This window comes from Lissotriton helveticus, chromosome 3_1, assembly GCF_964261635.1.
Source record: "Lissotriton helveticus chromosome 3_1, aLisHel1.1, whole genome shotgun sequence".
NCBI classification, from domain to species: domain Eukaryota; kingdom Metazoa; phylum Chordata; class Amphibia; order Caudata; family Salamandridae; genus Lissotriton; species Lissotriton helveticus.
In genome coordinates, this window is record NC_136061.1 from 1950082043 (window position 1) to 1950226221 (window position 144179).

Genomic DNA, 144179 nt, shown 5'->3' on the forward strand with positions numbered 1-144179 from the left:
CCTGCCCTGCCCTTTCTTGCCCTTATGGACTTTGAGTCTCCCGCTCTCCCGAGTTATTAACTTTAGCCCCGGTGAGCTAAGAGTTCACACAGAGCTTCCCCAAGCTCAAAACTCGGCCTGATCTCCCGGTCTGTCCTCCACCTCCCTCCCCCTGAGCCTCTCCCCCCCCGCCCAGCCAAGATGCCCCCAACCGCACTCTCGGTCACTCATCTCGGCCCTTCCACTAACCTCCTTTCCCCTCAAGGACCGAACACCTTCGCTATATCGTTCCCACGAACCCTCTCTATCAAATCTAAAAAACGCTTCAAACAGAACATAATAAGGCAACACCCCGAAACGCTAATTGTTGACATTTACCACTGCACAACTAGAGGTCAGAAGAAAATGGACTTTATTTTCCACACCAACAGACCTGACGTTTGGGCCACCATCTTTAATTCATCCCTCCCCGTCTCCAAAACCACCTTCACTGATCACAACCGCAAACTAACAATCGCCCCCCTAAATCATCTATCCCTGTCGGGAGACATCTCCATCACCATTTATAGGAACGGCACCATTCTTATCCAGGCGAAAGAGGAGAACCTAGAGTTCTTCGACTCTCTCTTCCCCACACTTAGGATGGCTACGTCCCATTACCCACTCAAAACTCCCCCCGCCCAACCTTCCGGCTCCGCTCAAACCCTGATTCTCCAGAACTCGCCACCCCAGCGTCCTGCCACTACACTACCTAGTCCCTCCTCCACCCAGCCGCTCCCGACAGCCCTAACCCCCCTTACCTCACAACTCTCGCCCCCCGTCCGTCACACCCATCCTCCCCCCACTGAGCCCCCCTCGCCACCCCAGCGTCCTTCCACTACACTACCTAGTCCCTCCTCCACCCAGCTGCTCCCGACAGCCCTAACTCCCCATACCTCCCAATTCTCGCCCCCCGTCCGTCACACCCAACCTCCCCCCACTGAGCCCCCCTCGCTCCCCCTAAGGACCCTCAACTCACCCCTCCCCAGCCCCCGTAACTCCCCTTACTCTCAGTCCTACGCCCTCATTGGGCCGCACCAGCGTCGCCTCCCGTCCCTATCCCTTCAACCTGTCAATATCTCGTCCGCACCAGTCCAAGCTCCCCCTTTCTCCCTAGCCCCGCCCCCCCCATTGCTCCCAATCTCATCCCCAAAGGACCCCAACCCTCCTACTCCCTAGCCCACAAAGTTCCACTAACTCCCAGACTCCCCCCCTTGTGATCCTAGACCATTCCCTAGCTCCAGAAGCACCACCCGCTCTCTGCCTCCCCCCCTCAATGATCCCAGACCCCTCATCCACACCATCGCTCAATCCACCCCCTCCAATACCCACTCCCCTTGTTCACTTTGTTCCCTCTAACGAAGTAAACACGCACCCCCGTTTGGACAGTAATCCACCCCACCCTCTAACCCTCCCACAATTGATATATAGACCTGACAACCCCATTACTCAACGTCCTAACCCGCCATCCCTCTCTCCTCTAGCTCTCACTTCTCCCTCCTCTGAAGCTATCTCCCTCCCCCGTAGGGTCCACAACACCCTACCCTTAACAGCCCTCTCACAACCAATCCCTAATACAGATCCTGCCTCCTCCCATCCTTTGATCCCTCCCTCTGGAAACCCGCCCATTAGCTCCTCACACCCAGGACCCAGTTCCACTGACCCTCCCCCCCCTCACTCGAGATAGCGCACCGCCTCGACCTTGTTGAAGCACAGATCTCGACCCTGATCCTAGGACTGAAGGAAACCCTCTCTGCCCTCGGGAATCTCCAGCTACCCCCCTCCCCCTCTGCCCCACTCCACATCCCTCCGCCTCCCCCTAGGAATGACTTTCCCCGTACCGTCCAGGCTCATACTCTCCCTGGTTCCCTGCCCCCTCTCACGAAAGTCCCGACGAAGTCGCGACCAGTCACTCCCAGCAGAAACTCTACCTCCCTCTCCCCTCTAGAAGTGAGCGCACTCGTCGCTTCACACGAACTCCCCCCGAACCAACCTGCCCTGGCCCCTCACGCGATTTCGACCCTCTCCTCCTCGATCCAAGTCATCACCGGAATTGGTAGGGACCTGCCCACCCATAGAACTGTCAGACCCCAACTTTATCTGTCCCCCATTCCCAGAGCCATCCCTGACAATTTGAAAGCAAAAGAAGACCCCCCCCACTTGAACTGCATGCTTATCAACAGCCGGTCCGCAGTCAAACATGCAACGGAAATTGCTGAATCCATCCTCTCCCATGACCTGGATGTGGCCTTCCTTACTGAAACGTGGCTTAACTCCCTATCCCATCCCATTCTGGATATGCTGGTGCCTCCCGGCTTCTCAATTATCCGTAAAGACAGGCCCATTCACAAAGGTGGCGGCATAGCGATCATCTACAAAAGCAACCTCGCAGTCTCTGAAGCTCCCTCCTACCTGCACAGCTCCTTCGAATGCCTGTCGGTCAACATCAGATCTCACGGTCATAGCTCTCGTCAGTGTCATCTCCTCTACCATCCCCCAGGCAATGCCAACGAATTTAAAGCTCAGTTATCGGATCTGATCACCCAATCCGCACTTAATGGCGACGACAATCTAATTATGGGCGACCTCAACTTAAGATGGAACTACCACAAAAACCCGCTGATTCAATCTCTCAACACCATGCTACAAGACAACGATCTGGTCCAACATTGCTCAGAAGAAACACATTATAGAGGAGCGACCCTGGATGCCATCATTGCGAACAAAACTGCAGTCTCGATTGACCACATCATCCCGGTGGACTGGTCAGACCACCACATCATTTTATTTCATATCATCCAGCCGGCCGTGTCACTCCCACCCACTCAAGCCCCCCCCAAATGGGTCAGGAACACCACCAGAGTTCCCCGAGACAAGCTTGAGGAAGGACTCAGCACGCTCCTCCCGAACACGGCGGAGCCCCTCTCTACCTCGGAACTCACCTCGCTCTACCACTCCAATCTAGAGCGTGTCCTAGATCAGCTGGCACCTCTGAAACTAAAAAAATCCAGAAGCATCCCCTCCAGATCTTGGTTCTCTACTGACATTAATGAGGAAAGAAGACACCTTAGATCCTTGGAAAGAACTTGGAGAAACAACCCCTCTGCCTTGCATCGGGACCAACTGAAGGCAGCCCGCAAAATCTACTATACTCACATCAAAAGTAAGAAGACTTCCTTCTTCAGTTCTGCATTAGACAATGCCAGAAACCGCCCCAAGGAACTCTTCGACATCATTAGAAACCAAACCTCCCTTCCCAAGGCAGCCAACTTAGCTGCCTCCAAAACCCAATGCGACAACTTCGCAAGCTTCTTCAATGAAAAAATCGCCAAAATCGATCGCTCCTTCATCCAGAGCCCTGCAATCATCCACAACCCCCCAGTAACCTCATCTCTCCGCTGGTCTTCTTTCCAGCCGATCGAGGTTGAAATGATAAGCAATCTTATCGACGCAGCGAAACCCTCCTCTCACTCTCTCGATCTACTTCCCTCGAGACTGACCAAGGACCTGAAGCTCACCCTAGCCCCAATCTGGGGCAAGATCATCAATAGCTCCTTAAGCGAGGGCCTCATCCCGGACTGCCTTAAACTAGGACAAGTCACCCCTCTGCTCAAAAAACCCGGCCTTGATCTCACAGACATGAATAACTTCAGACCAGTCTCGAATCTTCCGTTCCTAGCCAAAATTCTGGAAAGATGTGTGCTGTCACAATTAAACCAACACTTAGAGAATTCTAACCTACTGGATCCTCTCCAATCAGGGTTCAGAAAGGGCTGCAGTACGGAAACCGCTATCCTAAATGTCCTTGATGACTTGCACATGTCACTCGACTCCAACCAATGTAGCCTCCTCATTCTCCTTGACCTCTCGGCTGCATTTGACACGGTCGATCACTCCCTCCTTCTTAATGTCCTCCGAGAAAGAGCGGGCTTCGAAAACACAGTCCTAAAATGGTTCGCCTCCTTTCTTAACAACCGCTCTCAAAGAATAAAGATCAACAGTTTGGAGTCAGACCCCCTCTCCATCAACAGAGGTGTTCCACAAGGATCAGTACTCTCCCCGCAACTTTTCAACATCTACATGGAACCCCTCACCTCTCTCCTAAGGAACTCTAACATCCCCTTCCACCTGTACGCGGATGACACTCAACTCTACTTGGAAACCACTTCGATCGCTGACATTCACAGACTTAATGCCACACTCATGGAGGTTCAACACTGGCTCTCAGCCAACCACCTCAAACTGAACGAAGAAAAAACGGAAGTTCTCCTAATTTCGAACAAAGATGAAAACCCACAAATAGTGGAATGGCTCAAAGCCTTAAATGCCCTCAATGTCTCTCTTACTCCAACGGACTCAGCAAAATCCCTAGGAATCACTCTCGACCCCAAACTGGACATGAAGAAGCACATCTCTAAAACAGCCAAAAGCGCGTTCATGAACTTGAAACTTCTCTACAAAATTAAACCCTTCCTCCCCCCCAAAGATCTGAAACATGCCACCCAGGCACTTGTGCTCTCAAGAATTGACTATGGCATTGCTGTACTGACTGGAACAGCCAAGTCACACCTGGGACCCCTCAACTCCACCCTCAACGCTGCCGCAAGAATGATCACAGGAACAAGGAAATTTGACCACATCTCACCGGCGCTCAAAGAACTCAAATGGCTTCCGATTGACCAACGAGCCAACTTCCGCACAGCCTGCCTCACACATAAAGCCTTGCATACAGGCAAACCAGAATACCTGGCCTCTAAACTCAAAAGGGCTGGACAATCCAGGAACCTCAGAAGCTCCAACACACTCCTGCTCATCCCGCTGAAATCACAGAAATGCACGACCTCTAAAAAATCCTTTGCGGGGAACGCTCCCAGGATTTGGAACTCCATCCCCCCACATATCAGAACGACCGCCTCCTTCCCACAATTCAAAACGCTACTCAAAGCCCTCTTCCTTGAACGCTCCGGTGCTTAGCGAGAAGCCCATCTCCCAACAGCAGAAATCTGATATCCTTTGCGGAACTCAAATCTAACCGATTCGCCCCCGAACTCAGTCTCTTATTGCGTTATTATTGCTGTTGTTTTGTTGGTGTACAGGCTTTATTCCCCTCCTATCGTTTCCGATTCTTGTATTCTATGCTTATTGCCTTGGTTGAATTTCTCTATTTGCTGTGAAGCGCTCTGATACCCCCGGGTCCAGCTAGCGCTATACAAAACTTCAATAAATAAATTAAAAAAAAAAAAAAGTTTGAGGGGAGTAAGAGAGTTGAGGTAAAGAATATATTGAGCTCGGTATAGGGTGAGAAATAGGGTAGTGCAATTGAGATGAATTAGAAGAAAAGTGATAAATAAATAGATCCATAAGTACATGGGAGGTTTATAGATGTATAAAGGAAGGTGGTATATGTAGATAAAAAAATGCATTAAATAAACTCCGGCTTTCAGGTGTTGTTGTACTTTAAATTAATTGTATATACATTTTTTGTAATTCAATAGTGAAGCAATTGTAGATAAATAGTTATAATAAACCATTTACTTATTTACGCAGTCACTTTTATACATGTTAAAACATAGAATAATGTAACTGTCAGTAATATGTACATTTGTTAAGCAGATCTAATGAATATTTATATATTTTTAAACATAATTATTCTACACATTTATACAAAGCAATACACATATATAGGTACAGATCTATAGTCCAAATAAATGCTTATATACAGAGGGATATGCTGTATTTCTGTTTGCGTATGGTGGTTATGTGGGGAAGAGGCAATTCTTGAGTAGTTTCCTGAAGATAAGGTGGTACCCGTGGATCTTATGTTGGGGGTAAAGGGTTCCATAGTTTGGCTGGTTGAACAGAGAAGGAGTGCCGCCCATGGTTTGTTTCTTGTACGTTGGGATTTTTAGGCGAGGTGCCCCTCTAGAGTGTGGGTTCCATTGTTGAATGTGTTTGGTGATTTTATTCCTGATGAAGAGTGGTCCTGCTCCATGTATCGCTTTGTGGGTGATACAAAGCAGCTTGAACGTGGATCTTCTGGCAACCAGTAATCAATGTAGGGCTTTAAAGGCGGTGGAGATGTGGTCTCGCGGTTTTATATGTAAGAGTAGTCTGGCAGCCAAATTCTAAATCCGTTGTAGTCTTTTCATGGTCATTAAAGGTGATCCATGGTAGAGGCAATTGGCGTAATCGAATTTGGACAGAACAAGGGAGATGCTGGCCTAGACCTTGTGTTGAAATCCCAAATGAGGGAATATTCGTTGCAGAGCTTTTATAATAACAAAGCTTGATCTTGCTAGTTTGTTCACCTGCACATTCATTGATAGCTTGGCGTCCATGGTCATTCCGAGTTTCTTACTTCCTTTCAATACTTTAGGCGGTGTTTCCAGATCATCAGGCCTCGCGGTGAGTGGGTCATAATGTTTCCAATCGCGACATGTCAATACTTATGTTTGGGAAGCATACAATGTGAGATTGCTCCATGTCATCCATTAATCCCCGGCTCTTAGACAACTGAACATTGCTGAGTATCCAAAGTCTTTTGGGCATTTCAGTTGAAGGAGTATTTGGTTGCCATTTGCATATTTATAGCACATGAGGTGAAATTGATTGCTTAGTGCCAGTAATGACTTCATGTAGATGTTGAAAAGCATGGGCGAGATGATAGAGCCTTGAGGGACCCCTGCTTTTGTGAAGTACGGTTTGGAGGAGAAAGGGGGTATGGATGACATTAGTTCTGTCACGAAGGTAGGATGTGATCAAGTCTAGAGCAGTCCCCTCTATGCCGGCATCATAGAGTCTTTGTACCAGAGTGTCATTGTCAACCGTATCAAAGGCAGGCGAGAGGTCTTAGAGAAGTAGCGCAGCCACCCCATTGCGGTCAGCTGTGTTCTTCAGGCCATCCCAGATGGCAAAGAGGGCAGATTCGGTGCCTCTTCCTGGACGGAAACCCATTTGGAAGTCTGAAAGTATGGCATTATTTTCAATGACTTGTGACATCTAGGCGAACGCTGCTCTTTCTATCAGTTTGCCTAGGAAAAGTCCATTTGTAATTGGTCTGTAGTTGTCAGGGTTCAGCGGGTCCAAATTTGTTTTCTTCAGTAATGGGCATATGTATGTCTTTTGGAATTCTTCTGGAAATATTCCGGTAGTTAAGGAATTGTTGCTTATTCTTCTTACTGGAGTGGCAGCAGAGGTTGTTAGAAGAATTGTCTTGAAAGTCTGTGATGGACATGGGTCAGAAGGGTGACCGGCAGGCCTGCTTGCTTTGACCATGTCCATAAATTCATTGTGTGAAACGTGGTGGAAGGAACGAAGAGGCTGCATTAGAGTATTCTTGGATTGTTGGTTTGGAAAAGGGTCAGCACTGGTGCTTTTTCTTTGTTTTAAGTATGAGTTCAACGTGTCTGCTATGGCCATATAATGACTTGCCAGTTTGTCAGTGAAATCTTGAGTAACGGGATGAGCTCCTTCTAGGCAATTTGGTCTCTGAAATTCATTGAGAATTTTATAGAATTCTTTATTTGCACATTCTGTCTCAATAGTATCTTTTCTGAGCTGTTTTGATAGCTGACTTGTCTAATCTGTTAATTTACTGTAGGCAAAGTTTGTCTTGATTGGTGTTTGTTTTGAGCCAGGCACGTTACAGCTTTCTAATTTGATGTTTTAACTCTTTCATCTCTGTATTTCTCCAAGGTGATTGTTTTCTTTTTTTCTGTTATATGGTTTTTAGTGGTATCAGGATATCAAAAGCTCCCTATAGCCACTCCTATAGTTTTTTAACTGAATTTATTGTGCCTAGGTCTGTACTGGATGTTAGTTGTGTTTCTCAGTGTTCTAAAATGAGTTTGTTCCACGGTCGATAGGTGGTTTTAGGTGCGTCGCTCAATGTTGTTTATGTTAGAAAGCAAGCAAATGGTGGTCTGACTATGTGAGCAGAGTCATTGTTTGAAAGGTAACGACATCTAGGATGTGTCCAGGGATGTGTTTGGGTTTGTGGACGATCTGATGCAGGTTCAGTGTGGTAAGGCCTACGAGTATTGTTTTTGGATGGGGCATATTGGGTTTGTCCAACCAAATGTTGAAGTCACTCAGAACGCATGGGATGGAGTGTAGTGTTATTAGGTTTGAAACCATGTCTAAAAGTGTGTCTGGGAATGTTGCATTGCTAGGTGGAGGTCTGTAAAGGAGCAGAAAGTTACTGGAGGAAGATAGTGTAGGATTTCATGTGTTGAAAAGGGCCTCACAATCTTTTATGGAGACGTTGGCAGCTTTAGTGAGATGTAATGTTTGTTTGAACACAACAGCTGGCCACCTCCTTTTTTGCCCATACAATTTTAGGTGATTGTTTGCTAGCCTAGAGGAACAGATTCATGCAGGACTGGAGCCACATCATCTCCCAACCATGATTCAGTTATGAAGAGTATGTCAGGTTTTGCATCAGTGAGAAGGTCGTAGATGTGATGTTTGTTTTTAGAGAGCGATCTAGCATTTATTAATAGACAGTTTATACAATGTACTTAGGTGATAGTGTGATTTTGTTTAGTAGAAGAGTGAGCAGTCTTTTGTGGGCTTGCAGCAGGTGTATCCATGGTGTTTTATTAGCTGTATGAGGATAGCGATTGTGTAGCTGTTCCGTATCATGTTCCTCATCCAGCAGACTAAGAAAGCATTGTGATGGGTCCACGTTTGTAGGTGGTGGAGATGGTGGTTGAGGGTGAGTTGGTGTGCTGTGTTGTTTTTGTAGTATAATCTGGTTGGGCAGTAGACATGGAGAAGCAAAGTTGTGAAGTTTGGCATGTTGCTTATTTTGTTTGCGTCTGTTTAGGGTGGAAGGTGTATGAGCTAGGGGTGGTGATGCAGCATGTGGGTCATGTAGTAAGGTTCTAAATTGTCCAATGGATGAGAGGTGGTTAAAAGAGAATTGCTGTGTTGCTGTATCTGTGTTAAGTGGTGAGGAAGATAGAAAGCGTGGAATGGGAGTTTCTTCATTTGTGTAATCTGAAAAGTGGGCGTATGTTTATAGTTTGTGATGGAAAGTATTATGAAGAGTTGAGCTTGAGGGATTTGGTTGTGCTGGTGTGCGTGTTATGTTTTCTTTTTGAGGAGTAGTGAAAGGAGGTGCTAATGTATTTGTTTTATGAGATGGATTTCTTAGTATAATATTGTTGGTGAGTGGAAGTTGTAAGGCAAAGGGGGTGGTGCCCAAACAACGACTGCATCTGAACAATGCATTCCTTTATCACGCATGCCTTTACTACACAGTTTTGTGATAAAGGCATGACTGGTAAAGGGATATGTGTAGTATAGATCACATGCCAGCCCCTCCCTCAACCCTGAGCCCTAAAAACTACCCAGGCCCCCGAGCCCTAAAAACTACCCAACCCCTCCCTGTGCCCTAAACACTATCTCGGCCCCTCCCCAAGCCCTAAACCATCCGACCTCCTCTCAAGCCCTAAAAACGACCCTGAAGCCCCCTGGTGCCCTACCAAGTATCCCCCAAACCTTAAAAACTATCCCCCATCCCCTCAAAACCGGGCCTCTGCCCCACTTACCAGATTGCATCCTCTCCCGATCCTTCCTCTTCCTGTGCCCGCTCATTCCAGCATCTAGACTGCGCTCTGCCTTAACCACCCATACGCATGGTTCGGCTTGTGGGGAAATGGCACTTGTGGCTCAGCCCGCATTGTAAAGGCCATTTCCCAGATTCTACCTAGGTGGAAGGAAGAAGGCTTGTCTAGGAATGTAACTGGTTGAAGGAGGGAGAGATGGGAGGGAGGTAGGGAGTTCCACTCTGTAAAATCGCAGCCGAAGGAAGACATGGTTTCAGAATAGCCATTATGCTCATCTTGGTATGTTCATGGCAGTTTGCTTTGTTGCCTCCTGAATCGAAGCACAAACAAATACAAAGTGATTTAAACGTTTTATTCAGGCTATGAATCAAACATTACTTATGTCAGTGGAAGGAGTAGTGGTCTTCAGTGTGTCTCAATTTCTCCAGTTCTTGACACAGTACTTCTGCAGACTTTCATTTAAACTCTTGTGCCCTTTACCCCCTGATATCTTTCCTGTGCTGCCCATTCCTGTATCTAGACCGCGCATGTCTCACTCCTCATCTCTTTCATCTTCAGCACACTTTTCTCACCCTCTCCTGCACATACTTACTTGTACCTCTTTCCATTAACCCCCAACACACCCACTAACCTTTAAGCACCTACCAACTCACACAATGCCACCGCGTGTCTCAGAATATTGGCCCCCTTTAGACAATCACACGGTAAGGAGCTGATTTCATATGGTGGAAGGCAAGGCGAACTGGAAACGACTGCATAGAGTGGATTTTCAGCTCATCTTTTGAGACTGTAAGCAGCTGATGTCCATTCATGTGTGTAAAAACACCCCAGGACATTTACAGCACCCTTTTTATTTTGGCTTTTTGAGAAGTGGGAGGAGGTCGATGGGTCCAGGTGTTGGAGGCATACGGCCGCTATGGAAGTTCTTGGCGCAAAGTCCCACTCCCAAGCCATACCCCTTTCTCACACAGGGATTTTTTTTATTTAAAGTATGCGTTGGCACTGCCTTTTCTTTATCTTAATTCTGGCAATATTTTGCCAGTTTTGTAAGACCTTCACATACTTTCACATAGAATCACATTTACAATTGGCACACCGGACCATTGCTCTGTCTGCACTGCAGAAGGGCCAAGAACCTGGATGCAGAGTTGGACTAGCTAGTAGGAAATGTAATGACATCTCAAAACCCTCTTTTCTCTGAAGCCCTATAGACCTGTAGTAGAACTGAGTACACAGCAGGCTCAAGAGATCTAGAGCTGCCTGCCACTATAGCACTCATGGCCCATGTGCCATTCTGCAGTCATTATCTTTTTTCTGGAGTTCAGATGCTGTTCTCTCTAACCCTTCCATTACTACCTTTTCTTTTGCAGCTCTTTGCATTGCACTTCCGGACATAATACTTGGTGGCCGTGTTCCCAAAATCATCAAGAGCTCTGTTTTGACTTAAGGCCATGCACATCCTGCTGAGATATCACTCCCCAGAAGCGTGGATAAATTTGCACCTGTGTGTAGAAATTGTAGAAAAAAATAAAATAGAAGCACCTTTTTCACACTTTCCATAAAAGATTCTTCCGACCTTAGCCTACGGTGGTGAGGCTCTTAAAGGGCGGGACAGTGCGACTCTTGACAGACTGCTCGTGAAGATATATAGAACAATTTTTCAGCTTCTCTCTCATACATCACTAGCTCAAAAAGATTGCAATTTGGCAAATGCAGGCAGGCTTTGGCACGGAAAGCAGCCTTTGTGATAAGCTGTCACAAGCTCAGGGCCACAAAAGAAGGCACTCTGGGCCACCACATATGGACTGAATTAGAAACAAAGCAAAGGTTGGCGGGAAAGTGCTATCTGTCTCAAGCTCTGAGTATGCTAATCATTCGGGACCTAACTATCAGGCATCAGGAATTTAAAAGGGTGGCAAAAATCGGCACACAAAAGCTCTTCCTAATAGAGGACAAGGCCTGCATTTCTCCACGTGACGTAAACATGGCTGGATGACATTGCACACCTATAAACATCTAAAACCACAGTGCTACTTAAACAAACTTTACAACGACTGGACAAAGGCACAGTTTATGAAACTAAGGATAGGGGTGATCCCAATCCCAACATATTATCTAGCTTGGAAAAAGGGGGAAGAGCAGGTAATGTGTCAGCTCTTCAAACAACAAAAAGAAGACATAATACATGTATTGTGCTTGTTCCACACCCTTTTGGAGAACAAGAAGGAGCTGTTACTTAGTGGGTGGGTTGTCAGGGGAACAAGATCCTGCAGGGAAGCATTGCTGGCCTATTCTGACCCATTGAATAAACTGTGCTCTGCTTAGATGTATTTATAATTTTTCAAAAAAGGTTAAGACCTTGGATTTTGCAGCTGAAGGGCTAGGTGGAGATTAGGTTATTAATGTGCCTGGTACTGGGCCCCTGAATTCACTTTTGTATGAATGCACTGTTTCTGAATGCACTTTTTTCTGAAACTGTTTTTAACAGGTGCAGGTGAAACTATCTGGTCAAGGCGTTTAGACGTATAGACAGAGCACAAACCCTTGTTACAGTGATAAAGGCTACACTTCTAAATCATCTTAGTCATAGCACTTTATTCATACCTGCTTTTAATGTTTACAGCGCAAGGCTATTTTAACCATTCTAGCCAAATTTGCTGCACTTTATTATCATTGATTTGGCCTGCTTTCTCTCTAAGGCAGTGCTTAATTTGTAAAAAAAAAAAAACATAAGTGCCGGGGTTCTCCTCAGGAGGCCACTGAGGCTTGCACCATACATTGCCCCTGCCATGTTGCCAAATATAGTAACGACACAACTACTAACCATCACACACCTACAAGTGTGACAATTCAGACTATTCCAGTCCCCCAAAGCTATAAGAATGACTTGTGCAGCAGTTAGTAGTCAATTTTAATTTACATTAATTTAGTAATTAACTGTTGTTGTGGTGATCTCTAAGTTAGCCAGACAGCCAGGGTTGATAATTAAGTGCCGGAAATCACCGGCTCAAATTAAGCACTGCTCTAAGGTGCTAATTGTCCGCCTTTTTTATGCACGTGTTTTACAATGTATTACCTTTTAATCTAATTAAAAATATAATGGTATTTTATTTATTCATTTGTAACACAGTGCAAGGGTTTTTACTAATCAAGCAATAAAGTCTACTTACACTTTCATAAAAAGCAATTGACTAGGCAACTGCCTAGTCAAAAGACCAGAGCTTTACCCTTCATGGGTTGGAGCATGTAATGCTTAAATCTATAAATGTTGGTGCTACATTTATACAATTGTTGCTATTGGAAGTGAGAACACATGAAAACATCGAAACCTACTGATGGGCCCAGATGAGCAGGTGCCAAGCTCTTCTCATGGGAAGAACGCAAGAGGAGCTTGGTGGAAGAAATAAAAGTTGTTAGCAGGAGCTGACTCTACATCTTTCTAAAATCCTCACTGTGATGTGCAAATTGCAGAATGAGGCTCCGCTTCACTAAAATGGTTCAGCAGAAATGTGCAGCGTGCAACACAGGATAACATGATGGAGACTCACTTAAATTTCGTTATAACTGTGCATTAATACTAAGGGGCAGATTTACAATTACTGGCGCATCCTTGCATATCAGCAGGGATGCGCCAGTAATTGTGCACCGCAACTCCGCCACCCATGATGCGCCGCATTTACAATGCGGCGCAGCATGGGGCAAAAACAGCACAGATGCATCACGCATCTGTGCCAAAAGATGACGCAGTGCTTGCGACGCAGCTCCAACAAAGCTCGGGGGTGCCCTATTCTTCCAATGCTGCGTCAAGCCTTACGCCTGCTTCAAGCAGGCGCAGGGTTTTGACGCAGCATTGGCCTAAAAGTGACTGAGTGAAATCTTGTAGATTTCACTCAGCCACTTTTAGGAGGCGTTCCTGTGCCGGAACCCCCCCTCCCCCTGCGCAGGAACACCTATATGTGGCGCAGGGCTTTACAACGTGACGCATCTCCCAGATCTCACAATCTGGACAATTGCCTACCGGCGGAAAAGCGGCAGACGGTCATTCCATCCTCCGTGATACTCCCCGCCATGCCAATGTGGCAGGGGAAACCAGGCCGTCTGGAGGGGTGTTTTGGCGGGTGGATTGCCACCGCCGGTCGGGCTGTGGCGGTCCGCCCGCCATGCTAATGACCCACTTAATGTTTGAATGTCCTTACAGTGACTAGCACCCAAAAGCTATTTTTCACAGTGGCAGGCCAAGCTGCCCTACATGGCACAGATTTAAAAGCCTAATACTGTATCTCTGGAATGGGACTAGCTATAAAAAATAATTAAACAGTTACAAAAAAAACTCCAATTCAATGGTGAAGTCAGATTTTATTAAATTAAATATTAAGGACAAGTAACCCCATTGGTAAGGGCATGCCCAGGAGTCATTCCCACCCACTAGCTCATGCCAGGCATAAATGTGGCACTTCCAGGTATCCACTTCACTGCTGGACCTGAGGGAGATTAGAAGAGCACTAAACCTGCTGTCTATCACATAAGAAGAGGCCTGCTCCCTTTTGTACCCAGGACGAAAAAGTTCACTCTAGAGGTCAAAATACTGACCTCCTGTTAAAGCTACAGGGGCACAACAAGCTACAGGAGGCCTTTTCCTGCAACTGCCCAACTTACCTGTGGCAACAGGACATAGACTGGACTCTGCTTTTTGGCATCTGCTTGTGAGTCTTTAAGTGCCTCCTTTAAGGTCATGGAGGCTGTAGAAGTGTACTCCAGTGGTGGATTGGGACTTAACAGACTAAAGTCAGAAGGCGACATCATTGACCAGAACCCACCTGGTTGGTGTATCCGACCTGCATTTCATTGTGGTCAGTGTCAAACTGTATCTAGATCATGGTCTGCTGCCACCGTAGACTATCATTGGCACTTTATGCTTCTTGATGCTATTCCTAATTAAAACTTTCAAAAGGCATTTCTGTGGCCTCTGTTATTGGATTTTTATTTATTTCTGTGTTATTTTGTTAACTAAATAATACTCTAATTTGATTTGGGATTTTTATTGTTTTGCATTTCAACTTTATTACTGTTTTGATACTGCATAAAGATTTTACACCTTGCCCTATGTCAAGCCTGTGTACTTTGTGGAATAACTACCAGGGAGTTGAGCTCAGGTTAATTTAATGACTTTGAAGGTTCACCCTGACACAAGGGATGTGATTATTCCTTGGGGTGGGTAGACACCACTCGCCCAAATAATAATCCAGTTTATTACAGGCTATCAGTTACATCAACATGGGCTTGGTTACATGTGCAGTTACAACTCAACAATCATGAGATTCTCCCTCTTCAAGAGCAGACATACAGAGTTCAAAGTGGACAATGAAAAAGGGTAATATGAAAGGCAGACAGTAACAGTATTTCATATCTAAACAATTTGGCAGTAGAATGGTGTTGAGCTTTGGTGGTGAGAAAAGTGGTAACAGAAGCATGGGCCAGAATGTCAGAGTGGTGCTCAGTTCAATGTTTTCAGAGGCTTCGACAAGATGCGCAATAGCAGCTACAGAGAGGCGACATGGAGGCAACTCAGCTGTGACTGGGGCCTAAGCAGAGGAATAATAGGTTACAGGCTTTTCCGATCACCATACCTTTGTACCAACATCGCAAGGTCAAAACCATTATATTTATGACAATACAGAGTAAAAGACGTGCCATAACTGTGAAGTCCCAAAGTGGGTGCTGCTTGTTTTATTGGTACAAATGTCTTATTGTTCTCTTCAGAGCACTGCAAGGGATCTGGGATGATTTTACTGAAATAATCCGGAAAGGGCTTCCACATAGTGGCATAATCCAGGACTCAATGCCTAGAATATTCAGCAGGGCCCAAGGAAGCTCATACCTCTTAGTCAGCCACTGGATGGGGCAACCCATGTATGACTTAAATTTAGAGTTTGGGAAAATGTTGGTGGGGAGTTTGTAAATTGTTGTGGCAGCCTTAACCATGAAAGTTGAGACCCACTACATGAGATTGTGAACAGGAACGAACTTACTTCATGTGTGGGGATGGAGAGGAAAGCAGAGCAGAGATCTACAAAAGTGAACCATTGGGTGTTTGTGGGGATACAAGAATGGATAGTGGCAGGTTTGGGAACCACCGAGAAGCTAGGAATAATCACAGCATTAATGGCATGGAGATGTTGGACTAATCTGTACACATTGTTTTTTCCTACCTTTTTGACATGGAGGATAGGAATACATTTGCGGATAATTGGTATAAAACTCCCTGCTTAATGAGATCTGCAATGATTGGACAAATTCCTACCTCAGCCTCGGGTTTGAGGGTGTATTGAGAGATCTGAGGCAGGAGATGCTGTGGGTTGATCTTGACCTTTACAGATTCCATTGAAATACATCCCACAATGGTGGCTCCTGTGGATGTGTAATCTGTAACGTTAAACAGGACTACACCCTGAGTGGTAGCAAATATTATACGGCTAACCACTCAAGGCAGTAGGGCCATGCTAATCATGTCTGTTTAGGAGGAAAAAAACTATTTATTTTTAATTACCCTCACACACCCTAGTGGTGTCATGCTTCATCATCGGGTCACCCCGACCCCTAAAAGTCGGGGTGGGCTCAACCACAGTGTTGGGTAGCTCTTAGAATAGATGAAGGAAGGGGGGCTTAAAGATTAAAAAACCTCAGTCAGACCCCTGGTTTCCCTTTATTCTTGGGTCTGGCTGGGTCAATAAAATTCTAAAAAAACGGGTCTTTATTGGATTTTAATGGTCCTAAGACCCTGATGCCGACATGTTTAAGTCCGCAAAGGCCGTAAAGGTCTAGGACTTTCTTCAGGGCTGGAAAAGAACCCCCCTCTATGTGTGGTGAAATAAAGGATGGGAAGTCCCTATCCTATCCATGTAGCGAGGGAAGAGTAGCTTCTCCTCGTGTGTGTAGAAAATAAAATTGTCTCTGCGTTACCAGGCTCCGTCTGTGGGGCAAAGTCACAAAGGGACATAGTTATATATATCATGAATATAACTGTAAGTGCTTAATCCGGAGTGCTACACAGATCTCAAAATCAAATCTACTTTGTCATCGGCAGCACTAGACCGAGGCAAGGGAAAGTGGCTTCTAACCAACCTCACCATGTAATAAAGTCCATATCCGGTCCAGTCAGGTTCATTTGTAAAACCGTAGCTCAGTCATGACTAGCTGTGGCTCAGAACAGTCAGGCTTTATCATAGGTAAAAGTGTAAAGCAAAAAGAAGTATATAAATAATTGTATAAGAAGAAAATACAACACAACAAAAACGCAACACCAATTTATAAAAATAGATTGTATTTTTATCTTTACATGAACAATTCAATGACAATAATATGATTTTTTAAAGAAACAATAAATCATTGCTTTTTACTGAATGCAATAAATTGCTGTAATCTACTGCAACTTACATTTTAGGGTGAGCACAACAAGTAACATGAAAACGGCTATAAGTGCACTTTTGTGAAGTCCAACTCCAATAGGGAGCCTGTCCCAATGACCAGTCTGGTCCAGTTGAACAGTTACCTCATAACATAAGCAGTCTCCAGTCCAGTTCCAGGACCTACGCCATAGAAGTCAATGGAGTTGTCTTGATGCAAGGGATGCAGGATGCTGAAGAGGCTCAGGGATGCTCATCCTGAGCCGGTGTCAGTTATCTTCCTGCGGCCACCCTCTGGTTCGTGAGAGGCCAACCTTGGCCTCAAGGGTCGATTATCCTGCGAAGTCCAGTTGAGATCTAGCACAAAACCAGTTGCCACTGGTCTACTGTTCTCTGGTTTCAGCAAAGCAGTCCCTTTAACTTGCAGTAACTCCTGTGCTAGGTGACTATTCTGCACTCTGACAATTCTCCCAGGTACAGCAGATGTGGGTGCAACTTTCTAGGTTTGGGACGCTGTCTTCTAGGCTGTGCATCGGTGTCCAGCGGCAGTCAGGTTTCTTGGTACTTGACTCTCAAGGGTGCAGGTTTCTCAGCTTTTATGACCCTGTGGATGTAACAGGGAGTCAGACAAATGACTCATCGATTCACCATTGCTGTCTGGGACTCAAGGATGACTTTTCCAGGAGTGGGACACCACAATCACAGTCCTTTCTTTGCTAGCACAAGGCACAACAGGTTCAGTCTAGCCTTTGGTGCAGCCTCCCTTTGCTGGGTCCCGGGAACAGCAGAGCAGTCCTTTATCAGCCCTCTCTCCATTCAAGACGTGATTTGAGGTCTGGGTGCCAGGGGTGCCACTTTTATACCCATTCTGAGCCTCAAGTGTGGCGACTAACTATCCAATGTGCTACCAGGTCCCTTCCTGTCTAATGATGACTTCCTGCAAAGTGTGGCATCTAGCTAGCCCAGAATGCAGTGTTCAGCCCTCACCTAACATGGCAGAACCCTTCTCTTGTTGTGGGTAGCTACCTAGCCCCGCCCAGAGGTGTCCTGGGGGCTACACTCCCCTTATAAAACTGGTTTGACAAAGGTTTTTCCCTATCTACCCCAGATGCCAGCCTGTCTGCTAAAACAAATGATCAGCTCCTTCCATGTGTGAGTACAATTTCTCTTTATAGGTGACTTCCTGTTGGAAACTCACCTTTTGTTTCTCTTCCTGAGAGTCGTTTTCATCTCTCCTCAGGAGGGCAGAAGGCTGTCTCAAAGACAGAAACTTGTGTGCAACCGTAGACAGCTACTGGAAACTTTGGGCAACAAAGTAGCAACTTTCTAACATTGCCATTTGTAAACCAGTGACATCAAATCCATCCAGGGCAGCAAGTCTGTTTTAATCCACGGATTCTTTTGATACCTTGAAGTACAATATTTAGTAATCCCCATTAAAAGTAAGGGCTGCTGAATTGTCAGTATGTAACCCCATACTCGCCAAAGGGGCTACTAACCTTTCCACAGTAAAAATGACAAAGCAAGTATAGCAGGATATGTAAAAAGAAATGTCTTTCTTTTTTTAATATACTGCACCGTGCCTTGGGGTTCGTTAAGCCTGAGTTAATGGTGACTTATAGATGTATTAAAATGGAAGGTCTGGGCTTTGTCAGAAGTTTAATTGGCAAATTTTGAGTTAGCAGTTTAAAACTGCTCTACCAGTCTGCAATGACCGACTGGGAGACATGCTTTACATTGCCTCAACTTTGGTGGCACAATCAGTGCTGCAGTCCGAGTGGAACTCTTAACTTACAGTTACACCTATTACCATATACTACAGTCTTATACATAAGTTAACTTATTCCAATTGAGGGTAAATCAAATAAACATATTTTTAAGGATTAGACCACGTGCACTGAGGTACTGGTCAACAGGACCCAGTGCACTACAGTGTCATTATCCCAGTACCTAATAGTCAGAAAGTGGGACCAAAATGCGGGGGTGACCCTGCCAAACGTCATTGTATTACACAAAATAGATATGCAGGCATTAAGGCTCGTTTACAAGTAAATTTCCATTTCCAAAGCAATGTGTATGTGTGCAGTTTATATGAATGAATAAACAATTGAAATGAGATGTGTAGACTGCAGGAATGCCCAGGGGAATGAACCTATCTACAAAGCAATGGAGCTCTCTACAAAAAGTGGTGATGGAGTTATACGATAGGTGGCTATAAAAAGTTTCAGATCACAGGGGATAAGGGCATGGGATTGGAGATGGGAGGCAGTGGGGAAATATGAGGGGGTAATGAGATTCTGGAGGAATACATGCATGCAAGAAGGTGAAATGAGACCCAGTAAACTATGCCTCTCTGCTGAGCAGAGAATGTGTCATTGCCCCAGTCCCTAATAAATTAATTGAAAATGACCAGTTTTGCTCTTTATCCAGGCCGGTTACCAGGGGTAGATGTTTTAGGAACCGAGTCCATTGGATAAACTACAGCATTAGGAGGTCGCCGTGTTGGATAGGGGTCTGGTTCCTCACCATATTATGTTTAAAAAAAAAATACAATAAGGTGGGATTTTAAAAACCACAGTGTCATGCGGTGCACCGCTTGCTTAGTGGGCTTCCCTGTTCACTGTGCCCTCCTTACTCTCATGGTACCCCTCCACTTGTGGCTCTGTGGCCCCCTTGACCCTCCTACATCCCCACGAATGGCCATTGTCTCCCCTCACATACTTCCAATGTAAACACCTTCTCTTTTAGACTGGTTCTTTCTAGTTGACCTTGCTCTTCCCACAATTTCACAAGATTTAAGGAACTGGTGGCCATCTTGCACGTGGTCGTATAAATACTACCCACTTTCTGAAGCACCCTGCTTGGCTTCTTAACTCTCTGAGAGAGAGCACCTACTTCGTGCCCAGCATCTGAGACAACCCTGCAGCAACTTCCAGAGATGTGGATCCATCACAGTTTTTCCTCCTTCGGCACCTACTTGCGACGCTAAAAGAAGGTAACAATAAAGTTTGAACACTGATAAGAATAATTACCGCGCACTCAGCTCGAGCTCACAGACTACTCGCTACAGGAATAAGTTTAATGCACCAATCAAATAGTTAATTGATGACAGACTTCATTAATCTCAATTCAGAACTGCACAAGACTTGAATCAAGTGTATTTCGATAAAAGACTTAATGCCAACTGCAATTTGATGTGAAGAAGTTATTGATAAAGACTTTTAGTAGTGAACTGTGTGTAGGAAACGAGTCTAAAGAACTAGAGACAAGACAACCTCGAGGAACATTGTTTTGTCAGAGCTTGGCGTACTATGGATGTTCACCGGTGTTGAGGGTAGTCACTCAAACAAGAAAGGGAGAGGTGGGAACTGAAGAGATCACTAATTGAATTCTTTTCATCTCCATTGCTGTATATAATTAATGCATGTTGGAATCTTTTAAGGTGAAATCTTCATTGGGGGAGTTTAGTTTCACAAGTGCGCCTTCCAGTAGAAAAACTCATGGAAGAGCACAGGACTCATCAGAGTTATGAGGCAAAGATCTGATATCATATCCTAAAGTGTAGGAAGGAAAATACAACTATATGTACCAATCATGTTCTCTCATCTACTCTACCCTAATGAATCACCCAATAGCTTAGCAATTCTAAGAGCCTTGCAGAATCGCAAGTAAGAAGATCAGGCAGACTCAGAAGCAGTCCAGTCCACATGCACAAGTATTCTGTCTCTCTCGTCACAACCCCTGTCCCGTGGAGGCTACCACGCTCACACAGTTCTGGAAACCTTTGTGTAGTGGTAACTAGTCCGTAGGAGGATCTGCGACCTTCTGCAGACTACCAGTATTGTTCAGGTGAGTGGTGATTGGCCATGAGACACAACATATTTTTTGGATTTGTTTTAAATATTAGTTTTATTCTATCTTTATAACTGTTAGCTATAAGTCATATTAAATTATGGACTTTAAATAACTGCGAGGCAGACACATTGACAATATTTCAGTAAATGTATGCCAAATGGTGTCTTGAAAGCACTTCTGGTCATTGAAATTGATGAAAACTGAAGCTGACGGATCTGCCTTGTTTGTGTAAGGAGTTGTGTCTGTTGAGGTTGCCGGGCTGGTGTGCTTAGTTCCTTGAAAGTCTGTGAGGAGTGTGAACTTTGCTTGCTTGAGTATTGGGAGCCAGTGGAGCTCCTAAAGGTGTGGTGCAACATGTGTGCGGGAGGTTAATTATTATTCCTGTAGCCGCATTTTGATGTTTTATAGTGCTCTGGTGAGTTGTTTGCTGATCCTGATGTACAAGGCATTCCCATAATCCAGTTTACATCCATCAGATGCTGAAAAGCAGGTATTATTTATGTATTAGTTTGCAACCATAAACCCTCTGGGCCATATTATCAAGAAAGGGTGATACATTATCGCCGCTTTTATCGGCAGGAAACTGCCGCTAAAGCGGCGATAATGGGCTTGTGAATTCCCATAGAAGCCAAGTTAACACCAGAACCTGGGCTTTTATGGGAATTCACAAGGGTATATTATCAAGCCCATTATCGCCGCTTTAGTGGCAGTTTCCTGTCGATAAAAGCAGCGATAATGTATCGCCCTTTCTTGATAATATGCCCCCCTGTAACCAATAGACTTTGGTTTGCTGGAAGGGGAAACAACCATTACATTGCATGCGTTACAACGCATGCAATTACAATGCGGTTGTTACAACGACCGCGTTGTTACATCGCAGAACATTTCAAAGCAAGCTGTTACATCGACGTGCTGTAGGGAGGGTGCTAACCTAAGGAATAGTATAACTTACTATTCCAACACCTTCTCTAGTGTTGCGCAGACTGGAGTTAGAATAGTAAATTATACCATTCCTAAATCCAGCGCGCCCCATACAGCAAGTCGATGAAACAACTTGCGTTGTAATGTACTGCGATGTAACAAAGTGGTTGTTGTAACGACCGTGTTCTAATCGGATGCATTGTAAACACATGCAATGTAATGTGCTATACTCGCTGGAAGCTGCTTGTCAAGTCATAGAAATAATTGTCAGTTATCAGTCAGCAATGCTTGTGATCAGAATGACAAATTATCTTATTGTCATCAATACTACTAACTACGTTCTCGTTTAGTGAAAACATTCCTGGAAATATTTTTGCCTAGGTTCATGGTGGACTTGTCCAAGAATTCCACCTGTAGCTCAAAGAAATGAAGGCCCTAGTCGACCCCTTACAATCATGGCCCTTGCTCTAACAAGCATTGGCAAAGCCAGTAGGTATGGCATTGGCAATCTGATGCAATGGATAATTTTGTTTTATTTACAAGTATATGCCTCAAAATAAAAAGGGAAAAAAGAAAATATGCAGCCATCTAAATATTGCTCTTTATGCTGACATAAAAAATGGCATTTAAAAAAACATTCACAGATGCAGCTGTTTTACCATTAATGTGTTTTAAGCAACAAGCCTTTCAATGGGTCCATGTGTTCATTATTATTTTGTTTTTGTGAAGAAGACAAAAATAAACCACCACCTAATTAGGCATTCAAATTGCAGGCAGCTACAATGTTAAAATGCAATTCACTTTATTGCACAAACCTTATAAGGGAAAAAAGGCAAAATAAACAGCTGGTATTTAAAGTTAATTTACAATAAATTCAATAAACTAGCCGACTTCGAACCACCTCTGCAGAAGATGAGAAATAAACTATTTTAGGTGGATGAAAACAACGTGAACAGCCTTACTGCAGTCACTCAAAGTGAAAGGAGCCAATGGGCAAAGTGGGCTGACCCCTTGCCCCACGCTGTATACTGTGGTGAGCGGAAGCAAAATATGAATGACAGTTTAGCAGACTGATGAATGAAGCCCATTGAATAAAAGACCCTGTGCGTATGTATGTTATGTATGGTGTTTTTTTTTTATTATAGAAAAACAATAGTTTGAATAGAGAGCTACAGCTGTTGCAAAGGACAGACCTAAAAAATCAAAATGTAACCAGAGTCCTATCCCGTTGTACCTACCTGAGGAAGTCTGGAGACTGACTAAAAGTTTGAAAAGGACTTGCACAGCTTGGGTGAATTCAATTTTAACCTCTTGTAATGGTCTGTGGCGTGCTTCCAGAGATGACGCTGTCTGTGCCAATCAGCGTGAATGACAAAGGACTACTACCAAGCTTCCCCAACTTGGAGGAAGACTCCCTGGTGCACAGCACTCAAATAGCAACAAAGTCTGAATGTTTATATGCAGTTCATCATAAAGTATAATCCACACAATTGAGATGTTCCACGTTATTTACTCAAAACTCATTAGCTTCATGAGTACTTCATAAGTGTTTGAAAAATAAGTTCCATAAACAAATTCCAATGATACAACATCCAACGTTAACAGTCCCAATGCATTTCGGGCTGATGACTAGCCCTTCCACAGGGGAATGCTCTACAACAAAAAGAAAGTATCAATCTATCACTAAACAATTCATGAAAAAGTGCCAGAATGCGTGATTACATCAACTGGTATTGGTGAAAACATGCCATCGTGCTTAAAGAGCAACCATATGAAGGAACCCAAAGAAGTGCCGTCTATTAATAAACTACGGGCGTGTAAGTGTGTATATGGCGCGCAGGGATAAACAAATGATGTGCTAGACAATGCATGTTGCGGAAAAGAAAACAGTCGCATGAATCCGTGTGCTCGATGATCTACAACAGCGTGAACCACATGCCCCACAAACGCTGAACCAAAGCTGGCTCTACTCACGTACTCACATACGGATAATGACCATGTCGCCTTATCGCCTGAACCTACAACAACATAGGAGCGCATTAAACAAGAAGGCTACACGTGCCTCAACGTTATTCTCATCAAGCGGTCCTCAATAGAGGTACTTACGCTTCTTGGACTGCGTGTGTTCCTTCGTTCAGTGACCGGCTCGCAAAGTGTAACCGCCCGTGTGTCAGTGAGGTTAGTAAAAGCCTGGAGACTCTCATGCTTACTTTTTCAAAGTAAATTATTCCAGGACACTCAGTCGAGATTGTCAAAGCAGAGCAGCATAACAAAGACAGGATAACATGGTCACTACTTGTGGCTGTTTGATCCCCTGATACCAGGTTTTTTTCCATCTTTATTTAAGCACTAGAAGTAGTTCAGTTTGTGGTATGTGATATAGAAATGATCTTTCCGACTGCTACCACCACTACTACAATTACTACTGGGTTGCAAATCGAAGGACTACGTGTATGAAAGAGCAGGGATGCATACGCTTCTCACATCTGATATAGGATAACTAGAAAGCTCTGGTTGGTCTTTTTGTCTCTGGTGTCCTTCGGAAGCAAAAATACAGGTGGATGATGTAATGCTCATTAAACTTACTTTGCTAAAGCCCCATAATTGTCTTTTTTTGGGTCACATCTCCAATAGAAACACAGTAGGGAGGTTTCATTTCTTTTTGAGGCTACAAGAGGTCCCAAGCAGACCCTTTTGGGTGTCTGAGCCCCATAGAGGGCTGAGTATGAAATAAAAGAGAGATGATGAATTGGCTTTTCTATGGTGCGGTGCAGCGCCTATACACACCAGATGATGATGTCAGAAGCTATTGTAGTTGGAGCACGAACCATCAAACCAAGCAGCGTAGGAATGCAAAGACTTTCAGCCCAAAGCCAGGGGTGAGAGGTAGGAAGCTCAGAACAATCAGATATGACAGAAAGACTGACTTATGCCAGCCTCACCAAGGAAGACAGCAGCAAGTAGAGATTCAAGCAGTGCATAGGAGTAGAAGGTAACAGAATCCCTGTGCCTGAGAGAGCGGAGGGTGCTTTCAGCGAAGCCACAGACATCACACCGTCCCAAGATGCTGCGAAGCCACAGACATCAGACCGTCCCAAGAACTCTGCGGCAAGCTTGGAACCTACTTCCACCTCAAGATCAAAGCAATCTACGAAAACTTCACCAACCACCAACAAGACGCCACACCCAGCCCCCGCCTCCCAGAAGCACCTGCCAGCCCACCATCTCCAAATGGACACCGATCACAACTGCTGACACCGGCGCAACCATGAAGGGAATCCACTCGGAGGCCTCCACCGACCACTGCCCCCCGCACATCTACCACAGAGCCACGGACGTCATCGCACCCGAACTATAACGAACCATTAACACCACCCTCGAAACAGGCACCTTCCCAGATGACTGGAAGCAAGCAGAAGTCAGGCCCCTGCTCAAGAAACCCACGACTGACCCCACCGACCTCAAAAACAACCGGCCCTTCTTGCTCCTCCCCTTCATGGCCAAAGTGGCAGAGAAAACAGTCAACAGGGAGTTAACGCATTTCGTCCTCAACCCATCTCAATCCAGATTCCGAAGCAACCACCGCACCAAGACCGCCTTACTCGCCGCCACAGACAACATCCATGCCCTCCTGGACCAAGGCCACTCCACAGCCCTCATCTTACTTGACCTGTCAGTAGCCTTCGACACCGTCTCTCACCACATGCTAGTAACCAGACTACACGATGCCGGCATTCAAGGCTCAGCCCTGGACCGGATCCGATCATTCCTCACTGGCAGAACCCACAGGATCAGACTACAACCCTTCCACTCCGCCTCCACGAACATCAGGGTTCATCTCTGAGGCCGACCCTCTTCTACATGGCCCCCATCGCAACCATCATACGACAACACAACCTCAACATTGTATCCTACGCCAATGACACCCAGCTCATCCTCTCCCTCACCAGAGATCCCACCACCGCAAAACTCAACTTCCAGACAGGCATGCAAGACGTCGCAATCTGGATGACCAACAGCTCCCTCAAACTCAACACAGAGAAGACAGAAGTCCTCATCCTTGGGACCACCCCATCAGCCGCGGACAACACCTGGTGGTCCACCTCCCTCGGAAGCCCACCCACACCCACAGATCACGCAAAAACCTCAGCATTGTACACGACCCATCGCTCACTATGAGCCGACAGGTAAACACCGTCTCCTCCAGCTGCTTCAACACCCTCCGCCTCCTCCGCAAGACTTTCAAATGGATCCCTCCCGAATCAAGGAAGACAGTAACCCACGCACTCATCGCCAGCAGACTGGACTACGGAAACGTGCTCTACATCGGCATAAACAAGGCCCTGCTCTGCAAATTCCAGACTATTCAGAACACCGTAGCCAGACTGGTCCTCGGCATCCCCCACCATGAACACATCAGCCAACACCTACGGAGACTCCACTGGCTCCCCGTGGAGAAGAGAGTCACCTTCAAAGCCCTCGCTCACACTTACAAATGCCTGCACAATACCTCAACGACAGAGTCAACTTCCACGTACCCAAACGGAACCTCCGATCCTCCAACCTCGCACTGGCCGAAACCACGCACATCCACAGAGCCAGAGCAGGCAGAAGATCATTCTCACTTTGCAGCCAAGACCTGGAACGAACTACCGGTAGACATCAAACTCTCCTCCTCCCTAAACATCTTCAAGAAGACCCTCAAGACCTGGCTCTTCGGCTGAACATATCTATGCGCCCCCCAGCGCCTTGAAACCCTCACGGGTCAGTAGCGCGCTTTAAACACCCTTGATTAATTGATTGATTGATCAAGGATTAGAAGGCGAGTACAGCAATCACATCAAACATTATACAATACTCGATGCAACCTCACTGCCACCACACAGGCCCTCGTCTTTCTATCTCTCGAGTGCTGCAAGTCACTGTATGTAGGAATAGTAAAACAGATCTGAGACGCAAGATGTCCACAATGCAGAGGCCATTTTAGAGCACAGTACTCTGTACTTCAGCAGATGCCAACATCTATAGTGGCTGCCTTCTCATAGTGTATGAGGACCATGCGGTTGGTTACTCATTCATAAGCCAAGCAGCAGTCATCCGTAACGTCCTTTCAGGGCAAAGCTGAACCCCCAAATATTCTAGTCTTAACGCCCACCTGGTCTGACTCGGTTGTATCAACAACGTTACAACTGTCAGAGGCCCTGGGTCATGAGTGCAACTTTCAAGCAGTCCTGGTTTTTCAGCCAATACTACCAAGTATTCCCCTACTTCTAGGCCTATATTTATAAGGGGAAATGTGAAACTGGGGCACCAGTATGCCTAATGTTGGTTGAAATATCACACAGAGCCTGTAGACAGATGTACAGCGCTCTTCTTGGTGGTCTTTCAAAGCCACCCTTGTTTAGCAGATAAAGTGTATGTACCTGTTGCGCCCTTCTCGTCTTACTATGTGGCTCCCTCTGATGCTTGAGTCACCTTTATATTCCGATGCATCAATCGCCTGAAACCTCCACTTAGAATAGGGCTCTCCAAAGTCGATCATGGAGGGCCGGATCCGTACCAGATATTTAGCATATCCCCATTTAGATAAATGTAGTTATCAGTGGTGGCTCCTTCGCTAAGGCGGAGGAGCGTTGACCCACTGCTTTTAAGCAGTGTAACTAAAGGAAAAATATAATGATAATAACTGAATGTTATGATAATTTTATTTATTCCTACTGCTTTGTGGCCGGGGTGGGCGGGGCTGCTCTGCTCTCAGAGCAGGGAAGGAGTGGTTTGCCCACTCCAAGTGGGCATGAATGCATGGCCAGCCTGGATCATGCGCACTTGGCATATGTTCTCCACATAGGCTACATTAGAGCCTGCATGGAGAACATGCCCTGGCCCCCCTTCCCTGGCTGAGCGCCGAACCAAGGTACTCAGACCAATCACAACGCTGCATGCAGCATTGTGATTGGTCAGGGGAGCCTTGGTGCTTTCTGGTTCCTCTTCTGGCTGAGTCATGATGCGGAGGACAGACTGGAGAGACGCGGCGTTAATAAGGTAATTTTCTTACATTCTCCCCCACCCGCCTACCACTCCTGATCCGTGCCGGCGGCCACTAGTAGTTATCTTAAAAATCTGGTATGGATCCGGCCTTCCAGGACCGACTTTGGAGAACCCTGACTTAGAGCAACACTGTTATCTCAGAGGCAAACTTCCCTCTACAGAGGTGTCTCCTCCACAACACATCAAGTAAACCTCTCCTCCAAAACTAGAACTCATACCCAGCGTGTCAGGCTGTGCTTACAGCCAATGAGGCTCTCTGACCGCCATCCTTAAGACCCAGCCTGCTGCTGGCCTGAAAGCAAATCTGATACCACTCTTCGACCCCATCTCGTCAGCAGGTTCAGTGGTGGGTCTGCGTCCCCATTTTGGTCCAGCGTGTGTTCCACATACATATGTAACCGGCTCCGTTGGTTTATTGATCCGTAGACCCTGCTTTTTGAGTCACATGGATTATTGTCAAAATTCTCTTACTTTCAGCAGTTTCCCTACCCTTTACAACACAAAATGCTCCGCTACTCTCTATAATTTCTAATGTGATCCCAGCATCACCGCCCCAACCACACCTTCTTTATAATCGTTGATCTTTTGATTCTTCTAGCCAAATACATCTTCTAGGTGCATATGGTATAGATTAAAAATTAAAATATATACTGAGGGATACAAAAGTTATGCTTTTAGAATGGGTGATAAACATGCACGTTGGTTCCAGCTCTGCTGCAATGAATTCCAGGAGTGCAGTACATAAACAACATATCATACACATGATCCTACACTAAATGTATGGGGTTTTCCTATTACAAGCCATTTGTGCTCTCCTTTCTGAGCAGCAGGGAGGACCGAACCCTCCTTTGTCAGGGTGTTCCCCTTGTGGCTTGTAAAGGATTGTGAGGTGCACATTGAGATATGCAACAACAAGTGAGGGTTGCAGTGCACACCTATGCATTGTAAACCAGTAGAGTCACCGGGTGTGTTGAGGCACAGGTAGTTAGAGAGAGTTTGCTGGCTTACATATATTGCCAAAAAATACTTCAACATTTTTTGATTCCCAATTGCCTATGACCAAAAAATCCCAAACTGCAGCAGATCTATTATGCCCATGTTAAATGTGTGTATGGTAAACATAGGGTTTCTTCTGGGGGGAGTATACTTACACAACGTTTTCATATATGTGAGTGGAAATGATCAAATGGAAGCAAAGAAAGACCACAACTCCCAGCATACACTGGGGCGTTAAATACTCTAAAAGTGTTTCTGTTAACCGAAATAGCAACTGTAGTAATTGAAAACAATTGAAGACAAAGAGGCGATTTATCTGCCCACCCCCCACCCGGCCACCCACTCTAACACCTCCCGTTCTGTCCTCTCTGAGAAGGGGGAGGAGGGACCAGGGACTGATGGGCATGTGGGTCATGGCGCTCCAGTTTCAACGTTGTTTTATTCTGTGTGGCTACAATTTGTGCTGAACGTGGCCAGTGAAAATGTGTGCACTGCAGGACCAGGGCCCTTTCTTCGCTTTCGAGGGATTCTGTGCACAGGGCCGGCTGCGCTTAGCATATCAATGCGCAGGGTCGGGGGTCTGCGCTGGGGTCATTCTAGCACCCACCTATTGAGCCAGCCCTGGTATTTAAGCTGTAGAGGTGGGGCAGGGGCTCAAAGGGGAGGCCTTTCATCGCGTTACCGCAGCCGGACAGTCACTCGAGGTGAGTCGGTGCTGCAGCTCTGGTTCCTCCGGGTGTGTATCCCTCCGCGTTCATCTCTGAACTCACAGCGGTCCCTGGCATCGGGTGTGCCCACTGGGCGTGTTCCTGCCGGGCGCACAGGGTATATTTTCCCGTCATACTGAGTGTTACATATCCAACTGGCGCACTGAGTATGGCCCGCCCCCTCTACCCCTCTCCACCAGCGCCACTGGCACGTTGCCCTTCACACTGGCTGTGTACTTATTGGTCACACTTGGAAAGTATGCCATAGCCATATTGGGTGTGTTTTCACCGGACACTGTAGCTACGCACCGGTCAGCAGTGAATATGGTCACTATGACCAGGCAAAATACACATTTTTGGGAATTTTGTGTTACACTTGTTGCATGAAATTTCCATAATTATGCCACATCACGTCATTACGCAGCCATTCATAACAACATTGTAATGTAGGGACAGCGTGAACATCCAGATCATGAGCAGCTTCCGCTTGTGGCACTTGTGTTTTTTGCTCTATTTTTCTCGTGTGAAATGCAAGACGTCTTCTCTGGCTGTCAGATTCCTTCTGACAATGGCGTGTTTTGGATACAGAGGTGGAGTATCATTATTCCACATTCATTCCGAAAAAATTTTTGGTCTCAGTTTTGGTTTTCTTATTGATCTGTAAAACTTTGTCACAGGTGAAGTTGGTTCACACGGTCAGCGCTGTGATTGGGAACCGCAGATAACGGTCATACGGGCCTGCAGAAATGTCCGCAAGTTTCTTGATCAGTGGGTTTTCCTTTTGATCTAATCCGTTGTAGTATTTCTCGTTCTGTTTGCGGAGATGGCCGTCCAACATCTCAAAGCCTAGATCTCTGTGGAGGTCTGTGGTTCTTGTGAAGCAGGGATCACCTGCAGCTCTCTGTAAGGCCTTCCTCTGTAGTTTCTGCAGCTCTTTCCGACACTTTGGATGGCAACCACTCCATACCGGTGAAGCATGTGTTGTTGTTGGTCGAATAATTGAGGTAATTGCACGCACCTTGCTCCGCATAGACATCAACTTGGTCCTCAGAAGTTATACAACGCAGCCAGTTTGTTTGATGCTTTCTGGCAAGTCTTCCATCTGTGGGTCATCCAGCTGAGTTTGGAGTCAAGTGTCACCCTTAGGTTGGAGCTGTTGTTTTAATTGCATTTTGCATCAAAAAGTTACGCAAGAACGAATTTTATACTAAAATAAAGCGCTAAATGACCGATTTGCATATTAAGCAATTGTAAATTTCCCCCTAATTTTGCATAATTACGCAAAAGCAAATTGAATACCTCAATAGCTCAAAACTTGGCTTTTTTCCTCTTAGTTCCTGGCCCTATTAGGTTTCTTTCTCTCTGTTTTTATTTTCTCTTCTTGTTGTGTTATGAGATTGTGTGCAATTCAAAGCGTCGGGACACTCTTCTGAGTAGCCGTACGCTATATAAAACCCCGGGATAACATAACATAACATAACATAACATTTTGTATACCTTTGATTATAATTATGTTTATAGTCATCAGGGCACATGATACTGGTTCAGCGAATACTTTAAGAGCAGATGTCTTTAAACTGGGAGGTGCGTCCCCCCCAGGCTGTCTTCATTTACATGAAAGTTGTTTGTCAAAAAAAGTAAGGCTGCTGTGATCCTGAGGCCTGGGGTGACAGGGTCAATGGCTTGGTTAAAAGCAATAAAATATTCTATAAGTATTTTGTTATATTTACAGGTTCATATCAACTGCATTTAAAATCATGCACATCCCTTAAAGTGTAAAATTATGTGTAAAATAAATGCACATTAAACTAAATGATGGGAAATGCACTAGTTCGCATTATGAAACCGGGTTAATGTGATCACTGCAGATGTCTCTATGTGAGATCAGAGAGTCACAGAACTGAATCCTGGTTGGTGCAGTGCATAATAATGACTTGTATATTTATAGTGTTATAAGGTCCCAGCATGTAACAGAAAGCAATGTGAATATGTAAGGCATTATTCTAAAATTGTACTGAACACTGTATAAGATAGGCTGCCACACAATGATTTTGTGTATGTGTTCAGGGCCACTGGAATTATGTGGCAGGGGAGCACCAAATTATGAGGCCGTGTTTACTAATTATGCAGCAAGAAATGAAAACATATGCAGTATAATGCAGCACATTTTTTGATAGTATTACTTAATTATTTTATCATTTTTTCACATGATAGGATAGTCTGGGCAAAGATTTCAACATTAACGCAAATTTAACAGGAAAATACAGAAATAAGCAACTGAAAGATGGTCAGTTACCCTTTGTGAGGGACTTCCGCTGTGCACAACACGTCTGTTTTTAGTAACTTTTGATCCGTTTGAGCTAGAAACAAAATAGTTTTCATTAAAATCTGCATATTCTACTGCAGGTGGTGGATTATATGGGAAATGCAGCAAATCCATAATATTGCGAAAAATGCAGCGGCTGCACAACCGCATAATTCCAAAGACCCTATATGAGATAAAACAAGTGCTTTCAAAGAATACATATTAGTAATAATCTACTTCAATCAGTTTTTATAAGTCCATTAAAAAGACACTTTATAAAACTCAGCATCCTTACATCACATATAAAAAAAGAATACATTTTTGTTATCATGATGCTTCGAGTGACTCCATAAATTGAATCAATTTGTACCCCTCCTGTAACTCTCATGCAGAGTTGCCTTCAGGTCCCCATTAACAAATCTGGGCTTTTTTTTTAAAGTATGGGAACAGTTTATGTAAAATTAAAAACACATGGGCACCTTAGTCCTCATACAGCCTGCCATCTTTGGCCTCTGTTTACATGCAGATGTTCTTTCAGGTGAGTTGAGAGTATAGAAAGGAGGGGGCCAAAAGGGTCATATTCAGAGGACTGATTGTCCGGACCCCTGGAGTTTCTGGGTAATGGCCCAGGACGAAGAGTAAAGGAGTGATATCCATGGATAGCATCAAAGAGATGGCCCAGTGGAGGCAGTGTTATGTGGAGTTTATATTTTTCATTTATAAAGACAGCTTCCCACCTTCTCCATAGAGATGCCCTGAAGAAAGTGTTGAAAAATGTAGGTTAATTTTTTTAAAAGGGCCATCACTACAATTAGTTCAACAGATGCATTGGCTCTGGGACAATGGTGTGAGGGGCCACTGCACCCCAATAACGGGTGTGGTGCTAGCACAAAGAGGTGGGAAGCCAATTTTCTTGTTAGAATTGGAGCTCAGATTACAAGCAATCGAGGGGGTGAGGGCGTGTGAGTGGACATTTTCCCCCTTTTTCCAAAGGAGCAGACAGTCTTCTTTGGGTTTTGGGCCTAGAAATAATGGCCAGTGGAATGGGGAGAGGAGTAGGCATCATTGGTGCTGCAAGTGCAGAGGTAACTGAACCCCTGCCTGTGAGGGCCCTGCTAAACCTCTTGTAAGGCTGATTTACTCATTACTTTCTTGCCTCAGGGCTCAGTGCACCCATGCTGTGCCAGTATTGTTTTCGGCATCGGACCAATGGCTCAAGAGAGGGCATAATTGTAGAACAGGAGACACCTTAGCATTAGGCTTCAGGGTGATGACAGAAAGAAGGATGGGAGGAGGACTTTAACAAGGGGCAGAGAAGAGTTCCCGCTTCACAAGGCAGTAGGTCTCATTAGTGAAACAAGCGAAGTGGCACTGGGGCCCAGGAGTGTGGAGGGTCCACTGCATCACAATTAAGACTGTCTCATACCTTAAAATAGGACATGGGGAGAGCTTGAGGTGAACAATCACGTGGGTGTTCATTTTTACTGAAAGGGGCAGACAATCTGTTTCAGGAATGGAGTGATGGCCAGATGTGGTGGGGAAGGGGTGAAAGAGGCAGAGGGGATAGCCTACTATTAAGGGTAGCAGCTATCATTAGTCCATAAGCCCAGTGGCGGTTTTACCTTTAGGGCGTTTGGGCGTTGCCCCACCAATAATCATCAGGCAATTTATTCGAGCGGTGCGTTAATAAAAGTTTTATAAATTAACGTGCCGCTCGAATAAATTGCCCGATAATTATTGCCCTGCGGTGTGTGTCATTGTGCTTCAGACAGTATGCAGTGTGCACTGTCTGACACTGGGTGGCGCTGGACTCTGTGGCAGGCAGCACAGTGCGCACTCACTGCGCATGTGGTGTTTGACCGGCAGGGTTTCTGTAGTGAAGAAACCGTGGATATTAAAAAAGCAAGCACTCTGTGCAGTGTAATGGGTTACCTAATGCAGCCCAGTGCTTGAAAAAGGAACAACGTTTTTTTAAGGCTCAGTCCAATCCTGATGCTGCTCTCTTTAGAGAGCAGCTCTCCTCTAAAGAGAGCAGCATCAGGATTGGCTACTAGCCTACTACTGTGTCTTAGTTGGCCGCCATTATTGTTTAGAGGCGCGCGGAGAGCCGGCCAGAGTCTGAACTTCGGAGAGAGTGACTCAGTCTAGGCGCCAACGGGACGGGACCCCAGAGCAGAGATGGTGTGGAGTGGACCCGGCCAAGACAAGGTAAGTTTTTTATTTTATTTATCGCCACCCCCCCCCCCCCCCTGGCCCCCACTGTGAGCGAGCCGTGACTGCTGGACAGTGTGCAGTGAGTGACACCTGTATGTACATACGACGAGTCTACACGACGAGTCTACACGACGAGCCAATATTTTAATGCAAGTGCAATGCATATCATTTATAAATGTGTTTGTTGTTGAAACTTGCGAGTGAATGATGTTGTGGCTGGCTGACATGTCCGTTATTATTACAGTGCCGGGCCATGAATCTTATCAGATAAGATGACTGTGTGTGCTGCGTAACGTCACTGGTAGGCCCTGGGCTGCCCTGACCTCCTCTGGGCCTGCAGGCCCAGGCAGGCCAGGAGGCCAGGGCCTACCAGTGACGTGATGCAGCACACACTGGGACATGGCTTGCCCGCCCTGACACCGTGACCGTAACAGTTACCAGTACCATGATGAGCCAATATTTTCCATCGCCGATTTTACCCCCACTGGCCTGGGCAGAGAAACAATACTGAGCTTAAGACACCGTTTCAGGTACAGGGGTTTCCTTAAAAAAAAATATCTATCAGTTGAAGAAGAATGCGTAGACCACAAATCCCAGAATGCACTACTTCGTTTCATTACAGGCTCTGTAGCTTTCCAGGTTCATGCGTGAGACCTTATCCAGGTCAGAGGTTTTTTTTGTTAGTATTTTGGGAGTTGCAATCATGTTTTTATAATGTATTTGTGTGGAATAAATGTCTCAGAATGCAAACTCTAAAAACTGGACTTGACCTATTCACGGAGGAAAACCGGACACTCTATTGTGTATCCTGTTGTAAACCTGTTTTGTGGAAGACCTGCTCAGAGGTGTTAATGCTTCAGTCACAGACTTGTGTATTTTGTTATCCACGGGACACTCATCCCGCACTTTTCCGCCACACCGCTTTCAAATGTTACCAGCCGCCACTGCATAAGCCACAGTTGCATTGGAACCCAAGAGCAGGTAGACCTCAATTATTGGGAGTAGTTTTTTTTGTCTAGTTCAGTTTTTTATGTGTTTGCTCTTTTATACGTTTCACCTTAGGGGGCCTATTATGATGGAAGTTAGAAAGTCTCCGAACCCCATCGTCGGCTTCAATTCCGACCGGCTGATTATGTATCAGCCTGTGGTAAATAAATAAATAATACCTCTATTTTTGACTGGACATAACAATAACAGATAGCTCAATAAATAAGAGTCAAGATTCGAGGTAGTAGGAGTTTGCAGGTTTAATACAGCATAAAGGACAGGAACAGGACAACCTGCACGGGCAAGATCTGGGATGGCTAGCCAACAGGGTGGCCCCGACAGCTGTCGGGCAGGAGCTGGAATGAGCGCGCTAGCTTTTAATAACAATACACAAGTATATATACTAAAACAATTGCATTACAGTACATACAGTAGGTGTGACAGTGGGTGGGGCCTGTAACAGTCGCGAGAGATAAGGCAGAAAGGAGGTGTAACAAGAGGCGTGAACAGGGCGTATACATAGACATGTGATGTAAACGTAACGGAATATGTCACAAATGGGGCGGAAACATGGAGGGGGCTACCTAAGGAGCCGGGACCTCTAACCTAGTGGTGCGCGCAAACTGACAATGACGTGTTACTAGGAGAAGCTGGGGGCTATGACTTCTGAGCTAGAAGGAGAGACGAAAGTCTGGAGAGTCAGAGCGACATGTACCTAAACACTATCTAGTATCTGATGTTTAGAGAACATGTTGATAGAATCCAAAAGTTATCAGGGCAAAGGCTAACAGACACTAAGACTGGTGCATGCATTATTCTACATGTAGTGTGTGTTGAGGAATATTAAATGACCATTAATACAGTATTTCTCTTACATGGAGACGTAAAGGCTAGACGATGACTGAAACTATTGATGCGATTCAGTAGTTTAGGAATGCAGAGAAGGAGAGCTGGACTGATAACTGGAATCATAACATACTCTTGGCAGACTGGCAGGCAGAGCCAGGCCGAGCCGGGCACTGTGAGGCAGGAAGTAAGTGAAGGGTCAGGGATACAGGTGGGGGCTGTATCGCTCCTCAGCGAGGGTTCAGGAGACAGGAGCTGAATCTGAGTCCGGGCCCTTTTGAGGCCTAGAAACGGAGACTTTTCAATGAAATAACGTGCACACTGAGAAACGTGGCAACGTAGCTTTACATAGGCCTGATACTCGTAGCTTTCACGAGAACTGGAAACTGGCATACTAGAGATGGACACAACTGTAATTGCGTCTTTAATCGATTATGGGGAATACATATGCATATTAATCATGCACATACAACATAAGATGGGGGACACGTAGGGACACAGAACATGGCAAAATTTACTTTTCCACATTCCCTCCTTGTCACTACGTTTCCATCAGGAAACATCAATATTCATGACACCATCTATCATTTCATACAGTATCATTTGCTCGTCTCGAAATTTCTTGGAACGGGATCTAAGACGGGACTTGGGACTAGGAATACAAGAGGTAGCACAAATGCCGCAAATCGCAGGGCCACATTGTATACAGAGGCAGCAACTGAATATGATCGCTACTGCAATACCTAGAAATGACAATATTTTCCATCCCCAGGCAGAAATAATACTCCAAAACCAACCGGACCATGTCCAGGTGCCTGGATTCTGGTGTAACTGGTGGGCAATTTTATGAAGTCTGGTTATAGCTGAATAAACAGACGGCGCGTTATTTGGAATGAAAATGCAGCAACTAGATCCGATGACTCTACATGCTCCTCCTCTATCGGCCAGTATGACGTCAAGAACGAGACGATTTTGGAGCACGACAAATCTCATAGCAGATTGCTCTTCGGTTAAGTTACCTAGGGCAGAAGCAGTCTCATTCACTACTGCTTCAAGGGTTCTGGTTAATCTACGGATTAACTTACTATTCTGGATAGGTCCTATAAAGAAAAAGAATCCTCTATTGAAATCTGTATACTGTTCTAGAGCAGTTTCAGTTTGATCGACAATCGGGGACTCGATCTCCCTTCTATGTCTAATGTGTACTAGATGTGTGTTTCTGTGATAATCAGATGGGGCTAGGAAAACTGGTGGCAGTAGGAAGGCAATGTAACAGGTTCCCTCCCAATCGAGGGGCAGACGAACATATGCGGTCTGACCACAAACAAAATAAGAATGACGTGAAGCTTTGAAAATAGATTTCCCACTGTCACTATACTCGACAATAGTAGTACAATCACTATGTCCTACATGTACCGAACCGTTATTTCTGACACATAATTCGCCTTTGACTGGTAGTACTGAAATTGCAGGTAAGTCTGGAGTAGGATCAGACTGAACATTCAGGACCATAAAATTCGAAGAATAATTACCTAAATTATAAACTTCATTTTCTAGATCTAACCCTGTTCTGTGGGGAAGACCTTGCTTGTCTGGAAAACATGTACTGTTCAGAAGGGACATATCAGTTGAGGATGACGTTAACGTGGACCATGCTCCACACGAACCATTATGTGAAAACGGATAAGGAAACAGTGGCAGAACTCCCTTCGGTGTCTGGAAAGGAGGGAGTCGACCACACACCCAACAATTTGTGGCATTGCTGGTCTGGTGTGAATAATGTAACATACGGATAAATGTATTGTTGCGCATAGCAAGACGATAGGATAGTTCGTGAGGAGGCAGATCACTAAACGTGTGCTCTACTGTAGCATTAGAAGACTTATTTACATGAGAAATTGGAAAACATAAATGAAATGCATAACTCGTGCAGGTAACCATCAGGCTGAGAAACAATATAAAACTTAGAAAAACGATACATCGGATAGAGTTTTGACTAACTCTCTCACTATGGGGGTCTATTTCATACATGTCAGATACCTGTCTAACCGTTTCACCTAGGGGAGGACTTAGACAATTAAACTGGCTGACTTATTTTACTAGACCGAAGCATCTTTTTATACTCCTGCTGCGGAGTTTCCTCTAACAGGGGAGGTTTTGAATCAATGTCATTGGCGGGACAGTCCTTAAGAATAGTATCTGTAGAAGTGTTATTTAAAGTTTTAGGTCTTAGTCCGTGAAATTTCTTGACGTGAGACAGATGCACCCACCCCTTCCTGCCTTCCAACTTGACGGCAGTACGGGTGGTTAGAAGGACTTGCTTCGGCTCCTTCCAGCGAGGCTCCAGCGGACTTGAACGATCAAAATTCCGGACAAGCACTAGACTTCCTGGAACGATTTCATGCGGTTTCACCTTGGTATTGTCTGGAAATGCGGCGGCAACCTGTGAACGACAAGAGTGTAGGGCAGACATCAAGGAAGCTAGGTAATCTGTCAGCATATTACTGGAAACATCTGTAATACTTCGGGGTCTAGGTGTACCCCACATATTCGGGGGACGGCCGAATACGACCTCATAAGGAGACAGACCTGATCTGGAATGTGCGACCATGCGCATATAAAATAGAGCGACTGGCAGAGCTACTAGCCAGTCTACACCTTTCTCTTTACAAACTTTGGCGATACGGATTTTTAGGGTCTGGTTATGTCTCTCTACGAGACCGGCTGCTTCTGGATGGCGTACACAATGGAACTTCCACTGGTACCCTAGTAAAAGGGAAACATGCTTCATGAGTTCAGATGAGAATGGCTGGCCGTTATCAGAATACACGACCCTAGGGAGTCCATAACGGGGGAAGAATTCACGAACCAACTGCTTGGCAGTGGTCGCGGCTGTGTAATCTGGGACTGGATATGCTTCTGTCCACCTGGACAAAGCGCATACAACTACAAGGACATACTTGAAACCTCGACATCGCTCCATCTGAATATAATCCATCTGGAGGACTTCAAAAGGGTGGTCAGGGGGTTGGAACCCACCTTGTTCCACCGGGACACTTTTACCTGGATTGAATTGACAACATATCATACAAGTACGGACTTTCTGCTTGGCTGCAGCTCGTAAATGCTTGTTAAACCAGATGTTCTGGATACTGTCTATCATGGCTTTTTCTCCTAAATGTGCAGGACTATGTGCGGTATTAATAATGACTTGAACCATTGAGTCGGGGAGAAACCATGTGGCTTTTCCCTTCGTCACCCATCCCTGGTCTGTCTGGACCCCTCCTTGTTCGGACCATTTCTTGATTTCTTCGGGAGTAGCATGTAACTGGATATCTATGACATCTTGAGTAGGGTCCTTAACTGTCATACAAGTAGTCTGTTCTAGAGTGGATGTCGGTGTCTTGTTAACTGGTATGTCTGGTGTCTGTGCTGTAAGCTTGGCTGTTCGATCTGCTAGATCATTACCTTGGGAAATAATGTCAGTGACTTTCGTATGTGCTTTGCACTTCATGATAGCGATAGATGTCGGTAAATGTATTGCATCTAACAGAGCTTGAATAAGGAAACCATGCTGAATCTTGGTTCCATGAGAAGTCATGAAACCTCTCTCCTGCCAGAGCACTCCAAAGTCGTGTACAACTCCGAATGCGTAGCGTGAATCTGTGTAAATATTAACTGTCAGGTTCTTGGCGTGTATGCAGGCTTGAGTCAGAGCAACTAGCTCTGCTGCTTGAGCAGACAGGGTGTCAATACGATGTGTTTCAATAACTTCAGTGTCAGTAGTCACTGCATACGCGGCTACTAGTTCTCCTGTACTCGTTCTCATACATGAACCATCCACATAAAGTGTCAGGTCGGGGTCTGGTAATGGAATATCTGTCAGATCTTGTCTTGGCTTAGTCATAGTGTTAACTACTTCCACACAATCATGTGTGACAGGATTTGAAGTAACTGACGGTAACAGTGTAGCGGGATTTAGAACGTTGCAGCGTCTGATTTCTATGTGTGGCTGGAACAGTGTCAGTTCATAACCTGTTAAACGTGCAATTGTCAAGTGCTGGGTCTGTGTTCGGTTTAAAAGAACTTCCACGGAGTGTGGAACTTGTACTGTCAGGGAATGTCCTAATACTATGGAATCACTTTGTCTGATAGCTAGTGCTGTGGCTGCAACTGACTTGAGGCACGCAGGCAGAGCCTGGGCTACTGGATCTAGTGTACTCGAAAAATAAGCACAGGGCTTGTATTGTCCGGCTTGATCTTGTGTGAGAACAGATAATGCAGTACTATCACGTTCTGTGACAAAAAGTGTGAAAGGCTTACTGTAGTTCGGTGTAGCTAGAATGGGTGCTTGGCATAAAGCTTTCTTTAACTCATTAAAACTAAGTGTATGTTCAGATGTCCAAGGGAGAACAGTTGATACGGCTGCCTCCTGTGTCGTTAACTGTATCAGTGGTTTAGCTAGAAATGCATACTGAGGAATCCATTGTCTGCAATAGGAAGTAAGGCCGATAAAAGCACGTACCTCCTTCTGGGTCTTGGGCTGAGGGAGACTCGCTATTAACTGGATACGGTCAGGTGTCAACTGCCTACCCCACTTGGACAGTAAGTGGCCTAAGTAGATCACTTGCTGGACACAGAATTGAAGCTTTGAAGGGGACACCTTGTGCCCCATCTCGGCTAGGAAGTACAAAACTGTAAGTGATGCTCGCTCGCAAGCACGTTCAGAACGGGCTGTGATCAGTAGATCATCGACATATTGGAGCAGGGCAGTGTCAGTTGGCATGTGAATATTGTCTAGTTGTCTCTTAAGTGCTTGACTGTAAATACTAGGACTTTCTGTGAAACCTTGAGGAGCTCGTGTGAATTTATAGCTCCTTCCATTTAAACAAAAACCGAAAAGGTACTGGCTGTCTGGATGAATTGGAACACTGAAAAATGCGTTTTTGAGGTCTATCACTGTGAAAAATGTTGCTTCAGAATCAATGGCTGTCAATAAGGATGAAATATCTGGGACTACTGGGTACTGGGGAATGATACAATTATTGAGTTCTCGAAGGTCAATCACTAATCGATATACAGGGGTGCATTTGGATCAGTACGTTTCATGACTGGAATGATCGGAGAATTACATACATTGGAGTCAGTTTCTACAACTACTCCTTGAGCCATGAGCTCGTCAATAATTTTGGATAAGGCTGCTACAGCCTCAGGTGGCAGTCTGTACTGTCTGATTCGTGGTAACACTACACCTGGCTTGAGAGTCACACGATGGGGTGTGATTTGCATAAAACCAACATCAGTTGGACCTTGCGCCCATAGATGCTGCGGAACATTAGACAATCTCGGATCAAAATCACGCAAAACATAGTGAACCTTGAAGTCACGTAAAAACAAACGTATTCCCTCTGGGGAACAGCAAATAACTGCACCTAATTCTTTCAGTGTCTTAATACCTAACAAATTTTCTGGACATGACTTCGTAAGCAATAGATCAGTAGTTCGGGACAATGGACCTACTTCAAGAGTAACTGGCTTTGATATCTCGTTTACAATAGGCTTTCCTGAAAATCCAAGGGAAACATTTCTAGAGCCTGAGAGCGGAGCCCCTGGAACCTCGTCGTGACTAATAGTAGTCCTACTTGCCCCTGTATCAATCAGAAACTTTCTGTCTTTCCCTAATACTTGACTGTGTACATAGGGACCTTCTTGATCTACAGGAATCTCGATGAGAGGCAAGCCTACCTCCCTCTCTAGGCTGTTTCATGAATACGCTTGATACTCTGGATACTCTGTCTGTGCATACTGGTACATCTGCTGTGTAACATGCTGTGTTGCAGCAATAGGCTGCGGTGCTGGAACTGTCTGTTGTGCATTCTGTGGCTGAGAAGTCTGTGAAACTTGTTCTTGTCTAGGCGGACGTGGTCTTTCTTTAGTTTTACCAGTGGCTATGTTGTGTTTCAGAACTGCACACTCGTTTATAAAATGACCTGGCTGTTTACAATAATTGCATGTCCCTTTAACGGGAGCTGCAGGATGACTGGCTTGATTCGGACCCCTCTTCTGACTGTCTTGAGGAACAGATTGTGCAACTAGTACTTTCATTTTCGTGTCTTTCATACGTTTCCTTTCATGATCTTGCTCTTCTCTGATTCTATTCTGGTGATACTGGAGCATCTGGAGCATTTGGGACGGGGTACTAGCTTGCCAAGTACTTTCGACTTTCAAAACTCGATTTTTAACTTGTGGACTTGAATTCTCGACTAATTTAGTAACAAAAAGATGAGGGTATGACTCACTACTCGTCTTGAGACCACTGTTAATGCCAAAGCATTTCTCGAATCTAGAATAAAAATCACTAGTATCTTCGTCTGGTTTCTGTTTACAGGCTGAGATTGCATCCCAGTCTTCCTTTTTAGTGGCTAATAATCTAGGTAAAACTTGTATTAATAATTCTGGTAATTCTTTACATTTGTCTCCAAGGCCGGTACCTGGTACTCGTATCTTATCTTCAGCTTCTAGAGCTGTCCAATCGATCTTTTTCTCTCCCACCTCCCAATCTTTTTCCTTGAGTTTTTCGTATACTCCTGCGGGCAACAGGACTTTTAGCATTTTAATAATATCTGGATACGTGTATTCTCCCATACGGAGCATGTCTTTTAATTCTTGGTGGAACCCTGCTGGATCTTTGTCGTGACAGGGAATTAATTTCTTCATCTCTAAGAGTTCCATCTTGGTAACTGGGGTGTAAACAAATACTCGTTGCATTTCACCATCTGGTGTCCTAACTGGGTGTACTTCTCGTAACGGATGCTGCCTGTCTATGTAAAACGGTTTACTTTCTGGAGGTGAGACATGAACAAAATGCGGGTTCAAAAACGTTCTGTATTTGTGGCGCTGTTCTAGAATGACACTAATTAAATCAGTACCTAAACCTTTCCATCTATACTGGAGTAACTCGTTCAGGACATCATGTAACGGACCTGGATCAGAATGTTGACCCTCATACAGTGTAATGAGGTGTTGGATCATATACATACCCACCAGTCGCTGCTCGGCTGGGGGTAATTTCAGAAACATTTGTGCCACTATTTCGTCTGGAAAAGTGGTAGAATCAGTAATCCATCGGACTGCTGATCGGGCTAGTTCTTGTTCATGCATGGTACTTAATTCACTATAACCGATTCGTGATTTCAGAATTTGATCGGTAGCTTGAAATACTTGTTCTAGGGAACCTTGTTCTGGTGCTGGAAGATGAAAGACTTTCTTGTGTTCTAGGCGTAAATGTCGGTCTGGAAGTCTAGATTTACCTACATACGCTATTCTGGCGGTATTCTCGTCGTCTACCTCTTCAGTAGAAGAGTCATTTTCTTTCTCGCTTACTTGTGCTTCTTTGCGTTGTTCGTGTAACCTTATTATTTCTTTACGAATTTTCTTGTACATACTCTCTATACTATTGAGTGTCTTGTGCTTACCCTCGGCTATATTATCACTCCACCTTGTCAGAACTTTCATTTCGGTCGGATCTTTAGTCGGGGAATCTTGTTCCCTAATTAAACAATTGATCAGAAACTTTAATAACATGAACTGGATCTCAGCTTTTCTGAGAGACATGACTTCAGCAATACTTTCTGGATCTTGTCCTGTACGAATGAAATGATACATTCTGTCTAGATCTTCTTTCATATTCGGTAGGGTGACCAAATACTCGGACACCTGCCTTATACGTACGGAGTATATAACCATACTATCCTCGCCTGGGACTGGATCATAACAGCATTCAGTAAGAAGTCGCCTGATTTCTGCAATGGACTTATATTTAGGCGTACGCTGTAACGCACGTTCATGTAACTCGACTGCTCCTAAACGTCTACTTGGCGGCGGGGTACCAGGAGGACCTCCTCCCGCGGCCCCTAAACTGGAATCGTCGACTGATACTCTTCGAGCTGGCAGAGTGACTGAAGTAGCGGGAATTTGTACTACAGGCTGGACCGGGGGTACCGTAACAGGTACTGCAACAGGTGCCCCGGTGGCTGGAAGACCATGAATTACATTATTCACAGGAGCTGGTGGAACAGGATTTGCATATTCTGGGGCTGTGTCGTCCAAATAGGACGAGAGAAAAATCTCAGCTGCGGTCGGTTTGTGACGCAGATTGGTCGGAACTAAAGGTGGCGGAAAATTACTGGATGCTTCCGGGGTTGCTTTTGGCAAGCCCTCGGCAAGAAGAGGGTACATACCCTTAATAAGGGCATTTCTCTGCCTGTCTGACTGTTCGGTTTTAACTCGTTCACCTATTTCGATTAGTTCCTTTTCTTGGGCTTTTTCTAAGGATTCTCTACTTAATTCTGACTTTCTGATTTCTTTTTCGGTTCTTTTATGAGATTCTTTGCGCCATAACTCGATGGCATCTTTCTGTGACTGTCTGGCTTTCTTTTTCCATAATACTTCTTCTACTCGCATGATGCACTCGGCATCCCATGTACCCGATACGGGCCATCTATACTTTTCTTCTAACTGTTTGGTGTACTCCACCCACAAATCTAGATACAATATGGCACTTATGCCATGCTTTTGATACATAAAATGACCTGGACTGTCCCTAGGCGGGACAGGAACTGCTTCTTCTAACAGACCTTTTCTAGTTTTTAACTGACGTAACTTGGAAAACAATGGCATGACTGGGCTGGAGTCTAGACACAATACAATACACAATGAACACGATAATTACACCACTTTCATACCACGACATTGAAATACATGAATGACATTTAGATTAACAGTTCGGACAAAACACTACCTGGAATACTGAAAACAGAATACATGAATTTCTCGAGAACAGAACGGACTAGAACAGAAACTAGATGTACTGCTAAAACAGTACGAAACTTACCGGTCTCATAAAGAGACACGTCAGGACCCGCATCCACCTAAGTGGACACTTCGTGTTGGATCTGCGTACCCAAACCCACGGACCAGAGACAATGCAATTGACCCTGTCTAGATACTACCCCAGCAATGGTACTCACCGGGCAGCAAGAACGGAAGGCCTCGGACTGGACTGGACTGCTTCGACGCCGGACGGACGAACTTCGGACTTCTGTTACGGGTGGGCCTCCGGATACCTCGGACCTTGGACTCTCGGCTTGGGCTCTGGTCGGGACTCGCCGCGTTCCTCCACCGCCTCGTCTGGATGCTGGACCGCAACCTCCGTCTCCTCCGTGGGCCTGAGGGATACTTGAAGCAGAAATATCTGCACGTGCACGGTATGGTTCCGTCACGGCTGCAGAGGATCAGGGGGCTTGCGTGGCTTCTCCAGGCGCGTGGGGAAAGGGCAAGTCCCTATTCGGGCGCCATTATGTGGTAAATAAATAAATAATACCTCTATTTTTGACTGGACATAACAATAACAGATAGCTCAATAAATAAGAGTCAAGATTCGAGGTAGTAGGAGTTTGCAGGTTTAATACAGCATAAAGGACAGGAACAGGACAACCTGCACGGGCAAGATCTGGGATGGCTAGCCAACAGGGGGGCCCCGACAGCTGTCGGGCAGGAGCTGGAATGAGCGCGCTAGCTTTTAATAACAATACACAAGTATATATACTAAAACAATTGCATTACAGTACATACAGTAGGTGTGACAGTGGGTGGGGCCTGTAACAGTCGCGAGAGATAAGGCAGAAAGGAGGTGTAACAAGAGGCGTGAACAGGGCGTATACATAGACATGTGATGTAAACGTAACGGAATATGTCACAAATGGGGCGGAAACATGGAGGGGGCTACCTAAGGAGCCGGGACCTCTAACCTAGTGGTGCGCGCAAACTGACAATGACGTGTTACTAGGAGAAGCTGGGGGCTATGACTTCTGAGCTAGAAGGAGAGACGAAAGTCTGGAGAGTCAGAGCGACATGTACCTAAACACTATCTAGTATCTGATGTTTAGAGAACATGTTGATAGAACCCAAAAGTTATCAGGGCAAAGGCTAACAGACACTAAGACTGGTGCATGCATTATTCTACATGTAGTGTGTGTTGAGGAATATTAAATGACCATTAATACAGTATTTCTCTTACATGGAGACGTAAAGGCTAGACGATGACTGAAACTATTGATGCGATTCAGTAGTTTAGGAATGCAGAGAAGGAGAGCTGGACTGATAACTGGAATCATAACATACTCTTGGCAGACTGGCAGGCAGAGCCAGGCCGAGCCGGGCACTGTGAGGCAGGAAGTAAGTGAAGGGTCAGGGATACAGGTGGGGGCTGTATCGCTCCTCAGCGAGGGTTCAGGAGACAGGAGCTGAATCTGAGTCCGGGCCCTTTTGAGGCCTAGAAACGGAGACTTTTCAATGAAATAACGTGCACACTGAGAAACGTGGCAACGTAGCTTTACATAGGCCTGATACTCGTAGCTTTCACGAGAACTGGAAACTGGCATACTAGAGATGGACACAACTGTAATTGCGTCTTTAATCGATTATGGGGAATACATATGCATATTAATCATGCACATACAACATAAGATGGGGGACACGTAGGGACACAGAACATGGCAAAATTTACTTTTCCACAAGCCGGTCGGAATTGAAACCGGACGGTCATTCTGGTTGGCTTCCGACAGGCTGAAAGAGCCCATCGGCCCTTCGGGGCCAGCTCGTAATCCCAAAGGGCAGGCCTTTCAGCCCTTGGGATTACGATGCATGGTTTCCGGCATGGTTTCCATACCAGCCTGCCCGACCTGGAAACCATGTCGGAAAGTGTGTTTGGGTGCCCCCGCTGGATACCCTTGTGTGAGCGGCCTCAGATTGGGCCTGAAGGGGCACATATGCAGCCCCCGGTTGATCCCTGCACCTCACGGCTGGCACCCTGAGGTGCCTGCCATGGGGTGCAGGGATGAACAACACCTCCCATTTCCCCATGGGAGCATGTATTACGGCCGGTTTATGGCTGTAATGCAAGGTCCCTTGGAAAATGTTGGAATGCAACCAAACAGTGTTTGGTCGCATCCTAATGAGGCGGTCGGGACCGCCGACCGGAGGTCGGTTGGTCCCATTTACGAGATGGGCGACATCGTAATTGCCCCCTTAGTGTGGAGTATGAGCTATTAAAAAGTGCCTCTGATATTATCCCATAAACCCCACCCCCTGTGCTCAGCGCCAGCCCTCCCAATCACACAAGACTTTCCGTAAAGTTTTGCAGAAGGACCATGGCGTCAAAATATTTTGGGGGGGAGCTCAGATAAAAACATTTTGAAGACCTCTGTTTTAGAGGAACCCTAAGTGCAGGCATTAAAGAGGAAGATGCAAAACCCCAACACCACCAGCATATGCATTAGTGGAAATCTCTAAGTGCAATGTTGCAATTACTTTGCCAGAAAGTCGACTGTTCTGGCGGCCTTATCTCAGTTGTAAGTTTAGAACTACAAGGGTGAAAGAAGGAGTTATAAGCGGGGAGGGGGGCGAACAAGCAGCATACATAAAACATTGCTACAGCCATATGTTTGTGGGTATTCACAGATGTTCTACCAAGTAGCTGCCAAAGGAGGCAGTGCAGTTCCAGGGTTTTAAAGAGAAGAGAGCACTATACACTCTCATATTTAATAGATGGAAGGGAAGATTTCGCAACAGGGAAAAACATTTTTTCCAGTACGAAAAAAAATCTAATTTGCAGAAGAACCTTCCAACTTAATGTCTGTTATCCATCAAGCAGAAAATCCACAGGAGAGAGCTAATGAGAGTGAAAGATGGGTGTTGGAGGAGGGCGGGGGTGAAAGATATTCACAGAAAGTCAAAGAGAAATTATGGTTCGGTACCCTGAAGATAAAATATTTGTTATTTGAAATTCCCCTAAAAAACCTCGGTTGAAACAACATTATGGTTAAGGTGAATACCCCACATAATTTCCCAATAATAGCGGGCAGTGCAACCATACCTTTCCCAAAACAGCCAAGACTGCTTCAACAGCCTTGGCAAGTGGTGTTCCAGTCCTAAACATCTGTAAACATAGGCATCTGTGCATACGTTCACCAAGCACTACTGCCTTGAAGACCAGGTCATCAGAGGGGGCCATTTTGCCCACTTGGTTCTGCAGGACTTCTAGGTCTGTCTGTATTCACTCCTCACACCTGCAACCTTTTAGGAGGTACTGCTCTGGTAGCTATACAAAAGGTGACAAATCTGCAGTTAGAAGTATCCATCAGAAGAAATAGTTACTTACCTTTGGTAATGCTGTTTTGGGGGATACTCTAGCTAGCCACAGATTCCTCACTACCCTACCTCTTTTACTTTCTGTATAGTGTACTCTTGTACCAGTTAAAAATGTCCCACGGTGGAAACAACACACTATCTATCACCTACAGTCTCCCATGAAGGATCTGCGCCTGAGGATATAGAAAGTGCACAAAGCAAACAAATGCATCTATATGTGCCATCACTTCCTGGGATTGTTCAAGGCTGTCACAGTCTGCTGGTGCCTCCTACTGGCAGGCAGAAGCAATAGCCATTAAAAATCTGGATCCAGTCTGCTGCCTTGAAATATTCAAAAGGTGAGGAATATTCAGGTGGATAGAGTATACACCGGAAAGAGTATTACTGAAGGTAAGTAACTTAGTATTGGAGAAAGGAACTAGGGGGCAGATTTACAATAACTGGTGCATCCCTGCATATCAGCAGGGATGCGCCAGTTATTGTGCGTCACGGTTGCGCCACCATGGATGCGCCGCATTTACAATGTGGCGCACCATGGGGTGAAAATGGACAGATGCGTGATGCATCTGCTGCCGTAATAACGGTGCATTGCTGGAGCTGCTTCGCCCTATCCTGAAAATGCTGCGTCAAACCCTACGCCTGCGTCAAGCAGGCGCAGGGTTTTGATGCAGCATGGCCTTAAAAGTGACTGAGTGAAATCTTGTAGATTTCCCTCAGCCACTTTTAGGAGGTGTATCTGCGCTGGAACGCCCCCTGTGCCGGAACGCCTACATGTGGTGCAGGGCTTTACAACGTGACACATCTCCCAGATGCGTCACGTTGTAAATACCCCGCAGCATGGCGCTGACTATGCGCCGTCGCTGCGTCACAAAAGTGACGCAACGGCAGCGTAAAAGAGGCGCAAGGGTCTTGTAAATCTGCCTCTAGAGGTTCCCTTAATTATAGATTGTTCATAGATTTATTTGTTGATTTTTAAAAAAAAAACTATATTCTTTGACTCCCAACCAAAGTAAGTAACCAATCTGTATTGCCTCTGGCTATACCCTGATTCAGACAATTTACCCCAGAATCTGCTGATTTTCTTTTTTTTAATTTACACAGGGTTTTCTTGATCTCCCACCCCTTGCTGGTTTTTTTCTTTTTGTGCCTTCCTTAGCTAATGCTTTTCTATTAGTTTAGGGAAGAGAGGTAGCACAGTGATGGTGAATGGGACCGGTAGTACGCTGTTGGTAGTGATTCATGGCCTGGAAACTAATCAGTGATTGGCTTTCATGGCAAACCTCCATGTTAGCGCCTGCTATGTTGTTTCTTGACTTTTTTTTTGTTTTCTCTAAATGTAGTGCCCCCAGATAGTGAGCCCCAGCCCTTTACTTTTTCCCAAGCAGGGGTGTTCTATAACAGAACTTCTTGAGGATATTCTACCAAAATATTGAGGGGCATATTATCAAGGGCCATCTCGACACATTTTTGGCTTTACAAGCCAAAAAAGCGGCGAAAGTATTATCTCCCTATCAACAACGCGGGGCTAACATGTATTAGCGCATGTTAGCTGCCGTTTTTGTAACACCACGCATCTTAGCCATATACATCGCTAATGAGATGCAAAGGAGGCGTTCCTGACCATTACTCCATGTAAATAATCGTTAATAAGGCTTTGCGATATTTACAAGCGTGGAGCAGATCCGTGAAGCGATGAAAAAAGCAGGGCTAACCGCGGTTTTCGCCGGAATCTAACGCCTGGTAAAATCCTGACTAAGCTATCTGTAATATGGGAGGTGGATTTACAGGTTAATTCCACACTCCCGTATTATCAAGCATTCCCTTAGCGCTGTGAAATCATCGCTTGATTTCACGCGCTATTGCCGATTATCGCTGTCTATCGCTGGTTTTCACATCGCCATTTAGCAAAGCGTTACTAACACCCCGCTAACACAGCGATGTGAATCAGCGATAGACGGTGATAATGGTAAACGCGATAAGCGCGATTTGCGATGTCTATCGCATCACCTTGATAATATGCCCCTTAGTTTTTAATATAATGCTTAAAAAATCTTTTTGCCAAAATATCTGGTACTATAGTATTGTAACGGTAAGTATATGTAGGTAAGAATAGATTTATCGGTGTGATCTCCACACAAACGTAACTTGAAAGTATATATAGCTATATTTACATATAGCTTCAAGGTACTGAAATCTGGCAAGGCACATAGATGTTAAGTTAATAATAATTGAATGCTATTCATTTCATGCAAAAATAAATAGATACGTCCACGTTTGTCTTAGGTCCTACTTTATCTACCTGGTCGGAGTTCATTGACCCAGCTATTAAGCTCGCTCCATTTTTTTTAATTAAAAGAGAACAAGTGGCTGTTGCAGGCAAAGTGCCATTCCTCATTCTGCGTGATTGCTTTCATTTTATTCACTCACTCTGGGCAAGTTGGATTTGCTGGTGACCCCCACCTATGAGTACTCAAGGTGCAAGCCATAATGATCCCAAAAGATTCGATTTTTCATAACCTGCTCCCTCTTGGGCTGTTGTCGCCTTCCCAGCATAACCACACGAGTCCTAATTCGCAGAACATAGGTTTACTTTCTCAAAATGTGTATAAGCAGCCCAAAAGGGCTGAATTTGAAAACATTCCCTCATCATTTGTTGCCTGAGTACCACGCCTAGTGCATGGGAGTGATAATTCCTTAGCAAACGTACTCATTTCTATCGGTGTAAGATAGTCTATGTACTGAAAAATACTGTGGCCAATGGATGTTGAAGCTATTTTCCGGTCACCATCTATAAGTTTGAGCCCCAAATCCTCCGTCCATATTTGTCTCATCTTCTTAAATTTCAGGCCTTCAACCGTACTCAGATTTTGGTAGACTGCAGGGGCTTAACACAGGCCCCCGAGCCCACGTGATGCGGGGGGGGGGGCGGGGGCGAAGCTCCAGGGGGCCCCCTTAGCACTGCACTCTGTCCGGAGAGCTCCTAATTGAGCCCGGAGGGGGCCCCATTACATACCTTGCAGGGAGGCACCCTCAATTTTCGTTACGCCAGTGGTAGACTGGCGTTATATAAATTGGTATACTATAGTTGTGAAGCGTATTGTAGAAAAATCTTGACTCCTCCTAGGCGGACATGGTCAAGAAAGCAGCTTCTCAGCTGAAGTGATCAACCCCCCCCCCACACTCATTTTTGACTGAAGCTGCTTGAACGTATTTGAAAACGAGGTTATGGTTTGCTTGGTGGTTATGTATGGTGTGTTTAGTGGTTTTATGAGTTATGAATTGCAGAATCAACCAAAATTGGCACATTTAAGTTGGGGTCCAGCTAAGGCGGAGGAGCGTCGCTATAAAAGAAAGCTAAAATGATAATAACCCCAGGTTATTATCATTTTATTTTTCACTAGTGGATCTCCAGGTGCCCAAAGAGCAGGGGAAGAGTGGAGACACTCCCCAAGTGCGCATGACGGTTTGGCCGGCCGTCTCATGCAGGCCAAACATTAATGCCCACTCTGCACGTTCCACACCAGGCTGTAATGCACAGCCTTGTGAGGAACATGCACAGGACCCTAGTCCCCATCTGAACGCCGATCCACGGTGCTCAGACCAATCACAGCGCTGCGCGTTGTGATTGGCTAGAGGAGTCTGGAAGCCTGGGTGCTTCCTGTTCCTGCGTCGTGGAAGGACGGAGGAGAGGCAGCCGCCAGTAAGGTAAGGTTTTTTTTTTTTCCGTTTTTCTTTTTTAACCCCCCCATTCCCTGTCCCCGCCTCATCACTGCTGCCCGGTAGCAGCTGCTACTGGGCTGGATACTGGTTTCTCAGTGTCGTTCCGGTTTTAAATCATAACCATATATTTTCTTTAACTATGTTTTTATGGGTTTCGAAGAAGCTTTTCTTAAAGCATATTTTAATGTGTTTTGACTAATCCATACTATAACTTCAATTTAAGTGAAGTTTTTTTCAGTGAATCTATAACCATCAGTCTGTTGCTCTGAATGAGATGAAAAATGGAAGGGAGGTCTCTTAAAGGGGAGTGGATAAAGGAGCACAACTAGTTTCTTGTCCTACAGATGTGCAATTTCTTTCTTGACTCTAAAGTATTGGGTACATTCCCCGTTTGGCCCAAAGCATACCTTGGCAGCCAACTTCTCATATAATCTACCAAGAAAACTAACAATGTTTCCTGGAATGTTTCCTGGAATCCCCAGTGAAAGTACGGTATGCCATAAGATTGTGTGATACACCAAGTCAAAGGTACTTCTAAGATCAGCAAAACACAGGTACAATGACCCAGGTTTACCCTTTATTGTATTTCCAAAAATCAGGTCATGGTTAACACACTATTCTACTGCCCCCAAACCTTTTTAAATACCACACTGTACATTTGTAAAGATGGAGTTACATATGACCCTCTGCTCTAATCTTTGCAGAAGAATCTTGCCCATCAATTTAGTGGAAGAGTCTAGGAGTGAAATTGAATGATATCACTTGGTGTCAAATCCATCTCGCTTCTTAAAGATAGTCACTATGATGGAGCCAGTCCAACTTGGGGATCATATGCTCAGTGGCTGTGTTGAACACGCATGTCAAAATGGGGCCCCAGAGTCCCCCCACAGCCTTAAAGCCATCGACCGGGACACCATCTGGTTTGGGCGCTTTACTATGATGTAAGGCAAGAACTACCTCCTCTAAGGTCATGTCCAGGGGGCTGCTATTAGTTGGGATACCATTACTACCTGTATCACCCACCAATGAGCCAAAGATGATGCTCAACCCATACGTGAGGAAGCACATGCAAGGTAATTTTAGGGGCTGAGTCATCTCTTAAAAAAGTGGCATTAATTGTGTTCCAAAACAAAGTGGCATCATTGGTCTGAACTACCTGGGCCAGATTGGACCATGCCTCTTCTCTAAGAGCCTTTTTCCTGTTTGCTGGTGCCTGATTACAACCCCTCCTGGTTGCTTAATGGGAGGGAAATCCCTGAGTGAGCTATGTAATGCGATCCGCAGTAATTTGGCAGCCCGGGAGCATGAGTGATCAAACCAGCCTTGTTTCATTGGGCACCGGGATCTAGGTCTACAGGTCAAAGGAGCATTAATTGACCACGAAATTACCCCAAATGCCCCTACCAGCTTTAAGTTTTCCACCTTGTCACGCAGGCAGTATCTAAACTCTGCTGCATTAATATTTAACAGACTTTGCAACATCACCGAGGGATCAACCCACGTCCACATAGCCCGCACACATTTGGCCCTGGTGGTGTCTATGTTGGCAACAGTTTTGTTTACCCATAGCCCCTCAGCCTGTAGTAACAGGAATACAATCAAAGGGTTATGATCACTTACTGCAGTTGCGATTGTTTTATGATCAATAACAAGTTTCATAGTTGAAAAGGAGACTAAACTATGGTCAATAATCGTGCTAGGACCTCTGCCAATAAAAGAAGGGATCTGGGCATTGTAATGAAAGATTATACTTGAAGATTAATGAATTAAAGTCATATCCATAGGTGATGTGTAAAACATGTGGGGCTCCCGCGCCGACTGAATCTGTAATGCCACACACCGACTTAGCTGGAAGAGTGCATTTCTGTAGGTTAAAATCCCCAGTCCATAAAAAGGATCCATTTTTGGGGCTAGCTTGAAGGAACGTGTCTAAGTTGGCCTCGAGGTCTATAACAACCATACTGTGGGTGGAGTCAAAGATATTATTATAAAAATGTATTATAACTAAATCAGACCCACCCTTAAAAGAGAGCAGCACAAACTGAGAGCAGGGTGAAGCAGTGTAAGACCTCCTATTGACCGCAGGTAGCAAGTTTGAAATACACATTTGAAGACCACCCTTTAAGTGATTTGATAGTGAATGTATGGCAGGTGTAATATAGGCAAAAACCCATCCACCTGGGAGGGTTCTATGTCTCAGGTTTCCTGAAGGCAGATCACACAGGACATAAAAGTGGTATGGACCCAGTCTGAGACAAGTAACTTGTTTTTAAACCCAGCTATGTTCCATGAGGTGAACAAGCATTCTCCTTCATAGCATCCTGGAAACGGCATAGGGGTTGCAGTGGTTCGACTAGAGTCTCTGCTAGAGGCTCCGATACAGTTAACCCAATTAGCGAGGAAGGGTAATTAAGAGCTGGGGTGATGGATCCTGCATCTGGGCCATAACTAGGACATGAAGGATTAATTTGGTCACCTACTTCATCCTGGTTGGGTGGAGTGCTTAAACAAAAAGAAAGTGCCATTTGAAAAGTGAGCAGTGGGAGGATCCATGTAACGGGTCCATGTTCCAGGGGAGGGACAAACACTAGAACAGGAAGGAAAGCCCACACAAGCTGGCGAATAAGAATAAAAAAAAAAGCCAACCAAAGGTAAGCTCTGGGTCGGCTCTATGCCAACTGCAAGCCAACAATACATCTTGTAGCAGGACATGAAACCTAAAAATCCTCCTTCCATGCCGCCCTATTTCCAATTAACCAGACCTGTCATGCTTTACTTCAGTCATTTGTGATGAGAGATTGAAGAATAACTACATTTTGTAATGATTCACTGCAGATTAATGCGGCCAACTCCTGAAATTTTATTTCTTGCTGTGGTTTTCTGTCACTGGCATAATTGTTGCATGTGATGGTTTTATGCTTGTATTTTACAATCGCCCACATTTTTGGCTGCTTTTCCCAGCTTCTGTTTCTGTGTCCCTTGGTTTTTTAAAAGTCTTTGAAGGAGAGAGGGCAGGCAAGGACACATTCTTGCCTGCCAGGGAGATTTATAAATTAAATAGTTGTAGGGGTTTGTCAGGTCAGTTCTACAGCCCAGACGGGGGAGTCTGGGGGAAGATTAGAGAGTTAAAGTTCTGTGGCACTGACGGATCAGACAGTATTGGGTGAAAGCCTACATTGTTAGAGTGTGGAACACCGTGCTGGAGTAAGGCCAGCCGGAGGAAAGAGGTGGCGAGCAAGGGCACTCCTATGCACTCAAGCAAACACTAAGCATAAGTAGATGCCATATACACACAGGCGCAATAAGACAAGCCTCACAAACATTGCATTGAATAACATTAATCCATCACAAACAGAATACAAAGACAAACACCTTTTACACATACAACGTGCAATGCACCCACACATCTATACTATGCAATTGCACAGCACTTACACCGTCGTTCACATGCTGCTCAGACCATTCACACACACACAGACACTAACCCTCAAACACCATTCAAACTCACATCATACATGCACAAGCGCACAGCTCTCCCATGCACACATCCGATCCTCCACAATTCACACACCGGACAGTCACACCAAGCATCTTGTATTCCATATAGTAGAACACAAAACAAATCAAGTTGTTTTTAATTACCTGGGCGTCTGTCTTTTGTAAGAAAACGAATTTGGAGATGAACCCAATTGCTTCTTAGAATTTCTTCTCTTAAACGCATGGTGATTTGACGGAAGGTACAAATGGAGAACTTTGTTCATTGATTCTTTAGGTACCCGGAAAGGTTGTGTAGGGGAAGAAACGGATCTCCTGCACCCATCTTCCCATACCTATTGGAGCTAACATATTTTTGCCAATCCTTTTCTATAAATGCTTTAAAAATAACCATTTTATTATTTTTTTCTTTAAAATATGTCGGGAGACGTCGCCAGGCTTCTTAGGCAATAGTTTATATGAATCTGCGGGATCTGCTGCCCCATAGTCCCGTTAACTATTATTTCCTTAACTTGTCCCGTCATAGAATCCACAGCACATGACCAAAGTCTACGTATTTATGACCACCTTGTGAACAAGTCCTTGTCAAACCGCTGGGCGTTGTTATTGCAATTCGCTCATCTATAACTTTGAGCGAGCACCTTCTGAATTATCAGAAATATCAGTGGTGCAATATTGACATCTGGTGGCTATATAGAATATTGCCATTATCTGAAACATCACTATTGACAATGACAGACGTTATTATTTACAGTTTGACTGATGCATTGAAACGTTAGTGCAGTGGAATGTAAAGATGGGAAAGGTGTTGACGGACGTATACGTGCTGTGTTTATGTCATGTATGTCAAAACGATGTGTACTTAGCATGCATCATGTCATGTGCTCCTCGCTACATATGGCATGAAGATTGGAGCAAGGTATACCTGAACTTTTCAGGCTAGATTTCAGGTTCTGTGTGTGCTGCATTAAGCAACACACATAGTAGTTACAAAACGGCATTTCAAGAATATTTATGTGCAGGAAGGAGGGCCTACCTGTATATGAACAATCTTCCCCTGCACGCAGACAACCTGGCACTATGGTGCAAGGGTGCCAGCGTTAGCTCTAAGCCGCTAAACTTAGTGCCAGTGCAGGAGGAAACGAAGGGCTACACCATATTCTTGTAAGTATAGTGAAGCCCTGTGTTTTAGAAGTGGCGGAGCGTGTCATTAAGCCAAGGAGGCTAATGACATGCTCCGCCACTTCCCTTGTACAAATGGCGCTGAATTCTTATGCTGGGTAGAGGAGCTGTATTAACTGCCCAATCGCAACGCTCAAACAACTAGAGGCAGGATCACCTGAGCTAGCAAGAGCTAGTGCCACAGTGACTGTGGAATAATACCCTCCAAGTACGCAACGCGAAATAAATGACACGGTCACAGTGTAATGATCAAATACTAAAGACCAAGCCTGGCCCAATGTGACCGTTGCTTTTATTCAGGCTCTTATGTTGGATATCAGGCTGAACGAAACCCTGGACGCCCACAAGTTAAACATTCACGTTAACCACATTTTCACTCCCCCCTCCTGAACTTAGTGGACAAGTCTACTTGACCCACAACACTACAGTGAGAGCCAGCAAAGACCGTTTCAAGACAAGAGACTGCTTGTGCTCTATTCAGATAGTGAAGATAAGGCATGTTATGCAGCCGTGCCAAGTACCAAGCATTGTGTGACAATTTCACCCCTTGCGTTAAAGCGGAGAGAGAGATTAAAAAGCGTTGATCTAACACTAGATGCGTGGCACTTGGTAGGGCTGCCGTCAACATTTATTACACAGTTTGCCCAGTAATGGAAGCTGTGGTGTTGCAACCAGTTGGTACTATTGGGAGCATTCATGCAAGAAGACAACATGCTCTAGGACTCTCGTCAGCTGTTGCCAGACCACAGAGAGGTTTTTTTTCCAGTTTTGTACAGCTCAAACCCCACTTGAAAGTATTGGAGTTCTTTACATGAGCACTACATACATTACACAAGGTCGCCCAAAAATATTTAAGCATGGGGAGATTAAGTTATTTACCCAGAATCACAGGATATTGAGCTGGCCCCAAGACCTGAACCAGGTTTCCAAGTCCCAAAGTTGGCAGCTCTGGCAGGAACACCACAATCTCTCCCCATCTAGATTTTAATTTTATTTCCACCTAATCCATCTTCCTCATCCTGGTCCTGACAATATGTGGCTTTGGCTTGTCATGCAGAAACAAATCCCATGTGCAGTCATAGAGAAAAACCCTCTAAAAATATAAGGAGTTCCTCCCTGATTCCTAAACTAGGCTTCTTCCTCTCAGGGACGGCTGCTCCGCTTGAGTGGAGGAATATCGCCCAACTAAGAAAAGCCCCACCCCAGAGCTGAAAAATAAAATGGTAATACATTTATTACCATTTTATTTTACTGCAACCAACCTGTCCCAAACTGAGTGTCAGGACTGTACGAGGCCAGTGCTACTGAGTGGCATCGGAGCTGTGGGCTTAAATTTAAAAATGGCATGTCCCTTTGGCCGGTCGTCTTGCACCCGCCAGCCTGACGTGCACCTTTTAAACTTCTCTAACCGAGCTGTCTTAGAAAGCTGGGCTCTAGGGAGCGCTGAGGGAGTCCGCTGCCTCCAATCCTGCAACTGCTCTAATGTTGGTGAGAGCAACGCCAGGATTGGTTAGGAGAGTTTGTTGCTGGGCCCCACATTGGAGCCTGCCAGATGACCGAAGGACAAGGACGTCGTGTCGGAAGGTAAGTCTATTTTATTTATTTATTTAGTCACCTGCCCACTACCCTCGGCACATGCCAGCTGCCACTGCTCCCTCCTTTCACAAGCCTAATATTAGGGAATCGCCTTCCCTCTTCCTGTTCTATCCAAGTAAAGGATCTTTACAATCCCCATCCCCTTCCGGGTAGTTGGGAGCCCAGGACTGTGATGAGGAAGACCAGGACACAGAGTAATGAAGATTGCCAGTAAGTAACCAGGTCTTTAGTAAATATCATTGAGAAGCACAGCAACTTTAATAAGTGGCACAACCTCCCACAATCAAAAGAACAGTTGTTCTCTCGTCTAATTAGTGTGAAATGGTACAGGCATTGTATAAGAGACAGTTCTATGAGGATCCTGAACATTCGTTCATGAGCAGTAAGTAAAAGCAAGGTGGTGTTTGGTAAACTCAGCTTCTTGTGGCTGAAATGGAGGAGACATTTTGAAAAGGACCCTTTTACATGTACACAAGAAGAGTCTACCGCTAATGGTAAACAATTGTGCTTAAAGTAGACATTGAAGACCGGGTCCTGTTGACATATTTGCCTGACTTACAGATGATGAAAGGCCAGGGCCATCTTGATTTTTATCAGGATACTCTACAGCGGTTGGGAAGACTTATCACTCCAAAAAAAATGACTGCCATGGAAAAAATGCTGATTTTACACGAGTGTGCATAATACATATAAGTTAAAAAAAAACACAAGTGTCAAACTTTGTTTCACAATTTCCATTAATTTGCGCTCACATAGCCACGCAGCAGTCATTAAAGTTTTCTGTTTCAAGGACCTTGGTACAAGGTGAACGATATGGCAATGGGACGGTATTCCAAATACCTCTCACATGCCAGCCATTTTGGTAGGTCCAAACTTTTACCACATGAATTCCGAAAAATGGAATGTATCCACATGTCACAAAAGATGTATAAAAATATACTTCTTTATCTATTCAGTTTAAAAATCAAAACTCAGCAGTCTTTTTTTACATTATTAAAGTGCATCATGCTGCAAAAATGTAATACGTTATAGTTTGGCAGCAACTGAAACATTTTAGTGCTTTGTGGACAAGATACAGCTTCAAAACAGTTGTAGATCAGATGCTAAAATTTGAATAAATATTAATTACGTGTGCAAGCTAATAGTAAGCATAGAAGAGAAAAGAAGTGGTTTAGTTGCAGCCGTGTTTGAGTAATTGTAGTGTATAGTGTATAGTGTAAATTGCTGGAAAGCCAGGGGAGAATGTTTATGCAATAAGGACAATGACATGGAAACCAAACATGGTCAGCGACTAGCTGCCGCCCCCCCCCTCATCCGGCACCCAACACCAAGGAACGTGGACACGAGACGTGTTTACTCTTTGGAAGGCGGGCGCTAGTCGCCCGGCCGTATTTATTAAAGTATGAAATTAAAAAAGGGTTTTAATTGCATAATCAACAATGAAATACAAAAATCAGCAGGACATTCAGTTGTACAATCGTTATCAACAAGTTTGAGAGCCTGACCTTAACAAAACTCTAATACAAGTAGTTCCTAGCTTAACTAAACATCCTATCTTGATTTTTGTACATTTCTGGCCATATGGCAGGGTCACTACCGGTGTCAGGTCCTACAAGCGGCGCCTTCCCCTTAGAAGTGCGCATGCGCAGTGTTACCCCCGGAATTGCCCGGTCTACGCCCCAAACTCCATTTACCCACTAAAGGAGGGCCCTTACTCTGCGCCGGTGGCGTCATGAGTCCACGCGCGCGGGGTGGCTACCAGCCTAAGGAAAGCGTGAACTACTCCTACCCGCGCTCCTTTGCATATTACCTTGCCCCTGGAGTACTGGGAGTGGCCCGCAGGCTCCTCCCCCTGGGCGGGAACCTCCATAGGATGATGCCCGCCCCCACAGACCTCAAATATGTGCTCACCGATAATGACCTTACCGCATGCCCCATACCTAATAAATACGACGACCTATGGAAAAAAGTCTAAAAGGACAACTACACTGGCTAATAAAGAACAGTATCAACGCATAGCTACAAAGGGAAAAAAGGCCTAACGACACATGGCATCAAATTACAATTCGGTTCACGCATGTTGCTCATAATCACAATAACTACGTATATCTACAAAGGGAAAAAAGGCCTAAAGACACTCATCTTCAATTATAGTTCACTCCACACATCAATTTTCTACAAAGGGAAAAAAGGTCCTGACAACAGATCACAAAGTACCACAACAACCTACTTTCCCCCGCGGTCTATACCTATGAAACTTACCATGAGACCGGACCTAACGCTGCTTAAACTTTGTACCAAGGGATGGTGGGTGGGAAACAAAGAAGCCCCGAACGCGGGGCACAACGTTCAGCGAGGGAGCGTCCAGGGACAAGGGAGTCTCCTGGGCGCTCCCTACCTCTTATTCCCGAGGGGCCGGGTGGCCCCTCCTCACGCCCGCCCCCCCCGACCCGGAACCAGTCCATTGATTCCGGGTCAGGAGGAGCGCCGGCCAATCGGCGGTGGGCCGCGCCCCCAGGGCACGCCCCCACCGTCGAAGGACCCGAGGGGAGAAGGGGTGAGGCGGTCGCCGCGCCGCCATGCGTGCGGGGGGGCCGAGGGCCCCCCCTTTTCACATGGTCAGCGACTAGCTGCCGCCCCCCCCCTCATCCGGCACCCAACACCAAGGAACGTGGACACGAGACGTGTTTACTCTTTGGAAGGCGGGCGCTAGTCGCCCGGCCGTATTTATTAAAGTATGAAATTAAAAAAGGGTTTTAATTGCATAATCAACAATGAAATACAAAAATCAGCAGGACATTCAGTTGTACAATCGTTATCAACAAGTTTGAGAGCCTGACCTTAACAAAACTCTAATACAAGTAGTTCCTAGCTTAACTAAACATCCTATCTTGATTTTTGTACATTTCTGGCCATATGGCAGGGTCACTACCGGTGTCAGGTCCTACAAGCGGCGCCTTCCCCTTAGAAGTGCGCATGCGCAGTGTTACCCCCGGAATTGCCCGGTCTACGCCCCAAACTCCATTTACCCACTAAAGGAGGGCCCTTACTCTGCGCCGGTGGCGTCATGAGTCCACGCGCGCGGGGTGGCTACCAGCCTAAGGAAAGCGTGAACTACTCCTACCCGCGCTCCTTTGCATATTACCTTGCCCCTGGAGTACTGGGAGTGGCCCGCAGGCTCCTCCCCCTGGGCGGGAACCTCCATAGGATGATGCCCGCCCCCTCAGACCTCAAATATGTGCTCACCGATAATGACCTTACCGCCACAGGCCAGTATTGTTAACCGACGATCTGGCCTCCCCCTCTAACCCCTATCTAAGGACACATCCTCCTACCCCAGCCCTCCAGCCAAGCCCAGATATTGTCAGCCCATAGGACATTACCCTCTTCTGTCAGATGAACCCCGTCTTTCAAGTAATACTTTTGACCCCAGATGCACCCATGAGGTATTGACTGTAACACGGGTGTTCGGAACAACCTATCCAGCCGTGTGTTGATCCTCTTTACCGAGTGATTCAACGCCCTGACTGAATCGCCCCCCCGCCACTGAAGTCGAGGTATTAGTTGTGACCACACTAGTGTACACCCGGGGCAGGTCCTAGCTATCCAACCCGCTGTTGAGATAATCTCCTCAATCAAGGTGCGCCTGCCCAGTGTTGCCAAATCGTTCTCCCCAAGGTGAAGTATCACCACTGACGGTGGAGCCCGCTGGCGTGCTAACAGCCCTTGGAAGAATCCCCTAAACTCGTGAAGACACAACCCGCCTCTGCCAAAGAAGGTGATATTCAACCCTAGTTGTGCCGCCCTTTCTTTCTTGCCACCTGACAGGAAAACACATTCCGCTCGCTTAACATATGAATGACCAACAATCCAGACATTGTTCTTTGTCGTTTCCTGGTCGCCGCTCTGTGCCGATGAATATTGGCGGTGCCCGACGACAAATTCCTCCCCTGCGTAACAGGTCTGAGAAACTGTAAGAGAGCGGAAAAGAGACCAAGCGTGAGAGACAGGTAATCATAGCATGTCAATCCGAACATAACGTTTATAGCAGTCTGACGACCACCTCCCAATTGTCTTCACTCTTTCCACCGGGAGGCCCCCCGCCACCGCCTCAGTTGCTGCCCCAATCCTGAAGGAATGAGATCCAAAATCTCTAGGATCAAGACCCGCTTTTGTAACCCCTATTTCGAACACTCTCCTGAACTGATACCTGGTCAGGGGGCTCCCGTCGGCGTGACAGAGCAACGCCCTGCCTACTGAACCGACCAATAATCCCATGAGGGATTCCACGTGCCTCACCGGGCAGCACGGGTTGGCGGGGGCCCGTCGCAGAACTATGGTGTGACCCCTAGCTTCTTGATCGGTCTTTGATTTCTGGATAATCACCCACATGGTGTCACCCCTTATCGTCACCCCAGCCTTCTGCAAGCCACCTAGTATGTCAGCCTTAGATCCCGCCACAAGTTCACTAATTCTCAGTGCCCCATAAAATGCCAGGGAAAATGCCGCCCTAAAAAGAAGCACTTCCCACTCTGAGTTACAAACAATCTCCAGCGTGCCCAGTAAGGCTGTTAGCCGGGCCAACCCCATGGGCTTCCTTTTATCCTTCTGGTGTCCTTGAATACGGCGCCATCCCCTTAAAGCCTTGCGTATCATAAAGGTATTGGTGGGATCCCGGAAGCCCCTAGCTTGAGCGAAGAATGACACTGCTGCCCTATGTCTGGTTGCCGCTGCTACTGAACGCCCCTCTTTGTGCATCCATTCTAAATAGGCTGCAAACCCATCCTCCTTCGCCCAAAGCACTTCCCACTGTGGCCCCAAAAAAGAACAATAAGACAGAAACGCCCCTTCGTAAGCCGTCTTGGTCCTGGGGGCTAGGCTAGCGACCACGAGGTCTTGTAATCTGGGGCACCAATCTGCCAAAGTACTGCTGGGAAGTGTGCTGGCGAGGGGTCTGCGGTGGGGAGATGTTCCCTGAAAACCTGCATTTTGAAGCGAGAAAGGGCGTCAGCAGCATTGTTTAAAACACCAGGGACATGTTTGGCTCTAAAATTAGCATTCAGTTTAAGGCAACGCAGAACAATTTCTTTGATCAAACGAAGTATGAAAGGACACCGCGCCCCCTGCTGATTGATACATTCCACCACTGTCATGTTATCTGACCAAAACACCACTGATTGGTTACATAGGTGTTCGGGCCAAACCATCAGTGCCACCCATATTGGAAAAAGTTCCAGGAAGCCAATGTTGCCGAGCAAACCCCATGTGTTCCATTCTTCTGGCCATTGTTGAGCGACCCACCTATCCCCTAGGATGGCACCAAAGCCCACACTACCGGCCGCATCGGTCCATAGTCCTAACTCCGCTGATGTAGTGAGCGGGCCGGGCCAGACCACCCTACCGTTAAAATCCCCCAGGAATGCCATCCAAATAAGCATGTCCTGGCGAATTTCAGACGATAGGCGCGTGCGGTGGTGTTTTTCCCTCAGCCCCTGCATCGCGTGCGCGATGGAGCGAGAGAAGGGGCGAGCCATTGGGATGATTCTTAGTGCGAAATTCAGTTGCCCTACCACCTCCTGTAATTGCTGCAAAGTGACCTTCTCTTTCCGGAGGCATAACTGAAGCGACGTCTTGAATTTGCACACCTTGTCCTTAGGTAGTCTAAAACATTTCTCCATCGAGTCAATCTCGATGCCCAGAAATTCCAAGCAGGTGGTCGGGCCCACCGTCTTCCCAGGCGCAAGCGGGACCCCAAAAGCCCGCATGAGCACGCAAAATTCCTGCAATGCTAGTGCGCACTCCTGAGAACCCGCTGTACCGAGGAAGAGGAAATCATCTAAGTAATGCATGACCCTTCGGTGGCCTGTCACCTGTCTCATGGCCCACTCAAGAAACGAACTAAACATCTCAAAGTAAGCGCAAGAAATAGAACAACCCATAGGCATGCATTTGTCCATGTAGAAGCTATCCCTAAAGGTGAAACCTAAAAGATGTTGGTCCGCCGGGTGGACTGGGAGGAGGCGGAAGGCGGACTCTATGTCTGATTTCGCCATCAGCGCCCCGGGTCCAGTGGCCTGTAATAGGGTCACAGCCTGATCAAAAGAGGCGTACTTAACACTACAGATACCTTCGTCAATGGCATCATTCAGTGAGGCCCCCTTTGGCGCTGATAGGTTATGAATCAATCTGAATTGCCCCTTCTCTTTCTTGGGGACAACTCCCAATGGGGAACACACAAAGTTGTGTACTGGCACTGCAGAAAAAGGGCCTGATATCCTGCCTAAGGAAAGCTCCTTGTCAATTTTGGCGGCCACAACAGCCGGATTGTGTGTGACTGATAATTGATTTCTACAATGCGCACTGCCTGTGTATCCCCCGGCCGGAATCCTAAAACCTTTAGAAAAACCTTCCTGGAGTAGGGTGGCCGCTTTGTGGTCCGGGTATCTGTTCAAGAATGGAATCATTGCCACCACATCCACTGGAGTGGGGGGGCGTGACGTGTCTGACTTATAGTGGCCTTCCCCTACCTCTCTGTCCCGTGTTACCTTGCTTGGACCTACAGGTAGATTCTGGGTGAGAGGGGTGGCCACAGGAGGCACATGCATGCCTAAACTTACACGCGGCCCGTGTGCAGGTACGCTTATTAAAATCCCAGCACACTCCTTTCTTCTCTGGCCCACCTGACCTAAATTTCCCCGGTACTTCACCCGTTTGGGGGGGCCGAAAGGGCTGCTGCGGTCTAGTGAACACCCTGCCAGCGCCGAACTGGGGGGGAGGTGCAGTGTCAGAGAACTGTTTGTGCCAGGCCAAGGAATCTACCGAGTCCCATGGTAATGCTCTATTGAATTCCAATGCCTTCCTAAAATTTACATCATAACCCTTCCATGCTTCCCCAGAATACTGCTGACTCCACCCCACAATCCTGCTCGAGTAGCAAGCCAATGCAGCCTGCAGATCTGGAGGACGCTCAGCCTTAACTGCAGTGAAAACGGCCCATGCTTGCATCCAATTATTGAGATTCTCTTCAACCCTGAATCTAGTACACTGCGCCCTCCATTCACTCGGGAGCATCCACTCTTTCAGTGCTTTTGCCTGCTCCATTTCCCTATTATCCAATAATAAAGAATAAATGTACACGTATTTATCAGCCCAAATCATTTCCTTAACAGCTAAAGACACATGTTGAGCTAGATTTTCGCTCCTGGAAGGTACTACGCCGTCCCCCAAGAGCGGCAATGCCACTTCCTTACCAAGTGCGGGCACCGGGGGCGGCTGCCCTGGTACTCCGTCCAGCTGGGGAACACTTGGACCTGCAAGGGGAGAAGAAATTGGCAATGCAACACTGTCTGCGATCGGTGCCGACCTGATTTTTTCTACGAACCTTGCAGCCTCTGCTGCATGGTCCACCGAATTCGGGAAGGCTCCTCCTTTTTGGAGCCATGGCATCATGGCCGTTAACTGAGCTAACAATTCGGGTGGCATTGAATCTGCGTTACCCCCCGGGACAACAGGTACCACTGGGGTTATGCCCAGTGGTCCTGGCACAGCTGGCAAAGCGGGCGTCGGGTGTGGCCCGCCCGTACCCGGGATTGTGGGCACCGGTGCGGAAGCAGCCCCAGCGTCTACTGGTTGACCTGCCGGCACCGGCACCACAGGGGCAATGGGTGTAGGCACCTGTGGGGGTGGGACCACCGCGGGCGGTGCGGCGGGTAACGGATCCCCTGGGCCTGGGGTGGGGACCGCCTCCTTGGGTCTTTTGGACCTGGGTTTCCCTTGCGGGGTGACAAATTCCCCTCTTGGCACTGGTGCCACCCTCTTGCGGACCGGTCTCCCGGACGGGCCCGGGGCCTCGCCCTCTCTATCCTCCAGCCGGGCTTCCCGCTCCTTAATTTGTCCTAGCTGTTGTTTAATGTCACACATCTCCCGCATCATAGCCCGCATCATAGCCTCCATGTTGGACCCCCTTTTTCCACCCCTTGGACCTGGCATGATGCTAACCCCCCAAAAAACACCCGCTGCCTACTTAATTCCCAACCGGTCAGCTGTGAGTACCTTTCAGATGGAGGGTCACCAGGGGGCTTTCAGCACCATGCACCGGCGACCGCAACACTAGCGGCTTGTCCGCTTATGTAAGGGGGTGAGTAAACCTAATGTAGACCCACCCGGCGGCCACCAGGAGCTATGAATGCTAGCCCCCCGTACCCCTCTTACCGACCCCTCCTGTATCCTCGTCGACGACGGTGATCTGCGGTCACAGCCCTCACCACGTTGCGTGCACTGTCTGCTGAAATGCGCCAATAATGTAGTTAAGGTAGCCTGGAATTGAAAACAAGTATTAATACCGTGTAACAGAGCAGTTGCACAAAAACTCCTTGAATCAATGGCCTTAAATTACACTAATGCAACAGACTGGTACCCTCCTGAGCCCTTTTATTGTGCGCTGTGTGCAACTACTTAAACAACAAGTTATTGACTAATTAATACCCCACAATAGCGACCATTACTTGAAGCAATGCCACGTTTGTATGCTTGAACAACAATTCACATATCAGTTAATACCACATATTAATGAAAACACTTTCAATAAATGTCACCTTGCTTTTATACCATTCGTGGACTGACTATAGCAAATGGATGATAACTAAATACTGCAATGTCTCCTCGTTTTCTTAAAATTGCACAGTTTGTGGCACAATCAGCACACTGAATTATAACCAAAGACTGCACTGTAGCGTGACAAACAGTTACACAAATGCTCCCTTGTTTTGTACACTTCCCAAAGGGTCACCCCTCCAGGTGCTGCCCTGGTCGACCCTGCTTCGCCGCTTTCTATGGAGCGTGCAAAGCCCACCTCTTAATCACGATCAAATTGCCCCCTTGCGCCTGTTTTGTCGTTCCTCCTAAAGCGCGCCAAAATTGCCTGCTCCAGAGATAATAGCGGCGCCTAATTACTGATTTTCAAGCCTGTCCTCGCAGCGAGCCACCGCTGCCCCCACCCGATACCTTAGTGCTCCGTGCTTCCTCGACTGGTACCGGCGCCCGCGGTGTGACGCCCACGCAAGGCTTTCCTGGCTGTCGACGAAGATCGCTCAGTAATCTCCCGACGCGGCTCCACGCGGCAGGTCTCGCTCAGTAATCTCCCAACGCGGCTCCACGCGGCCGGTCTCCGTAAGCCCTTGATAACCTAAAGGAACAAGGGAGAAAAAACACCGTCGCCTCGCGTCCCTGGCCTGCCGGCGCTCTCACAACGCGGCTGCTTCCAAGCTTCCGCCCAACCGACCTAAATAAATAAAAAAGGAAAAAATTACTAAAACAAAGAAGCCCCGAACGCGGGGCACAACGTTCAGCGAGGGAGCGTCCAGGGACAAGGGAGTCTCCTGGGCGCTCCCTACCTCTTATTCCCGAGGGGCCGGGTGGCCCCTCCTCACGCCCGCCCCCCCCGACCCGGAACCAGTCCATTGATTCCGGGTCAGGAGGAGCGCCGGCCAATCGGCGGTGGGCCGCGCCCCCAGGGCACGCCCCCACCGTCGAAGGACCCGAGGGGAGAAGGGGTGAGGCGGTCGCCGCGCCGCCATGCGTGCGGGGGGGCCGAGGGCCCCCCCTTTTCAGAACAAGCATTGGTAATGCATCGGTTTTGCCTGTGCAATGAATAGAGAGCTGTTTTCATCAATCATTTTCCGGGAGAAGGAAAGAGCTCCCTGACAGATAACACAGGAGTGGAGAGGATGTGGTGCAGCAGCCAGAGCTGCTGACTCAAGAGCTGAGGATCCCGGTTCGAATCTCAGCAGCACCACGCAACAGCCTGTGATTTTATGAAAATCACGTAATCTCTCCGGGTGATAAATTGTTTTATAAATATGCTGTAAGAGTAAAAGGCAAAACTTCATGAAAATATAATACCACCATAGCAGATGTTAACAGTATATTGGTGGTGGGGAACTGACAAGAGAAGAAGACGAGGAACAAACATTGCTAAATACAGGAAAAAATGCTACAGCCAATAGAAATGGAGGAAAAGTAAGTTGCATGCGCAGAAACGAATGAGAAGCCAGGAAAGAGAGGAAGCGGGATGTAAGTTCCTTTTAAGTTTATATTAAAAAAATAGACTTTTCAAGCACAAGCGCTGTGCAGGGGAAATCTAAAATGACATCTTTTGAACACAAGGTTTACCACTGGAATATCCAGGAGAAGAGAAAAGAGGGTTAAGGGTGCTCGAGTAGCAACCATATGTCAAAACACTAAGGGGCAGATTTAATATGGAAAAAGCAGTGTAGCGCCATATTGAATAAAAATGGCCTGTTCCTGCTCTCCACTGCTGCATTAGCACACAACCAGGTTGCCTAACGCCACGCACAACCTTTTCAACATGGTGCAGCAGTTTGTGCGTGTGGTATAGCACAAGATAAGTACTGGAAGCATACGTTTCCAGTACAAAATCCAACACCTGGATACAGTCTTAAACACTCCAATGTGTGATTTACAGTGCAGTATACATGCAATGCGTAGAATGTTTAGAGAAATGAATACATTTCTCCTTTTTGTGCCTGCTTCAAGGAAGTGTTACTTTTTGACGCAACTTCTGGTCTGGCTTTCCCAAAGGATCGGGCTTTGCATAAAAAACTATGGGTATTTGCGCTGAATGCCCAAGTTACACCCCTTGATGCAAAGTGGCTGAGAGTAGTGTAAAGTGCTATTTGTGATAAGAATAGGCATCAAACCAGTGGAGCATGTCTTTTGTGCTGGAAAGTAAACACTCTTACAAGATATTGCCAGTAATCCAGGTGCGATATCTGAGGGTCCTTCTTGAGAGGTGTTTGCACATGAGCAACCTAGAGGCTGCTACCCTTAGGGTGGGGCTTTGTCGTGTGCCTGATCGTGAACTCTGACCTCAAGTTATTAGTCCATGCCTTTCTGTTCACACAGCTTGACTACAGATTAACACCAAGCACTCAGTTCCCTGTGCATTTGATCTAAAATCGCCAGGTAATACAGAATTCTGCAGCTCATGTGCTAAGACGAGATTTTCATCTTGAGCATATACCGCCAGTCTATGTGATCTGCAGTGGATGGCTGTGAACGTCAATGACTGGTTCAAAATGGCCATGATAGCCCTCAAAGGTCTGCAGGAATTCTTGGTCTTTGCAGAGTTGAATGTTAAGACAAGACAAGACATCAGGTTCACAACAACAGATCTACCTCTTGAAAATAAAATTTGCAGTCTGAGAAGGGGCGTGGCCTTGGAGGAGGCTGGGCTTTCTGCTCAGAACTTCCTTTGAGGCCCGTCGGCCTAGTGGAAAACCCCCAGCGACCTCCTTCGCCTTAAATAAACCCACAAAGGTTCCTGAGGCTGGAGCCGATGTCCTGGGTACTTTTCACACCTATTACTGGTCATCGGCTGCTTACAATCTCCAATGAGGAGCTGGAAATCCACACTTTTCAGTGATTTCCAGCTCCTCTTGCCTGCCACTGTATGAATTTGGCTCCTCACCAGGTGACCCTGTGAAGACAGCCAAAATCGTGTGACACACAGTGGCACCGTGTGAGTTAGCAGGTCCGTAACAATCCTTCCTTTGTTCAGACCCCGCCCCTCAAGCCCAATTACTTTTCCTATGCCTTCCCCTTTATCTGTGTTTATTTTCTAGACTCGTTTTTCATCTATGAAAAGGTATTTCAATATAGGGCATTGCTTTCAGAATAAAGTTAAACGGATGCTGTTCAGTAAGTTCTGCACTGCTTTGTCCAATTTGCAGGTTAGTTCTTTTTTCCTAAAAGGATGTTACGTGCAGGGGGAGGGGGGTGATTTATGTCTGATATGTGACCACGCCATAGGAGTAAGTTTGCCCCTTTTAGAAGTATCTACTGGTCATGAAAACTCCTGATCTGCCTGAAAGACACTCAAGTTTAGGTTGAGCCTGGTCAGCGCATGCGCTGCGCTGCAGCATGCTGTATTGGAGTATGGAATAGAAGCTCCTCCCACTCTCTGCCCATATTTGTTATTGGCTTGTGTCATTGTCCTTCGTAAATTCTGGCTTCTGATTCGTTAATAGGCTTGTTAGTCCCTCCTTAGTATCGCCGTGTCTTCATTTGTAACCTCCCATGATGACTGGCCCTTATAGTTAGGTTCTTAGACGTAGACGGTACGTCTTTTTCAGTCTAAAAGGACTATTTTCTTTAATGAGTTTCTCTTATTGCAGGCACAACATGCTTTCCTGCATCATTCAGTGCGCCGTGCACGCTTTTACTTTCAGAGCAGCCCGGGACTATGGTGGACGCTTTTTTTAATATGTTTTGCATTAACAAGAGTTTGAGCTATTGGCATTGTAAATGACAATGTCTTTTATTTATGTGTTAATTAGCAAAACAGATAAATAAAAGGCTTTGTCATTTATAATGTCAGTAGCTTAAACTCTCGCAAATGCGAGACTTATTGCATTGCAAATGCTTGTTATATCTTGGTCAGTGAACTCAAGGGACTTTATGCTAAAATGTTCCTTTTGCTTTTTTTTCAGCAAACTGGGGTCTGTACTGCAGCGAGCGTTCTTCTGGTCCAATGGGAGGGTACGTTCTCTTTTTTGTATTCTCTTTATAATTGTAAAGTGATTTAAAAGAATACATGCTAAACAGGTGAACCACAGATAAAATGAAAACCAGTCAGATGCATGTCTCATTAAGATTATTCTATATATCTTTCCAAATAGATTTATGTATAATACATACACAACTTTATTAATACATTTGAGTTCCCTAATTTTTTTTTCCATTTTCTATGTATTCCAATCTTATTTTCATTATTAGGCTTTTATAATGCATGGAAGTCTGCAATCCCTATATACATAACTAATCCTAATTGCCTTATTACAGTCAAATGGTGACATCTCTCGTCATCTGTAATAGTGAGCTGCTCAACTGTAATACCGTATTACAGTTGAGTTGTGAAATCACAATGCCTGCTGCTAGAGTCAGCCAGCAGCCAAGGCGAAAGGCCGGCCACAGAGCATCATTACAGCTGCAAATTAAACAGCAAAAATGAGAAGTGTCATTTTCTTCTTTTTATCTGTTTTCCTAAAATGAACAGTGATTAACAGAAAGGACATTTTTATGGCAACATGTCTATTTTTTGCATGTACGGACCATTGCTTGAAAGGCTGAATCCCTCTGCGCGTTTATACATATTCTGATTTGCAACATTCTTTACAATGTGACTTAAATGGTTTCAAATATATTTTTGCAACAAATTACTCACTGCTTTTCTGTCAATTTAATTTTGCACTACATATTTCACTTTTATTTCTCATGTCTGCAACCATACTCTTTCTTTAATAGTGAGTAGCAAAATAACACGGATTTAAGTGATTTGTAGCAGAAATGAATTTTGTGGAAAAACATTGTGAGATTGTCACTTTTAGAGATTAAAAAGTATTCAATCATAACATTTCCAGCACTCAGTGCTGGCATCCAAGCCCTACTCGCCCATTTATTTTATGAACTCCTGCTGGAAGGTAAGTGAAACAATCCACCAATATGTTAAACGTAAAATGTAATTTCCTCTGTGAGGTGAACATTTTGAATGCAATTAATCACTTTTTACCCGTTTCCTTGGATCACAGCATCTAGATACATTGAATGAATGGCAACATTAAAAAAAGCTGGGCAAAGATCACCTTTCCTCTGTTTTGACCAGTTGCCTATTTTTAAAATCTTTTCTGAGAATGTTTTCCTCCTTGGACAAAATCCGCCAGTTTTGCCACTGAAATAATTGAGATCCAGGAAAACGGAGCTTCGTTAAAAAACATTTCGACAACTTTTGTTATAGTGACAATTCTACTATGTTAACTTTTGTTAGTATTTAGGGTGGTAGGTAAGACCAAACGCACCAAACGTGTAGTTGAGTTCTCGTCTGGTCCAGTGGGAGGATAAACTCTCCATCTCTAGTACCACAGCCCCATGCCTCTTGTCTCATGCCTGCTGTCTTGCTTTGCCCCAGGTGACCCTGTATGACCAGCGGAACTTCTCCGGCCGGAGATTGGATCTGAATGGAGATTGCCCACATCTGCATGAGAAGAACTTCCCTGAGAGGTGTAACTCAGTCCACGTAGACAGTGGGGCGTGAGTATCTAACTACGGCTCTCTTTAACCCATGGCACTGTATGGCAGAATATGGAGGCTGATACTACGGTGCCCAAGAAGACTTAATCCCTCTACTGTATTCTGCAAAGACTTCTAAGAAGGTCTCCAAAATGTAGTTTAAGAGCGTGTTGAATGAAGAGGAGGGGGAGACAAAAGAGGAAGACTGAAGGGAAGAGGGGTACCACTAACAGGCGGTTCAGGGGTTTTCCCTTCATACAGTTTAGATTGGTTAACTGGTTCCTAGCAATCTCTGACCTCTCCATGAAAGGTCAAGGCCTTCTGTGCTGGACTATGAAACATGGCGTTTCATAGGGCAGAAAGCGAAGAGTAAAGGTAACCCAACAGAGTAAAGGGAGCAGTTGGGCACCTAGCAAGCACTCATGATAGAGCTGGGTCAGATGGGTCAGGTAACTCATGCATCTACTGGGGTGAGTTACATTTCACATCAGTGCCTCGGGTTCGAATCCAGGCGTGTGCAGTCAACCTTTGATCGTCCAGAGGTAGATATTGAGTGAGATAACAAGACAACATCTATTTTTTTATTCTTTGAAGTCACTGGGTGAATATACACTTTGCAAACAAACATACTGTGTCAGTGAGGTGGTGTTCACACAGGCAGGCCCACCATCCTTCGGACTGCCCCTGCTCATCCTACTGGCCAAGGGCAGTGGATTGTCTGGAGAGCAGCACAGAAAGCTGTGTTTGTGAAAGCCACACAGGGACAGTCATGGAATATTTCTGAGACCCACATAGAGGCATATAAATATTGTTCGATACCTACATCTCAGCAGTCATAGTAAATGCATTTGTGGCAACCAAGATGTAGTAAAGAATTTGATGTCCCCAGGAAAAAAAATATATTCTGGTAGAGAAATTGGAAGATTTCCTGTCAGGAAATTCCTGAATGGTCTTTTAGAAGAGTTAGTTACACGATACGCTAGAGCAAGTCGCCTGACTGCCTTTGCCACAGTGCAATATGCCTAGAGTGTAGAAATTTAGAAATGAGAGTAGGATGTAGAAAACTCCAAATATCCATGTAGTCCTAGAACCTGGTGGGCAGGGAGAGGGGTCTGTATTTTCCCATTTGTCTGACCTAGGGCATATGCGTAGGACCTCCAAAGCATTCCTGATCTCTGAATCCAGGGTTTTGATCTCTGTGCAGGTGGATTGGATATGAAGACCAGAACTATCGGGGGCGCCAGCACCTCTGGGACATGTATGACGCGGGTGACTATCCCAGCTCAGACCGCTGGTGTTCCTCCTCTGACCAGATCGCCTCAGTGAGGAGTCTCAAGCAGGTGGGTAGATTTAGGGGACACAGCCTCACCCCTGTACTTGTGCACACTGGATATCTGCCCCTTCGCACCGCCATATGAGCACACCTCTATCCAGTGCTTTAGATGAAAATATACAAGTGCGGGTACTCACTCTCTAGAGCATCTGTTTGATCCTGAGAAGTGCTGGTACGCTCACATTAAATGTATTGCAGCAGTGCTGAGAAGTGCAGGTACTCTCCCTTTCAAATGAAAGAAGTGCAGGTACTCTTCCTTTGAAATTAAAAAAGTGCAGGTACTCAGTACCGGACAGTCCCGGCCCATTTAAAGCACTGCTTCCTATCCATGAATTTAACGTACACTTCTCATCCTTCTTCCCTCTCTTCATGTCTAGGACCAGTCAGTGCCTAAGATTCACCTGTTCGAGTGGCCTGGGTACTCAGGGCGGAAGTGTGAGCTCCAGGAGGATGTTCCTAATATGATGTCTCGCTTCCGCGTCAATCACATCTCTTCGGCCCGGGTCCTCGGAGGAAGGTAAGGATGGCTAGTTCTGTAGTTAGGGGCACTTTGTGGAAACTACTGTATTGGTGTTACGGGTGTGGGAGACCTGGGGAGGAAGCAACTAGCTGCTTCACATCTTGTTACTCTGTAAAAGAGTGCTTTGCCTCAGGAATACAATAAATAAAGGATTTTGGGCCTGCAGCGAGCATGCAGAGGCTAGAGGCAGGGGTATTTTGGAGAAGTAAAGCACGCCAAAACTGACCTCAAACACCTAGATTGTAAGGGACCCGTCTGGTGGCTCCCCTTTTAGACACTGTGGAGTTGCCCACTCTTACAGTGGACCAGTTCCTGGAGATGGACTCCCCCCTAACAAAGGACGTAATACGAGACACATTGCGATAATTGTCCTCCGGTAAAACACAGGGTCCGGATGGCCTCCCGGCCGAGTTTTTCAAAACATACGCAGAACATTTAGTACTACATCTCCATTCATTGTTCACAGAGGCAATCTCGGACGGGACTTTTTCCCAAACCATGTGTACCGCTAATGTAGTATCTTTGTTGAAGCCTGGTAAGGACCGTATGTCTCCCGGCTCCTATCAGCCGATTGCAATATTGAACACAGATTATAAGATCCTGGCAAAAGTTCTGGCTAATCGTCTGGCCCCGCTTGTCTCTGATTTAGTACATTCTGATCAGGACGGCTTCGTTCCACAGCTTAACATGGTCTTGAACATACGATGCTACTTTCGAGTGGCGGGATATGCCTCAATGGATTGCCCACTTTCGGGCTGCATGGTGTTGGACCTCGAGAAGGTCTTCGATTCGCTGGCCTGGAACTTCCTCTTTGCCGTTCTGCCCGGTTTTGGGGTTGGTCCCTATTTCATTAGTTTAGTGTGACTACTGTATCGTAATCCCTCCATCCAGATTTGGATGGGGTCTTACGTTTCACGCCCAATTCAAGTGTGGCGGGGAACCCGGCAGAGATGCCCGCTGTCTCGCTTTTGTTCGCTTTGGCAGTGGAGCCGCTGGCGGTCCACGTGAGCACTTATGTTGACATGGGGATAGAGCTGGGGGATGGCTCTCGCACCATTTCACTTTATGCAGATGATCTGCTGTTATTTGCTCGAGACCTTCATAATATCCTAACCTTACTTGATCGGGCCCTTAGCCATTTTGCACGTGCCTCTGGACTGCGAATTAATGCAGCGAAATCTATACTTTCTCCATTTCTGAAGGATACTCCTGATCCGGGATACGTGCTGTGGGGACTCCTGTGGCTCGGTGTGGGGACCCTTTTCATTATCTAAGGGTCCGAGTTTATTGTATCAGAGTCGATCTCTGTGATGGGAACGTGCTCCGGGCTTCATCTGCGATTCGGTCACAGATGGGTTTTTGGAAGACTCTCCCATTGGCAATCATAGGGAGGCTTGCCCTTGTCAAAATGGTGGTTCTTTCCTGCCTTCTCTACTACTTCGCCACTCTGCCCCTCATTATCTCTCCTCCTTTCTTCAGACAGTGGGAAAAGGTTGGGCGGGACTTCATTTGGGGGAAATCGCGCCACAGAGTGTCCATGGAAAGCTGTACCTGCCTACCGGGCTTGGTGGCCTAGCGGTGCCTAACTTCAAGCATTACTACCTGCCTCCCAAATGCAGTGGATTGCCAGGGGGGTGTCCTCCTGTCAGTTGCCAGACACGGCTTCTTTACAGCCTCCACTGATGCAGAGTAGCCTTTTACAACGTTTCCATCCTTGCTCCAAGTCCAGACCCCACGATACACTTCTTCTGAATATAGCATACAAATGCTTCCATAGGTGTCTTTTTCTTACTAGAACCACCATCCCATGTGCACCTGCTATCCCATTGCTGGGAACTCCATGAGGGGACACCTACAAAACTTTGACTGAGTTACATCACTGGGCTTCGGAGGTAATACGTGATAGACCTTTTCCAAGACAGCAGTCTCATCCCATACCAGGAACTCATAGCGAAGGGGAACCTGCATCCTGGGCAGTTTCTACTGCATAGAACAATCATAGCCTCTTTATCGACTAAATGGGGTACACTCACTCAGGAAACTCCCACGCACCACACTTTGCAATACCTCCATGTGATGGGGACAGGAGGGCACCTCACATGCTGGTTCGCATCTTCCCTCTGGCAACACCTGGAGGTGGACCTCACTAGGTTTTGACATCATTGGGAGGGGGCCCTGGGGAGGGCATTTACAGATAGAGAATGGGCTGTAGTCCAGGAAAGCCCGACCTATGTCACCGTAATCAACGGTTCAAACAAATCCAATTCTTTGTACTGCATCGGGCTTACCTTACTAGAGTTCAAATCAATAGATACTTCCTTTGCACAGACGCTGCTTGTCCCTGTTGCAGGCAATTAGATGCCATAATTCTCCACATACTCTGGTGTTGTCCAGTCTTGACGGACTACTGGAACAATGTGACAATCACTCCAGCAACTTGCACCACCCGAGCAATTCCCCCTAATTCAAAAGCCCATGTACTTCACCTCTTTGGCAGAAACAAACACTATAGAGCCCCCACACGATTTCTAGACTGGGACTAATAACGGGCAAACGATTGATCACCAAGCGATGGAAGTCCCCTTTGTCACCTCACCTGCTTGCTTGGCGCTGATCCCTGCTTAATTGGGCTATGTCGGAGGGAGTGGCGCTGCATAGAGAGGACCTACTTGGCGTTCGTAAATTCCCCCAAGTGCCTCAGTGGGACACAATTGTTTCCAAGCTCCAGTAAATGATCACTCGCACAGGGGAACCGAACATGTTACCAGCGGGCACGAGTGATGAGTAGTACTGACACCCATGCTGATATAGCATCAGATCCAAAACTTCATTACCACTAGTCTCCGACAGCTTTGGCCCCCCGGCTACATTAGATGTGGCATCAAGTCTCAAGCAACTCCCCCTTTCCCTTCCTTGGCTTATGTTGCCCTTCTTTTGTTGGACCCCATGTCCCCAGTTGGGTTCGAACTGCACTATGCCTAAATCGTTTGCATGTCACCCGGTGGTGTGACTTACCAGCACTGCTCCACCCTGTCTGGGGATATTGACTCATGATTCGATGTGCTCGCCATAATATACACATCTGTCTTTCCTGTTAATGTTGGGCATCGTGCATCGTGCTGTTGGCAATCACCTTTATTTCTTTTTCCAAATGATGCATGGGCACTGCTCTGACGGTATGTTTTATTTAAAAATGTGCAAAACTGGTAATAAAAACATTTAAACAAAAAAGACTGACCTGAAACATGAAGGAGGCATTGGGAAACATCTTCCCTGCCCAAAGAAGCACCTTCACCTATCCGCAAATGTGCCCACTTCAGTTGTGCACTGGTCCTTTTTATGTAATGGATTGAATTCAAATATAAAAAACAAACAAAAAACTAATTTGAGACCACTAGGTTTTCCCACATACTTTCCAATCTCAGTGTTGGCTATAGACATGTATGCAGAGACAGAGAAATCCTAGTGCACTGTAGGTATATGTTTGAGACAAATCTTGCCCAATCATAACACAGACCTTCCCACCCAGAAAACCTTTTTACTGTGTGAGAGGGGCGGGTCTTAGAGAAGAATAATTTCTGCTTCTCACTGCCTAAAATCCCTGGAGAGGAAATAGAAGGGGTTGGGGCAATGGAACTGAGGCGGATCCTAAAGGCAGCCTAAGACACCTCTCCTACCCTCTTAAAAATAAAAAAACAAAGGCTTTTACATGCACCCCTGCTGTCCTGAGAGGGGTACATATTTCTTTGTAAACTTTAAGGGTGCGGAACCACCAACACATTAGCTGGAAAGTTACCCTTTATGGGGTTTTAGCATGTGATATCAGTTCTTCATTGGTTGACTATGTGAAAAGAGTAAACAGTCAAAATATCGAGTAAAAAATATCGAATGGACATAATATCGAGTTTAAAATATAGAATGGACAAAATATCGAATGGACAGAATATAGACATCAAAAATATCGTTTTTAAGGTAAGTAATGTAATATCGAATATTAAAAATATAGAAAGTTGAAATATCGAAGTATATAATATAGGTTATTAAAATTATCGAATTTTTAATAATATCGAAATTTTTATAGTGTTTTTTTATGCTATTATATTTGTGAAAAGTGTGTATTTATGTTAAAATTAATTTTATTAATGAATTTTGTTGCGTAATTTAATTCTGTAGTGGGTTGTGGGTTTATAGGGGAATAGGGTGGGAAGTATTTAATTATAATTAATTAAATATATAACATTATTTATTGGTATTTATTTAGAATTAATTGCTAATTAATTTTTTATGGGTAATTAATTACATTTTAATTGTCAATTAATTTTATTTAATTGATTAATTGCTAATTATGTTAATTTTACTAATTTATTTTCTGTAGTGGGTTGTGGGTTTATAGGGGAATAGGGTGGGAAGTAATTTATTTATAATTAATTAAATAATTCAATTTATTTAATTGTATTTAATTTGAATGAATTGTTAATTAATTTTTAATTGTTAATTAATTAATTGTTAATTTGTAATTAATTTGTATTAATAGGTAACTTATTGTAATAATTAATTTTAATTTGTAATTTTAATTGATTAATTATTATATTATATTAAATTGGTAATTACTTTTAATTAATTTTTTATAGATATTAATTTATATATTTTTAAATAATATATGAAGTATTTACTTTCCGTACTGTTGCACTCTCTGGAGTGGGAATAGTAATTTTCACCCCTACGCTATCCAACGCTTTCCCTACTGTTGCACTCTTTGGAGTGGGAATAGTAATTTTAACCCCTACGCTATCCAAAGCTTTCCCTACTGTTGCACTCTTTTGGAGTGGGAATAGTAATTTTAACCCCTACGCTATCCAACGCTTTCCCTTCTGTTGCACTCTTTGGAGTGGGAATAGTAATTTGTACCCCTACGCTATCCAACGCTTTCCCTACTGTTGCACCCACTGGAGTGGGAATAGTAATTTTTACCCCTACGCTATCCAACGCTTTCCCTACTGTTGCACCCACTGGAGTAGGAATAGTAATTTTTACCTCTACGCTATCCAACGCGTTCCCTACGGTTGCACTCACTGGAGTGGGAATAGTAATTTTTACCCCTACGCTATCCAACGCTTTCCCTACTGTTGCACTCTTTGGAGTCGGAATAGTAATTTTTACCCCTACGCTATCCAACGCTTTCCCTACTGTTAAACTCTTTGGAGTCGGAATAGTAATTTTTACCGCTACGCTATCCAACGTTTTCCCTACTGTTGCACTCATTGGAGTGGGAATAGTAATTTTAACACTCTTGCTATGCTACGGTAATAAGATAGTATATTTTTTAATAATATTATGTTAATATATATATATGTTTTAACAAATAATGTTTTTTTATAACTTTAATTAATTATTTAATATTTTTAAGGTTATTTAAGTATTTTTAAGTATATTTTAGTTATTTATTTTTAATATTTTTTTAATTTTACATTAATTTTAATAAATTCGATATATTTACAAAGTACATACTTTTAAACGATATTTTTGATTCGATATTTTTGTACTTACGTGTTTGTAGATAGGACTTCGATATTTTTGTAGTCGATATTTTGTAGTCGATATTTTAAATGTCTATATTATTGTAGTCGATATTATGTCAGTGATACTATATTGTGTGAAACACAGGGTACTGTGTGAGTTGGCAGGTTTGTTACCAAGCTGATCTTGCTCCTATTTCTGTGGTTCCTCTCTTTTTTGGTGCTAGGTCATCCATTATTTGAAGACCTCGGGCAGAGCCCTCTCTATTTATTTAATTTATGTACTTTTCCTGTGCTGACTCGCCTCTTGATGATTGGACTTTAGTTCTGAAACACACCTGAATCCTAAACCTCAGAACGTTCTTATTAATTTATCCTTCACAAAATGAAATAAGATGTCCCATGTTGGTTAGAGTCACGTGTGCACTTCGTAAGTCATCAACAATTGTTGAGAGGCCTTGTTAAGGTAGAAGAGCGCGAGCATCATGCATGTACAAAATGGTTGATCTCCCACATAAGACACAAAGAGTTTGTAAGGATTAGCTGCTGCAAATTGCTTGTGGCACAACATGCACAGCTTTAACCCACAACAATGTGGCATATACTGACTAAGCTAGAGGTACAGAAAGAGAAAGGAAAAGGGAAGGGTGAAGGTCCCAACGTCCAAGGTTGTGTTCACAGCAAATTGTTAGATAAATCCCAGCTAGAGATTGTGCTTCGACTGAATAGCCTCTCTTGCTCCAGATAGAGATGAATGGTTACCGTGAAGCCCACAGCTGATTGGTCACCGTGAAGCCCACAGATGACTGGTCACTGTGAAGCCCACAGCTGATTGGTCACTGTGAAGACCATAGCTGATTGGTCATTATGAAGACCATAGTTCATTGGTCCTGGGAAGACCACAGCTGTTGGGTCACTATGAAGACCATAGCTGTTTGGTCCCTGTGAATACCATAGCTGATTGGTCACTGTGAAGACCATTGACTTGTGATTCAGTACACACATTATGGAATACATCATCTCTCTCCACGTGCCCTGAGGCTTAACACTTGCAATTGAGGCAAATCCTAAACAAAATCTCTTTTGCTTGGATTTGAAATTGCCGCCATCTCCTTTCAGGCACTTTAGCTGTATTCCAACAATTACCAGCTTTGAGAAACAGTTTAAAGTCCTGCCTCTAAATGACAGGGTATAGAACAAGATGAAGAGAGGAAGCTATGATATAGACTTACTTTGAACACTTATTATACGTATATTGTTTTATTAATTTTACTTTATCGAATTTATTTATTTTAGTGTGCACACTGCAAACTTATCACTTGGTGCCAGAGGTGCTATAAAAATGCCATAAACGTTAATCCTCAAGACAAAACCTATACAACAACACAATAATATCCTAACTTCTAAGCAGGACTGAAATTAATTTTTCAATTAAAAAAATTGCAATTACGTTTTTTAAACTCATCAGCATTAGCTTGTTTTTGATGTCTGAAGTTAGAGAGTTCTAAATTCGAGGGCTGGGTACTTGGGATTATAAAGAGGCAGAGATTACTTGATCTGAGATTATATGACAGTGGTTTTTTAGGTCTCACCTACGCAATGCGCATGCACTACCTAGGCAAAAAGACCTTTTGAAATGGCTTCGGCTTTTCAGCCAAAAACGTGCACGCGTTCCATTGCCTTCAATGGCAACGCGTGCATGTGTGGCGATTCACTTCCGGGAGCGCGCAGCACCATATGGTAGCAATTATCCCAGCGCCAGTTGCTCGCTCCCGCAAATCAATCGAGCAGGCCCCCTCCTCTTTCCTCTCCCCATTCTGCTGCGCGCGGTTGTGCTTGTTCCACCTTCTCTTCTTCTGGACTGAGCTGTTACTTGATTAAGAAGTTGCAGCCAAACTTGTTCCTGTGGACTAAAAGGTGTACCCAGAGCGACACGTCTTCAGTTTTGTAATGTAAACGCAAAGCGTCACGCGTGACAGGATCTAACCACAGCTGACATAAAGACCATGCGCAGCGCGTGGTTGGGGGATGCAGAGTCTGCAGCTCGGTGGCTCATGTCCGGGGCACATAAACTGAATTGTCACATGACCTCCTTTGTTTAAAGCTTAGTTTGTGGTGGGGGGAGGAGGGCAAAGGCAGCTGAACAACAACCCGGTGACTCATCGGTTTGTTGCATTCTGACATTGGATTTGCTGTGTATCCATCCGCCTTTAGAAATCATCTACTTTCGTGCCACTTCTGCCTTACAATTTCCACCTAGCTGCCTCGGAAGCGTGTTCCGTGAAACGGGCGCACTTGCAGCAGGTACAAGGTCGTTACTGTCCCTGTAGTGGCAGCAGCGCTGTGGTTGGGCATCACCCTTCGCCCCACGCGGAGGTGTAATTAAAAGATCCCGTCACGCTCTCGGATCATATCACCGCGTGGCTCTGTCCGTCTTCCCATATCCTGTAATCCAGTTCGTTTTTTGAGCTCCATGCTTTCAATCCTGACCAACTGAGTCTTCCTCAGGCCTACATGGGATCTGGATCTCAAATGAAAAGGTAAATGGACTCCAGTTATGGAGCCATGCAGACACATACAGGACAGCAGAAGCCTGTGATGGCGAATACCTACTGCGGACTAATCCAAGAGTCAAGAAGACTCAGAGATCTGGTCTGAGCAGCTTAGTGTTAGCATCAGCATATTGGACTACTTTCCCGTTCAATTCACTATCACCCTACCCTAACGTGGGCCTTCACCCTGGAACCTCAGATGCGCAGAAGTCCTGACGGGAGGAGCGTGCACTGCTCTGAGCTCGCAGCGGAGTTGTATAAAACCATGCACCTCTTAGCAGCACCGAATCCACACTCAGCATTAGTAATCCTTCTTAGAGGTGACGTCTCTAATATCGGACACAGTATCAGAAATGTCTGCAGATCTTATGTGTTGCCGCATGTCATGAGTTGAGTATGTCTCTCTTCTACCTTGTGTTCTCCTCTCTAGGGCTTCCTTGATTCTCACAGGTAGGGCCCGCTTTAGCGCTGGTGGCGCCCTGTGCGACAATGTCTGTTGGCGGCCCCCCAATGACCACCTCTGCCACATATTCCCTCACCACCGCCCTTTAGCAGTGCTTCTCAAGTCTCCAGAACCACTGTCTCTAAGATTCATTTAGTTTTATAGCACCACTCTTACCAGTGTAAGGTGTCAGAGCACTTTACATCACACACACATTGCACAGAGACAAACATAGGTGTGTAAGTGTGAGTCACAGGTCACCAGAGCCGGGCGTGCTCCTCAGTAAATTGGTTCTACACTGGGTTTATCCTGCTACTGACTTTTAGCAGTGAACACAATTGCAACACAAGAAGGGAAGGCGCTCAAGTGACCTTACCCACTGATATAACGATGGGAGGAGTCCCCCTTACTACAGTGGTAGCAGTGGGGCGGTCTTCGCTTACCCCAAATACGGTACAGGAGAAGGTCCCCTCATTCTGTTGGGGGAGCGATTGTTACTATGTTGTCTACACGGTGGACGCAGCCTGTACTGCAACGTCTGCGAGGGAACCGCAAACTGTAGTCTGTGGGAAGCAAACCATACTATTTTTATTTTATTTTTAGAAAACACAATCCACCTTTGTAGAAAAAAAGTGCACTGAGTGCTAAGTTTTGTTGAATGAATAAGCTACTAGTTCTTTAAATGACTCTGCTTTTTTTCTGCTCTTCCTGTTAGCTGGGTGGCCTATCAAGAGCCCAACTACCGGGGGGCTCACTTCGTCTTAGAGAGAGGGGACCACAACAACTGCAATGAATGGGGCAACCACTCCGGCATCATTGGGTCTATCCGCAGAGTACAGTTCACGTAACGTGAGCCACTGACGCAAGCCATCTATGCAATATTACATCAGCAGCACCACCTACCTGGGTGCCAAGAACCTCTGTCTTGCTTTTAATAAATAAATACATGAAAGCTATGTCTTCCGCTGTTTTTTTTAACATCTTTTTATCGCCATTTTATAATAATACATGACAAAATGATGTAATTTCAGCACTTAACCAGGATATCAACAACCAGAGTCTGCATTAGTCTCAGTAAGGAGTGAGGCTCTACCTGCAGCCCCTCTACCCATGGAGCTGTGGTACAGCAACTAACTTCTTGAGGGGTTGAATGCACAGAAGGTGATGATTCAACAACTTGAGCTGCCCCTGACACCAGTTAGTGGTACCAGACTGGGTGTGCTTGGGTATTCTGAAACCCAGATGCTCTTCAGGGACCGGTTCCTATAATAGGACAGGCACATCATTACCATAGTGTACTTTGACACCACACACATGACACAAATAATTGCCAATAACTCAGAAAGAAGTGTACTTGTAGACATGCAGGAAAGTGCTTTGAACCAAATGAGCTTCGGAACTAGACCTTGCTGACAGTAGTTGACAGTCAAATGTTCTGCTAAGCACTAATTGCTTTAAGGCAAGTCGCAGATCGTTCCCACCAAATCAGGTACCTGGCTCAACGCAGGGCGCGCCTAGTAGGAGATACTGCTCTTTGCAAGGCAAGGTCTTCCATGAGCACATTCCCTTTTGTGGTCGAGAATTTGGTGTTTACTGAAAAGGGTGCTGTTTACTCAAATGCTATACAAGCTATGTCCAGATAAGTAGCTCGGTGCTGGCATGACCTACTCAGAATTTCTTTTCCTCAAATCTCGTGAAAATATGAACAATCAACACACTTAATATGCTTATATTCATACAAACGGAGAGTAGTCCCATGAGAACTATGTTCTTCAATGAGAGAATGAGATTTCTTAAACAATGAGTTTTTCAGAGTATACATGTAGGACATTGCTCTCTTGTTGGATATCCCGTTAATTAAAGGTAATACTTGCTTACCTCGATTTAGTCCTAAAACTGAAACTTTTTAGGGTCATTTCAGGAGTCTTGATAGGGTTGACCTTCTTGGGTGGAGTACACTTGTTGGAAATCTATTCTTTCTCATCAAATTACAAGTCTGTTCTACAGGATCTCTGGGCTCAGCTTGATTCTAGAATAGGATTGCCAGGAGTAAGTGTATGTTTAGAGGTATCTTTATATGTGCATAATATGTAGCAGAAACGTGGGATCTTATATAAGAATTTCTATGACAGCCAGTGATCGAATTAGAACTGCAAATAACATGAGATTAAAGGTAAGGCAACTTCAAACAACCAAGCATTTGTTCTGCTAAATGCCATATTTGGAGGAACTAAGGGGCACTGTAACAGATCGTGTTTTTTTCTACAATATATTGTTTTGGATCGATCACTAGTTTTTAAAAGGACTGAGTGGTTATACAGCAGCTGCTTTTAGCAAACAACAGATAAAAGGTAAAATGGAATTGTGTTGGTGCAAGTGGATGTAAATGTACTAAGACAGGAGGCATCAGGAAAAGGTAATGTGAACCTCAGTCATGGAAGGTATGCTCCTGGCTAACTACCAGACCTTACCTCCTAGTTAATCTTTGGGAGCCCCATTTATTTTCTTTTAGCATTTCTATTAACTGCAAATGTTAGTTCTTGCAACTACAGCTAAGCCCCTTCAAAGGCTTAAGTAAAAAATGTAGAAGGCAATGAATCTCTGCCAGGTTGTCTGCTGGCTCATAAGGCCATTGGAACTCTGGCTGGTTGCCTGCTGGCTCACAAGGTCTTTGGAGGCTGCAGCCCCGCTTCCCAGCAGAGGAACACCCGCCAAATTCAGAGACCTCTCCCACCTGGCCCGTTGGGGTGCTTGTTCCTTCAGCAGACTCCGAAAGCCGGAGTTTCCAATCGAATCCCTGGCCCTGAAATGCAGGGAGTTTTATCCCTGCACATTGGGGTCATTGCATCTCCCCTGAGTGGCATTGACAGAGCAGCTCCAAGCTTGCAAAGATGCAATAAGTTGGCTTTACCCAATGGAGGAGGGGGAAATCTTTTCATCAGCTCCTAACTGGAGCCATCGAGGGTGAGATGTCATCCACAGAGTCGCCGGCAGTCCTTAGTGGTCGGTCAGGGGCAGTTCCCTCGCAGAGTGGGCCCAAACCGCTGATTGCAGCCTCAGTCCATCCTTCAGGTGGAGGCTTGAATCCTTTGGCAACGTTGGTACTGGCAGCCCCTCCTGGCATACGAGGTTGCAACAGTATGTGGTAATATGGGCTCAGGCTCTTACAGCTCGAACACCCATGCCCATTGCAAGTTTTGGCGCTCTTCAAAGTTGCAACTTTACTGGTAGGTCACTCTGGCATATGTGGTCTACGCAGCGCGGTGGTATGGGCTTAGCAAGAACAGCATGGCTCTCACCACAACGCGGCTCTCTCCTGGCATATGAGGGCCACTGAAAAAAAGTCTGCACATGGGCTACGGCCCAATCGGTGCACTGCTGAATCCTCACACCATGCACAGGGAGTCCTCATGCGATGGCTCCCCACTGGACATTGCTCACTCCAATGCTCTCCTCTTCCTCACAGGGCAAACTGGTCTTGGCAGGCAGGCAGGCGCTGGTGCTCCAGGCTCAAGGTGCTCTTGGTTTCTCTGGGTGATGTCCTCTCACCCAGCAAGTAGACTGCCTGGACTTTGCGCCCAGTCCTGGTCACAAGCAGAGCCCTTTCGCACATAGCTCATCTGGCTGCTTGGCAGATGACAAAGCATGGGGTCTAAACTGAACCTTGTTATAGTCCATTTCCAGGGACCAAAATGTATTTTTGAATCTGAGTGCCTGATTTAGGTCTTGGTGGGACTACCATTGTCTCTCCGCAGCGGAGTATCTAAGTACTCTGCCAAGTGGATGGTATCCTGCCCGCCATATTAGATGTGTGCTGGCTGAACCTCCATTCGCATCAACAGACTGTTTCCAGTCGTGTAAGCTGCGCACAGTCGTCGAGGGAGCAGACTCCTCTGCTGACTAACTGTACTCCGTCGCTGTCAAGTGGGTGGGTTTGTGCCAAGTCTATTTAGATGTCCCCATTGTGCTGCTGTTGTCCTAGCGGTGGTTTGCTGATGGAATGAGTCCCAGGTGGAGTGGAGCCTGGTAAGTCCTGCTGATTTATGTGTCAATACACATCTCTTTTGTGTTTGCTTCTAAAATATATGTAGGTAACGTGTTATGCCCCCTTTCTTACATATTGCATAGCACACAAACAACACACACACTCTATTGAATGCACACCCACAGGACCACAAGCACAACATCCACACCAATAACACACATTTTTCTTTCATTGTCAATACAAGTTTGTTCATTTTACCTTGATAAGTTGTAAAATGTACACTAATGCATTACACAAAAAAATGCATGTCAATGCAGTGTAAAAATGCACGAGACGAAACCAATTGTCAACTTACTATTCATAGTTAGACAGGTTAACAGAAGCCTTAAATCCCAGCGATAAAGGAGTTGATTAGCATCGTGGTCATGTACTAGCAGCAAAGGGAGTACTTGGGCAATGTGGTTCAAGAAGGAAACAGAAGTGAGAAATAAAAAAAAGTAAACTTCTACCTCATTTCCTTTAATTCCAAAGTCATCCCTGCCACAGTTTCATTGACAGAAAGGCTCATCATGATTTTTCCAGCGGTAATCTTGGCTGGACTCTCACCGACAGCCACTTCTGCCTATAACACCATCAACGCGGTCGAAACTTCCTGGCGGAGCTGGCATCACTCAGGTTGTTTTTCATACATGGGCACACTAACATCTAAAGAGAGTGGGCAGGCTGCCAAGTAAGCGGGCGGTGAAACTGTTGAAAAAGTGACGTCGGGATTAGATCTCCCAAGCCCTAAATCAGACCCAGAGTATTTGAAGTTTGTTGAGATTCTGCTCCTTTTGAAGTGGACAACACAATGCTTGGGAGTCACCAAAGATCACACGTGTATATAAGCCACAGTGAGAGGTGGATCAAAAGGTTAATCTTAGACCACCAGTCCGACGCTTTATGATTCCCTTACCAGCCCCATCTCCTTTCCTGAGATATGTCCAGGCTCCTTCCTTGTGATCAATCAATGAATCAAAGAGCATTCTTTTGAAGTGTAAAGGGAGTCTCTTCCTTTTCTTCCCAGTGTGTGTCATCTGGCAGGAATGCAGCAATACACAAATCTGTCTGGGGTGTATTCCTCTACTCCTCATTTCTTTCCCAGTCAGACCTGGGTTTCCCAAAATGGATCCCAGGGTCCTTCATGCAATGTACCATTGCAGTCAACCTTACTCAGTACACATTCACAGCACACCTACTGTTCAGCACTAGTACCTCCATGCATTGTACAATTACATGTACACATGCATTCAGCACACACACAGTCTGTGCACACTGTTCAGCATTCAAGCTTTTCTGAAAATCCAGACAGCCTTGTTCAGATACTTAGATATACTCATGAGGGAGGACTATGAGCCTGTATATGACAGTAATGTTAACTCCTTTCTCAGTTCACTGGAGGCAAGCATAGTTAAATAACTGAGGCATCCCATGCCAATATTAATACCAGAAGCATGTTTTCACAAACTACATGTTTTAATGGGCAAATATTTTGCGACAGTGGGAGGCCTAAAATAGCACTGGAGATTCTGAGGTTGCCACTAAAGAAAGAAGAAATGCTACTGCCAAATTTTGGGATCTACTATGAGGAAGGCCACCTTCAACATGTGACATCTTAGCTGGTACTGGAATAATCCGATCCTGTAATATTATAAATAAAGCAGTTGAAAACATGAATAACTTTGCAATTATTATTTAAGAAAGTGGCAAAACAAGTTCCCATACCAGTGAAGATCATCCTTAAAGTTTGGAACATCGTAGCCTATACTTCACATTAAATATATAGGTATACTCCACATGTGTCCATATGGTACACAGCTTTATCTTTGACTATGGAGAGATTCATGGCAGAGGATACTGAGGCAGCCAAACCACAAAATCTAGAGGACATATATGAGGAAGTCAACTGTTGGATTTTGCAGACTTCTGCACTAAATGCGGCATCCCAATTGATAATTTTCTTGCCTACACCAGGATAGCAGCAAAAAAGGGAAAGCTGGCCTGACTTCACTAATGAAACTAAAATGCAATGGTTAATATAGAAATACTATTGTTGAGAGGAGAGAAAAAAATAGTTATGAGATGTTACCAAAGACATTTACTGAGTACTAATCAAAAACTGAATAGATTTCATGGGAAGCAAATTTATGTGAAGACATGGTACCCATCATGGAACAAAATGCTCATGAACTGCGGAAGAGTCACCAGAAATGGCAAACTCAAGTTCATACATTAGAAGTGCGTACACATCAGATATATTCCCCCCAACCTGATGTAAAAAATTAATTCAGCTAAGTGTAATGAGTGCCCTAAATGTGGTACACATGAGAGAACTTCTATGCATATGTGGTGGGAGTGCAATTAGATCCGTATGTTCTGGCAAGATATAAACCAAAAACTGAGAAAACTGACCAGGCTACAGCTCAGCATGACAGCCCAGCTATGTTGTTTGGACAAGCACTAATCAGAAAAAACATACACGTATTAATGAAAGTACCGGAAGTGGGACGTACAGTGGCTAAGCAGAATATAGCAATGAAATGGAAAAAGTGAAGTACTGCTGTACAAAATTTGGCAAGCGGACAGGATTAAATGTGCGCCTTGAGACCCTCACATGTGAGTAGTCATTCTTTATAAGTCCTTGATTGATTGTTCGAAATGGGTGGTAGTGGAATGAGGGGTAAGTCAATTGATACAATATAAGGATAATGGCACTATGAATATATCAAACTGTGATCTGATGCTCACTCTTATTGAACAACACAGTGATCAGGAAGAAGAATCATAACTCTGCAAGTCCAGTGAAAATGAGGGGAGACAGTATGGATGTGATGGAGAATGTTCCTGTATAGTGAAATTGAAAAGCACTGTTAAATGTAAGTAATACTTAATGCTAGGAAGATAAATCAATGAGAAGAATTGTTTATGATTGAACACTACTGGGTAAGGGATTTAAGGTCACTTACTGTTATGTTTGACATTTACATTAAAAAAAACAGTAAACATGTAAAAAAAACTATCATAAAATAAAGCATAGTTTGTATTTTATTTCGACATATTTTAATAACCTTTTTTACATTTAAACTGTAATGTAACATACAAGTTCATTAAAATATAACTACATTTGTTTTAATTAATTCTATAAATCTCTTTTAAAAATTATTAATACATAGAAACATATTTTTTTACTTTCAGTAGGATTTTAGTTTTTTAGTTGAAGAGATGAACAGTCCATGGCTGCACAGTCTGCTGCAGGCCAACAAACAAGGGTTGAAAGTTCAAGGTGAGGGTTGGGCATAGAAACATGATGTTATGTTACTGGCCAAGGAGAAAGAGATAAGAAATTGTTCAAAATAAAACACAACAAGTCGGAAAGTTTTTCCATCTAATGTGTTTTAAACAAGAATATCAAGCATCACAGACAGCTATCAAAAAACTAACTGACATTTCAACTGACCAGAGATTTCACTTGAAAAGGGACAATTGAATCCTAATGCTAAAACTCATAAAATGTAGTACAGTGCGTGTATGTTTCCTCACAATGCAAGTCTATGGAAACTAATCACATGATAGAAACTTGTTACTTTCAGCAACAACCTACCTATTGAGCAGGTTGCAGGATATTTTCCTGGAGGACGTGCAAGATGCTCTTGAGGAGAAGATATAATTTGTGAATTTAATACTGAGTTCATTATTCTTCTTACATCCTGTTTCTCTTGGCCAACATTAAAAACAAGCTTACCCTTTGCAGAAATGTACAAAGGTACTGCCCTGGATAAAAATGGCTTTTGGGCCTTTTAGAGACATAAAATGTATCAAGCATAATTTAGGCTAAGAGACACTTCAAATCAATAAGAAACAACATCCATATTTGATTATAAAATATACCGATACACACAGTGATATGAAAATGTATATCTGAAAATAACAAGGTTGAGATACAAGAATATAAAATTATGTTTTTACACAGTGGATTTCACACAATATACTAGTAACACTGGAAACAAGCATTGGCATAGCCAATAGGTCTTGCCTTTGGGACCTTATAAGTGTTTAGCCATGCAACAGTTAATGTTGTTGCAGGTAGGATATTGTGCTGCATAACTAAATACTCATAAGGTCCCAAAGGCGAGACCTATTGGCTATGCCAGTGCTTGTTTTAAAGTTAGAGCTATTGGCATCGTACCTAGAAAGAGGATGCTCATACAGGCACTGAAGTGCTGTTGCTGTAGAAATAAATTTTGTGTGCAAATGTTACTTCTATAGGCAAGATATGTGAAGGCAAGAGGTATTGAGTAATGATGCCGTGTGGCAAAAGGTACAGCTGAGTATTTGAACTTCGGTTCCAATATTGTGGAGGTTTTCAATGTTTAGCCACTTAAATGATGGTATTAAAGGAGATAAGATGATAGCTAACTCCTCCACTTCGCTGTTCACATCTCCAGAAGTTCACAAAATACTCCAAAAGAGGCAAAATCTTAAATAGATTTTTTTTGCAGTTTTATATAGCGTTAACTAGCCCAAAGATATTGGTGCGCTTTATATGAGCACTATACATTACACATGGACTTATGATGGTATTATTGTAACTTAACAATTTAAATGTTTCGCCACATCTGCAGTGAGAGTTAGCGAAGATTGGCAGACATGGAGGCCAACATATACCTCGCTGGAGGTATGCGGGAGAGGATGAAAGAGAGCAGGAAGTGGCTGCCACGGTGCATTCACTGCAGCAGTGATAGGAGCAGAAGTCTGGCATAAGGCAGCCATTTTATAAGTGAGCAAATGAATGGCAAAGCACAATGCAAATAAGGAACTTTGGGAGGTGAGCCGCACCCTGCAAAACAAAGACTGGGGTGGCCACCATACTTAAAACAAAAAATAAATGAAATAGTTTTGCCATACTGAAAAATAAAGTGCAGCATGCCCCCTGGTAGTGTCCTGTATAAAAGTTCTCATAGTTGAACAAGTCTACATGTATAGAAACAACTTTTTTACAAGGCATTGCACTAATGAATTAAAAAAGTTCAGCGCCTGCTTTGAAACCTCTTAGTCATTTATATTTAACTAGTGCTGTCCCTCACACGTTTCTGCACAGCCCCAAGGAAGCAGGCTATGCCACTGTGGGTCGTTTAATGCGAAACAAACAAAACCAAGTGCGCGCCTCGCCATTAAAGTTAACAAAAAAAACAAGCATTGGCTGCGTGGCCATGAAAGTGACGCTGCTGCGAAAGTGATCGCAAAAGCAAAGCTGTGGTAGCACTTTTAAAAGCCCACTTCTAAATGTCTCGCAGAGCAACGCATGCGCTAACTCAGGCGAGATCTAAAAATGGTTCCAAAAATCAGGAGTCCATTGTTGAAATTGAGCAGTGGATATATACAAAACATGGTCCAACCTATAAAACAAGGGCTGTGTCTAGGGGTGAGCAGTGTTTATTACAGAACTTGTGAACATTTTGCTTAATAGTAAAGGTTATCACTTTTACAGACATGGTGCATCCTTTATTGAATTTGCAATATAGGATATAGCTAAAGAAGTTACTTTTAAAGTGACACTGCTTTTATTCAAACCTTTTGCCAGGAGTTAGTTAAGTTAAAAAGTGATCATTTCTCCGCGAAATGTACACTCTTGGAATAAACCTCTTTATACAGGCTTGCAGGTTGCTGTGTGATGTATGCTGGTCATACAGAATTCCCCCTTTCTACTGAATGTTACTGTGAATGTTTTATAACCAGCTATTTTCTTCCGATATCATTGGGGTTAGCTCAGATTAGTAAGACTATGTAAAAGATTGTGTGTGTAAGAGTTCTCTCTTTTCTCCGCATAAGCAGGAGGGATGGTTATTTGTCCAAAAGTTAAGAATATTTAAATAAATCATCTTTTGTTCACAGTACCACTTCATTCCAATGCAGTTTGGGTTGGGATGTGTCAAAACATGTTACAGGTTGTGAGAAAGGTGAAAAGGAAGAACAAAATAAAAATGTAAGAAAAATGACGAGGATCTAAATACAATGTCATGTAGAGCCTCAGTTGAAACATAAGTGTACAGAGAGGGAGGGCATTGACTTCCAAACATTACAGAATGTTTGGAAGTTTCTGGCAGAAATTAGAAATTTGCCAACGTTTTTGAGCAGGAGAAAAACGTCACCATCGTGCCCCAAAATAACCCATAGGGTATATAGGACCAGCCTTATCTTCCATCCAGTAAGTGGAACCGACTAGATTTCTGACTATCAAAATTCTTTTAGGACCTTTCTAGTCTGAAAATGCTTAAAACCATCAGGACAATTGACCAGGAAGTGAAAGACTGCATAAACTGCATAGTGTATAATGGGTGACATAGCTTTTCAGGCCAGGAAATATAATCAAACTGATAGGTGTCTATTGTTTTCCTTCACAATCTTCTCGAGTCACTCTCTCTCACCAGTTTTGTACAAATTGCATTGGCATCAGGGCCTTTCACATTAGACATAGAATTGAAAAGGGTAAATGGGGAAGATTCTCTCTAGCACATAACCTGACTTAATGACTTTCATTTTTTTATTATGGAAATTGTTTCCTGTCAAAATCTTAGGCATTTTAGTATTTAGATTTCTCAAATTGTGGAAAAACATCCTGGGGCACATTTACAAGCCCCTTGCGCTGCCAAGGCGTCACTTTTTGTGACGCACTGGCAGTGAATTTCTCTGCGCCATATTTACAAGGACTGCAAAAGCCACCCTGTGTGACTTTTCCTGTCCTTGTAAATACGGCCCCTTTACATGCAGCACTTTGCATGAAAGGGGCGTTCCATGGGTGTTGCTGTGGATGTTCCCACGCAACACCCATGGAACAAGACACGTTTCCAGCTTTACGAGGATTCGTAAACCTGGAAATGTGTCAGTATGCTACGCCAAGAGGTGCAACGAGGAGAAATGTCTCCTGACCGCTGATTGCTATCGTGGCGGTCAGGAGACCGCCTGACAAGCAGTCGGAGGTGTGACTGCCCAATTATGATAGGACTGCTGCACTGGCAGTCGGAAAAGAGCTCTTTTACATTGCGGTTTGTGCTGTGGCCCAGGAAAAGGGCCACAGCACAAACTGCAGTGTAAAAGAGCATTTTGTGCACATCCATGCACTGTGCCAGGCAACATGTGCATGAATATGCGTGGGGGAACTACATGTGACCCCAGGGGCTATTTTGCGGTAGCGAACTGGGGGCAGGGGCCCCGCTCCACCATAAAAATACTGTCAAAAAGGGACATCATAATCCCTATTGACGGTGACTGCACAGGCACCACTTCCATGCAAAAGATACGATTCCGACCGACACCCCAACGGGATCCCAGGACCTTTCAGAGTCGGCGGTCTTTCCCCTGACCTCTGTGGTCCAACCACCTGAATTGTAAAGCGGCAGTTGGACCGATGGCCTGTCTGTTGAGTGGACTGCCACTGACGGCTTGTCAGTGGCAGCCCGCACGACATCATAATAAGGCCCTACATTATAATCAAAAGTAAACTACGAGCATTGCATGAGCCAGAGTGCTGCAATCATCATGTTTTACTAATAGCTCACAATGGTATGTGAATCCATTTTGCTTATGTGCAGACACATTGGTAAACAATGTCTGCGCTTCAACATTCTGAAGAGACCATGGGAAAAACACAAAACTCAGTAAATACATTAAAGAAAATTTTGGAAAAATTGGGCTTCTTAAAATTATTTTGGGGCTTTATTTTTACCAATATGAAAGTTTGAAGAAATTTATTTTTCTCCATTGGCAGATTATTTGTGTTGTCAGGGTTCTCTGTTGTTGATTCCTGTAGGAAAATAAAAAAGATAATGCTAAAAATATACATTTTTAAAACTTTTGAGTAACAATAAAGATAGGTGCTGACAAAATCATCAAATCAAAATGCAATTTTTTTAGATTAGCAATCAAAAACATGCAATGATTAATGTAAAATTCAAAGCTGAAATGACACACATTTTAAATGTGCAAACTGCAATAGGCAGGCGTAGCTATGCGTATGCCCCACAGAAATACTAGGAAGCAAGCTTCCTTTATCTAGAAGCAAACCTAATATTGCTGAACAGTGCACAATATAAGTTAGAAGTCTGACCTTAATGTGACATGCTTAGAAGTGGTTGTCATAACTTCAGAATGTACCGGTTTTAATCGAATACATTATTTTCCTCTGACCCACTCCTTTGTCCTAGGCTGACAATTTGTGGGTACTGCTGCTTCTGTTCATCTACTTTACTTTTGAGGCTTATTTTTACAGATTGATACTGCAACTCTAGGATCATTTTCTTGATAACTGGGACTCAGCTGAGTTTCATGAGCTGCCCTTAATGTGAAGTTCTGTTGCTTGAAATTGTCTTTGAGCTTTATGCTTCTGTAATCTCACTCTTTTCCTTTGATATTGAACTCTTCTTGGGTTCTACTAACTCTGAAATTCTGGTCTGAACATTTAGAATAGGGTTTATTTCTATATGGAACGTGCTTGAAAGAATATTATACCTATTTGATTTTAACCAAACCTTTAATGGGATTTCTGTAAACCTACTAAAGATTTCTTGACTAATATGAATAAAGAAAATAATTAAAAAGACAATTACTAATCTCTTAATGAGAATAAAGCATTTAAAACATATTTGAAACTCTCATTATTGATTGTACTTGGAATTCTATTTGAAATTTTGCTTGTGATGCCAAAATAGCTCATTGAATCATAACACAGTGACCAAGATCCGTCGCCTCGAGATGAAGAGACCAGTGCAGGGAATGAGCTTAACCCTGTGAATGATGGTAATTGAAACGGTGAACTATATTATTTCATTTTGGCCCCAATCCGCTCTATCACTTTTCTGGTAGCAGAGATATGGTTTCAGATTCAAAGAGCTATAAATAATTATCTAAGTTAATATCCGAGTCCTGAAGATCCAATGCCCCGAGTTTGAGGAGCTGACAAAGTGGGATTATCAAAGGATGTTGCTGGTTTGGCAGTGTGAGTATTAATAGGGTGATGCAAAGCCTATTGTAATTGTGTTTATGGTTGTATTACTGAGTTGAGAGTGAATAGGTTGATGAATGAAGGTGTTTATTGTTGCTATGTAAAAAGATTTAAGAGTTTTGAGATAGAAATACTAATAATTTGTTGTAGTTGTTTAATATCGATTGATGTTAGCAGAACCTAATTGTGCAAAAGTGTGAAGCTGCATTAATTAGAGTGATTTCACTTTGGTCAAGATTTCACTTGCAATTGTGGAATTCTTTTGTATGGATGAATTACTATTGTTTTCGTTAGAAGAGCAAATAAGAATTGATATAAACTTTTTATTGTCATTTGAAAGGTTTTTGTTGGTTTGTATAGGTCTGAGAGAAATTTCAGATGAGGGTGAGCTGCTGCATGAAGTAAGATTATATGTCATAGTGTTTCGTGCTGAGATTGATTGGTTGGTGTGCTTTCACGCTGGGATTGGTTGGTCATGTCACTGTGCCGCACTATGATAGGCCAGTGTGTGTGTCGATATTGTATTAGGATTTGTTAACATGCGTTTGATAAAACAACAACAGTGACCAGATTGGAATAAAGAAAATCGGACGTTTATGGAACAGAACCAAAATATTGAATTCAGATTCTTTATTTTGAGATTTAGTCAAAATCAAGAAATATTTTTAAAAATGTAAGAGTTTTGTGAAGGGTAATGTTTCAATTCCAGTATGGGAGGGTGGAGAGGTAACTCCTGAGGGTACGCCTGCACATAATATGGCAACTGAATTGGGATTACATACATGTTTATGGCTTTGTCAATGGTGTAAGATCACTGAGAAGGACAGTGCATTAAGATTTCCAAAATAAAGTAGTTTCCATACTAGAATGTTTGATAGATTGAAAGAAAAGTTTTACAAAATGAAACCGCCACCTACACCTGCACAATATGAAGCCATAATTATGAGTGAAAAAGCTGGCTGAGAGAAAGAAAGGGAAAAGTATTAGTAAAGAACAAAGAGGGTAATGCGTAATTATGCAGATGTTCGATTGGATGAAGGACAGCAGAGATGGAGGAAAGCCATAGTTGATGGCACTAGATCGAATCCAGTTATTTCTACAGAAATACCAGAGAAAGGGAAGAAGAGAAACACAGAGGGGAAAGATAAAGAGGAAAAAGAAAAATAGAATGAGGCAGATAATGATTAAAGGGATGATATTTTAGAAGAAATGTTGGCTGCATGACCCCCACTTATGCAGCACCAACTGATAATACTGAGAGTGATGCCCCAGGAAGCAGTACAATAGCTACTGCCCTTGGAGAAACTAGCTACCAGATCCACTGTTAGAACTGTGAAAGTCTAAGATCTACCCACCTCAGGAAAGAAGATCCAAGTCGTGAGGTAAACAGATTACCAATCTAATTTCAGAGAAGGTCCCCATAAAAATAGGCTCATTTGAATATAATGGCAATTTGTTGTTTGTGACACAAGTCCAGTAAATTTATTAGGGAGAGATTTGTTGTGCAAGTTAACTTGTACAAATTGCTGTACACCGGATGGTGTGGAGTTTCAAACACATGATGAAGATGTAGGATTGAAAATGGCTCAACAAAAGACAGTTGCAGTTTTTTTTTAATAAGGACCATTGAAGAATTACCCGTTTATGGGAGGGAAACTGTGAATATAGAAGTATGGGATTTCACAGGGAAAGACATTGTACTGATTAAAAGAGTAGAACCAGTCTGAATTACCTTAAGGGCAAATACAGCATACCCAAGAACACCACCGTACTATCTGACTCCAGAAACCATTGCAGGAATAACACCTGTAATAGAAGACATGATACAGGAAGGGATTTAAGAGAATTGATTGAAAGTCCATGTAACTCTCAGATCATGGGTTTACAGAAACCCAATGGAAAGTATAGAATAGTGCAGGATATTAGGAAAACTAGCAGTATAGTTGTTCCATGTTGTCCCGTGGTGCCAAATCGAGCCACGATATTGCTCCAAATTCCTTGTACTACGGAGTGGTTCACTGTCATTGATCTCTGCCAGGCTTTCTTCTCAGTGCCATTGCATGAAGATAGACAGTTTCTTTTTTTCATTTATTTTCCAGCAGAGCATTTTGGCATGGTGCCGAGTCCTACAGGGGTATATGGAGAGTCCCTCAATCTTTAATCATAACTTGAAAAAAGAAACTAGAATCATTACAAATGCCCGACAGATCAGTCCTTGTTCAGTACATAGATAATCTGCTTGTAGCATCCGAAACACAAGAACCTTGTAAAGAAGATTATATTGCTTTGTTGAATCACTTGGCCAAAAATGGACACAAAGTGTTACCAGGTAAACTGCAGTACTGTCAGAAAGAATTTCAATGTCTGGGACACGTAATTGAGAAGGGAGCTAGAAAGGTGTTACCAAAAAGAGTGGGAGTAAGTCTTCAGATGAATCCACCTCAAACACAGAAAGTTAGGATGTTTCTGGGAGTGGTTGGCTATTGTAGACAGTGGATACCAAACTCTTCTCTAGTGGCAAAGCCTTCACTGAGGTGGGCACACAAAGATGTGTTTGATCCGCTTCCTTGATACAGCGAGTGCTTGAATGCCTTTCCAGAGATGAAAGAGAAACTTTGTCGTGGCCTAGCACTGGGAATGCCAGACTACAGTAAAGATTTTACATTATTTTGCAGTTCGAGGGAGGGCTGTGCTCTCTTTGTACTGATTCAAACACATGGTGATGTCCGTAAGCTTTTGGCATGCTTCTCGACTACTCTTTACCCTGTTGCCGCAGGTCTGCCTGGCTGCCTTAAAGCGGTTGCTAAGGTAAGTGAAAGTTTGGAAAAGAGTGAGAGCATAGTGATGGGATATCATTTAACTGTAATGGTCCCACACTTTGTGGAGCCTCTATTGACACAAACGAAAACACAATACATGACCCATAATAGGCTTTCACTAAATATGAGCAAAGAATTTTGTCATCCAACAATGTAGTTTAGAAACGTTGTCAAATTGTTACTCCATTAACTTTATTGCCAATCAATGATACTGTTGTGATGAAATTGAACATGATTGCCTAGAAGTCATGGATTTATACATCATGCCTAGACCTGACATTAAGCATGAACCCCTGCTTGGTCCCAGCTTGTAATTTTTGTTGATGGCTCATGTCTGATAAATAATTAAGGTACCGTGAGAGCAGCTTGCACTGTATCTAATATAAATGATGTTGTCGAAGCTGCATGAGTTCAAAGGGTTAGCTCAGCTTAGGTCGCAGATTGCCCTTACAAGAGAATGCAGTTTGGCTGCTCAAATGAGAGTGACTATATTTGCGGATAGTCAGTATGGCTTTGGTGTTGTCGATGATTTTGGGAAATGATGGTCACAAAGAGGTTTCATGACCTCCTCAGGTACCCCATTAGACATTGTGTGCAAGTGAAAGACGTATTGGAAGCCTTACAGTTGCCTGCAGAAATCGCTGTTGTTAAATGTGCAGCTCATCAACATGGGAATTGTTACATAGCCATGGGAAATAGGTATGTAGATTTGGTAGCACAATATTGTATTTCACATTTGTATCTGAGGCGAACACTTCATTTTCAATGATGATGAAAGTAACCGATACTTGGGATGAACTAAAGAGAGTACAGGAAAATATTTGTGAAGCAGAACACTTGAGCTGGACCAGAGCAGCTTGTGAGAAGAATGACAATTACATATGGATGTAAGCTGATAGGAGACCAGTGTTACCTGATAGTTTGTTTTTCCACTGACAAAATACTTTCATGGCTTCACACAATTAAGTAAGGATTCCATGGTGAGGCTTTTCCGGCAGAACTGGTTTAATCCCAAATGTAGGATATTTGCAGAAGTGTGTCATCAGTCTGTGAAATGTTAGCAAATTAATGCGGGGAAAAGTACACACATTACACTGAGTCACTTAGGGAGATCAGGTGGTCTTTTCACCAGAATGCATATGGACTTCATCAAAATGCCTGTTTGCAATGGGCTGAGATATGTCCTTGTCATAATATGTGTCTTCTTGAGATGGATGGAAGCCTACTCAAACAGGAGAAATGACACTCAAACAGGAGAAATGACAGTCTCACAGTAGCTAAATTGCTATTATGAGAACTGATTTCCTAGGTATTGAATGCTGATTTCTCTGGAATCAGATAGGGAGACTTACTTTAACAATGAGGTCCTGGTTTTGCAGCTATTCTGGTTATAATATTAACTGGTCAAAATCTGTGATTTTTCCCCTGTCGGCCCCCCCCATGCGCCCTCCCCAGAACTTTCTCTGTGTTCGGCCCAGGTGGTATTGGAGGGCTTCAAATACCTGGGCATCTATGTTACACAGGACAGGAAGGTGTTCCTTGATAGGAATCTCGAGCCCCAACTAAGAGGTCCATTAGGATGGCGGACGGACAAAGTCCGTCCGCCATCCTGTCGGGGGCCGGTACCGTCTGCCACAAGGGCGGAGGAACAGTGCCCCCAATTAGGATGCATCCGCCACAGTGGCGGGTGCATCCCGCATTTTTTACATTGCGGCAGACGGTGCTTGAAGCACCGGCCGCCGCAATGCAAAAAATGCACGTTGTACATTTCAATGCACAACATGACAGGCACCGTGCGGTGCCTGTCATGGTGTACATTGAAATGCTGGGGGGTACCATAGGTGCCCCCCATGTGCACCCCCCACCCCCATGTGAAAAATAACAACCTAGGCAATTAAATCTAACTTGTCATATATAATAACAGAGAGGAAAGAAACTAATCATAATATGAATTCTACTGTGTATTCACATATTCAATTAGAAAATACATGTTTACATTAAAAAATGGATTCTCAAATACAATCTATCAAATCACATCAGTAATGATCAATTCAGCACTACAAAATTATACAAAAACAAATTAGCTAAAAGTTTAAAAGTGGCACAAATATATCTCGACGCGCGTTTCGGCGACCAGCGCCTTCTTCTGGAGTAGCCACGTATTACCTAAAGAGAAAAATAATATATAATAGATACCATTTTACAGATCAATAAAAATAATAATAATAATACATTCAAGTTCTTAATTAAACATAAACATAGACATAATGGCGTAATATTTCATAAAATTTCAAACTAACCTCTCATTATATGACAAGTATGTACAAACTAATAATGATTCATGATGCTTCATAAGTCAAAATGACAAATTTATTTCATTGCTCATTTTATTTGTGAATACTGTATTTTAATAAAAGGACAGTAAGGTTATATTGGAGAATATATAGAATAAGGGACGTGTTGATTGACACCATATTTATCGGATACCAATCTAATAACACCATTGATATTTTTAACAAAAAATGGACTTCTAAGTGGATATTGGTCCTAAGTCTCATATATCTCAATAATATTAGTCCATACTTACTAAATCGCTGAATATATGGCTTGGAACAGCAAAGGGGCCCGCAGTCTTTTGATCATAGAGGAATAACAATAAAAGATAACATTGATGTGCCATAATTAAAAATCCTACATGCATGGCATGTCCCGAATATCACAATTTCATAGGTATCGGACTTTTTTGTTGTAAACTGCGGAAGACGATATATTCAGCGAAGACAGATCTTTGTGCTTAACGAAGCGGTGTCACGATGACTAAAATGTGAGAAGAAATCACAGAAAAGGCATTTTGTGATTATCTGGGCTAAAAAATGGTTCAGAAACCACGTGTTAAACCTTACCAATGAGGACGTTACCTTTAATTTCAAATACCGGCGTTATGCCAATAATGGTGGCGCTCACGTCTGTGCTTCAACGGCTCCTGTCTAAAAACACTGGAGCATAAGGCTAAAACAAACAAGTAAAGCCTATTTTACTTCTTATTCAATCTTTTTCAAGTCTTACAAAAATAGTAAGGTAATGTAAACTTATTGTAATTTCTTTCGAATTACCCAGCAACTGATGTGATTGCACAGATAGCGAGATGATAAAATACACGAATCTACAAGGGGAGATCAAAAATTGCATTTGATACTTTATAGCTAAATATTGGGTAAAAGATATAGCTATATCGCCTATTATAATTACCTAAGCTTTATCCCAGATACGAATCGCCTCCTGGTTGATAAATAAAAGGATTGAGCACTACAAACACAAATGATATAAAGGTGAAAGTGTGCTCAATACCACTATATAATCACAGTGGGTACGTGAAAAAAGAAAGAACGTGAATGATTTCTACATAAGCCTACCTGCGTTATAATGCGTAAGCGAGAAATCCTCCGGATATGAGGTTAGTTTTCAAATATATACCGCTGTAAGGTGGAAAAATAGTTTTAAGAGATAAGGTAGAATATGTTTAAATGCACATAACGTCGAAAAATAATGTGAGGCGAAAGGCATTCTTTATGTCAACGCTTACCTATTATATTATGCGGCTCAAGCAAACCAGAGGCGGATAACGGCTTACTTCTTGTTTCAAAAATGATGGCAACCGAATCTTAACCTGAGGGGCTTTTTAACTACAAGTTAATTAGAGTGACCCCACCTATTTCCTCACGTGATGTTGCTGATAGCTCGAAACGGCAGAAAGCATTGAGCTAGAAAGCGGACCCGATGATGACCGAGATGGATGTTCTCGTAGTGTTTGTTAATTTATCAAAGATAGACAAGGGACTTGATATATGACCCTAGCCTAATCTATTTCTTTACGTGATGTCACCAGTAACATAAAGATGCTAAAAGCATTGAGATAGAAAGCGGACCATATGTTCGTTGCAACAGATGTTTTCATAAACTTTCTTTATTCACTAAAAATAAGCAAGGGACCCGATGTACACCTTTGGCCCCATATATAACGGATATCTAATTACAATATATCACTGCATTATCTTTATATGTAGCTACTCGAAAAAAATGTATACAGTGACATCAATGGCAGGGATTGTGGGAGATTGAGTCCGAATAGTGGAAATAGTCACACAGCAAGGTAGATTTAGGATTATTAAACCTCCCTAACAGAACTGAATTACAGTTTTTTTTTGGAAAATATATATTGAAAGGGACGTGTTAATTAACATCTCCCTAAAACTTCAGTTTGACTAGTGTATATCAGAAACAAAAAAGAAAAAGGATTAATTAGTTACTTTTTGTCCTATCCATGGATTAACATATCGCATTTTCCCACGGAATCTCACTATTTAACCCATTTTTGAATGTATCAAAGACAAAAATCCAATAAACCTCTCGTTTTTTCCTAATTAGCATACCTCCTTTAGAATCTTGCGTATGTATTTTTTCCAGTATGCGCCATTTGAATTCCTCTGGACCATAATTCTGCTCAATAAAATGTTTCACCATAGGGGCAAGTATTTTCTTTGTCTTTATAGCAGAGCGATGCTCTGTTAAACGGACTTGAATGGACCTGGAGGTTTCCCCTACATATCCGAGTAGGCACGGACACTGTAAAAAATAGATTACATTAGAGGTCCTACAATTCCACATTTGGTTTGCATTAGTGGTATGACCATTGTGACTGAATCGTTCTCCAGAAATGATGGTATTGCAGGACTTACATGAGGAGCAAGGTATTGTACCTTTAATAGGTTGATTAGTAAGAATCGACTTCTGCACAAACTTCTGCTGACTAGACGGATTATTGAACCGTGAATGCACGGTACAATCCTTAATATTCTTATTGCGGCGATGCGCAAAGAGTGGTTTGGCTAGTTTCTGATCATTTGAGCAATTACTGTTAAGTATATGCCAACTTGAATTAATGATCTGCTTTACTTTAGCATTGAGGGTTGAATGTTTGGTAATGCAGACTACCTGTTTATTTTCTTTGACAGGTTTAACTCTCAGAAGGCAATCTCGATCATAATATCGAGCCCTCTTGTAAGAGTCTCTCACCAGCCGGTGAGGATAACCTCTTTCAATGAATTTAGATCTCATGGTACCTGCCTGTTTGTCAAAATCTGTGAGGTCCATACAGTTACGTCTCACCCTTAAAAATTGTGAAAAAGGAATACTATCCTTTTGATTACGGGGGAGAAAACGTTTATAATGCAATAAAGTATTTCTTGCCATAGGCTTCACATATAGGTCAACTTTGAGTTTGTCATGGCCATTCATAATGACAATGTCTAAAAATTCAACTTTTTCAGCACTGATATGTGATGTGAATTTTAGGTTGGAATCAAAAGCATTGATCCAACTAAGAAATTCAAGTAGAGTTTCTCTCCCATTGGTCCAGACGAAAAATATAATCTCGATATATCTGGACCAATGGGAGACAGACTCATAGAAAGGGGCAATTTCATTGCAAATACATCTATTCTCAAAAGCGGCCATGAATATATTGGCCACTGATGGAGCCACTGATGCACCCATGCTTACGCCTTTAATTTGGCGGTAAACATGAGTGCCAAATCCAATTTTTTTTTCTGTAAGCACTATTTTCAGACATGTAAGGACAAAAGTGACAGGGCAAGGTATCTTCTGTTCTTCAATGAACCACTTGGTGGTCTCCATTGCTGCCGTTAAGGGGATGTTACTTTATAAGGACTCCACATCCAGTGTGACAAGTAAGTCATTGGAGGAATTGAATGGAAGATTTTCAATTTTCGCGATCATATGGCCGGTGTCTCTTACATAGGACTCGATTTTAGGAATATAGGGGCGGAGATAATTATCCACATACTTGGATAGTGGTTCCGTAATAGTGCCTATTGTAGATACTATTGGCCTATACGGAGGATTATTTTGATCTTTGTGTATCTTCGGCAGCCCGTACACACAGACTAGCTTTCCTTGGTTGTGATTTAAAAAATCATGTTCCTTTTTAGAGATTTCTCCTTTTTCAATGGCTTGCCTAGTCAAGCGCTGAATCTCTTTTGAAAGACTGGCATTGGAATATGATTTAACACTAGTTTAAAAAGAAGGATTATCAAGCATTTCATACATATTAGCTTCATATTGGGAAGAGTCAATAACGACTATTCCACCTCCCTTGTCGCAACCTTTTATGGTCAGATTTTCGTTAGCGGTTAGGGATATCAAGGCCAGATGTTCATCTTTACTTAAATTATATAAGGGTTTCGGCACAAACTGCAATGCCTGATCAAGTTTTTTTAGGACCACAAGTTCAAATGCTGCAACCTCAGGTCCCAGCTGGTCCAATGATGGACTAAATGTAGATGGAAGAGAAAGAGTTTTGACATTGTCATTATTATCCTCTATTAAGTCACCTTGACCAAAGAATCTTTTAAGACAAATCTTTCGAAAGAAAGAGATAATGTCGCAATACAACTCGAAAAGATTTACAGTAGAATGAGGAACATATGACAGGCCCTTTGATAAAAGACTCACACTATGATTGTCCAACTCAGTTTTTGATAAATTGAAAATCGGGATTACATCCCTGATTTCCAGTATTGACGATTTCTCGTTTCCCTGATGAATTGGGGTTCCTCTTGTTAGTAGTGGTGCTGAGGTTTGTAACCTCCTGATTTCCAGTATTGACGATTTCTCGTTTCCCTGATGAATTGGGGTTCCTCTTGTTAGTAGTGGTGCTGAGGTTTGTAACCTCCCCTGTTTTGACCTTGAAAGCGCACCCTTGGACGTCCCCGGTTCATCCCTCGATTCCCTAAAAAAGACTGTCCTTGATTACGTTTGGCTTGCGCCGAGTTATAATTTGTTTCAGGTTCATAATATGCATCATTACCATCAGCATCTGAATCTGATGTTTCAGAGAAAGTATTGACTCTTTGTTGTTGGGTCCTGTTCTCATCTACATAGTGATTTTGCTTATAGAAATCAGTTCTTAAATAAGGATAAGTATTTTCTATTGTGCAAAATCTCTTATCTTTGGCTAATTTATCATTGTTACATTTGTCTAAGTAATTAGCGAATGATTCTAATTCTTTGTTGGATTCTTCAATCTTTTTCATAGCTTCTTCTATATTTCCGATCTTTTTAATTTTATCCTCTAATTCCTCTACCTCTGTTCTAATTTCAACTGCCAATTCTTTAGCAGTTTCAACAATTAAAATCATTAGATCACAAGAACACCTACTGACAATCATGCTCCACTTTTCCAAAAAGGTTCTGTGATGTACAAATAAGCCTGGGATGTTTCGTACACGTAGGCCAATCGGAATCACACCTGACCTCAAGTAAGCCAGCATGAACTCACCATGTGCCTCCATTCGCTTTAATTTCTTTTTCAGATCTATTAACTTTCTTACATCGTCATGATTGCGACTAGGATCGTTGGATGCGTTACCAAAGGAGGCAGATGTGCCTACTAGGAGGGCAAATTCCTCATCCGTAAACCCAAATGTCTTGAGTTGGGCCATACTGGAGAAAGAGATAAAGAAGGGAAGCAATTAATAATATCTCAATGTGAAGGAATGAGCAATGAAATAAAACACAGGGTACTTAATTTAACAATACGCACAAAAAATATACAATAAATTACAGCCCTGCACAGACAAGCTGTGGGTAAAGATTTGCATAGGTATCAAGGACCCCCTGAAAAATGATTCTAGTAATTCCTAGGTCAGGGAAAAAACAGCATGTGAAAAATAACAACCTAGGCAATTAAATCTAACTTGTCATATATAATAACAGAGAGGAAAGAAACTAATCATAATATGAATTCTACTGTTTATTCACATATTCAATTAGAAAATACATGTTTACATTAAAAAAATGATTCTCAAATACAATCTATCAAATCACATCAGTAATGATCAATTCAGCACTACAAAATTATACAAAAACAAATTAGCTAAAAGTGGCACAAATATATCTCGACGCGCGTTTCGCCGACCAGCGCCTTCTTCTGGAGTAGCCACGTATTACCTAAAGAAAAAAATAATATATAATAGATACCATTTTACAGATCAATACAAATAATAATAATAATACATTCAAGTTCTTAATTAAACATAAACATAAACATAATGGCGTAATATTTCATAACATTTCAAACTAACCTCTCATTATATGACAAGTATATACAAACTAATAATGATTCATGATGCTTCATAACAGTAAAAATGACAAATTTATTTCATTGCTCATTTCATTTGTGAATACTGTATTTTAATAAAAGGACAGTAAGGTTATATTGGAGAATATATAGAATAAGGGACGTGTTGATTGACACCATATTTATCGGATACCAATCTAATAACACCATTGATATTTTTAACAAAAATGGACTTCGAAGTGGATATTGGTCCTAACTCTCATATATCTCAATAATATTAGTCCATACTTACTAAATCGCTGAATATATGGCTTGGAACAGCAAACGGCCCCGCAGTCTTTTGATCAAAGAGGAATTACTACATCGGGTCCCTTGCTTATTTTTAGTGAATAAAGAAAGTTAACAAAAACATCTGTTGCAACTAACACATGGTCCGCTTTCCTTCTCAATCCTTTTAGCATCTTTATGTTACTGGTGACATCACGGACAGAAATAGATTAGGCTAGGGTCATATATCAAGTCCCTTGTCTATCTTTGATAAACTAACAAACAATACGAGAACATCCATTTTGGTCATCATCGGGTCCGCTTTCTAGCTCAATGCTTTCTGCTGTTTCGAGCTATCAGCAACAGCACGTGAGGAAATAGGTGGGGTCACTCCAATTAACTTGTTGTTAAAAAGCCCCTCAGGTTAAGATTCGGTTGCCATCATTTTTGAAACAAGAAGTAAGCCGCTATCCGCCTCTGGTTTGCTTGAGCCGCATAATATTATAGGTAAGCGTTGACATAAAGAATGCCTTTCGCCTCAAGTTATTTTTCGACGTTACGTGCGTTTAAACATATTCTACCTTATCTATTAACCCCTTCGATGCTCATGACAAGCTCAGCTCGTCATGAGGTACACCTCTCGTGTGCTCAAGACGAGCTGAGCTCGTCATGACCACACCCATTTACATTAGGGCCCAGCACAGCAGATGAATGACTCCAGCAGCCATGGTGTTAAAACTATTTTTCCACCTTACAGCGGTATATATTTGAAAACTAACCTCATATCCGGAGGATTTTTTGCTTACGCATTATAACGCAGGTAGGCTTATGTGGAAATAATTCACGTTCTTTCTTTTTTCACATACCCACTGTGATTATATAGTGGTTTTGAGCACACTTTCACCTTTATATCATTTGTGTTTGTAGTGCTCAGTCCTTTTATTCATCAACCAGGAGGCGATTCGTATCTGGGATAAAGCTTAGGTAATTATAATAGGCGATATAGCTATATCTTTTACCCAATATTTAGCTATAAAGTATCAAATGCAATTTTTGATCTCCCCTTGTAGATTCGTGTATTTTATCATATCGCTATCTGTGCAATCACATCAGTTTCTACGCAGCATTAGGTAATTTGAAAGAAATTAAAATAAGTTTACATTACCTTACTATTTTTGTAAGACTTGAAAAAGATTGAATAAGAAGTAAAATAGGCTTTACTTGTTTGTTTTAGTCTTATGCTCCAGTGTTTTTAGACAGGAGCCGTTGAAGCACAGACGTGAGCGCCACCATTATTGGCATAGCTCCGGTATTTGAAATTAAAGGTAACGTCCTCATTGGTATGGTTTAACATGTGGTTTCTGAACCATTTTTTAGCCCGGATAATCACAAAATGCCTTTTCTGTGATTTCTTCTCACATTTTAGTCATCGTGACACCGCTTCGTTAAGCACAAAGATCTGTCTTCGCTGAATATATCGTCTTCCGCAGTTAACAACAAAAAAGTCCGATACCTATGAAATTGTGATATTCTGGAATCGAACCAATAAATATCAAGCATCTGCTGATTGTAAGTTCTTGAATTTCAAAAAAGTTGGTACAGCGTGTATCTTTAACGGGACATGCCATGCATGTAGGATTTTTAATTATGGCACATCAATGTTATCTTTTATAGTTATTCCTCTTTGATCAAAAGACTGCGGGCCCCTTTGCTGTTCCAAGCCATATATTCAGCTATTTAGTAAGTATGGACTAATATTATTGAGATATATGAGAGTTAGGACCAATATCCACTTAGAAGTCCATTTTTGTTAAAAATATCAATGGTGTTGTTAGATTGGTATCCGATAAATATGGTGTCAATCAACACGTCCCTTATTCTATATATTCTCCAATATAACCTTACTGTCCTTTTATTAAAATACAGTATTCACAAATGAAATGAGCAATGAAATAAATTTGTCATTTTTACTGTTATGAAGCATCATGAATCATTATTAGTTTGTATATACTTGTCATATAATGAGAGGTTAGTTTGAAATGTTATGAAATATTACGCCATTATGTTTATGTTTATGTTTAATTAAGAACTTGAATGTATTATTATTATTATTTTTATTGATCTGTAAAATGGTATCTATTATACATTATTTTTCTCTTTAGGTAATACGTGGCTACTCCAGAAGAAGGCGCTGGTCGCCGAAACGCGCGTCGAGATATATTTGTGCCACTTTTAAACTTTTAGCTAATTTGTTTTTGTATAATTTTGTAGTGCTCAATTGATCATTACTGATGTGATTTGATAGATTGTATTTGAGAATTAATTTTTTTATGTAAACATGTATTTTCTAATTGAATATGTGAATAAACAGTAGAATTCATATTATGATTAGTTTCTTTCCTCTCTGTTATTATATATGACAAGTTATATTTAATTGCCTAGGTTGTTATTTTTCACATGCTGTTTTTTCCCTGACCTAGGAATTACTAGAATCATTTTTCAGGGGGTCCTTGATACCTATGCAAATCATCACCCTCCACCCCCTCCTTCACCCTGGGGGCCCCCAACGGGCCCCCAAAGCAAAGACCAGATGCCGCCACGGAAAGGCATTCCTCACAGGCCATCCTAATATGGCTGGCGGTGTCTGATAGACACCGCCACCATATCAGGCCTTTTCCGCCGCGGTCGCAAGCCGACCGCGGCGGAAAAGCGGCGGACGGTCTTCCCCTCTGCCACGGTCCCCCCGCCATCGTAATATGGCGGGGGAAGAAAGGTGGCGGACGGGCAGGGATGGCGGACGGATCGCCACCGCCTGCATGGCGGTGGCGATCCGTCCGCCATCCTAATGGACCCCTGAGTCCCCTGGGTGCAGACGGGGGTCATTGGTGCTCCTTCCACTCTCCCTCATAGGTAGGGCAGCACTGTTTAAAATGCTGCCATTACCAAGACTCATGTACATTCTGCAGAATACACCGAACCAAGTCGCCCCGGGCACCTTCACACGAATAGTGCAGGCAGTCCGAACCTTGTTGTGGGAAGGAGGGTCCCCGAGGATTGCGTTGCACAAGCTTCACAGGGGAGTGTACAATAGTGGCCTGGTGATACCAGATGTAAAGTTATACTACTGGGCTTCACAGCTCCAAGTGGTAAATGATTGGGTATATGTGGACAGTAGTGAGCCAGCACACAGGGTCGATAGGACGGTTATGCGCAGTGGGAACTGTGAGCCTCTCCTTTATGCCCAGAGGTCGCGTCTGGTGTGGCCTGAACACACCAAGGTGGTACTGCAGTGTTGGAGGGAGGCACATAAACTTTTTGGGTAGGCGGGAAAACTGACTGGTAGAACCCCGTTGTGGCTGGGTGACCAAGTGCGGGAGGTGACAGCTCTAACTGGCTTCAGGGGGTGGAAACTGATTGGGATCAACTACCTTGGGGACATTTGGAAAGGGGACTCCCCTCGCTCCTTCGAGTATCTTTAAAAGGAGTACAATCTCCACCACTCACAGCGACATAATCATGTTAGACTCTTACCTGCCCTAAGAATACATATACAAAGTGGTTCACCTCTTCCCGACTACTCCCCGCTGGAGGATAGCCTGTTGCTGGACCCTATAGCAGAGAAGCTGACGTCCACAATGTATCTGAAACACATAAACAATATACCTGATACCCTAGTCACACTTGGAGAAGCTTGGACCAGGGACCTTGGTAGCATAGACGAGGAGGAGTGGCGGGATGCATTGCAGAGCCCTAAAGAGACCGCAATCCGTTCACATTTTAGGCTAGTGCAGTTAAAGATCCTACACCGCACATATTATCCCTGCACACACTTGTATGGATGGGGCCGGGTTCAGACTGCGCTATGGGTTAGGGGATGCCAACAAGAGGGCACCTTTTTCCATATCCTATGGAATGTCCAGAGATAAGTCACTTCTGGAGGAGGGTCACTGATACTATGTCTGAGGTGGTTGGGGAAACGGTCCTGATGGAGCCAAAGTGGCTCTTGCTGATGATTTAAGGAGATGCTGCTTGGTCTAGATATATACAAATATGGTTGGTCCTGGCTGCGGGAATTGCAAAGCGCAATATTGCTAGGAGATGGGGTGACCGACACCCCTACAGCTGGAGGACTGGAAGCAGGACCTGGACTGGTGCCAAAGAGCCGAAGAAACCGTGTACAAAAGTAAGGGGTGTGCCAAAAAATGGAAACAAGTTTGGGCGTCATGGCAGAACGACAGAAGGTTCTGAGGTGCTACGTAGTAGTTGATGGGATGGGGGATATTGATTGTTCCGGTTGCTCCCTCATGATTGTGTTACTGCTGACTGTAGTGATATCTCCAAATAAGGACTTTGGTTTCTTCTTGGTGGTGTATGTCTCATGAGCATGGTTAATAACATTAAAAAAACAAAAAAAACAATGAGATCCTGAAGATGATTTGCACAGCATTACAAATTGAGCATTGCAGCTATTGACCTGAGGCTTCAGGTATTGTGGAACAGATGAACGGGGCTATCATGTCTCTACCAGCTAAAGTGTGTGCTTCATCATCATTGAAATGGCTGTATGCTTGTGGTGCTGATGAGTACCTGTGGTGCTGATGAGTATTTAAAGTATTCCTGATAGGAGACTGGTTTATCGCCCCACAAGATTCTAATGGACTGTGAAATGAGGCTGCCTACTGTACCTACAAATGCACTTTTGAATATCACAGATAATATGATACTTAATTACTGCAATGGACTGACTGATGTGGTCCATTCGGTTTCTTACCAGGTTGCAGCTGCCACTAAAGATCTGCATCAATAACAGTGCCACAACATAAATCCAGGTGATTGGGTCGTGATCAAGAAGCACTTTGAGAAGACTTGTTTGGAACCGAGATGGAAAGGCCCCATCCAGGTTATTTTAGTCACTAACACTGCTGTTAAATGTGCCAGAGTTCTTAATTGGGTGCATGCATCCCACACTACGAAGGTGAGAAATCCCAAAGAAAAAAGTGTGCTCTTTCATCCTGAACAAAGAGCATTGATGTTTGCACCACCAGCTAAGAGACGACAAAGAGAAGTGTTATAAAGAACACAACAGCAATAAGGAAAAGAAAGGGGTGTAGATTCACAGACTGCAACACAAATCCAAGTACCTGTTGTTTCATGGAGTGGCAGTCTCTAATGAAGGAGAAGCAGAGCTTTAATCTGAGCTTGGAAACCTTACTGAGACAACATCAGTACAGTCTGTAGATCCGATTGAGGAAATAAGTACTGAAACAAGAAGAATCACCTGTAGAGTTGAATAGCCACACAACTGTAGTCAAGAAAGACTGAAAACACATATTAGCTGATCAGATTCCAGCAACTATTCCTGTGGAGACAGTGTCAAGTGATGAAAATGATACAGAGGGAGCTCATCCAAAACTGAGGAGATCAAAAAGAGCATGACTGCCTTGTTGGAGGTATTTAGCACCAGAGTGGTCTTACTACAAGGATCAAGTACTGAATGTCACAATAGATGATTTGTGTGATGTAAGATCCGAACTGTTTAAGTTTTCATGATTTTGCTAAAATAAGCGTTGTTTACTACAATAAGCATTGTTAGGATAAACAGATACTCGACAAAGACAAACTGTGCAATCGTTAAGTCATCTTGAAAAAAAACACAACTCAAAAAGACTGTCTAAAAGAGATAAAGAGACGAAAACACGAATTAACTCTTTTTTAATTTTAAAGGAGAGTACCTAGGCCAGAGTCTGCTGTAGAAGAGTAGGGATATCGCATCCCCATTATAAAAATAATTCAAAGGAAATCTTTGCAATTGTCCAAAGTTTCCTGAAACCACGGGCAGAACTAATGGCCGCACCCGCTTCTAACTCCTGGAGTGAGCAGCTATCGGGCTTTTTATTGATAAAATTCAAACCATCCAGGATAGCTTTGGGACTGCTCCCCAGGTGCAGGCGGTTTACCTGCTTCAGACAGCCTTACATTCAGATCTAGCCCGCACACGTATGACAGCGTTTGCCCCAATTCCACTATCCTTAAATCTCTTTTGTTGGCTGCAGTGGCAGAGTTAGTTAATCCTGAAGTTAATAATATTGTCAACCTGTTGCTCCAAACCGCTATGGTTCCTTCTGAGTCGAAACAGGCAAAACTCCTCGCCCTGCTAAAAAAACCTTCACTTAATCCCGCTACCCTGGCTAGCTACTGACCGATCTCACTTCCCCCGGCTGTGGCGAAGGTGTGTGAGAAGGCCGCCCACATGCAGCTCTCTGAGTTGTCGAGACCTCTGGCGCCCTCCACCCAGCCCAGTCGGGCTTCAGGGTCTCACACAGTACTGAAACGGCCCTGGTTTAGACAGCGGAATTTATTAGAGAATGCCTTGACTCAGGCGGCAGAGCGGCTCTGGTGTTATAAGACCTCTCTGCCGCGTTTGACACGGTACCGCCCCACCAACTTCTGGCCTGGCTGTCTAACATCGGCATCTCTGGTCTGGTGTGGGAGTGGATAGAATCGTTTCTGGCGAACAGAACAGAGCAAGTATGGATGCCTCCATTCTCCTCTACACCGAGAGGCTTGACCACTGGTGTTCCCCAGGGCTCAACTCTGAGCCCTCTTCTTTTTAATGTGTACATGACGCCACTTGTCTATCTGGCGGAGGAGCTGGGTGCTAAGATTATAGCTTATGCTGACGACACCCAGCTCCTCTTCACGTGGAAGAAAAATGATCTATCCCCGGATGCTGCCAAAAACTGCCTTACGGACGTTTTTAAATGGTTAGCGCAGGCCCAACTAAAATGCAACAAGGGTAAATCTGAGGTGCTGCTCTCCGGGTCCTTCCCTCCGCATTTTAGAGAGGACCTTTGGCCCGTGGACTAACCGATGCCTATGTCAATGGGAAGCCCGGTTAAAAACTTGGGGGTCTGGTTTAGTGAGGACCTCAGATTTTTACCACAGATTAATAAATTAGCTGGAGTGTGCTTCGGCACACTGAAACTCTTAAAGAGATTTCTGCCCCTACTGCCCAAAGTGCTAAAGAAATGGTGACCCGCACTCTCATTCTTTTGCGTTTAGATTATGCCAATGCTTGTATATCAGACTTCCTATCTATCTGATAAAAAAGCTTCAGATCGTTCAGAACGCGACTGCTAGACCACTACTTGGTATTTCTGGCAGGTCCAGCTCCAAATAGATGCTTTGGGATTTGCATTGGCTTCCGGTAGATCAGCGTGTTTTGTTCAAGGCTCTTACGCTTGCCCACGGTGCTCTTTACAAAGCGGGACCCCCGAGGACTCTGGGGAGGGGGTGGGGATGCACATGGGGTGTACCTATGGTACACCCCTGCATTTCAAAGGACAACGTGGCAGGCACTGCGCGGTGCCTGTCACGTTGTGCTTTGAAATGCTCAACATGTATTTTTAACATTGCGGCAGGCGGTGCCGCAATGTTAAAAATACAGGATGTACCCGCCACTGTGGTGGGCGCATCCTAATTCACCCCACGGGACGCCGCCCTTATGGCAGGCGGTCCCTTTCCACGATGGGATGGCGGGCGGGCAACGTCCGCCCGCCATCCTAATGGGGGCCCTAGAGTTTTTAAACATGTGGAAAAGGGATTAATACAATTGGGAATTTAATTACAACAGCAGGAGGAATTATTTGGAAAGCTACACTTATATCATTACTAACAATGGGGCTTTGTTTGTTAGGCCTACTTGCTTTATTTGAAGGCTGCAATCTTTACTTTCACAAGAGAAAGAACAGAGAAAGAAATAAAAGATTTGAAAAAGATTGAGACCTAAATTACCTCATGAATGATTACTATTGAATGTTATTAAAATTCTAAAGTTTAAAACTAAAACAAAAAGATTCAACGGACGATGACAGTGACCTTTGAGCAGAACTCAAAAGTGAATTCAAATGAGTGTGATGGATAAGATAACCATCACATGGGGGAACTGATAAAAATGACAAATAAAAATACAAATTATTCAGAGTAACAATTAAAAAGTGTGATGATTAATGTAAAATTCAAAGCTGAAATGACATGCATTTTAAAGGTGCAAACTGCAATAGGCAGTCATATTTATGCCTAAAGGGAATAGGAATACTAAGAAGCAAGCTTCCTTTAACTAGAAGTGAACCTAATATTGCTGCACAATGCACAATATAATTTAAAAGGCTGACCGTAATGTGACATGCTTAGAAATGTTCATCATAACTGCAGAATGTTCGAGTTGTAATCAAACATATTATTTTACTAAGTAACATATTGTTTGCAATGATTAAATCTCCCGGTTATCACCCTATTTAACATAATGCCTGAATAGAACAGGTGCACATTCAAAACAATATTTCTTGTTCGTATTAATGAAATGCATTACAAAACAGTATTTTTACAAAGAAAATATTTCTTGTTTTTAGCATAGTTCATTGTGTACGCAGTGAAACAATTATTTTAGAAGGCCAACTCCTGATCGATACCTATAGCAACTCAGGCTTATGTTTCCAGAACTTAACTATGTAGGAATGTCTATAACTAACTTTTAGGAATGGGGGTCTCTTAGTTGGTAGTGGTATGCACCCTGTCCAAGTAGGGCCCCTTCCTTGTAGCCAGGGTAAGGGAATTAGACAGCTAAGATAACCCCTGCTCACCCCTTGGGTAGTTTGGCACAAATAGTCAGGCTTTACTCATAGGCAATGTGTAAAATATTTGTACTTAACACACACAGCAACACAGTGAAAACACTACGAAATGGACACCACGCCAGTTTAGAAAAATAGCCAAAATGTATCTAATCAAAACAAGACCAAAACAACAACAATGTAACATACACAAGTAAAGATATGAATTTCTTATGAATAAAGCAAAAATACAGTTCCTTGAAGTCGCTAGCGCCAACCGCGGCTATCAGGGCTATCACATTTTGTGACCAACAAATCCACAGTTCAATCTGACCTCGATGGACTCGATGGTGGGACTTCTGCATGGGGGAAGACCTGCAAACACTACCTGGGAGTTAAAGAGGCCTTGAGGGTCTTGCGGTGAAGTGTAGCAGTGAGTTGCGAGGCATCGGTGCAGCACGTCGGTGCAGAAGTCAGGGTGTTCTTGAAGTCACACATGTTGCAGAACGAATTTCCTGAAGTTGAAGTCAGGAGCGCTGACGCTGGCAGTGCCGGGGAACTGTGTCTTTGTGGGAGGTGCGTCATGCACTTCACGATTTTATTTATTTTTAGTTTTAACATTTGTATAGCGCACTCCAACCCTACGGGCATTCTGGCGCTGAGACAGACAAGAAAGAAAGACTGGGCAGAAGAAAGAAAAAGAGGCAGCTAATGCGAGAATCATGTAAATGGATCAGGGCTCAAGCTTTGGGAAAGAGCCATGTCTTAATTCTCTTGCAAAAAAGCATTAAATGCGGTGTGTGTGGCTTCGGTGCAGGTAGTGGCGTGGCGTCTGTGCGGCACTGTCATCGGTCAACCCTGGGCTGCGGTGTCATCGTGGTCGGTGTCTTGTGCTCTGCATGAGGTAGTTACTTTGGCTTTGGTGCAGGCACTGGTGTTGGGTGATGATGTCAGAGTCGATGCTGCTGTCGTAGGCAGACCAGAGGTTGCAGTGGTGTCGAGGGTGGTGACCACGACCATGGTGCAGGCAGTGGAGTCAGAGATGGTGTGAGGCATCGTCGGCGGGGAGACCAGGGCTGCGGTGTTGTCAAAGTCAGTGTTAACAGCCATTGTGCAGGCAGTGGTGTCAATGACAATGTGAAGCAGCAATATCGGTGAAACCAGGGCTTCAGTGTCGGCAAGGTCGGTGCTGCACTCACCCAGCGAGAGGTGACCACGGCATCAGTGCAGGCAGCGGCGGCGGTGACAGTGTCGGGAATGCTTTTCTTGAATTTTCAGCCTGGGAAACACATCCAGTGGCCCAGAACTGGAATTGGCACTATTTGGCAGGTCTTTAATAACCCTGAGACTTCCAATAGGAGGCAAGCAAACACAAGCCCTTGGAGAAACTTCACAAGCAGGCTACACAGCAATGTCCAGTCCTTTCCCTCGCCAAAGCAGAAGGAGCACCTCTAGGCCAACACAGCAAAGCCACACACAGCACTCCTCTTTACAGCTCTACAGCTTTTCTCCTTTGCAGAGTTTCCTCTTGTTTCAGAAGTGTTCGAAAGGTCAGGGGTTTTAGGGCCAATACTTATACCTCTTTGGGCCTTTGAAGCAGGCATTCTTCAAAGGTGTAAGTGACAGCTCTTCCCACCACTCTAGCTTAGTAAGGCCCATCAACCTGGTGATTAGCAATCAGGATATGCAGGGCACACCTCAACTCCATTTGTGTGACTGTGTAAAATGAATACACAAACAACCCCCGTGAGTCTAAACCAGGCATTGATTCCACAGGTAGGCAGAGGTACAGGATGTTTAGGCAAGAAAATGCCCACTTTCTCTAACTGGATGCGCATTGGGGACAAATAATTATGGATTTAGGCCCAGATCTCTGTACTGGGGTGAATGTTTAACATTGTTTAACATTCTGTCCATCAATTGTTCTTTTTTGCACTTCCTAAAAGTGGCATTTTCAAAACACAATTAAAAAAACACCTTAATTTAAAGGTGTGTTTTTAAATTCTAAGCTCAGAGAGCCCAAACTCCAAATCTCTAGCATTTTCCAATTGAACGTTACACTTATAAAATGTTACAAGGCAGCTCCAATGATAACCTATGGGAGAGCTAGTCCTTGCAATAGTGAAAAATGTAAATGGCAATATTTCACTATCAGGACCTGAAAAACACACCCGTACATGTCCTACCTTTCACATACACATACACAGTACCCAGCCCATGGGGGTACGTTGGGCCTACCTTAGGGGTACTATAACACTACCGTAGATTGGGGGTCAAAAGGGAAAGTTTATAGACCACTAGGTATACATTCCCTAGTACATATTCAACAACATAAGGTATACCTATAGTCTAAAAAAAGTGTCGATAAGCATAAGTGGTGTGTCTCTCAAAATTAGCCACAAGTGAATCAAAAGTTAGGGGGGAAGGGGAGACATCCCTTAAGGATAAGAACCCTCACTCACCCGAAGGTGACATGCTTCATCATTTGGGTCCTCCTTACCAATGCTGAAAACCTAGTCAACACTGGGCGCTACTACTTCGGGGAAAATTAAGGAAGGAGCTCAGAGATGTTTTGATTGGTAAGGAATAGGATGATAATCCCATATGAGAGCTATAAGGTGTAGTGAGGTGTGCAGCGCTGTGAGAAGAGCGAGTGGTGACGTTAAAACTATCTAGGTAGAATCACAAGAAAATACTTTAATGATGTGTTATACCTGACAGGGTTAAAAGAGGAACAGCACAGTGGTATAGATTTAGAACCACTGTCACTAAGTGGTCAACATGTTTCAGCCTATTGATCACTACCCGTGTATCAGCGGCTTTCTTCAGGACCAGATTGACTGCGTGATCATGCTGCTGCACTGCTAAGTGATAATCATATAAAGTGATAATAAAGATTATTTATACAAAACCGGTATTCCTGCTTGTCTTTGTCTGTCAGGTCATACCCAGGTATCTATAAATAAAACACATGTGGTAGAAAAGGAGAAAGACACAAACAAAACTTATACTATGCTTAATAATCACATTTACTACACTTGTCATGACATCACAAGTGTCATACCATTTATGACTGGTATTAAAGACTTACCCTCAAATGTAGGATAGTCCTGCCTCACCTCTACCTGGCGGACTGCTCTGGAAGGAGGCCCCACACTGCGGGAAAAATGATATATATAAGTGTCTAAAAAAGTACAATACTCTAAATACACCAACCTATAGGTTGTCATATGTATAAGTGTCTGATGCAGTACACCTATATCAGTACACAAACCACTAAATGCAGAGAAAACCAGCCCCCATGGTGACCAAGTACTCTATCATTGATCACTAGATGCAAGAGGCGCGCAATGAGGACGGCAGCACCCGGGTAGAGCTCCGAGCTGAGCTTCCCCTTCCCCGGGCTAATTATCCGTTAATTACTGTCGAAACCGCCTGAAACTGCAGGCGGACCGCCAGACAGCTATTCTTGACATCCTGGCCGACTTTCGATTTGGAGATCCACCACCACGTGAGGCCGGGGACTGGGCCGTGAGTCTGGACCCCGCCGCGCGGCCTGTGATCCGGACTTGACAACATTCGACCCCAGCTGGGGACGGACCCCGGGGACCCCCCGGCGGATTGCTCCCTGTGCCCCCCTACCCCCCTGCCGGAGTGGAGCCGAGCGCAGTTGCCAGGGGGCGTGTGGCGACATCGCAGGTGAGCCGGAGGCCCTGCGCTGGCGGTGGCCGAGGCCGGGGCCATGGGTGTTGGGCTCCCTGCCCAGACGCTGCGCTGCGGATGAACTGGGGAGCTCCAGGCGCCACTTGACCGACTGCGGTGACAGCGGGGGCCCGAGGCGGAGGCCCACTACCTGAGTCCTACGGTGAGACCCGGGGTGGCGGCCGCGCTCAGGGCCTAGGACCTGAAAATTGCCTGAGCTCACTGGCGGCTGCCCCTCTCCCCCTTGCGGCGCCTGTGGAGGCGAGGCCGGCGCTTAGAGTGCGGACCGGGAGCGGAGGTAAGAGGGCCCTGCCTGCCTGAATCGGGGAGACAACTGCAACCCCCCAACCACTGGCGCTCCCTCCATGGACAAGCCCGGAGCCACGCAGAGGAGCTGGTATCCACGGCGACCGGCCCACACCGGCTGCACACACGTGTAGACAGTGCCCATACCCCGCTGACCACGAGGCCTCCTCACTGGACGACCTGTGTGGGGGGGGAACACTACTGGATTGGGACCCCCACCTCCCCCTCTACATCATAGTGCAGCGGGCAGACCTGGGAGGCACAGTGCCAGCTGGTTGCGACACTTCGCGGCGCGGCCCCGCCTTTCAGGAAGCGGGAGACTGCACGAGGCGGACACTGTGGGCCCACTCCGAAAGCTGGACTGATTGTTCCTTGGGGGGCCACTGGATCGCAACAACACTGCTCTGAGCGATCAGTTGACGGTGAGCATTAGCCGCGCTTGGTGTCCCCGGCCTCCCCAGTAACGCAAACCACAGGCTGACCCCTCCCACTGGCCTGGAAAAGACCTGCGGCCCCTGCGACTGTGGCATCGGGCTCACCTGGGGGCCCGACTACCAGCGGGAGACACACGATAACTGAGACTGGGATTTGCGGCCTGTCACAACGCGCCGCTACGCAGGCCCACCTCTCACGTGGAAAACGCATAGAGGACAAGCTGCGCTGCCCCGTGGATACAGGTGCCGGGAGCACCCCCCTGTGCTCTGACGACACGGCTGGACCTGGGGACGACGGTTGCCCCGCCCCCTGGCTTTGCCACCGGTGGAGTCACCTCGCATATGTCCGGAGGAGTGAGAACCCGCACTGGCACCGGAGGAGCCCCGCCGAAGGGAAAATCAGACAAGACATTACGCAAGATGGCGGCTGACCAGGTTACATCACGGTTGGATAGCATGCTCGCTGCCATGGAACGCTTGGAACAATCCCTCCAACAGACCAGGACGTCCCTGGAATCTAAAATAGACAGTGTCGCCATAGACCTTACCCACCTGCGAGATGACCACAAGAAATTGGCTGATCGCACTAAGGTGCTGGAGGGAACGGTACATGATCTTGGCCCCAAAGTCTCACAAACTGACAAGCAAGTACAAGATCTCTTGAACAGGGTAGAATTCCTAGAGGACAGAGCCGAGGACGCGGAAGGGAGGGCGAGACGCAACAACATCAGACTCGTCGGTGTCCCGGAAAAATGGGAAGGTGCCAGACCGACTCAGCGTGTGGAAGACTGGATACGTGAGCTACTACCTGAGGACACACTCTCGCCGCAGTTTGTGGTGGAGCGAGCGCATCGAGTACCCACGAGACCTCACACTACCGGTTCCAACCCGAGGCCGCTACTCTTCAAGGTCCTGAACTACCGTGACAGAGACACTATCTTAAGGGAAACCAGGCGGCTCGGAGAGGTCCGGATCGATAACACCACGGTGATGTTCTTCCCTGACTACACCATACAAGTACAACGCCAACGCCATGATTTCCTGGAAGTGAAGCGTCGACTACGGGAAGCAGGCCTCAAGTACTCCCTGCTCTTCCCTGCAAAACTGAGGGTAGTGGCACGCGACAAAACCTACTTCTTTAACAACCCTGTGGAGGTGAGCGACTGGCTCGATAGCGGAACGGACACAGCGCCGAGGAACGCACAACATCCTGAGACGCGACCCCGAGGGCGAGGACCGTGACGCAGACGCAGGAACAGAGGCCACGCGAACGACCGCCCGGACGATACGACTCACCACTCCCCGCCGCTGGACCAAATGCTCCAGGAACAACGGGACGCTCTCCGTAGGGTCTCCCAACTAAGTGCTTCACCGACCTCAGACAATGCTCAAGCCTCAAGCCCGCAGATGGCTCAAAGCGACGATGAAGCTATTTACGGGATTCCAGACTCTCAACTATCGGTGGAGCTTCCGAAGGTCACGCCACAAACAGCTGATATGCCCCATTGAAACATGACACATGCAACCGACGGCTGACACCGGGGCGGCGAAGGTGAGACTCATGGACAATCGGTCACTGAGATGCAGCGGATGCGGCTGCAGCTGGGGAAGCCCCTAGCTGCCCTGGGAACAGACGGAGAAGCTCTAGCGCAGTGAGTACCCACCCACAGGTATGGACGCTGAGAGGGCACCGTGGGGGTGGGTTTGTTATCTCAACCATCCATAACACGTGGACGAGCTTCTGCCCCGCACAATCGGGGGGTACAGTTTGTCTCTCTCACTGATGTGTGCATAGTCGCCCGGAGACTGAACCACCGATGAGGACATGGCCTATTTGAATGCCGCATTTGACTATGAGGCGGGAATCGTTTGTGGCCCGGGGAAGGGCAACAGACAAATTGATCTCACTTGATTAGACATTGGAGAACTGCCTTATTGATACCTAGCTCAAGCTGCCCCCTAGACTTGAACGTTAATATTTCGCCCTATTGGCGTGTTTGGACGGCGACATGTTCCGTTGCCGACCTTTTGGCATTTACTGCTGTTTAGCACTGTTTGTAAACCCAGTTGCATTCCTCTTTCCCCACATCAGAGTACTGCCTATGCCCTGGATAGAAATGTCGGCGTTTGTGTCTGCGGGGGGTGAAAGGGGGAGGTGGGGTAACTTGTGGAAGCGGTTGCCTGGAGGGTGGGTGACGGGAGACGCAGATGCCTCATACCAAGATAGTGAATATGGCTGAGATTAAGATCTGCACATGGAATGTGAGAGGAATGCACACACCATCGAGACGTTACCAAATATACTCATATTTACGTCGCCATAAGTTCCATGTAGTTTTATTACAGGAAACGCATCTGAACAAGGCTGAGGTCCATGCGCTGCGTAGGAGATGGCGCGGACAAATTTATACCACTGAATACTCCTCTTATGCCCGTGGGGCACTTATATGGATAAGGCCGGGGACACCTTGGGTAGACATGGATACACAGATAGATGCGGGAGGCCGGTACGTGATAGTGAGAGGCAGACTTGATGGGCACCCGGTGGTACTTGCCTCCATATACTCCCCTAACACTGAGCAGGGGGGCTTCCTCGACTGCCTCTCCACGGCACTGGCGCCCTGGCATGGGCTTCCGTGGGTCCTTGGAGGAGACTATAATTGTGTCCTGGACATCCACTTAGACAGGTCCACTGCTCCCCCACCTAACGCTCAGGCACACGTCACGACGAAGGCTCTCCTCAACTGGGCCCAACAATGGCGCCTACAAGACGAATGGAGGACCCGCAACCCCACGATACGCACATACTCCTATTGGTCAGGCGCGCATGCACTACATGTCCGCCTGGACAGATACATGGTCTCCCCTGACCTCCTTCCGCTAGTCCTAGATTCTCAATACATGGGCCGCACCCACTCGGATCATAACCCTCACACACTGACCATTGCATGGGACGCCCCACATCCTCCCATTCCCACCTGGCGCCTCCAACCAGACCTCTTACTTGACGCGACATTCCGAGAATCCTTGCTTACACAATCGGCCCAATACTTTGACCTAAATGCTGGCACGGCGTCCTCTCCCCAAACCGAGTGGGAAGCTTTCAAAGTGGTGACACGGGGACTCTGCCTGGGAATGCAGGGACACATGAGACGCCAAATTGAACGAGACCTGACAAGACTGGAATCGGAACTACTAGACCTCGAATGCCCTGCGGGGGGGGGTGACTACTGCTAGGGCGTAGCATGACCGCCTACTAGACCGTCTGAAATGTGTTAACTTTGCGGCACACTCTGCTCGGATCCACAGACAAGGTGACAGACCAGGTAGATTGCTGACCAGGCTGATCGCACGGGAAGACCGATCGGCTCCAATATCGACCATACAAGCCGGAGATGGCAGGTCACTATACTCTCAGCGCCAAATACATGAGGCATTCACGGAACATTACACTGGCCTATACCACTCCCGACTCCATGTTCCGCTACCTGCCATTATGGACTATCTCTCTGCCATACGATTGCCTACCTTGGCAGCGGCACGGCAGGATGTCCTCGGGGGAAACCACTGGACCCCGAGGAGCTCCGCGACACCATCTTTACCTCTCGAACGGTAAGACCCCGGCGCCGGACGGCTTACCGGCCGAGTTCTACAAGGCCGCCTCGGACATCCTGATCCCACACCTGGTGAAGATGTACTCCGCGGCTGCCGATAACTTCGCCCTGCCCCCGACCCTTAATGAGGCGACGCTTGTCTCCTTACTCAAGCCTGGCAGAGATGGCACGCAGATGGGCTCTTACCGCCCTCTCGCACTTTTGAACACAGACTACAAGATTCTTGCCTCCGCACTAGCCCGCAGGCTGGCCCCTATGGTTCCTATGTTGGTACATCAAGACCAAAACGGGTTTGTACCGACGAGACACACGTCCCACAATATCCGACGACTGTTTCGCTTGCAGGAATACGCCACGAGACGATGGCCACGAGCAGGATGCCTCGTGCTCGACCTGGAGAAGGCTTTTGACTCGGTGGAGTGGCCCTACCTGCGAGCAGTGTTGGAGAAGTTTGAGTTAGGGGATGACTATCTGATGATGGTCGGCCTCTTATACAGTAAGCCCACGGTCCGAGTCCGCACTGGGACATTACTCTCTGACCCTATTCGAGTGCGGAGGGGCACTAGACAGGGTTGCCCACTGTCACCCCTGCTGTCCTCCCTAGCAGTGGAACCCCTAGCCGCGATGCTCCGGTCGCAGGGAGCTGACTGGGGAATACCATTGGCGGACGGACTACATGTGGTGTACTTATATGCCGACGACCTACTCTTATACATTAAAGACCTCAACAACGTCCCAGACTCCCTTACTACTATCTTCGGCACCTTTGAGGAAATGTCGGGATTACGAGTAAACTGGGCCAAATCGGGGCCCTACTCCTTTAGCCCGGACGTTTCCGAATGTGGCATATGCATCGGGGGTGGAAGGTTGCAGTGGTACCCCAGTACGTTCAGATACCTCGGGATCCACATCTACCGAGACCCAATGGACATTTTGGAGGGCAACCTGATGAGGGCGATCGCCTCTACCAGAGCACAAGTGGGGTTCTGGAACATGCTGCCGCTCAATGTCCCTAGTCGCATAGCTTTGGCTAAAATGATAGTGCTACCGCGGCTGTTATACTATTTTGCGAACATACCAACATATGTACCTACCCGGGTGTTCCGAGACCTTGAAGTCCTGCTACGGAACCTGGTTTGGAACAAAGGTCGGCCTCGGGTCGCATTGACGAAACTCTACATGCCCACTGCAGAGGGCGGACTAGCAGTTCCCAACATGGAATTATATTATCTGGCAGCACAAATGCAGTGGGTGTCGAGCTGGTTAGGTGGTAAGAATCTGGGCGACACGGCTACAGATACCACCGTTTGGTCCCTGTTCCAGATTCAAATACTATTCCATCCGCTGACTCGGACTCCAAGACCGCCGCAACTACTACTCGCAGTGGCACGCAGATGCTTCCTCCGCTGCTTACGCCTAACACGGACTATGACGCCATATGCGCCAATATTACCACTGTTAGGCACCCCGACGACGGCAGGGACCCTATCCGCTGTACAGTTGGATAGCTGGATCGCCGCAGAGGTGGACACGATGGGCGACCTTTACTCTGAAGGCGCCCTACTACCCTTTGCAACTCTCGTGGAGGATGCATCCCTCCCGGCTGGACAATTCCTGACACACGCTTCCCTCGTTCATGCGTTGACCACCGCTTGGGGGGACATGTCTAGTGAGCCACCGACACACCATTTCGTGCAGTACTTGCATGTCATGAGCAACGGCACTCACATTATTCATTGGCTAACACAAGCGCTTCTCCTACATACACACCCGGCGACAGCACAACTAAGGGAAAAATGGGCGACAGACAGAGGGCGGGACTGGACGGACAAAGAGTGGGCTATGATCCTGGCTGGTCCAGTGAACATCCCCCGCCGTCCTCGTTTTAAAATCATACAATTTTATATACTGCACCGCGCATATCTCACCCCAGACAAAATAAATAAATACTTTTCAGTAACAGACACAGCCTGCGGCCGCTGCTCTCTCATAGGCGCAGATCTCCTCCACATGCTCTGGCTCTGTCCTGCCCTCCAGCAGTACTGGGACGGAGTGACCAAGCTACTCCGACATTGCACTAGGGAACAAATACCGAGCACGTGGGAAGCGTGCATATTGGGCTTGTATAAGCGCACACACCTAAATAGGGTCCAGACTAGATACTGGGATCTTGGACTTATCACAGCCAAAAGACTACTCACCAAGAGATGGAAAGCAGCCACACCCCCACACCTCCGACACTGGTGTCTGTCGCTGACAAACTGGGCGCGGGCTGAGAGCTCTGTCCTGCAACGGGAGGAGACAGCGGGGCTCAGAAAATTCCCCATCGCACAACAATGGGAAGACATACTACACTCCTTCCTGCAGAAATGTACGGAACAGGGAATTACGTGAAAGAACACGTGCTGCCACCCCTACTCCCCGATACGACACCTTAATGAACACACAAGATGCATCATGAACCCTCCTGTCGCCGTCAGGCTCAACGCACTCTCTGACTTGTACTCTCCTGTCACACACTGACGATTACCTGCCCCGCTCCCGGAGATGCACCGTCACATGTGGCGCTGCGACGGGGGCCCGTGCCCCACACCGGAATGCCACACCCACCGGCCGCTCATGGGCCCACCCCCCCTGCTAGCTCCGCTGCACTGGTGACTTGCACCTTCCTGAGCCCAGGCCCCCCCCGCCTGCCTACCCCGCAAGACACAATTGACACGCTGATTCAGACTTCCACTTCCTCGACGCTATGGCAAACTCTACACATACCTGCCCCTACCTACCTCCTGTATAACCCATGTCCCTGTTTGGTAGTTAGTTGTTGATTTGGTTTCATCTTCCCTTAGACCATGTCCGTACACAGGCAACTTCATGCTTTACACCATTTTGCACCACGGGACACCCTCGGGTGTGAAAACCGACGCTTGGACTCCTCGTCTGGGCACTGAGGTGCGGAACAAATCTTTTCACCAGAATGGATACACAGGCAAGTTACACGCCCCAAACACGCGTAGTCGCCGAACGCTCTCAACACTCCCTCATATGGCGCCGAGCCCGCCCGAATATCGGCCCGCACAAAGGTGCTCACTAATGACACGCATTAGACATGACAGGTACGGCTGCCACCGCCGCCACTGATGAGAGTAGATTCGGCACATCCACTGTGATCCACTGACTTTCTACAGGGAAAACCCATAGACCACATACTTACTAAACACGGTATGTATACATGCTAAGGTATAATGTGAAATACTGACATACGCTGCCGGACCCCAGGGTTGCCGGACTTGAAGCTGTATACTATCACCTTTTGTATTGCAAGGTTCTATATCTGCTGCTGGCCCAGCTGGGTTGTAAGATATGATGCTGTGTACACTAAGTGTTGGACAATAAAGGTCTTTTAAAAAAAAAAAAAAATTTTTAAAAAAATTGATCACTAGATGCTAATATATATGGCATAACCAGAAGTTTATCAAAGACAGACCTATTATTTACAAGGTAAAAACGAAGTAAACAACGCTTAGATATCAACACTAATTCAAGAAAAGATGTTTCTTGTGACCTTACCTATCCGTCGGTACCTCGACACCCTCGAGAGCTAGTCCCAGGAGGTACCGACTGGTAGGTCGACTATTGTTTAAATAATAGGAGTTTAATTGCTCGCAGCCTTGAGAGTGGGGTCCTAGCGAGCTATGGTAGACTCTTGTCCGCCTGCCTTCTCGCTGCGCATGTCAGTGTAAAGAATAGTTATTCGCGCATGCGCGATTGGGCTTCCTAGTTCAAAACGCTAGTTTTCTTGCGCATGCGCTTAGGCTTACACGTTCGTAACGCTGTAATACGCCCTCGCGCCTGCGCTCAGGACCAGCGTTCAGTCCTTCAAAGTGCCGCCCACGTGTATCCCAGTGCTCTAGTAACGGGATGAACGGGAACTTCTACCGTTTAAACTTTGGGCGCTTGTTTCCTATTATGTGTGGAGAAGTAATAAAGGTTTGTAGCGAGGCCAACTGATACATGAGTTTAAATAATGTGTTGTAGTAATTACCACTTGATATTACAGCCCCATATCCACATCATAAGGGAAGTCAATCTCAGAGTGAGAATATATTGGTAACTAACAAGAAACTTATTAACATGAGGAAGGAGAGACTATCATTAATGTTATGTTGTAATGAGGGGACAGACATTCTACTCATTCTGTCTACCCAGAAAAACCTATTTCTCCTTCAGATTAGCAGACAGGAAAGAATATCACCAGAACTAAGTACATAGCACTCTATATTGAATAGCTACGGGAGGTAGTAGTGCCAAGAAGTCAGTTCCTACATACTAAATGGATGACCAGGGAATTTCATCATTAAGGCCCAGGCTATCTGTTCCAAGTTTATAGACCCATTGTTGTTCCTTACGGAACAAGAATTTCGTGGGGTCTGTTAACTGTGGTGGAATCCACGGTTTGTCTAGTACCACCCAACGTAAGTCAGTATCAGCGTGTCCTTTATCTAGAAAATGGTTAGTGAGTTTTGTAGATCGTTTGCCACATCTGATAGTGCTTTTATGTTCCTGGATGCGTGTCTTAATTTTTCTGGTGGTCATTCCTACATACCGAAGTAGGCAGGGGCACCATATCAAGTATATTAGTCGCTCACTATTACAATTAGTGTGTTTGTTGATTTTCCAGGGGCAAGATGTGCCTATATCAATCTCAAGGGTTCTCTCTGTTTGTGGACACACTGTACAGGTACCACAAGGGAAGTGTCCTATCACTTGTGGCATGTTCTACAGTGTAGTCTGCAGCCCAATGTTCTTCTGCCCATGTGGGCGTGTGTGAACTAATTTGTCCCGCAGATTTACACTCCGTTTGTACGCAAACAAGGGTCGTTCTAGAATGTTGTTAGCCAGATTAAGAACTCCCCAGTGTTTATTAATACTCTTTTTGACTGAGTTGGAAAAACTAGAGAAAGTGTTGACAAACGTTATTCTCTGGTTGGTGTCTTTAGTAGGTCTTTTTTCTAATAGAGCTTCTCTGTTATTATTTGCTGCTCTTTTCTTGGAGTTGCGGATCAGCTGTGTGGGATATTTCTTCTCTTTGAGATCTCGTGTCAAGTTCTTGGCATGTTCATCATATTTTTCTAATTCAGTGCAGTTCCTTCTGATGCGTAAAAATTGTCCGAATGGCAAATTTTCACGAAGGGCTCGTGGATGGTAGCTGTGGAACGGCAATAGGGAATTGCACGAAGTTGTTTTTTTGTATAGTTCTGTTACTAGTACTCCGTTTTTTGGTTTGATCAGTAGGTCCAGGAATGGTAGACTCACTCTTGAGCATTCCAAGGTGAACCGTAGGAAGTCGTCCTGCTGATTGAGCCAATTGTGGAACGTTTTTAGAGTGTCTTCGTCACCTCTCCAGATCACAAAAATGTCATCTATGCATCTTTTCCAGATACATAGATGGCTAAAAAATGGGTTGCCCCGTGTAAGTATAGTCTCCTGTTCAACCTTGTGAACATACAAATTTGCCAAGCTTGGGGCACAAACGCTGCCCATACATGTACCTGAAATCTGAAGGTACAGCTGGTCCTCGAACTTAAAGAAGTTCTCTTTGAGGACTTTCCTTGCACAGAACATCACAAAGTCGATGGGTGTTATGCTATCCCATATCTGGGTTTCAAGCATGGATTTGATGGTAGTCAGGGTTTCCTCTTGTGGAATACAAGTATATAGTGACTCCACGTCAAATGATACCAGCCACTCTTTTTCGTTGTCGATTGGTAAATCTTGGATGTCAGTAAGTAGATGTTTAGTATCTTGAATAAAGATCGGCATCTGTGATACCAGTGGCCGAAGGAAAGAGTCCACAAATGTCGATAGAGGTTCCAACAAAGGAACCTAACCCAGAGACAATGGGTCTTCCTGGTGGTGGTCTAGCAGCCTTATGTATTTTGGGCAATACATAAAAGTAAGGTATTATAGGTGAATTCACCACTAAATAGGACGCCTCATGGTCGGTGATCCATTTCTTCTCTTTGGCTTCATCCACTTTATTGCGGATCTCACTTGTCAAGCGTTTGGTCGGATCCATTTGTATCTTTCGGTAAGATTTAATGTCATTTAGTTGTCGTAAGCACTCATTTATGTAAGTGTCTTTGTCAAGAAGTACCACCGCTCCCCCTTTATCAGCGGGTTTTATGACTAACTCAGAATTGTTGGCCAGATTTTGTAGTGAAGTTTTCTCAATTCTGGTAAGATTTTGGAACTGTCTTGGGTTACTGTTCGTAATTTCTTTCAAGTCATACAACACTGCTTCTTCAAAAGCAATGATGCGTGCAGGGATCAGATGTGTCGGTGGATTAAAAGTGGATTTCGGACGTAATCCTGTGTTAACAATACTAGGTTGTCCTGCATCTTTATCCTTGAAAAAAACATTCAAGCGAATTTTTCTGAAGAAGGCTGCTAGTTCTTGCCGGGTTTGGAAGGCGTCTCCTCTGTTGCTAGGCACAAACCCAAGTCCTTTCTTCAGTACTCGAGTCTCTTGTTCCGTAGGTACATAGGAGCTCAAATTCACTATCATTTGCTGATGCCGCTCGTCGTCGCTGTTCCTGGTGTTGGTGCCGCCGAGGTTGTTACCAATGGGGAATTCCAATTCACCCTGGTTTTCAATCCTCTTCTTCTGCCTCTTTGGTTGTTGCGACCAAACCCTAAAAAAGGCTGGGGTGGCATCATTTGGTTGTAGGGAGGTTAAGGAAAAAATGGTGCTTGTTGTTGAGGTCCTAGTGGGCCAAAAGGCATCGGTGGCCACCATGGATTATATCCTTGCCCGAACTGGTTTCCCCTTCTGGGACCTCTTCCTCTTCCTCGTCGATTAGGTGGTCTATTGGTCTGACCGCCATAGTTAGTGTTGTCATCAGAATAGGAATCGTCCTCACTTGATGATGTTGAGTAATTGGATCCGTATCTGCCACCTCGCTGATTAAATTGTGGTTGGACATAGTCTTCGCTTGTATATGGATAAAATTTATCCATAGCAAATTTGTCTAGGTCCTTTTTAAATTTTGCTATTTTCGTAGTTAGGATTGAGTCCTTGAAGTCTGTGTTATTTTTATTAGTATCTTCCACTTGTTTCTTAAAAGCTTCTTCAGCTTGCTTTTTATCCGATTGTTTCTAGCACACTAGATTTACGATGGTTGCCCTGATACTAGCCTCCAAGGTTTGTATTTCCACAAGTACGAGATCCGCTGCCTTCTTGGCAGTGGTGATGATTAATATTAACCAGTCTCTAGTGCATTTCCATGCGATAAGAGACCAGTCACGGAGAAAGGTTCTGTCATTAAGGAAGAGGCGTGGGACATTTGTTACAATTAATCCTGTCGGTGCACAATTGGCTCTAAAGTATTCGGTCATAATTAACCCTTGTACTTCTGTTCTAGAGTGTGCCTTTTTTAGTGTAGTTAGTTTGGCCCAGTCATCACTAGGTTTAGATGTGGTATTGGAGGGTCCATCTAAGATACTCGGGGTACTTAAAATTTCGCGTGTCATGTCTTCATCAAACGTTAATCCCAATCTGTCTGCCATCTTTGAACCAACGGTCACAGCACTTCTGCCACCAAAAGGGTGTGGAGTCACCTGGTCTGAACCAAGCAGATGTGTCTGTATGAGTGTATGATTAGAAAGAATAAGTAAACACACAGAAAGACCCACGGCCGTCAGCCGTACTAAATACTATAACACTACCGTAGATTGGGGTCAAAAGGGAAAGTTTATAGACCACTAGGTATGCATTCCCTAGTACATATTCAACATCATAAGGTATACCTATAGTTTAAAAAATGTGTCGATACGCATAAGTGGTGTGTCTCTCAAAATTAGCCACAAGTGAATCAAAAGTTAAGGGGGAAGGGGAGACATCCCTTAAGGATAAGAACCCTCACTCACCCGAAGGTGACATGCTTCATCATTTGGGTCCTCCTTCCCAATGCTGAAAACCTAGTCAACACTGGGAGCTACTACTTCGGGGAAAATTAAGGAAGCGGCTCAGAGATGTTTTGATTGGTAAGGAATAGGATGATAATCCCATATGAGAGCTATAAGGTGTAGTGAGGTGTGCAGCGCTGTGAGAAGAGTGAGTGGTGACGTTAAAACTATCTAGGTAGAATCACAAGAAAATACTTTAATGATGTGTTATACCTGACAGGGTTAAAAGAGGAACAGCACAGTGGTATAGATTTAGAACCACTGTCACTAAGTGGTCAACATGTTTCAGCCTATTGATCACTACCCGTGTATCAGCGGCTTTCTTCAGGACCAGATTGACTGCGTGATCATGCTGCTGCACTGCTAAGTGATAATCATATAAAGTGATAATAAAGATTATTTATACAAAACCGGTATTCCTGCTTGTCTTTGTCTGTCAGGTCATACCCAGGTATCTATAAATAAAACACATGTGGTAGAAAAGGAGAAAGACACACACAAAACTTATACTATGCTTAATAATCACATTTACTACACTTGTCATGACATCACAAGTGTCATACCATTTATGACTGGTATCAAAGACTTACCCTCGAATGTAGGATAGTCCTGCCTCACCTCTACCTGGCGGACTGCTCTGGAAGGAGGCCCCGCACTGCGGGAAAAATTATATATATAAGTGTCTAAAAAAGTACACTACTCTAAATACACCAACCTATAGGTTGTCATATGTATAAGTGTCTGATGCAGTACACCTATATCAGTACACAAACCACTAAATGCAGAGACCTAAGAAAACCAGCCCCCATGGTGACCAAGTACTCTATCATTGATCACTAAATGCAAATATATATGGCATAACCAGAAGTTTATCAAAGACAGACCTATTATTTACAAGGTAAAAACGAAGTAAAGAACGCTTAGATATCAACACTAATTCAAGAAAAGATGTTTCTTGTGACCTTACCTATTCACTTGTGGCTAATTTTGAGAGACACACCACTTATGCTTATCGACACATTTTTTAGACTATAGGTATACCTTATGTTGTTGAATATGTACTAGGGAATGTATACCTAGTGGTCTATAAACTTTCCCTTTTGACCCCCAATCTACGGTAGTGTTATAGTATTTAGTACGGCTGACGGCCGTGGGTCTTTCTGTGTGTTTAGTTATTCTTTCTAATCATACACTCATACAGACACATCTGCTTGGTTCAGACCAGGTGACTCCACACCCTTTTGGTGGCAGAAGTGCTGTGACCGTTGGTTCAAAGATGGCAGACAGATTGGGATTAACGTTTGATGTAGACATGACACGTGAAATTTTAAGTACCCCGAGTATCTTAGATGGACCCTCCAATACCACATCTAAACCTAGTGATGACTGGGCCAAACTAACTACACTAAAAAAGGCACACTCTAGAACAGAAGTACACGGGTTAATTATGACCGAATACTTTAGAGCCAATTGTGCACCGACAGAATTAATTGTAACAAATGCCCCACGCCTCTTCCTTAATGACGAAACCTTTCTCCGTGACTGGTCTCTTATCGCATGGAAATGCACTAGAGACTGGTTAATATTAATCATCACCACTGCCAAGAAGGCAGCGGACCTCGTACTTGTGGAAATACAAACCTTGGAGGCTAGTATCAGGGCAACCATTGTAAATCTAGTGTACAAGAAACAATTGGATAAAAAGCAAGCTGAAGAAGCTTTTAAGAAACCAGTGGAAGATACTAATAAAATTAACACAGACTTCAAGGACTCAATCCTAACTACGAAAATAGCAAAATTTAAAAAGGACCTAGACAAATTTGCTATGGATAAAGTTTATCCATATACAAGCGAAGACTATGTCCAACCACAATTTAATCAGAGAGGTGGCAGATACGGATCCAATTACTCAACATCATCAAGTGAGGACGATTCCTATTCTGATGACAACACTAACTATGGCGGTCAGACCAATAGATCACCTAATCGACGAGGAAGAGGAAGAGGTCCCAGAAGGGGAAACCAGTTCGGGCAAGGATATAATCCATGGTGGCCACCGATGCCTTTTGGCCCGCTAGGACCTCAACAACAAGCACCATTTTTTCCTTATCCTCCCTACAACCAAATGATGCCACCCCAGCCTTTTTTAGGGTTTGGTCGCAACAACCAAAGAGGCAGAAGAATAGGATTGAAAACCAGGGTGAATTGGAATTCCCCATTGGTAACAACCTCGGCGGCACCAACACCAGGAACAGCGACGACGAGCGGCATCAGCAAATGATAGTGAATTTGAGCTCCTATGTACCTACGGAACAAGAGACTCGAGTACTGAAGAAAGGACTTGGGTTTGTGCCTAGCAACAGAGGAGACGCCTTCCAAACCCGGCAAGAACTAGCAGCCTTCTTCAGAAAAATTCGCTTGAATGTTTTTTTCAAGGATAAAGATGAGGGACAACCTAGTATTGTTAACACAGGATTACGTCCGAAATCCACTTTTAATCCACCGACACATCTGATCCCTGCACGCATCATTGCTTTTGAAGAAGCAGTGTTGTATGACTTGAAAGAAATTACGAACAGTAACCCAAGACAGTTCCAAAATCTTACCAGAATTGAGAAAACTTCACTACAAAATCTGGCCAACAATTCTGAGTTAGTCATAAAACCCGCTGATAAAGGGGGAGCGGTGGTACTTCTTGACAAAGACACTTACATAAATGAGTGCTTACGACAACTAAATGACATTAAATCTTACCGAAAGATACAAATGGATCCGACCAAACGCTTGACAAGTGAGATCAGCAATAAAGTGGATGAAGCCAAAGAGAAGAAATGGATCACCGACCATGAGGCGTCCTATTTAGTGGTGAATTCACCTATAATGCCTTACTTTTATGTATTGCCCAAAATACATAAGGCTGCTAGACCACCACCAGGAAGACCCATTGTCTCTGGGTTAGGTTCCTTTGTTGGAACCTCTATCGACATTTGTGGACTCTTTCCTTCGGCCACTGGTATCACAGATGCCGACCTTTATTCAAGATACTAAACATCTACTTACTGACATCCAAGATTTACCATTCGACAACGAAAAAGAGTGGCTGGTATCATTTGACGTGGAGTCACTATATACTTGTATTCCACAAGAGGAAACCCTGACTACCATCAAATCCATGCTTGAAACCCAGATATGGGATAGCATAACACCCATCGACTTTGTGATGTTCTGTGCAAGGAAAGTCCTCAAAGAGAACTTCTTTAAGTTCGAGGACCAGCTGTACCTTCAGATTTCAGGTACATGTATGGGCAGCGTTTGTGCCCCAAGCTTGGCAAATTTGTATGTTCACAAGGTTGAACAGGAGACTATACTTACACGGGGCAACCCATTTTTTAGCCATCTATGTATCTGGAAAAGATACATAGATGACATTTTTGTGATCTGGAGAGGTGACGAAGACACTCTAAAAACGTTCCACAATTGGTTCAATCAGCAGGACGACTTCCTACGGTTCACCTTGGAATGCTCAAGAGTGAGTCTACTGTTCCTGGACCTACTGATCAAACCAAAAAACGGAGTACTAGTAACAGAACTATACAAAAAACCAACTTCGTGCAATTCCCTATTGCCGTTCCACAGCTACCATCCACGAGCCCTTCGTGAAAATTTGCCATTCGGACAATATTTACGCATCAGAAGGAACTGCACTGAATTAGAAAAATATGATGAACATGCCAAGAACTTGACACGAGATCTCAAAGAGAAGAAATATCCCACACAGCTGATCCGCAACTCCAAGAAAAGAGCAGCAAATAATAACAGAGAAGCTCTATTAGAAAAAAGACCTACTAAAGACACCAACCAGAGAATAACGTTTGTCAACACTTTCTCTAGTTTTTCCAACTCAGTCAAAAAGAGTATTAATAAACACTGGGGAGTTCTTAATCTGGCTAACAGCATTCTAGAACGACCCTTGTTTGCGTACAAACGGAGTGTAAATCTGCGGGACAAATTAGTTCACACACGCCCACATGGGCAGAAGAACATTGGGCTGCAGACTACATTGTGGAACATGCCACAAGTGATAGGACACTTCCCTTGTGGTACCTGTACAGTGTGTCCACAAACAGAGAGAACCCTTGAGATTGATATAGGCACATCTTGCCCCTGGAAAATCAACAAACACACTAATTGTAATAGTGAGCGACTAATATACTTGATATGGTGCCCCTGCCTACTTCGGTATGTAGGAATGACCACCAGAAAAATTAAGACACGCATCCAGGAACATAAAAGCACTATAAGATGTGGCAAACGATCTACAAAACTCACTAACCATTTTCTAGATAAAGGAGGACGCTGATACTGACTTACGTTGGGTGGTACTAGACAAACCGTGGTTTCTACCACAGTTAACAGACCCCACGAAATTCTTGTTCCGTAAGGAACAACAATGGGTCTATAAACTTGGAACAGATAGACTGGGCCTCAATGATGAAATTCCCTGGTCATCCATTTAGTATGTAGGAACTGACTTCTTGGCACTACTACCTCCCGTAGCTATTCAATATAGAGTGCTATGTACTTAGTTCTGGTGATATTCTGTCTTGTCTGCTAATCTGAAAGAGAAATAGGTTTTTCTGGGCTGACAGAATGAGTAGAATGTCTGTCCCCTCATTACAACATAACATTAATGATAGTCTCTCCTTCCTCATGTTAATAAGTTTCTTGTTAGTTACCAATATATTCTCACTCTGAGATTGACTTCCCTTATGATGTGGATATGGGGCTGTAATATCAAGTGGTAATTACTACAACACATTATTTAAACTCATGTATCAGTTGGCCTCGCTACAAACCTTTATTACTTCTCCACACATAATAGGAAACAAGCGCCCAAAGTTTAAACTGTAGAATTCCCGTTCATCCCGTTACTAGAGCACTGGGATACACGTGGGCGGCACTTTGAAGGACTGAACGCTGGTGCTGAGCGCAGGCGCGAGGGCGTATAACAGCGTTACGAACATGTAAGCCCAAGCGCATGCGCAAGAAAACTAGCGTTTTGAACTAGGAAGCCCAATCGCGCATGCGCGAATAACTATTCTTTACACTGACATGCGCAGCGAGAAGGCAGGCGGACAAGAGTCTACCATAGCTCGCTAGGACCCTGCTCTCAAGGCTGCGAGCAATTAAACTCCTATTATTTAAACAACAGTCGACCTACCAGTCGGTACCTCCCGGGACTAGCTCTCGAGGGTGTCGAGGTACCGACGGATAGGTAAGGTCACAAGAAACATCTTTTCTTGAATTAGTGTTGATATCTAAGCGTTGTTTACTTCGTTTTTACCTTGTAAATAATAGGTCTGTCTTTGATAAACTTCTGGTTATGCCATATATATTTGCATCTAGTGATCAATGATAGAGTACTTGGTCACCATGGGGGCTGGTTTTCTTAGGTCTCTGCATTTAGTGGTTTGTGTACTGATATAGGTGTACTGCATCAGACACTTATACATATGACAACCTATAGGTTGGTGTATTTTAGACACTTATATATATAATTTTTCCCGCAGTGCGGGGCCTCCTTCCAGAGCAGTCCGCCAGGTAGAGGTGAGGCAGGACTATCCTACATTCGAGGGTAAGTCTTTGATACCAGTCATAAATGGTATGACACTTGTGATGTCATGTCAAGTGTAGTAAATGTGATTATTAAGTTTTGTGTGTGTCTTTCTCCTTTTCTACCACATGTGTTTTATTTATAGATACCTGGTTATGACCTGACAGACAAAGACAAGCAGGAATACCGGTTTTGTATAAATAATCTTTATTATCACTTTATATGATTATCACTTAGCAGTGCAGCAGCATGATCACGCAGTCAATCTGGTCCTGAAGAAAGCCGCTGATACACGGGTAGTGATCAATAGGCTGAAACATGTTGACCACTTAGTGACAGTGGTTCTAAATCTATACCACTGTGCTGTTCCTCTTTTAACCCTGTCAGGTATAACACATCATTAAAGTATTTTCTTGTGATTCTACCTAGATAGTTGTAACGTCACCACTCACTCTTCTGACAGCGCTGCACATCTCACTACACCTTATAGCTCTCATATGGGATTATCATCCTATTCCTTACCAATCAAAACATCTCTGAGCTCCTTCCTTAATTTTCCCCAAAGTAGTAGCTCCCAGTGTTGACTAGGTTTTCAGCATTGGTAAGGAGGACCCAAATGATGAAGCATGTCACCTTCGGGTGAGTGAGGGTTCTTATCCTTAAGGGATGTCTCCCCTTCCCCCTTAACTTTTGATTCACTTGTGGCTAATTTTGAGAGACACACCTACCTTAGGGGTGCCTTACAAGTAGTAAAAGGAAAGGTTATGGCCTGGCAAGTAGGTGCACTTGCTCAGTTGACATGGCAGTTTAAAACTGCACTCAAAGACACTGTAATGGCAGGCCTAAAATAGGTTTACAGGGCTACTCATGTGGGTGGCACAACCAGTGCTGTGGGCCCACTGGAAGCATTTGATTTACAGGCCCTGGGCACACCAAGGGCACTTTACTAGGGACTTACCAGTAAATCAAATATGCCAATCATGGGGAACCAATCAGAATCACAATTTATACAGGGAGCACTTGCACTTTGGCCCTGATGAGCAGTGGTAAAGTGCACAGAGTACCTAAACCAGCAAAAGCGAAGTCCAGTATAACATCAAAAATACACACGGTAGAGGCAAAAAGACAGGGGAAACCACAACAAGGATGCCAGGTCTAACACTAACTTGTGATAAGGCTTTACAATCCAGACATATTTTCCTGGGAAAGGAAGAACTGAACCTGCTCAACGATGAGTGCAGCCCATTGGTTGGTCTACAGAGGAAGATGCCTGCTACAAGGTTTGCAACATGTATTCATGTCTTTTATATTAGTCGTGTTCCTAGTTCGATGCAATGCTTCTCTAGATGCTTCCCGCAACCCTTTCCTTTGTCTTAGGCAGACAGTTGTGGTGACTGTTGCTACAGTTTATCTACTTTACTTTGAGGCTTTACTTTTACAGATTGATACTGCAACTGTAGGATCACTTTCTTGATTACTGAGACTCGGCTGAGCTTCATGAGCTGCCCATTATGGGAACTTCTGTTGCACGAAATTGGCTTTGAGCTTTATGCTTCTTTAATCTCACTCTTTTCCTTTGAACTTGAAATTTTCATGGGTTCTACTAACTCTGAAATTCTGGTCTGTACTTTTAGAACAGGGTTTACTCCTTTATAGAACGTGCTTGATGCATTATTATTCCCATTTGATTCTAACTAAACCTTTTATGAGATTTCTGTAAACTTACTAAAGATTTAATGACTAATATGAATAAAGAAAAACTATAAAAAAGACAATTACTAATCTCTTAATGAGAAAAAGCTTTTAAGGCTTATCCAATCTCTCATTATTTGAACTTGGAATTGTATTTGAAATGTTGCTTGTTATGCTGAAATAGCTCTTTGAATGATAATACGGTGACCAAGATCCGTCACCCCAAGAAGAGACTGGCACGGGGACAGGGCTTAACCCTATAAGTGATGGTAATTTAAAAGGTTAACCATATAATAAAATGTTGGCCCAAATCCACACTATCAGTGCTTTGCCAAATTACAACTACCTTCAGTTAGTGAAATGCGTGAAATATCAGGTTTGAGTTAATAACAGAGTCCTGTTTTTTTTTTCTTTGCATTTTGCTTTCTGTAGCCTGGGTTTACAATAAGAAAAACACATTTTCAAATGTCTGCTTGTAATTGGGAGGGGTGGTGAGGGGCAAATGGGAACCAGACTGAAAGGTTTTTGCTTGTTTATCCATCACAATCCGAAAGTGGAAGCTGGGCCTCCGGGCCAGATTTGTGCACAAATTGTCGATTTTTACCAAATGAAGTACATTTGCCATTACAGACTAACCCCTGAAATAATACAGCGTGGTATATATATTGTCACTGACTGGAGTCCCATCAATGTCTAGTTTTTTGCCTTTGCTGGGAATTGGCAGATTTTTACAATATGACCCACTTCTAAGTGAAGCTCTAATGGGGTCATTATGAGTTTGGCATCCTTGCTGCCAAACTGCCTTTGTGGTAGAGAAGGCACCTCTTCCACAACAACAGCTGGGCTCCCAAAGATAGAGATGCCTACTTCTTTAGTCAACTTTTTACCTCTGAAATGGATCCAGTATGCATTGTGCAAGACGCTTCTGAGGGATAAACATGGTGTCAGGTCCACCAGGTCTGCAGTGCGAAAATGTCTCCACTCAGGCGATTCTTAGAGATAGACCCCAAGGACTTGAAAAGGCTTCTATCAGGTTTTCACGTTACATGCAATACAGGCATGGTTGGCTGTTACACATGCTAACCTATCATTGCCTTTGCATGTACATGCAGTACATATGTAGTGCTAAAAAAGCCTAGATAGCAGACTGACTTGTTATATTTGTTGTAGCTAATTAATGTGTGCTTGGATTGGCATGCTTTTCTTAACCTCATGCTAACAAGACCAAGAAGGAAAAGTTCTCTGATTCATGCATTGTTGGTAATCGCAGCACCTGAGACCCAGCAAGAAGACAGATGATCTTGTGCGTTCTTTTCTGTAGAAAGAATGAAGGGAAAATGAAGGAAAACAGCAATAAGGGTCTGCATGCACTGTAACAAGATGTATTGCTCAGATAGCCTGTACAATGATATAGGAACGGAGAATGAGAAAATCTCTCCTCACTCCATTGAACACCATGTCTAGAATATATATAGAAGGTTTTAGTACAGGAGCGGGGTTAGACACACAGACAGGTTGATGAAGGGAGCGCTGAGTCATGGAATTACAACTTTAGGTCTAAAGGCACAAGAAGTTACTCAGTGAGGCATGTCATGACTAGGCATATTATTTAGAACTTACCCGACCATGCTATTAGATGGACGGTGACCGCTCAGATACAAAGAGTGGTATATGGATGTGTGGTGCAATGTGTTTGGGACATAATTAGCCACTGCCCTAATTTGCTTTCTCATTGCTTTACAAATAGTTTATCATATGTAATCATACCCTAAAATGTAAACTGTTCTGAGTGTTTTACTAACTTCAGGGTATGGTAAGGACCTCTAAGTATATTACATGTGAGAGGGAAATCCGTCTTTTCTGAGTGGCCACCCCAGATTTTTCACCTCACACACCTGGTGGTATGTCCAACCCATGCTCCATTGCTGTCAGCCTAAAATTGTGCCTAGGTCCATGTCTACTGTGACCATAAACTTTGATTGTTGCTTAGTATTTCTTGATGTTATTTCTACTTAAAACTTTAAAAATTCATATCTCTGGTTCCCATATTTGATTTTTGTTATTTTGGCAACATTTTGTTTATTAAAGTTTACTCATTTTTCCAATTTACTTTGGGATTTATTACTGTAGGCATTTTTATTTTATTACTGTTTTGGTACTGCATAGATACTTTACACATGGCCCTAGGCTAGGCCTATCTGATTTGTGCTGTTGGTATCAAGGGTGGTGCTAAGGTTAATTTAGTGACTTTGAGGGTTCCCCCTGACAAGAGTTGAGATTATTCCTTGACGTGGGCACCACCCATCCCAATTAATAATCCAATGTATTGCTTGTGAATGACAGATTCTTTGACAGGTTTGTCTTATTTGTAACAATCCCTTTTAGTCAAGTCTTATTTAATGGGGGCTAGGGTGAGAGACACCTGCCAGTTCTTTTTTCCCCAAAAATGTTGAATTTATCTTTTGGGCCTTTGAGGATCTATTGAATGTAACTACAGTAAATTGGGCTTGTCAAATAACAAGTTACTGATTTGTTCTCCTTGTCTGTGAGGAACATTTAAAATATATTCTGTTCACTAACTGGGTTTCAATGACAGTGCTGGACTGAAGAGGCCCAGCTTAATTGGGCCGCTCCTCTGACTCTAGTCCCATTGGCTTCTAAATGGTGGAGCGTTATTGTTGATGGCAGTATCAGTTGCAGCTGTGCCATCCAGAACACAGCCTTTCTCTACACTCAGAATAAGGGGCTGGAGAATGCAGAAGTTGTTCCATGCGATACAAAAGGGGATGATGGACGGAGCGTTTGAGCAAATCAAACACTCACCCCCAGTCAACTGATCTGGGTTTAATCCATCACCATTCTTTAGCTCACTCTGCCACCCCAGTTCAGACATGGCCATATGCAAATCAGTCTGACCCTGTGCCTCATGGGAACAGTCCAGCCCGAACTGCCAAGCCATTCTTCCCTGGACCGGAAACAAGCATCCTGGGATCGGTTTCTGGCTAATCAGCCGTCATCAGCCAGGCTAGCTTGAATCCAGGGAAGACATGGCTATGAATCCGAAACTGGTCCCAGGATGCTTGTTTCCAGTCCAGGGAAGACATGGTCTAGCAGTTCGGGCTGGACTGTTCCCATTCAGCGCAGGGTCAAGACTGATTTGCATATGGCTGGGTCCAAACTGGAATGGCATGGTGAGCAAAAAAACGATGGATTTAGGCCCAGATCTCTGTACTGGGGTGAATGTATGACATTGTTCTGCATTCTGTCCATCACCTGTTGTTTTTGCATTTGTCACCCCGAGTGGGACGGGTATGCTCAGACGTGAGTCCCGTGCTCTCCATGCCACTGGAATCAAGCTATCCAGGCTGATGAGGGCTAAAAGCCCAAAACCAGTCCTTGGATGCTTGTTTCCAGTCCAGGGAGGACCTAGCATTGCAGTTCGGGCTGGACTGTTCCCATGGGGCACAGGGTCAAGACTGATTTGCATATGGCTGGGTTCAAACTGGAATGGCATGGTGAGCAAACAAAACAAGCATTGGAAATGCAATAGGTCTCGCAATAACGCGAGTCTGAACTATTAGCATTGTAAATGATAATGCCCTTTATTTTTTTCTTTCTGGTTTTTGGAACATAAATAAAAGGCTTTGTCATTTACAAGGCCTATAGCTTAAATTTGCGTTAAAACGAGACCTATTGCATTGCAATGGTGGTGGTGCTGCTGAGTTTTCTCTGAATCTGCACTCTGAATCTGCACCCACAATCTGCACCAACAATCTGCACCCACAATCTGCACCCACAATCTGCACCCACAATCTGCACTCTGAATCTGCACCCACAATCTGCACCCACAATCTGCACCCACAATCTGCACCCACAATCTGCACTCTGAATCTGCACTCTGAATCTGCACTCTGAATCTGCACCCACAATCTGCACCCACAATCTGCACTCTGAATCTGCACTCTGAATCTGCACTCTGAATCTGCACCCACAATCTGCACCCACAATCTGCACCCACAATCTGCACCCACAATCTGCACCCACAATCTGCACCCACAATCTGCACCCTGAATCTGCACCCTGAATCTGCACCCACAATCTGCACCCACAATCTGCACCCACAATCTGCACCCACAATCTGCACCCACAATCTGCACCCTGAATCTGCACTCTGAATCTGCACTCTGAATCTGCACTCTGAATCTGCACTCTGAATCTGCACCCACAATCTGCACCCACAATCTGCACCCACAATCTGCACCCACAATCTGCACCCACAATCTGCACCCTGAATCTGCACCCTGAATCTGCACCCACAATCTGCACCCACAATCTGCACCCACAATCTGCACCCACAATCTGCACCCACAATCTGCACCCTGAATCTGCACTCTGAATCTGCACTCTGAATCTGCACTCTGAATCTGCACCCACAATCTGCACCCACAATCTGCACCCACAATCTGCACCCACAATCTGCACCCACAATCTGCACCCACAATCTGCACTCTGAATCTGCACTCTGAATCTGCACTCTGAATCTGCACCCACAATCTGCACCCACAATCTGCACCCACAATCTGCACCCACAATCTGCACCCACAATCTGCACTCTGAATCTGCACCCACAATCTGCACCCACAATGTGTGAGTGGCGTTGCGTGTGTGAGTGGCGTTGCGTGTGTGAGTGGCGTTGCGTGTGAGTGGCGTTGCGTGGGTGAGCGTGGGTGAGTGGCGTTTCGTGTGTGAGTGGCGTTTTGTGTGTGAGTGGCGTTGCGTGTGTGAGTGGCGTTGCGTGTGTGAGTGGCGTTGCGTGGCTGAGTGGCGTTGCGTGGCTGAGTGGCGTTGCGTGGCTGAGTGGCGTTGCGTGGCTGAGTGGCGTTGCTGGGCTGAGTGGCGTTGCGTGTGTGAGTGGCGTTGCGTGTGTGAGTGGCGTTGCGTGTGTGAGTGGCATTGCGTGTGTGAGTGGCGTTGCGTGGCTGAGTGGCGTTGCGTGTGTGAGTGGCATTGCGTGTGTGAGTGGCGTTGCGTGTGTGAGTGGCGTTGCATGTGTGAGTGGCGTTGCGTGGGTGAGTTGTGTTGCGTGTGTGAGTGGTGTTGCTTGGGTGAGTGGCGTTGCATGGATGAGTTGCGTTGAGTGTGTGAGTGGTGTTGCTTGGGTGAGTGGCGTTGCGTGGGTGAGTGTGGTGTTGCGTGGATGATAGTGGGCTTGTGTGGGTGTGAGTGGCGTTGCGTGTCTGTAAGTGTTGCTGTGTGGGTGAAAGTGGCACAGAGCCTTTGATGTGGCCTGGCGCAGGAGAAATGCTGCTGCTGCTAATTAAATACAAGAGTGGCCGGGAAGCGGCCGGGAAACACAAGTACGGCCGGCCACATAATTAGGGGAGGAGAAGCCGCACAGCACACGCTGGGAGAAGCCCTTTGATGTGCTGTGCGGCCGCGATGCGCGCTCTG

At 44.7% G+C, this 144179-nt stretch overlaps 1 protein-coding gene across 1 annotated transcript; it reads left to right on the forward strand.

The window, feature by feature from the left end:
* The first annotated feature begins 23109 nt into the window (after positions 1-23109).
* Positions 23110-83479, forward strand: LOC144824349 (gamma-crystallin A-like). Its single transcript, XM_078683464.1, has 7 exons — positions 23110-23244; positions 29453-29517; positions 70585-70633; positions 72060-72181; positions 73365-73500; positions 73871-74010; positions 83239-83479. Exons 1-7 carry the CDS (start codon positions 23110-23112, stop codon positions 83369-83371), a joined length of 780 nt encoding a protein of 259 aa, XP_078539590.1. The 3' UTR covers positions 83372-83479.
* The last annotated feature ends 60700 nt before the right edge of the window (positions 83480-144179 follow it).

Coding starts and splice junctions, on each gene's coding strand:
- LOC144824349 (XM_078683464.1), top strand. CDS start 23,110: ATGACGCTGTCTGTGCCAATCAGCGTGAATGACAAAGGACTACTACCA. Junction 72,182..73,364: donor GTCCACGTAGACAGTGGGGC/GTGAGTATCTAA, acceptor ATCTCTGTGCAG/GTGGATTGGATATGAAGACC. Junction 74,011..83,238: donor GCCCGGGTCCTCGGAGGAAG/GTAAGGATGGCT, acceptor TCTTCCTGTTAG/CTGGGTGGCCTATCAAGAGC.